The sequence below is a fragment of the Stomoxys calcitrans genome, chromosome 4 (assembly GCF_963082655.1).
Source record: "Stomoxys calcitrans chromosome 4, idStoCalc2.1, whole genome shotgun sequence".
NCBI lineage: Eukaryota > Metazoa > Arthropoda > Insecta > Diptera > Muscidae > Stomoxys > Stomoxys calcitrans.
Window position 1 is genome coordinate 68,201,087 of NC_081555.1, and position 131,893 is coordinate 68,332,979.

At 38.2% G+C, this 131,893-nt stretch overlaps 3 protein-coding genes and 2 long non-coding RNA genes across 6 annotated transcripts; 3 read left to right on the forward strand and 2 right to left on the reverse strand.

Annotated features, from left to right (window-relative positions):
- The first annotated feature begins 9,827 nt into the window (after positions 1–9,827).
- Positions 9,828–68,140, forward strand: LOC106086811 (uncharacterized). The gene is made up of 2 exons (XR_001221171.1): positions 9,828–10,367; positions 67,537–68,140. It is a non-coding gene; the product is annotated as an uncharacterized LOC106086811 (long non-coding RNA).
- A 6,579-nt stretch (positions 68,141–74,719) lies between these two features.
- On the forward strand, positions 74,720–89,599 carry LOC106086801 (uncharacterized). Its single transcript, XM_059367533.1, has 3 exons — positions 74,720–75,035; positions 81,638–81,811; positions 89,278–89,599. Exons 1-3 carry the CDS (start codon positions 74,969–74,971, stop codon positions 89,496–89,498), a joined length of 462 nt encoding a protein of 153 aa, XP_059223516.1. The 5' UTR covers positions 74,720–74,968; the 3' UTR covers positions 89,499–89,599.
- Positions 89,600–90,692: 1,093 nt separating this feature from the next.
- LOC106086816 (immunoglobulin A1 protease autotransporter) lies at positions 90,693–108,229 on the reverse strand. Of its 2 annotated transcripts, none has more exons than XM_013251628.2 (5): positions 107,220–108,229; positions 106,992–107,027; positions 91,823–92,992; positions 91,383–91,767; positions 90,693–91,260 (listed from the first exon to the last, which is right to left on the reverse strand). In XM_013251628.2, exons 1-5 carry the CDS (start codon positions 107,418–107,420, stop codon positions 91,004–91,006), a joined length of 2,049 nt encoding a protein of 682 aa, XP_013107082.2. In that variant the 5' UTR covers positions 107,421–108,229; the 3' UTR covers positions 90,693–91,003. The 2 variants fall into 2 exon arrangements, with proteins under 2 accessions (XP_013107082.2, XP_013107084.2); XM_013251630.2 differs by lacking the exon at positions 107,220–108,229 and adding an exon at positions 107,119–107,179.
- On the reverse strand, positions 106,208–106,991 carry LOC131997223 (uncharacterized). The gene is made up of 2 exons (XR_009398125.1): positions 106,921–106,991; positions 106,208–106,837 (listed from the first exon to the last, which is right to left on the reverse strand). It is a non-coding gene; the product is annotated as an uncharacterized LOC131997223 (long non-coding RNA).
- Positions 108,230–112,998: 4,769 nt separating the features above from the next.
- On the forward strand, positions 112,999–120,718 carry LOC106086815 (ATP synthase subunit delta, mitochondrial). The gene is made up of 4 exons (XM_013251627.2): positions 112,999–113,109; positions 113,319–113,523; positions 114,822–115,033; positions 120,272–120,718. The coding sequence occupies exons 2-4, from the start codon at positions 113,325–113,327 to the stop codon at positions 120,332–120,334; spliced, it is 474 nt and encodes a 157-aa protein (XP_013107081.1). The 5' UTR covers positions 112,999–113,109; positions 113,319–113,324; the 3' UTR covers positions 120,335–120,718.
- The last annotated feature ends 11,175 nt before the right edge of the window (positions 120,719–131,893 follow it).

The window sequence follows — 131,893 nt, forward strand, 5'->3', positions numbered from 1 at the left end:
TTTTTATCCTGACAATACCTTTTATTATTGATAGGATGGGGGTATGCTAATCTAGTCATTCCGTTTGTAACACCTTGAAATATTGATCTGCGACCCCATAAAGTATATATATTCTAGATCGTCTCGACATTCTGATTCAATCTAGCCATGTCCGTCCGTCCGTATGTCGAAATCACGATAGCGGTCAAACGCGTAAAGCTAGCTGCTGAAATTTTGCACAGATTCTTCTAATGTAGGTCGTTGGGGATTGCAAATGGGCCATATCGGTACAGATTTGCATATAGCTCCCATATAAACCGATCTCCAAATTTGACTTCTTGAGCCCCTGGAAGCCGCAAATTTTGTCCGGTTTGGCTAAAATTTTGCACATAGTATTCCGTTATGACTTCCAACAAATGTGTAAAGTACGGTCCAAATCGGTCTGTAACCTGACACAGCTCCCATATAAACCGATCTCCCGATTTGACTTCTGGAGCCCCTGAAGGTCGCAATTTTCGTTCGATCTCCCGATTTGACTTCCTAAGCCCTTACAAGCCAAAATTTTTTTCATATTTGGTTGAAGCTTTGCACGCAGTGTTCTGCTGCGACTTCCAACAACTGTACCAAGCACCGTCCAAATCAGTATATAACCTGATATAACTCCCATATAAACCGGTCTCTCGATTAATTCTTGTTCGGTTCCTAGAAGCTTTAATTTTGCTGGTTTGACAAAAGTTTTGTATGTAGAACAAAATTATGCACTTCAACTAAATATAGTTTCTATAAATTTTTAGCAGAATCCATGGTGGTGAGTTCCCAAGATTCGGCCCGGCCGAACTTAGCACGTTTTTAATTGTTAATTTGAAAATAGGTTCAATTTAATGTTGTAACATAATTCAAACTCCATAATTTAGCAATTATAAGCAGTTAGTAATTCAAGGTCTTTCAGAGTTTATTTTGGATTTATTCCGTCGTGTATGTGTTTGATCGGCTTTTTTCTTTTTGCCATAAATAAAACAAAAACATCTTATGGGAGTTGTTGTTTTCGCACTTTTCAATACCTACTTTAGATTGGTTTTCGCGTATATATAACTAAAGAATATATCGGCCATAGAAATTCTTATTGTGTTTTTTTGTACTTGGCAGCCATTTGTCTGTTGCTGTAATGGTTTTTGGCATGGGTCGTACCAGCATTTTTGTACCTAAGGCGAATCTTTAAAAATTGTCACTTTCCGATTATACCACATTGAGTGCTCCTTGCTCAGCCAAACGAAAAAAAGACACACTGCACACCATAGAATATTTCAAGAACTGAACTCTTCGTTTAAAAATACAACATTGTATGAGACAATTGACAACTAAGTTAAACAGATAACAAGACAACAAGATGAGTGAAAGCAAAAAGAAAGCCCGTCAGCAAAAATAGAGATTCAGATTTCAGCAAGTGCACGTTGTACAATGCATGTATTCGAGTACATTTTGCTTCAGACAAGGTATTTTTCTTGTTGTCTGCTTTCATGACAAAAGCATGGGTAAACACACACACACACATACGCGTAGGCTTTTTATATGTGAAAACAAATAGTTTGCTTAGCAGAGGCGTGATCAGTTTATCTTTTTTAAATTTTTAAATGATACTAATGAGGTAATTTTTGAACCAAGAGAGCACAAATTGAAGATAGTTCTCCAATAAGATGGTATAAGAGGACTATTACTTTCAGGTTACTAGTTTAAAAGTAGTAAATCCTTCGTGAGGTCACCGTAGCACGATGTTAGCATGTCCGCCTATAGCGCTGAACGTCTGGATTCGAAAATTTGCATTTCCAGTTAATCCTTCTATAAGTCAGATAATGCGACTTGTGTATATGCAATATATCTTAATATAAACCGATATTGCCCATTTACAATCCCTAACAGACATGACTAGATCGATCATCTAGTGAATTAACTACAGTACTCCTCGGGTCGAAAAAGTACTATGGTACTGACTTTTCCATCCCTAGTCTATATGCTCAAATAGTCACCCTTCCTCTCTAGTAGGAAAGACCCAATGAAATAATTATTGGTCCGGTATACGAATAATCGTTTGCGGCTATAGAAACACTTTCGCCACTAACGAATTTTTGGTTTTACAATAAAAGGAGGTTTCTTTTACCAAATGCGAAGCTGCTAAAAGGTTTACAATAAACAAAATTAGTAAAAATGTTCCAAACGTTATATTTGTTTGCGTGTGCCATTTTTTGCCATTAAAGAATTTTTGGTTTTACAACAAAAGGAGGTTTCTTCGAAGGCGAAGCTGCTAAAAGGTTCCAAAATGGTCCAAACGTTATATTTGTTTGCGTGTGGTAGCTATATCTAAACATTTTCCAATCAAGACCATATTTGGGATGGATGTCACATGTTCTCACAGATTCAAGATTCAGCTAAATCGGGTAATAAATGTGCTTTTTAAGACCCTTAATCGGCGGCTATATTTAACTATTGTAAAATCATACTTTAATCACTAAAATCATTACACATCCGTATATCGAGAATCGTGGTGCAACTAACTTTTCACATTTCAGCGATATCGGGTTATGGCCTTAAGACCCTATACCTGGAAATCGATTGTACTTAAATATAGTCAGATTGAGACCATATTTGTTCCAAATTTCAATGAAATCGGGTAATAAATATGGCTTTTGTAGGCTTTTGACCAAAATCGACATAACTGTCTATTTGGCTGCTATATCCAAACATAGTACGATCTGGACTACATTACCCTGTTCCAAATTTTACCCAAATCGGGTTATAATTGTGCATGTTATGGCCTTAAGACCATATACCAAGAGATCGGACTATATTGCAGCTATAACTAAATATAGTCCGATCGGGACCATATTTGGCAAGAAAAACTCACTGAATAAAATTTAGGAAAATCGGATAATAAATGCGCTTTTTATGGGCTCAAGACGGGTCGGAAATTGATATTTCGATGTGTTGCAAACCTTTGATTTTGGGTATTAGAATGTGTATATAAAATATTTTTGCTTTGTCGCAGCGGATTTTGAAATGCGAAACCGCACGGCTCCCATTCCACTGTTGGTTAAAAAATTACGCTCCCGCTCCGCCAAAAATAAATCTGCTCCGCTTCGCTCATACTTCACTCCAAATCCCTGGTTGGAACAACAAAAGGCGTATCGCACTCAAGTTTATCCAGAGGCTTAGTGCGAATGATCCTAAACTTCTCACCGATAAGGAGAGAGGCTCCCTTAATTGGACTCAGAGATTCGCTGCACAAACTACCCAAAAGGCTGCGATCACCTGGAGATCATCCCATGCCCAAAAGAACTAAAGCGATCAATAACAGTACGGGTCCAAGAACCTTTGCTAATGTCGCTTAGGACAGCTTGCTTACTGTAGTTGTAGTTGTCGACAAGGGAGAAGAACAGGGATTCATACCATGGAACAATTTGATGTCATTGCGGAATTGTCTGGTCCTACTCCAGTTTGTGACGAAGCAGACTGGTATTGGAGACGATACAATTTAATTGCTTTCGGGAATTAACGCTCAATTGAGATGTATCGTTGCACCCTTAAAAAGATTGGCCAGATCTATCCAGGCGCAGCACTGCATTCAAACACGAAGGTACAATGGTACACGCTTGGATACCAAGCATTCCCTCATATCCTGAATCCTTACTCTGATGACCGACTGGAAGATTGGTAGATTGCATGAGGCTGATTGTGACCGGATATGCAGTATTCGTACTAAACTCCGGCTGTCTTGCAGACCTGAACAAGTCCTAAGGAGTTGTATCCTACGGATTCAAGTTGTTGAAACTGAAGCTCTATAGAAGCGGTGTAGGTGTTAAAACATGAGACGACTAAACGGTTATTACTGGACACATATCTGTGGTTGATAGCTCCCCACATCTGTAAAGTCTGGCGGATTGTAAGAGACTGAATCTCCCTGCCATGATCAAAACAGGAGGGGAACGCATCGAAACGGGACCCCACAAGTCCTGTATGGGTGAGTCATCCGGTGGGATTGGGCTTAAGGTGTGCGCCAGCGTGGAGGGACTAAACTCCACAGCAGCAGCTAGTGAAGTATCTATGGAAGAATCGTTCACACCGCAAGTGTCCCGAGGAAGAGTGTTTCCAATGGTTTCTCAACTGCCCCTGGATGCGTAAGAAAACTCATCATAACAAGATCAAACCAATCTTGTGAGGATGAGCCCCTGGCGGACTCAGAAGATGAGACTAATGCAACAGTGGACCACTGGATATGTTGAATCTTCACTATGGTCCCGTTTCTGGAGATAAATTTCCTCCATTTGACGTGGTTCTTGTCCAGGAACCATGGGTGTACGAAGGAATGGTTCGTGGACTAAGAATTTCTGGATTTTAACTACTCAAGGGTACGGGGAATGGGAGACACAGAGCCTGTAATCTTGCAATAAGTAGTCTAAATGTTTTTCTTATCCCGTCGCCAAGCTCTGAAGATTCAATGGTAGCCAACTTTAAACTTAATAAGTCTCATTTCTGACTAGCTTCCCTATATACGGCACACGATTCAGAGATGCCGCCATCAAACCTTAAGTTGAAAGTTTGGATACCAACGAAAGGAGAAGCTGCTTATTGAATATATTATAAGTTGCAATCTGGCGATTTGTAATAAAGGGAATAAAACGACCTTTATTACTAGGAACAGCCAAGAGTTACTATTTCTGACCTTTATATCGGAAGATATTTATAAGTGGAAAGATATGCGACTGGGAAGTGTTGGACGACCATAGCTTCTTTGATTATCGTTACATTAGTTTCAGTCTCGCCGAAAATACTGCAGAAATGGTCCCTTGGCTAAACAGAAGAAAGGCGGTTTGGGATACATTTCGGCACACATTCTGCATGACTATCCCTTCTAGACGAAAAAAGGAAGTAGGAACTGCGGAGAACATAGTCAAAATGATCCAGCGGATCACGAAAGCCCTGAACAACTCGCTTGTGTCAGCAAGTCGTAGAACCAAACCAATGGGCAAACAGCAAACGCCATGGTGGACACCAGAACTGGTTGGTCTAAAGAAGGGCTACAGGGTGAAAGCCACAAGGGAGGATAGGGAAGTCTATAAGGCTGAGCTAAGAAAATACATAGGCCAATCAGAACAAATCATGGGTGGAACTCTCCAACTTCGTGGAGGATTCATCTGACGCCTCCAGGCAAAGAAAGATCCTATCCTTGAAATCCATTACGGTGGGATACATTCTCAAGTCAGACAATGTATGGGCAATGTCTAGTGAGGAAACACTAGAACTATTCGTTGATACAAATTTCCCGAAAAACTCTCCAATGGACAAAGTGGCGCCAGAAAAGGTTGTCACTGATATGCATTCGTCGGAGGTGTCTGTGTCAAATATCCTTTAGGCGATGAAAAGTTTCGACTCCTTTTTGTCGCCTCGCCATGATAATGTATCACCGGTTGAATTATTGAATTACAAGCTATGTCCAATAGACTGGTTCCTTTGCTTAGGGAGATATACATGCATGTATCAGCATGTTGTATATACCTGTAGGATGGAGGGACGCAAAGATCATTCTCATTCCAAAAGCAGGAAAATCTTACCACAAGAGGCGAAAGAGGTGTACTGTCTCATCTACTTTGGAATGTAATCATTAACAATATATTATTGTCTTTGGAAGAAAAAGTGTAAAAGTGGTCGCATATGCTGATGACGTGGCTATTGATGTTGGGGGAAGTATGCCAGCACTCTCAGAGATATTTTTATGGAAGCTCTACGTGCAACTGCAAAGTGTGCTATGGGAAAATCCGTACAAGACAGAAGTAGTTCTGGCACCCGTCTCCTTGAGAGGAGATAATGTTCCATTTACTGTTCCGTTAACTGAATGTTCCATTTACTGGAACAGTTATTTTCCATTTACTGCTGGACAGGAAATTGAACTTGAAATCCAACATTTTGGAAAGGGCAAGAACACACACCTTCCGTGTGTTATGCACGGGGTATACACTGCAGTTGTTAGGCCTATAATGCACTGAGGTCTACGCCATCTGATGCACTGAATTTGATGCTACATTTAATGCCTCTGGACATTGTGGTTAGACAAATAGCTGCAACTACTGCTTTGAGGCTAAAGGGTCTTTCCCTTTGGTCATGTGGCGCCTACGAACACCGTGCTATCCTCAATGCAATGCCCCAGGCAGCGCGGATTACACATTGCCTGAGTCGCTTTTTGACAAAAAGTACTGTAGCACTATTCTCGATAGAACAGATTGGAACTGTGATATCTCCAGTAATATAAGTTTTATAGACTTCTATACGGATGGTTCCAAACTAGACGACCTGGTGGGCCTAGGGGTGTACTCTGAAGAACTTGAACTGCTCATATCAAAAAGGTTTGCCAACAACTGTATTGTATATCATGTGGAGATCCTTGCAACTAAAGAAGTAGTGAAATGGCTAAGATATATTGTCATAAGAACGATTGGCATAAATATCTTCTCAGACAGCTAGGAGAACGCGTTTCTGAGTTCAAAAACCACCTTCGACTGTCGAAGATCTCTCAACGAAATGGCTAGAAAGTTCAAAATTCACCTGTTCTGACCGCCGTGCCGATAGAGATATTACAGGGAATTGTAGAACGGACGAGCTTGCGAGACTAAGAACTACCTTACACATTCCAGGGGAACTGGAATCTGTAGGTGCGGCGACATGTAAGCCAGGTCTTCAAGATCAGACCCGAAGGGTATCGTCCCCAGTAAGGGACACACAACATCTGCTGTGTGTATCCCTTACTGGCAGTCAGAAGGAGTTCCACTTTAGTTTGACATTTCTTTCAAAATTTGTCTGATTTAGAGGATGTGAACATTCGCAAGCTGTTCGGCTTTTTAAAGTGATCTGGATGGCTCAATTGCTCTAGCCATACCTAGAAGACATCTTCTCCTGTTCTTATGGTATCAAAATGGACGAAAACGTCCAAGTGAGTCTAATGGCTAACTGTCACTTAACCTAATGAATATTAGTTCGAAACTTCTATTGCTCTAAACATAAAAATGGTAAGTCGTAATCGTATTCTTTCTTAGAACACTTTACAATTACAATTTTTTGCATTTCAACAAAAAACGATGGGACTAACTCGTAACTTTTTAGCAACCTGCTACGCGTTTTTTCCTTTACGGAAATAATAAAGTAAAATATGACGAAAATGCTCCTTTTTGGGCTCCATATTAAAATTGACGCCAAACAAACAAATGTATACAAAATTTCGCGCACTTTTTTTCTAAAGCTAAAAGTATCACCTGATAACTGACAGAAAAATGAATGCAATTACAGAGTCACAAGCCGTTGAAAAAATTTGTCAACGCCGACTATATGAAAAATCCGCAATTACTTTTTAGGCAACTCACTGTGATGCATACTATTGTAGAAGATAAGCACGTTTAATAATTTTTAATTGTGAGGAAACCTGGATCGCAACCAATATTTTTATAATTCCTATACAAAACATTGGTTGGCCTTTTATTCGACCTGGACTTCAAATAACAGCATCACAACAGTGCCAACACAAATAATTTTGAATATTCCAAGCACAACCCTTTTTTTTATTTGGAGCTTCAAATCTCGACAATACAGGTCCAAATATTTGCTCAAAGTTTAGTGGCAAGGAAATGCTCCAACGTCTCATCATCTTCCCCGCATGTCCTACACATTTACAATTTTACATAACAAACACTTTGAAAATTACTCTAATTTGTGCGGCGTCTTGTTGCCTATCATTCCCTTAAGGAACCGGGGCAAACTTCTCACATATCAATGAGTGCTGTCCGATACAAGTTTTTTATAGCCGAATCCGAACAGTGCACTGTGGAGAATTTGACCTTAAAAGTGTCGTTTAGTTCAAAATTTAAATTCCAAGCTATACCAAATTATTATACAGCATTTGAGAGGGTATAAAATTCTCCTACATATTTCTGCAAAAAATATGGTCTTAGGACACTTAACCTAGATGCTGTAGGTTAATGAACATTCACTTTCTTTTGGTTTTTCAAACTGAAATGATTTCGAGTGTACGAGTTTTTTTCGAAAATTTTTGTTTATTTGGGTCTTTAACCTAGATGCAGTTGGTTAATGACATTTAACCTAGATGCAGTAGGTTAATGAACATACCCTTTTTTTGGTTTTTCAAACTGACATGATTTCGTATAATTTGTGTACGAGTTTTTTTTTCGAAATATTTTGTTTTTTTGGGTCTTTTTTTAAATAAGTCGATGCAAAAAACACCTACTCCGTGTATTATTTTGTATTGCTTGTCAATTGCCAATTTTTGCCCAAACTATTAACCAAATATTCCAAACAAAAATTATTAAAACTTTAATTTGTAATATCAAATTTTAATGTTTGTTGGTTTAGATGTATGTTAATCAATGTTTGGTGATAACTTCCAGACCTTTTGATTGCAATTTTTTCGAAAATCCTTTTGTTGTTCTTGGGTCTTTAAAACAAAGAAACAATCAAAGTAACACGCATGGATTTATGTAATGTAGTGCTCTGTAATGTAGCGCTATATGTAAGCGCTTGGAGTCATTGTTTAATTTCTACCAAAAGCTTGGAATGTCTTTATATTAGCATTATATCTAAATCTGATTCGATTTACCTAAAATGTATCGGTATTTTAACCCAAATGGACATACCTCTCTACCACGTTACAAATAATTATTTACGAAAACAAACAAAAATTAGTTTTAGGGATCCTACGATAATACTATTCATACTGGACTATCTACAAAGTTTTAGCGCAAAGCTATCACTTAGCTGTCAAAAATCATGCTCTGTAAGTTACTGGTAATATTAACTTGTGCACTTATACAGATCATAAGAGTGAGTAGTCGAAAACTAGATGAGTGTGTACCTGTGGTATTCGAGAGGAAAATTCTTGGCATGAACCATCAGCTAGCATAAGCTTCTTTTTGCCGTCATTGAAACCATTAGGCGCAATAAATTACAACACCTACGTTGGTTATCTTATGGGACTCCAAGATGCTCATCCCACCAAGTAATTTTAATTCAAAACTTCTTAAATGAGGGACATAGTTGCCGGTGAAAATTTTTCCACCAGCTCTAGGATTTTGTCTTATGAACTATTCGCAAAACCTAGTGCTGACATTGATTGTGCTGAAAATGTTGCTAAACATCAATTAAATTTTGTGAAATCTCACAATGTTTCCAACAGTGTTGCAAATTTGTTTGATGGTAATTCAACTTTTTTGTTTGACGTGTAAAACGTTTTTTTGGTAGAAAACAGTTGTATGTTGACATCATTGTTATCATATGATGAAGGTTGAGTATTGAACTGTAGTTGGATTGAAGCAACAGGTCACAGACCATATAGCATTAAAGATCTGACAACTGCAGTTTATACCCATTGCAAGACACGCGGTTATTATTAAACTTTCTTATGATAGGCATTGGCATTGCCGGACTGATCTTTCTTAGATGGCGACTTAGAGTTTGTATTCTCGGAGAAGAAGCTTTGGGCTTCTCTGGTCCCTCTATATACACGGATTCAATTCCTAGGGATTTGAGAGTCACATAGACTTCTGGTCGGGTGTAGTGTCTTTCATATCCTTAACATCTTTATACAAGAAAATATTACAAAACAAAAAGACAACATTTCTAAAAAATTTAAGCTAAAAATTTTTATAATCAGATGATTGTCATTGTTCGCTGCATTTAATAGACATGTACATTCAAAATCTACGAAATTTGACAATGTTTCTAGCAACATGTTGAAATCGTTTTGTAAAAAAAAAAACTTATTATTGCTTATTTGAAAAAATTTCGTAGTCATTTTACAAAAGTTTTTTTATAGTGCGTTTTGACAACTGTTCGGGCGAAAATTCAAATTCGGTACTAGGCTTTATTAGGTGTTCACATATTTGAGTTGAGTATTAATAGATGTCCGGCTTCCCCAGCACAAATGAAATGGAATTACCCCATACATCGAATTCAAGAGCCCTTCAATAACTTGAGTTATAAATCTGATCTTATCTCAAGGTATATAAAGCCGCCCAAACATCATCACTATCGTCTACAGAATAATAAGGCCTGTCATGTGTTGGTGTGTCCAAATGCATTAAAGCCCTGTTATAAGTAAAAGATAGATAGACGATGGAACCTCGTATGAACGGAAGGGCGGACGGAAATATATGCTCAGCGAAAAGCCGGAGAGAAATGACAATTTGTTGTTGTGTGGTGTGGTGCCATGTCTTATGGCACATGCCTCATGTCTTTCAAATTGTTGTCATCAAAAACTGTTTTCATTGGATTGGCGCTTTTAACCCAAACGCATGGTGGACAATGCAGCAACACTACCAACTCATATTTAAATAAAGGTAGGTAAGTACACGAAGCTCCTTTGGTTGTGGTCGAATGTAGACGTCAGTCTGTCTGTTTGGTTTGGGTTAAATGTTGCTTTTATTTAAATGACTTCGGTGCTCCATAACAAGCCCCAACAAGCCATGAATTGGCCACACGACCAAGCTAAAATCCTCCAACATCACCAAGTGCTATCGTTGGATGTGTCTTTCTTTGTGTTTTTTATTGCTGTTCGAATTTTTTTCTTTCTCTCACATTATGTTGGCCGGCTACACTTCGATATCGGTCCATTTGGGATTGTCAGAGAACAACATGAGTTCATTTAATTTTCTACTTTTTTGTTGTTCATTTGTTGTGTTGTTTTGTAGCCTATGGCCCTTTGATCTTTAGCCAACAGAATGTTTTTCATTTTGTAATAACTTGTGATAAATTGGTTATGATGTTTCCAAGCTGCAGAAATGTTCGTTGATATTACGTATGTGGACATGTAATGTAGTTACCTAATTTTTTTGGCAACAAAATTGTGTCTTGAAATATATTTCGTTTCAAGGACACTCCCAATACGAGGAGAATTCCTATCGATACCCCTTTGTGATCATAAATGTTTTGCTTATTTCTTACCAAGACTAACCGTGACTTCGCCGTTTTTCTTGTTAAGCCCTAGTGGCTGAATTATTGTCAGCAAAGACGCGCCTCATGGAGCCTGTGACCGACCGGGTTTCCGCTTGTAGGACCGTATTATGGTCAGGCAGCTAGAACCCGAACACGGCCTTCTAGGTAGATACCTGTTCTCTTTCCTAGTTTCGATATATCTGTGAAGCATGCACTACAAGATGACATTACTAGCATTCCATCAATCGAGGACTGTGGTAACGTGGCCAGGTTTCCAATCGGTGCCTTGCTTATACCGTGATAGTACCACCTAGTACTGTCATAGCCAATTAAAGTAAAGTACCACCTGTTGCTATCTTTTATCCAATCTCCAATCGCATCGCTTAGGAAGTATATCAATTTGCTATCAACACATCATTGTTGTTGGTGATTTTAACAGTAATGTATTGGTTGAACATCAATTTTCCGGTTTCATCGAATTACTAGGTCTACTACTAACCAACCGTACTGTTCCAACATATTCTACAAGTCATTCGTATGACTACCAACAAGTCCAAAATATAACATTTCAGGATTTTAAAAAACTGAACTTTAATCTTCTAGAATGCCTTACTGAAAGTGTTTCAAGGAATTTGATATTCCAAATTCATTCTATAGATGACCAATTAACATTTTCAAGATCACATTCGCTTCATATATAATCAATACATTCCTGAAAAGACCATTTAAATAAAGAATGAACAGCCTCCTTACAGATCTACACAACTGCACGAGTGTTTCAAACATGCCAGCCTAACTATCGCAAAGCACATAAACGAGGCAAAAACACTGTACTTTAAAAACAAATTTAAGAATGCCGTTATTAGCAGATCCAAATGGAGTGAAATTCGGAGAATTTGTATTGGAGGAAAAAACAACACCCAAACTCATCTGAATCTAAACATCAATGAACTGAATGAGCATTTTATATATGTATGCATTACATACATTCCTTTGAAAATATATATGAAAATTCGCGTACAGCACCTGTAGAAAACCCAATTTTCTTTTGCTTTACAGATGCATATGAAGACCAGTTCAGTATACTTTCAATTAAATCCCAGATTAATTAACATTATCATACCACAATTGCTACCATTTTAAAATATTTCTTTCTCCGTAAATGAAAACATGCAAAAATCATTGCCGTTATGGCGAATCAAATTGAAGAGTTTTTGCACACTCAAAATTTCTTATCTAGCATTTGACACCATTAACCATCAAACGCTTGTATTCAAGCTGCCAAAGTTGTTTCATTTTTCACAAACTGCTTGTAAATTGATATCTTCATACCTTGATCTCGTTCTATATTTTGTAACGATAGTTGGTCAATTAACCTCATTGCTCCGAATGAAATAAAGGACCCGGATTGGATCCTTAAGTTCCATTCTGCGTCCTTTATTATGAACCCTATTAATTATTGACCTACCAAACGTATTTGTTACCTGCAAGATTCAAATGTATGCTGATGATGTTAAACTTTATATCTTAGAACAGTTACTGAATGATATCCAAACATGTATTCTTATAAAGGGTGATTTTTTAAGAGCTATAGGAAAGTTCTTCAAAAAAACACATATATAATTATATATATAATATAATTTAATGTTTGAAGATTATTTCATGGAAACGATGACCGTGACTGCGTCTCAAATGACCCAACCGCTTAGTCCAATTTTGGCATACTCTTTCCAACATTTTGGATGGTAACTCACGAATAAATGATTCAATGTTGTCTTCCAATGCGTCAATTTAAGCGCGCTTGTCTGTATAGACTTGAGCTTTAACATAGACCCACAAAAAATAATCAAAAGGCGTTAAATCGCATTGTTACAAGTGTTGTGTGGCATGTGGCACCGTCTTGTTGAAACCACATATCCTGCATCATCACATCATCTTTGAAGAAGTACGGTCCAATGATGCCACCAACCCATAAATCTCACCAAACAGTGACTTTTTCTTGATACATTGGTAGCTCTTGCAATGCTTCTGGTTGATCTTCACTCCAAAATCGACAATCCTGCTTATTTACGTTCACGTTACGTTACGATTAAACTGACCATTAAATGGAAGAAGCGCGAAATGAACTTTCTTAACAGAGCAGGCATTTTGATATTAAAATTCAATAATTTATTGACCAAACTGAAAATGTTTAACAGTGAAGCAAAACATGAAACGTGCGTGAGCTGTTTAAACCCGTGTTGCCAAAAATATAATACCTTAAAAAAACACCTTTCATATAAAAAACAATTTGTGTTTGTTTGTTTGTTGGTTTATTTGTTTGTTTATTCCCTAAGGGCTCAAAAACGGCTTCACCGATTTTCTTCAAGTTTTCAGTGCATACTGATCCCGTGGTGAAAATAGGGTACTAAATTTTTTGGCGCCTGATCTCGGAGATGGTTCGTGGGATTTTTACGAAATTTTTTATGTTCTCTTATAGTAACCAAAAAATAAAAATTTTGTATTCACATTTCAGATGGGGTACCTAGGAAGCCGCCTTACCTAAAAACCCACCAAATATATATAGACCAATCACGACAATATGGGATTCAAATCAAAGGTATTTAAGAGCAGGAAACGTATCTGATATCTAATTGTGGGATCAAGTTTTTAGGGGACCATCCCAATCCCCAAAACACCCCTATATCGGACACATATACCGACCAAAGCAACTTGGTATCAAATTAAAGGTCTATGGGAGTAGAGCGCGAATCAGAAGTCAATATCCAAGAAAAAGTCTATGGGGCCATCCTGCCCCCATAACACCCCCAAATAGGACGTATTTGCTGACCATTGAAAAATGGTCAGGGCCTAGTTCCTGAGTGAACATCCATCCCCCCAAAACACCATCCCAAACTGGACATGTTTGCCAACTATCGAAATACAGGGCCCAAATTAAATATATTTGAGAGTAGAGCACGAATCGGTTATCAACATAAGGGACCAATTGTCTAGGGGACGTCCCACCCCCATAACAATCCAAAAATAGGACGTATTTGCTCGCCATGACAATTTGGGCTTCAAAGAGAGTGAATCTCGATGTTGATAGTTTTTAAGGTCCACCCCCAAACAAGACATATTTGCTGAATTTTGCAATATGAGGCTCAAACGAAAGATATTTGTGATTACAAAACGAATTTGATATCCAATTGTGGGACCAATGGCAATATGGGATTCAAATAAATGATATTTGAGAGTAAAGCTCGATGATGATATTTTTTCAGGGCTGAGAGTTTCGGGGACCACGCCGCTCCCCAAAACACCCCTAACTCGGACATATTTACTGTCCATGGCAATGTGGAGCTCAAATAAAATGTATTGGAAAGAAGAGCACGAAATCGATATCCCTTTAGGGACCAAGATTCTGGGGGTTTTTCCCTAAACACCCCACATTGAACATACCAATATAGGGCTCAAATAAAAGTTATTTGGGAGTAAAATACGAATCTGATATCCAAATATGGGACCTCCCCCAAAACACTCCCAAAGAGGGCAATAAGGGGCTCAAGTGATAGATATTTAAGATTAGAAAACTAATTTGATATGCAATTTTGGAACCAAGTGTTTGGGGCATGCCTCATCCCACAAACTCCCCTTAAAACAATGGCAATATGGGATTTTAATTAATGGTATTTGAGAGGAGACCACGATGCTGATATTTTTTTAAGGCCAAGTGTCTGGAGAACCTCCCCTACCCCCAAAACACCCCTAAATCGGGCATACGTATTTACCGACCATGGCAATATGGGTTTCAAATGAAAGGTATTTGGGTGTAGAGCACGAAATTGATAAACACTTTGGGGATCAAATTTCTGGCTCTAAACCTACCAACTAATCACGCTGGGGGCAATTTACTGTTAGTCAAGAGACATACAAATGACATTCTTGTAGCATGGTATTTGATTGACGAAAATATTCAAAAATTAATTTTGTAAAAAAAGTCGTAGAGAAGCGGGCCCAGTTCAGCTTGTCTCTGATATGAATAATAATTTAAATTTAATTAATAATTGGGTTGTCAATTACTCATTAAGTTTAAATCCTATTAAAGCAAGCTGATGGTCATACATAGAAGGAGCATAACAATTCCTGGTCATCTAGAAGTAAAAATTGGAAAGGCGAAATAGCCGAATATCTCATTATGCATACCAGATATTTAATCTTACATTTAAAATCTGTTGAGTATAAATGCTTGCAATTACTGCTTAAGGCTATCTGAACACCTGCAATATGCCAGATCAAATCGAGGACGCAAATTTAAAAGTCAAATATCAGTGAGACAATTAATTGTGTACAGTACACGTCCCTGGAATACACTTCTGTCAAATATTCAAGTCAAAAGCGATGCTTTTAAATTCAAACGTAAGCCTTACGAATATTTTAAGTTAAAATTGCATCTATGCCTGAAGTATTTTATATTCGAAGTATTGCTATAAGATATTTCAAAAACTGTAATACAGGGTGGCTGATGAATATTGCTACAATGATGAATATTGCTACATTTTTTTTTCGGTGTATGGAATACATTTTTCTTTTATTCATGTTAAATTAAATTATTAAATTAATTATTAAATTATTATTAATTAAATTAATTAATTAATTAATTAAATTAATTATTAAATTATTATTATTAAATAGAAAAAAAGTTATTACATTTTTTTTTGGTAGCGGCTTTCATCAGCCACCCTATACACTAATGTGAACCACAGTAAAATATAAAATGTAATGCTGTTGTGCTTGGGGTTAGAGAATTAAACAAACAATTTAATAATTGGCATGGTACGTTCCGATTAATCCAATATATAACCCAAATTATTTTCTCATGTTTACCCAAAATATATCAAATTCGTACATTCTTGATTTTGTATTCACATTGGAAACATTTGTTTTTTATATTTTGTTTGTTGAAAAACAAATCAAAAAGTCTTAAACATTAGATCAAACAAGTAAAAGCGAGTTCTTTTCCCGGCATCTCTTCTTAGACAAAAAAATATAAAAGAAAGGATTTGCTCTACTATATCAAGATATGTTCCGGTTGGGACAACAATTAATATGTTGGAGACCTGTGTAAAATGTCAGCTAATTCGAACAAGAATCGCGCCCTTTAGGGGCTCAAGAAGTAAAATAGAGGGATCGATTTATATGTGAGCTGTATCCGGCTATAGACCGATTGAGGCCATAATAAACAAATATGTTGACGGTCATGAGAGAATCCGTCGTACAACATTTCAGGCAAATCGGATAAGAATTGTGCCCTCTAGAGGCTCAAGAAGTCAAGACCGCAGATCGGTTTATATGGCAGCAATATCAGGTTGTGGACCGATTTGAACCATACTTGGCACAGTTGGATATCATAACAAACTCGTCGTGCAGGGTTTCATTCCAATCGGATAAGAATTGCGCCCTCTAGAGGCTTAAGAAGTCAAGATCCAAGATCGGTTTATATGGCAGCTATATCAAAACAAGGACCGATATGGCCCATTAACAATACCAACCGACCTACACTCATAAGAAGTATTTGTTCAAAATTTCAAGCGTCTAGCTTTACTCCTTCGGAAGTTAGCGTGCTTTCTACAAACAGACGGACGGACATGGCTAGATCGACATAAAATGACACGACGAATATTTCGAGTAGTTACAAACAGAATGACGAAATTAGTATACCCCCATCTTATGGTGGAGGGTATAAAAAGGCTTTTTATTTGCCTACATTCGATTGCATGTAAAATTTGTGTTTCCTTATTTGGTCATAAAATTTCATAAATGGTTCAACTTACGGCCGCGACAAAAGATATAGTTTTATTCAATTCATAATTGCAATGTTTCATATTAAATCTGAGTTCGTCCAAACAGCCGAGCAATAGAGAGCGTGGGGTGGGAGACAGGGGGAACTAAATGGCCAATCTTCAATTGGACCGTCCCAGGAGTTCGAAAATAGTCTTTTTGTTTCAAGAATTCTCCTTTCAGTTTTTGTGCCTGTTAGCTCGTAATTTATCTGTGGGAAGTTTAAAGTGAACTAATACTAAGTAAAAACAATTTCGTAGCTGCTAAAAAATTGTCATCTAATAACGAGCATATAATTTTTTAACGCTATTTATTAACATCAGCACCCTCTTTTCAACCTAACCTAATCTAACCCACACGTTTTCCGTTAACCCGGGATAGTTTCCTATTTCCTTCTAAAGACCCCAATATAGATATTGAAATTGGTAAGAAAATTCGGATGTCATCACACTATTGAATGAGAATTTCGTAAACGAACAAAGGGAGGGATATCTATTTTACAAGAACGAAGCACCTATAACTATCGTTAGCATTAGGAAAGGGTAACCACCGTCGAAAAATATTTTTTTTTACGATATCAAATATTTAAAACGGATTGATATTACAAACATGTACTCATTAAATTATTTTCCAGGCAAATGCAGAACATCACAAGGCCATACAAAACTTTGAAATCATATTTATTACAATATGTTGAGTCCGTTTAAGAATTTTCACAAACTATGACATAGATCATGGATATACTTATCTAAAAAGGTGAATACAAAGTACAAAAACTTATTCCAAGTCAAACGAATCAAGTGAAGAAATTAAGAGTCCTAAAGCGAACGATCAAAAGTCACTCATTTTGGTTGTGCCACAAATTGAACAACAAAAATACATTTAATTTGTATTTATTGGCGATTTTTATTACATGAAAGAGCAACAACTAATTGATGAACATGCAACACATGCATATGGGAGGGGATCCAATGGCAAGTACCCACAACTGTGGTCTTCACATGGTCAAATAGGGGCTAAGCATGTATGTTGTACTTACATATGACTGCGACTCACTTCCACTCACTGTATGGATGCGATTGGTGGTGGTGGTGTTGGCGGTGGGCAGAGGCAAGCAACTGGCATTCGACTGGCATTGCCTTGAGCAGCAATCTGTTGCTGCCTTTGCGATTGTTGAAACACGACAGGTATCGGGGGGTTCTTATCGAAACATTAAATCGAGTTTACGATGCAATTTTGTAGCGAATTAAATGCAATTTGTGAAATTAATTTACGAACATTTGCACTTAAATAGCAAACTAATAGATAGGAAATGAAGATAAACGCCTGTTAACTGGCGCAGTGCCAAAACCACCCAACTTAGTTGCCTCGGCGGGCTAGGCAAACAAATGCAACAACCATCGCCTATCACACTGCAAGGCCAGGCCAACTGAATGGCCAGACATGCCTCCAAAGGAGTCATCACATTTGGAAGCGCATTTCGTGTTCCTAAGGCATGGGTGGTGGACTCCGTCTATACCTGCAAATCACCATATGCGCGCACTCTCCCTCTTTGGGGCGACGGCCTAATTGGACCTGTCGTTTGTCTTATCTGCTACACAATGCATTATCGCTTTCAACACATTCTCTTAAATCGCTTACTTGAGTCAGTCGAAGTATGCGTGTGTGGCCAATATTAGAAATCTGGCATAATAATTTTAGTCTTTTCGATAAACCAGATAAGCGTGAATTTATATCAGTGTCATTTGTTATACTATCATTTTGTTTATATACAATGCTCGGTATAAGCTTTAAAGTTGCATTTTAATCATTGAATAGGTTCGTGTATGGGATAGAAAGGGGAGCCAAAAATAATACTACTTCGATTCTGAAAAGGCTTTTTATACCATCCACCACAAGCTGGGACAAGGTGCAAAATCCCTCGCTAGATAAAACGTCAAAATGCGGTCTATATTGGGACTCTTTTATTTATTTATTTATTACATCGTTATGCTGAGGTTAGGCTGAAAAGAGGCTACTGATATCAATTCGCCCCATGCTTGGTAATCAGCTTGTTGTGCGCTCTAAAAACTATAAACTAACCTCTAAAAAGAAAATTTTAAATAAAGATTTCCGTGGTACTTACAAAATCCATTATTGTTTTTAATACCACTCCCCTAAGTTGGTTCATGTCTGGTATTGTGTCTCCACCTAAGTGCAGGTATCTGTTAGACGCGAAAGCCAGGCCAAAGGAAATGCTCCCACGTCTCATCATCTTCCCCGCATGCCCTATACATGCTTTCACTTACCGCGCCGATTTTACATAAGTGAGCTCGTAGTCCTATGTGTCCCGTTATGATACCAAAAGCTATACTGACCCGCTTCTTGCTTCCTTTCAGTATTAGCCTCGTCGTCTCACGATCTGGATCCCCCTTCGGATTTTCGTCGTCCTACCGACCGTTTCGCTATTCCACAATGTTTCATGCGCATTCGTCGCCCACTTCCTTAACTCGGACGGCGCCGACCCGAAAGTCTTCGGGTTAACCAAGTTTATTGACGTCAGTCCTCTGGCCTTCACCGCCAAATCGTCTGACTTTTCATTTCCCCTTACTCCGTTATGGCCCGGCACCCAAACGATGCGGATGTTGCCATCCTCAGAGAAGGCGTTAATCCCTTCCTTACACTGCAAGACTGTTCGTGACCTTACCGTCCTTACGCATTCCGTGATCGCCCGGATTTCCGCCAGCAGGACCGTATTATGGTCAGGCAGTCTAAAACAGATCTCAGTCCCTGGGTTCCAAATGTAGACCCCCAGGCCCACTCTGTCCTCTAGCTTTGATCCATCCGTGTAACATGATCTTCCAGATGGTAATACTGGGATTCCGTCAATCCAAGACTGTGCCGATGGCAGCAGTGCGTCGCACTCGTCTTCAAGGTTCATCTCAGGTATCCGATCGGAAACCTTTTCCCTTCCTTTCAAGTTTCCTATCGTCGCCTCGATTATACCGCGATGGTATGAGCTGCTCCCATCCTCAATCCATTCTCCCGTCGCCTTAAGTCTTATGGCCACAGGGGCTGCCTCACACTTAATCTGTATGTCAATGGATCGGATATCGTGGTCCACATCGCTCCGCCTATGCCAAGACAACATGTTCTCTGAACCTGTTGTATGGTCCCTATGTTGCACTTTTTCTCCACAGCAGTCCACCAAACTGCTGAGGCGTAAGAAAGTATTAGTATAATCACGCTCCTGTAGAGCCAGTGGACTGTCCTCAGATTCAGGCCCCATTTTGAGCGAACGGCCCGTTTACATGGTACCCAACATATGTGAGCCTTCTCAGTACGCTCCTGAATGTGACACTTCCAATTCAGTTTCCTGTTTAAGATCACACCTAAGTATTTGACCAATTTACCTACCGTGGCACCTGTCTCCTTGGGAGGATAGAATGTTCCATTAAATGAAAGCGCAAAATAACTGGGTGTTTTGTTGCACAAGAAATTGAACTTAAAATCAAACATTTTGGAAAGGCCAAGAAAGGCAACTCTTGTCCCATACACCTGCAAGAGAGCCATTGGAAACAGTTGAGGGTGTAAACCGAGTGTTATGCAATGGATCTTTACTGCAGTTGTTAGACATATAATGTTATATGGCACCAACTACACCATCTGATGCACTAAATTTAATGCTACATCTAATGCCTCTGGACATTGTGGCTAGACAAATTGATGCGACCACTGCTTTGAGGCTAAGGGAACTTTCTCTTTGGAAACTACGGACATTATTATACAATGCCCGATGTTGCATGCAGTGTGGATTACACATTGCCTGAGTCGCCTTTTGGTAAAAAGTACTGTACCACTATTCCTGTAGAACAGTTTGGAAATATGATATCCCTGGTTACATTGACTTCTATACGGATGGTTCTAAACTAGACGACCAGGTGGGCTTTGGGGTGTACTCTGAAGACCCAGGACTGATCATATCGAGAAGGTTATCCGACTTCTATAGTTTCGTTTCTGGCACTGGCTGAACAGATCAAAATTCACCTGTTCTGAGTGCAGGGCCACAGAGATATCCAAGGGGATTGTAGAGAAGACAAGATTGCGAGACTAGGACCTATCTTGCACATTCCGGGGGAACTGAAATCTGTGGGTCTTCAGTATCAGGCCCGAAGGCCAATGAATGACAGATGGTCATAAAGAGGTGTTTGCACACTCCATAATTGTGGCCTAAACCAGATTTCAAAGGAACAATGGTCACTGCTTATCGGAAAACATGCTGACAGACTGAATGTTGCAAGTAACGACTTTTGCATTAGCTGTGAGGATGTTGAGGAAGAAGAGACTATACATCTGCTGTATGTCCCGCATTGGCAGACAGAAGGAGTTTCACTTAAGGTTCCCAATTCTTTGAGAACTTGTCTGAATTATTGGATGTGAACATTCACAAGTCGCTTTTAAGCGATCTGGATGGTTTAACGGTAAAAACTTGCACATTTTAAACTGTATAACCATACAGAATCCTAAATAATAAGTTATAATTAATATGGTGGTTTGATATGTTTTACTCATACGAATTGCATTATAATTTGTATACCCACAACCGAAGGATGGGGCTATATTATTTTTGTCATTCCGTTTGCAACACACCGAAATATCCATTTCCGACCCTATAAATTATATATATTCTTGATCAGCGTAAAATATGTCCGTCCGTCTGTCTGTTGAAATCACGCTACAGTCTTTAAAAATTGAGATATTGAGCTGAAATTTAGCACAGTTTTTTTTTTGTCCATAAGCAGGTTAATTTCGAAGACGAACTATATCGGTCTATATATTGATATAGACCGATCCGCCGATTCAGGGTCTTAGTCCCATAAAAGCCACACTTTTTATATTTGATATAGCTGCCATATAGACATATCTCTCGCCCATAAAAGCTGCATTTATTGTCCGATTTCGCCGAAATTTGACACAGTGACTTATGTTAGGCTTTTCGACATCCGTGTCGTAAATGGTTCAGATATGGTTATATTTGGATATGGCTACCAAAGAGACCAATTTTTTGTTCTACAAAATTGAACAATGACTTGTACTTATTAGACCACTCAATATCCGTGTCGAATTTGGTCCAAATCTGACCATATTCCGATAAAGCTACTATGGGGGCATAAATAATGCATTTTTCACCGGATTATGATGAAAGGTGGTTTACATATATACCCGAGGTGGTGGGTATCCAAAGTTCGGCCCGGCCGAACCTAAAGCCTTTTTATTTGTTAAGTAATCCGTATAAAATTTTTTACATTTTCTTTTGATACATAATATAAATGATCAAATTTGTTTTTTCACATAATGCAATACCAAGCATAAAATATAAAATATTTCCAAAGAAAGACATTATTAGTAAAACTAAGTGTATTCAAGTGTCATACGGTGCAACACATACCTTGCTATGTAAAATGGGATTTAAAATACGTTTTCCAAGTCCCGATATCCCATAACAAATTAACACATGCAAAAAGAATGAGAAACAGCCTGTGTAGGAATCACGCTAAACATTGTAACACATCCGTCAATTACAAGGATTGGTGAAAATGTATTTTAAATTGGAAAATTTCCATTCGTTATTCGACTGTTGAAAATTGCTCACATATCCATGAATATTTAATTCAGATGCCGTTATATTACATGACCCCTTTCGCCAGAAGGGAGATATGGCAAAAACCAATCAAAAATTGCGTATTGTTCCATAAATTCCCAATCCATGAATATTAAGTACTGACAGTTGGTGCTAGTGATAGTATGTAAGCACATCATGTCACTATGAAGAACATACGACAAACGTGCACACCCGACAATGTATGTCATGGCTAGGCTTTTACTAAAACCCAACCACCCAAGCCAACCTTCCCCTGCTCCATTGTGTAAGTATAAAGGAAAACATAATTTTCCAGTTATGATTACGACAATATGCAGATAGTAGTCGAAATGGAGACAATCAAATGATGTTGTAGGACCGAACGGCTTTTCACCAGCACAGAAGTGAGTGATAGCGAGAGAAGAATGGCAGGAGCAGGACATTTTACAATTTTACACTTAGGACTCTAAAGGGATTTACTTCACTTCTGGCACACGCATTCATGTAAATTTTTCCGAGAATGCTATGGGCGGGCGTTGGAGGTAAAAACAAAAATGGCAGAAAGCAAATGGGAAAATATGATTTGATTTGAATAAAAACCTATTAAAATGAAATGAACGAAAACACTTCAACGCCTCAACACCTCCAGGATTTGAGAAGGACCATGTGATGATGTTGTATGTTAATCAGGGCTCTGGATGTTGCATGATGATTTGATGATGCACACTTGAGTGAATTAGAAGCATAAGTGTCAGCACAACACCCCCATCATAGTTATCGTTATAGCCCTCACCAACATCGCTCAGCTTGTGATGGGTGACTTAGTGGACTGTAGAGTAAGCAGGAAATAATCTCGTATATTATATGAATTTAGACTATTGGCTGAAACTTGCTGCTCACTAAGGGTAAGTATGGTTAATTTCACTGCTATTTCAGCAGTTATTTAGCTGTTGTAACTAAATTGTTTTCAATTTCAGAACGGCAGGCTCTCTGCTTAAAAAATATGATGTTTGCTGAAAATGGAAGCTACCGATATGGATCTTTCTACAGTGCGACATTTGGAATCATTTTCAATGCTGCGCTGGTATTCCTCTTTTACCACTACTTGTTTTACATCTTTGAAGGATACAAATCAGCTTATTGACTTAAGAATAAGGCAAGTGTCATGACATTAAGTTTGGCCGGGTAGAACTTTTATATTAGAGGTTTGCAACTTTAGCAAGTGAATACCATAAAGGTTTATGGTATTGGTTCAAATACCATAAACGTGTGCTATGATATTTATGTTGAACCAAAAATCGTATGTCTGCTACAATAGCAATCAGGTCTGCTTTCGCTTCTTCATTAGACAAAACTGCTGCTAGACCAAACTTCTTTCCTTCTTTTATACCCCAACCATAGGATGGGGGTATACTAATTTCGCCATTCCATTGGTAACATCTCAAAATATGCGTCTAAGACCCCATAAAGCATATACATTCTTAATAGTCATGACATTATAAATCGATCTTGCCATGTCCGTCCATCTGTCGAAAGCACGCTAACTTTCGAGGGAGTAAAGCTAGACGCTTGAAATTTTGCACAAATATATCTTATTAGTGTAGGTCGGTTGGAATTGTCAAATCCATAGATCGATTAAGACCATATTGAACATGAATGTTGAAGGTCATGGGAGAAACCGTTTTACAAAATTTCAGCAAAATCGGATAAGAATATGGATCGGATATGGCAGCTATATCAGGTTACGTACCGATTTGAACCATATTCACCGCAGTTGTTGGAAGTCATAACAAGATACTTCATGCAAAATTTCAGCCAAATCGGATAAGAATTGCGCCTTTTTGTGGATCAAGAAGTCAAGATCCAAGATATGGCAGCTATATCATGTTATGAACTGATGTGAACCAAACTTAGCACAGTTTTTGAAAGTGATACCAAAACACCACGTGCAAAATTTCAGTCAAATCGGATGAGAATTGCGCCCTCTAGATGCTCAAGAAGTCAAGATCCCAGATCGGTTTTATATGACAGCTATATCAACACCTGGACCGATATAGCCCATTTACAACCCAACCGACCTACACTAATAAGAAGTATTTGTGCAAAATTTCAAGCAGCTAGCTTTACTCCTTCGAAAGTTATCGTGCTTTCGACAGACCGACGGACGGACAGACGGACGGGCATGGCTAGTTCGACTTAAAATGTCATGACATATATATATATACATATATATATATATAGATGTATATATATATATATATATATATATATATATATATATATATATATATATATATATATATATATATATATATATATATATATATATATATATATATATATATATATATATATATATATATATATATATATATATATATATATATATATATATATATATATATATATATATATATATATATATATATATATATATATATGAGAGCTATATCTAAATTCAAACCGATTTACATGAAATGCACCAGCAATATGTATATAGATATACATATATATATATTTGGTTGCCCAAAAAGTAATTGTCGGTAATATAGTAGTAATATAGTCGGCGTTGACAAATTTTTTCAACGGCTCGCGAAATTTTGTTTACATTTGTTTGTTTGGCGTCAATTTTAATATTGGTACCACATGTATTGAAAGAATTCATTTAAAAAACCAAATCAACGCTTGTGATATGCACCTTAAACGCAATGAATTCGATCAGTTTTTAAAACGAATCATAACTGGAGATGAAAAATTAATTGTTTACAACAACGTTAGTTGAAAACGATCATGGTCCAAGCATGGTGAACTAGCTCAAACCACTTCAAAGGCTGATATCCACCAAAAGAAGGTTATGCTGTCTGTTTGGTGGGATTGGAAGGGTGTGGTATATTTTGAGCTACTTCCAAGAAACCAAACGATTAATTCGGATGTTTACCGTCAACAAATGGACAAATTGAATACAGCCATCAAGGAGAAGCGACCAGAATTGGTCAATCGTAAAGGTGTCATATTTCACCAGGACAACGCTAGACCGCACACATCTTTGGTCACTCGCCAAAAACTGAGTGAGCTTGGCTGGGGACTTTTAATGCATCCACCATATAGCCATGACCTTGCACCATCAGACTACCATTTATTTCGATCTTTGCAGAACTCCTTAAATGGTAAAACTTTCGGCAATGACGAGGCTATAAAATCGCACTTGGTTCAGTTTTTTGCATATAAAGCCCAGAAGTTCTATGAGCGTGGAATACTAAATTTGCCAGAAAGATGGCAAAAGGTTGTCGAACAAAATGGCAATTATATATTTGATTAAAGTTCATTCAAAGTTTTATTAAAAATGCATTTACTTTCTTTTAAAAAATCCGCAATTACTTTTTAGGTAACTCAATATATATATATATATATATATATATATATATATATATATATATATATATATATATATATATATATATATATATATATATATATATATATATATATATATATATATACATATATATATATATATTCACTCCCAAAATTTTGTACAACACTTTCCCCGGCGACTTTTGCAATATCTATTAAGTTGGGTCCAAATCGGGTCAGATATATGTTCGTCCGATTTTGAGAAATATTGCAATAAAGAGTCCATTTGTTAACCGATTCTCTCGAAAGGTAGGAAGAATTTTCTTATGACTTTTAACGTTACAACTGAATTCCATAGAAATAGGTTCAGATTTAGATATAGCTGCCATATATGTATAAATGAAGCCACTTTTAGCGCATTTATTGGCCAATCTTGCCAAAATTGGTCAAAACGCTTTTTTCAATGAATACCACAATATCTAAGAAGTTAGGTCAAATTCGATTTAGATTTAGATGTAGCTCCCATATATATGTTCGCCTAATTTTGGGTAATTTGATATCCTTTGTAACCGTAGCTATTACATGTTGAACATATTGGCTTTGATCGAGATTTGATACGGAGTTTTAATAACCCATCAGAAAATATCCGCAGAGGTCCATCAAAATTGGTTCAGAATTAGATAAAGCTCCCACATTGTATTTGTAGGGTATTAAAAAGTCGGCACCGTTTTTTTTTTTTCAAAGCAGTAAGGAAAGGCAAAAGTCGGACAGCGCCCACTGTATAATACCCTACACCTACATTATAAGTACAATGTGGGAGCTATATGCAATTCTGAACCAATTTTGATGGACCTTGGCTAGCAAATATGTTCAAACTTGTGGTGTATCCACATTTATTATTCTAAATCGTTTAAATTATTTATTTTTAACGAAGTAGGTTAAGTTTTCATTTTCCTTGTTAGTTTATATAACACTTTTGAGTTTTTAAAAAATATGTTAGATTGAGTAGGCATTGGATTGTCATTTTCTTTTCTTTACATTGTACAGAAAAATTGGATTTATTCAAAAAAATATAAGTGACGTGTCAGGAAGCAAAATTAAAAATTAATTTGTTAATTTTTTGCGTTTTATTTCGTTTTGCACCCTTAACCACGTCAATTGGTGACCCCGACTACACGTTAAACCACATAAGACAATGTTTCATTCGCCAACCGGAAACGCCAGCAGAACCCTAGATAACCATTTTGAAGAAATCATTCCTGGAATGAATTCACCATTGGCTCATGGTAATATTTCGTCAAACTCTATAATGGATGACCCGCTACCAACAGACCCAGTGGAGGTTTCAAGAGTTTCAGTGAAAATTCCACCATTCTGGCGCAACAATCCAGCATTATGGTTCAAACAGGTCGAAAGCCAATTTATAACATCTGGAATAACCTCCGATACAACCAAATTTCATACAATTGTTGGTTCCATAGACGCAAGCATTCTTTCGGAGGTAAGCAACCTTATTCTCAATCCACCAGAAACAAATATGTATGAAACGCTAAAGAAGAGTCTCCAAGAGCGTTTCATGGATTCGGATGAGAAGCGGTTGAAGCGTTTGTTGCGTGAAATGGAGCTTGGCGATAAAAAACCATCAACATTACTCCGTGAGATGATCTGTTTAGCCTCCGGTGAGGTTTCGGATGAACTTTTAAAAACTCTCTGGATGCAACAACTTTCGAAGCAAACTCAAGCAATTTTATCGGTAAGCAGTGAATCTTTAAACAATTTGGCGACTATGGCCGATAATATTTCTGATACGGCGGAATCATGGGATGTTAGTGCTATATCCTCAAGAAAACCGACAGAGTCGACACAAATTCAGGATTTAAAAGCCAAAATTGAAGAAATAATCGAGAAAATCGAGGCACTCGCAAATCAATCAAGAAGTCGTTCAAAATCAAGAGGCAGGTCACAGAGTAAGTCACGTGATAAACCTTTTTGTTGGTATCATTATAAGTTTGGTGATCGTGCTAACAAATGTGTCCAGCCCTGTTCATTTGTGCCAAATTTTTCTCCGGAAAACTAAAGGCTCCTCATCGTCGGTGACGGATGAGGACTGCCAACAGATATGTCGCCTTTTGGTTCGTGATACAAACCTAAAATATGAGTTTCTCATCGATACTGGTGCTAATGTATCTGTGTTCCCGGCTACCTCAACTGAAAAACGCCAAAATCCATCAAATCTTGAATTAATAGCAGCTAATGAGTTCCCTTTTAAAACATTTGGTATAAAAACTCTTACCTTAACTCTTGGCCTCAACCGAAAATTTACCTGGAATTTTATAGTTGCCAGTGTTAACAGACCAATAATTGGCGCTGATTTTCTTAGCCATTTTGCGTTATTGGTTGATGTAAAGAACAATCGTCTGATAGATAATACGTCCAGATCAGAAAGTAAAGCAACGTTATTTTCTGGATCTTTAAATTCTGTAAAATCAATTTCAAAAAAACTCAGAATTTTGTAAGCTTTTTCTACAATTTCGTGAACTGACGCAAAGTGAAAATCTTATTTCACCAGCAAAGCATTCTGTGAAGCATGTTATCCACACAGAAGGTCCACCGGTTCATGCAAAAGCACGAAGATTGTCCCCTGAGAAGCTCAAAATTGTAAAGCGTGAGTTTGATTTGATGCTGCAACAAGGTATATGTCGTCCTTCGAAAAGTTCCTGGGCAAGTCCGTTGCATTTAGTCCCGAAGTCAAATGGAGAGTGGCGTCCATGTGGCGACTACCGCTGTTTAAATGCTGTTACCACTCCCGACCGCTATCCTGTTCCTCACATACACGATTTTGGACACATGTTGAGCGGTAAGCAAATATTTAGTAAAGTGGACCTTGTTAAAGCATATCATCAAATACCAGTTGAAGAATCTGACATTGCTAAGACTGCAATTATAACTCCATTTGGGTTATTTGAGTTTCCTCGAATGAGCTTTGAACTTTGTAATGCAGCTCAGTCTTTTCAGCGTTTCATACACGAGGTCATACAAGGTTTGGATTTCTGTTACGCCTATATAGATGATATCCTCATTGCGTCAAACAACAGTTGAAGTTGAAGAATCTGACATTGCTAAGACTGCAATTATAACTCCATTTGGGTTATTTGAGTTTCCTCGAATGAGCTTTGAACTTTGTAATGCAGCTCAGTCTTTTCAGCGTTTCATACACGAGGTCATACAAGGTTTGGATTTCTGTTACGCCTATATAGATGATATCCTCATTGCGTCAAACAACAAAGAGGAGCACTTGGAACATCTCAGGAAATTATTTTTAAGATTTCGAGAGTTTGGTGTTACTATTAATTATTCCAAGTCGGTGCTCGGAGTTGCAGAAGTCGAATTTTTAGGATATGTAGCCAATTCAGATGGTATCAAACCTCTGCCATCCCGCGTAGAAGCAATCAAAGGCTACAAGTTGCCAGAAACTGAAAATGCGAAGGTTTTTAGGAATGATAAATTTTTATATGTAGACGATTTATTCTTAATGCAGCACATCAACAGTCAAAACTTCATGCAATCTGTTCTGGAAATAAAAAGGGAACGAACGCAAAGATCCAATGGACAAAGGACTTACTTCAAGCTTTCAAGGAATGCAAGAACTCATTAGCTGATGCAGCTCTACTTGTTCATCCGAAACTCAATGCTCCGACATCTTTGTGGATTGATGCATCGGATACAGGAATGGGTGGAGTTTTACAACAATTTATTAGCGGTGAGTGGAAACCTATAGCATTTTTCTTAAAGAAATGAAATATAGTGCATATGGCAGAGAACTTCTCGCAGCATACTCAGCACTGAAACACTTCCAATATTTTTTGGAAGGAAGAGAGTTCTTTATTTGCACAGACCACAAACCCCTAATATATGCATTTAAACAGAAACCGGAGAAGGCATCCCCACGGCAACTGCGACTCCTTGATTACATAGTGCAGCATACTGTCGACATAAGACATATTTCCGGAAAAGATAACACAGCTGCAGACGCATTATCTCGATTGGATGCAGTATCATTACCATCACCTTTGGATTACAACGAATTGGCTCGTTCGCAAGAGTCCGACACAGAATTACAACAATTACTAAAAGTTAACACATCTCTTGTTTTGAAAAAAATGCTTGTCTCTGGCTCGAATGTTGAAGTTTATTGTGATGTGTCAACAAAAGCAATACGACCATATATAACCAAACATTTTCGCAAGCCTCTTTTTGAATCACTACATGGAATATCTCATCCAGGCATCCGAGCAACAACAAGCATCATTAAAACTCGTTTTGTTTGAACATCAATAACTAAGGACCTGCATGTTTGGACCAAATGTTGTATTTCCTGTCAAAAGGCAAAGGTTAATCGCCACGTCAAGTGTCCTCTTGGAAATTTTGAGTTACCAACGGAACGTTTTAAAAACATCAGCATCGATTTGGTTGGTCCGCTACCTCTATGTCAAAATTTCAGGTATGTTCTCACTTGTATTGACAGATTTACCCGATGGACCGAGGCTATACCGTTGACAGACATAACAGCAACAACCGTTTCTTCAGCATTTCTGTCAGGCTGGGTTTCCCGAAGACAATTTGAATCTGCTCTTTTTCGAGAATTTTCGCGATTATTAGGAGTAAATGTTACCCATACAACACCTTACCATCCGCAAAGCAATGGCCAAATTGAAAGACGGTATAGAACAATGAAGGCAGCTATCAAGTCATACAAGTCGTAGAATTGGGTAGAAATTCTTCCTGTAGTTATGATGGGTTTGCACTCGGCAATTATTCAAGATATTGGTTATTCTTCTGCTGAAATGGTTTTTGGTACCAACCTCAGACTTCCTGGTGAGATATTTGATAACATCAACTCCAAATATTCAGACAATTGGATCGATGAATTCATAATAATATGCAAAATATAAGAACAACTCATGGAATAAGACATGGGAAGCATACAATTTTTGTACCCATGGATCTACTGAAATGCTCACATGTTTTTGTAAGAAATGATGCAGTTCGAAAACCTCTACAACCTCCCTACGAAGGCCCATTTCAAGTAATTTCGCGGAATAGTAAGATATTCAAAATTAGAAGAGGCCAGGATGAAAAGGTTATATCTATCGACCAGCTCAAACCCGCCTATCTCTTAAATGAATCAGGGCCAATTCAAGTTCCGGATACTTCAAGCTATTTACAAGGAACGTCAACAATGAAATTACGATCCGGAAAGAAAGTATCATTTGCTCCTGGAGTATAAATTTCGTTTTCACTAGGGAGGGGGTACTGTGGTGTATCCACATTTATTATTCTGAATCGTTTAAATTATTTATTTTTAACGAAGTAGGTTAAGTTTTCATTTTCCTTGTTAGTTTATATTACACTTTTGAGTTTTTGAAAAATATGTTAGATTGAGTAGGCATTGGATTGTCATTTTCTTTCTTTACATTGTACAGAAATATTGGATTTATTCAAAAAAATATAAGTGACGTGTCAGGAAGCAAAATAAAAAATATTCATAAATTTGTTAATTGTTTCCGTTTTATTTTATTTTGCACCCTTAACCACGTCAAACTGTAATAACTACGGTTGACAAATGACAACATTATTGCAAATTATCCTAAATCTGACGAACATATATATGGGAGCTATATCTAATTCTGAACCTATTTCGAGCAAACTTCTCATATATATATATATATATATATATGTGTGTAGATCCATGGGTACAAAAATTGTATGCTTCCCATGTCTTATATATATATATATATATATATATATATATATGTATATATATATATATATATATATATATATATATATATATATATCAGCAAGTGTCATCCAGCAGAGTCTTATTAATTTTGCAGGGATACCAAACTCAGACATAGCTTGAAATACCTTTGAACGTAAAGGAGTATCGAAGGCGGCTTTGTAGTCAACAAAGAGATGGTAGGTGTTGATTTGTCCTTCTCGGGTCTTTTCCAGGATTTGGCGCAGTGTGAATATCTGGTCCAGGGTGGATTTACCAGGTCTAAAACCGAGTGCCACCTGACTCCCCACTGAGACTCTCCTCTCGAAAATCGCTGACTGCTCGCGGCCGCATTTGCAGCTACTCCGCATAAAAACGGAGCTTTCCACCATCCGCAACCTGTGGACGCGCCCGGTAGCTTTCAGCTAAGCTTCCAGTGATAACGATGGGCACCACAGAAGTCGGAGCTCAAAGTTCCAGCCTGTGTGGTGCTCATAGTCATCCCGTATCGGTCGGGGACGAACATCGTCGAGCAAATCATTGCACGAAGGTTTCGGAAAATTAGTCAACATATATATATATATATATATATATATATATATATATATATATATATATATATATATATATATATATATATATATATATATATATACATCCGATCGTCTTAACATTTGTTACAGGCATGTTTTACGGCCTAGAGGCAAAGCCTGTTGAAATTGGAAAAAATCGGTTCAGATTTGGATATAGCTCCCATATATATGTTCGTCCGATTTTCAATAATAATGGAATAAATTGGTCACTTATTAACCGATTCTCTCGAAATTTGGCAGGAAGTATTTTTTTTAGGACTCTTGACATTAAAGGTGAATTTTATGGAAGTCGGTTCAGATTTAGATATAGCTCTCATATAAATATATCGCCCGATGTTCACTCCTCGAGCTATTGCCAGGGCATTTATTCGTACAACGATTTGCTCGACGACTTGCACAACTATATATATATATATATATATATATATATATATATATATATATATATATATATATATATATATATATATATATATATATATATATATATATATAGTTGTGCAAGTCGTCGAGCAAATCGTTGTACGAATAAATGCCCTGGCAATAGCTCGAGGAGTGAACATCGGGCGATATATTTATATGAGAGCTATATCTAAATCTGAACCGACTTCCATAAAATTCACCTTTAATGTCAAGAGTCCTAAAAAAAATACTTCCTGCCAAATTTCGAGAGAATCGGTTAACAAGTGACCAATTTATTCCATTATTATTGAAAATCGGACGAACATATATATGGGAGCTATATCCAAATCTGAACCGATTTTTTCCAATTTCAACAGGCTTTGCCTCTAGGCCGTAAAACATGCCTGTAACAAATGTTAAGACGATCGGATGAAAACTACGACCTGTACATTGTACACAAATTAACACGGACAGTCGGACAGACAGACGGACATAGCTAAATCGAATCAGAAAGTGATTCTGAGTCGATCTTATCAATGGGTCTATCTCTCTTCCTTTTAGGTGTTACAAACAAATGCACGCAAGTTATAATACCACAGTAGTGGTGTAGGTTATAAATATTTGATTAACCAGCAATTTCATAATTGATATGCCCTCAAAATTTAGACAAAATAACAAAAAGCTTCTAGTTTGTCCTATATTTGCTCATTCTATGGCATTAGTCTATATTTCCATTTTAGTAAAATAGAAAAAAGTACACGAAAGCTAAGAAACCTCAATTTTCAGCCAATCACGCTAAAATTTGTGCGTGAATCCACCCAAACTTGCGGTTTCACTACTTGGATTCCTTAAAGCTGTAATCATTAGCCAATTTACCCTCATGGTCCAGGTGTGGGAAATTCGAACTTTGGATGATAGTAAAGTTCTCAGACCAAATATTCGTAAAGAGCTTTTAATATATCATTGATATAATGCATCCACCAGTCTCTCAAATATAGCGGTCGAATTGAGCATTTTCATATTTTGGTATATTTTTATATTCTTAGTAGATTTGTCGATAGTATCGGCAGTGCTTGGAGTGTTTTAGCATTGATGGAAAATATCCGCGTCGTATAAACCACGAATTGTAAAGAGCTGTATGGGCTGTATGACGACATTAGCTTAGTTACTAAGCATAGCGCATAGCGATAGTATCGGCAGTGCTTGGAGTGTTTTAGCATTGATGGAAAATATCCGCGTCGTATAAACCACGAATTGTAAAGAGCTGTATGGGCTGTATGACGACATTAGCTTAGTTACTAAGCATAGCGCATAGCGACTCCACTTGGTAGAGAATATTTAACATGGAAGGATACATCACAAATGTAGCCACCATTTGTAAGGGAAAACCACCGCCGAAATTTTTTCTGGTGACAGAGATGAAGGACCGCAGAAATTCTTCTTCTTTAAAGAAAAAGTTCAATTCAAGTCTATATCGATTTACGGTGCTATCTGACCCATATTTCTTGTGATCATGATATTTGAGTACAAAATTTCAGTCAATCTGGCCAATTTACTGGGGGTTGCGAGGCACGACCGTAAGTGTCCTAGATCCGTTGCCATCGCAATGGTGGATTTTTGAACGGCGCTGTTTTATTTTTGTTCCTATTTTTATATTTATTATTACCAATACAAATATTAAATCGTATATAATAATATTTGTATACAATGTGGTAAATATTAGATAGGTTAACAAAAACAATATGAAATGAAGGTGAAATATAATAATAACAACGTATATAAAATTATGAGGTAAATGGTTATTTAAAGATGAAACAAGTAAATGAGATTAATTGACAGACTGTTTTTCAGACATATATATAAGAATATAACTGAGAGCTTGCTTGTAAATTATTTTATATAACATTGCAATCGCTCTGAAACATAGTTGATTTTCTAATGAAAGTCCAAAAATTTGTGTGGAAAATTTGTATATTCTGTAGCGTTTTCTACTCCCAAAAACATATCTTGCGATATTGTTGAATGTAACATTTAATCTTCTCCTCGAGTCACTGTCACTTTTGACAAAAAATTAGCAACCCTATATAAGCGAAGGTATTAGATAAGTTTTAGCAAGTGTCATTCGAATGTGAACAAGTAAAAAGGTGTTAAGTTCAGCCGGGCCGAACTTTGGATACCCACCACCTCGGATATATATGTAAACCACCTTTCGTCAAAATCCGGTGCAAAACTCATACCTTATATATCAGCTATATCAATATATGTTCCGATTTGGACCAAATACTAATAAGTAAAAGTCATTGTTCAATTGTATATAACAAAATATTGGTCTTTTTAGTAGTTATATCTAAAAATAAACCGATCTGAACTACATACGACACGGATGCCGAAAAGCATAACATAAGTCAGTGTGTCAAATCTCAGTGCAATCGGATTAAAAAAGCGCCTTTTATGGGGCCAAGACTTTAAATCGAGAGATCGATCTATATGGCAGCTATATGCAAATCTTGATCGATCTAGACCAAATTGCAGTAATATATGGAGGGGCTTAACTTTACTCTTTGTCCCAAATTTCGGCAACATCGGACAATAAATGCGCTTTTTATGGCCCCAAAACCTAAAACCGGGAGATCGGTCTATATGGCAGCTATATCCAAATCTGGACCGATCTGAGCCAAATTGACGGAGGATGTTGAAGGGCCTAACACAACTCACTGTCCCAAATTTCCGCAAAATTGGATAATAAATGTGGCTTTTATGGGCCTAAGACCCTAAATTGGAGGATCGGCCTATATGGCAGCTACATCCAAATCTGAACCGATCTGAGCCATATTGACGGAAGATGTCGAAGGGCCTAAGATAACTCACTTTTCCAAATTTCAGCAAAATCGGATAATAAATGTGGCTTTTATGGGCCTAAGACCCTAAATTGGAGGATCGGTCTATATGGCAGCTATATCCAAATGTAAACCGATCTGAGCCAAATGGACGGAGGATGTTGAAGGGCTTAACACAACCCACTGTCCCAAATTTCCGCAAAATTGGATAATAAATGTGGCTTTTATGGGCCTTAGACCCTAAATCGGAGGATCGGTCTATATGGCAGCTATATCCAAATCTGGACCGATCTGAGTTATATTGACGGAGGATATCGAGGGGCCTAAGGCAATAAACTGTCCCAAATTCCAGCAAAATCGGATAATAAATGTAGCTTTTATGGGCCTATGACCCTAAATTGGAGGATCGGTCTATATGGCAGCTATATCCAAATCTGAACCGATCTGAGCCATATTGACAGAGTATGTCGAAGGACCTAAGATAACTCACTTTTCCAAATTTCAGAAAATCGGATAATAAATGTGGCTTTTATGGGCCTAAGACCCTAAATCGGCGGATCGGTCTATATGGGGGCTATATCAAGATATAGTCCGATATAGCCCATCTTCGAACTTAACCTGCTTATGGACAAAAAAAGAATCTGTGCAAAGTTTCAGCTCAATATCTCTATTTTTGAAGACTGTAGCGTGATTTCAACAGACAGACGGACAGACGGACGGACATGTCTAGATCGTCTTAGATTTTTACGCTGATCAAGAATATATATACTTTATAGGGTCGGAAATGGATATTTCGATGTGTTGCAAACGGAATGACAAAATGAATATACCCCCATCCGTCGGTGGTGGGTATAAAAGGAGTGAAAAAATGCCAATGCCATAGATTACTCAGCATTCCGTATACCCTACCGGTGGAGTTGTTAAATTCAAATAAAAATTTTGCTGAAATCGGTTCTAATATTAATAAACTATTTTGCAATTAGCATTTATGGCAAGCTGAATAACCGCTTTTATAAAATTTATAAACTATATAATTGGGAAAACTCCCTTTCAGAAACACGTTTAATTGATCTAATTAAAATAAATATTGATATTTTCCCCGTAAAAAATTACTTTTTACTTCAATCGAATAATTGCGGACACAAAATAAAATGTATTTATCTTTTCATTAAAAACACAAAACAATTTTTTTATGGTACAACAATATAGATTTAAAAAAATATTTAAGTTTATACATTGTTGCGTGGGTAGTATGTAGATGACGAAAAAGTCCAAGTCAATTTTTTAAACCGTGATTGCCTTTTGTTATACCCTCCACCATAAGATGGGGGGTATACTAATTTCGTCATTCTGTTTGTAACTACTCGAAATATTCGTCTGAGACCCCATAAAGTCTCATGTCTCATGGCTAGATCGACATTTTATGTCGATCTAGGCATGTCCGTCCGTCTGTCCGTCCGTCCGTCTGTCTGTCGAAAGCACGCTAACTTCCGAAGGAGTAAAGCTAGCCGCTTGAAATTTTGCACAAATACTTCTTATTAGTGTAGGTCGGTTGGAATTGTAAATGGGCCATATCGGCCCATGTTTTGATATAGCTGCCATATAAACCGATCTTGGGTCTTGATTTCTTGAGCCTCTAGAGTGCGCAATTCTTATCCGATTGGAATGAAATTTTGCACGACGTGTTTTGCTATGATATCCAACAACTGTGCCAAGTATAGTTCGAATCGGTTTATAACCTGATATAGCTGCCATATAAACCGATCTTGGGTCTTGACTTCTTGAGCCTCTAGCGTGCGCAATTCTTATCCGATCAGAATGAAATTTTGCACGACGTGTTTTGTTATGATATCCAACAACTGTGCCAAGTATGGTTCAAATCGGTCCATAACCTGATATAGGTGCCATAAAAACCGATCTTGGGTCTTGACTTCTTGAACCTCTAGAGGTCGCAATTCTTATCCGATTGGAATGGAATTTCGCACGACGTGTTTTGTTATGATATCCAACAACTGTGCCAAGTATGGTTCAAATCGGTCCATAACCTGATATAGCTGCCATATAAACCGATCTTGGGTCTTGACTTCTTGAGCCTCTAGAGGGCACAATTCTTGTCCGATTTGAATGAATTTTTGCACGAAGTTATGATATTCAACAACTGTGCCAAGTATGGTTGAAATCGGTCCATAACCTGATATAGCTGTCATATAAACAGATCTGGGGATTTGATTTCTTGAGCTTCTAGAGGGCGCAATTCCTATGCGATTTGGCTGAAATTTTCCATGACGTAACATGTAATCTAATTGTGGTCCAAACCGGCCCATATCTTGATATCGCTCTAATAGCAGAGCAACTCTTTTCTTATATCCTTTTTTGCCTAAGAAGAGATGCCGGGAAAAGAACTCGACAAATGCGATCCATGGTGGAGGGTATATAAGATTCGGCCCGGCCGAACTTAGCACGCTCTTACTTGTTGTTCTTATAATAGAACGTGGACCGATATAGCCCAATCGGCTGGTTTTACTCCTTCGAAAGTTAGCGTGCTTTCGACAGACAGACGGACGGACGGACGAATGGACGGACGGACATGGCTAGATCGACATAAAATGTTGCGACGATCAAGAATGTATATACTTTATGGGGTCTCAGACGAATATTTCGAGTAGTTACAAACAGAATCACGAAATTAGTATACCCCCCATCCTATGGTGGAGGGTATAAAAAGATAACAATGTCAAAACAATGTTTGAATCACAGTTTGGTTATTTTCATAGTTTAGTAGCTATTTTAACCACGGCACAATAAATAAGGTTAAAAGAAGATGCTACTTACCAATATATTAATTCCATCAATCATTTCCATAAAAAATAAATTAATTTTGCTTTTACCAATTGTATCAATAACTTTTTATACCCTCCACCATAGGATGGGGGGTATACTAATTTCGTCATTCTGTTTGTAACTACTCAAAATATTCGTCTGAAACCCCATAAAGTATATATATTCTTGATCGTTGGGTCTTGACTTCTTGAGTCGTGTTTTGTTATGATATCCAACAACTGTGTCAAGTTTGGTTCAAATCGGTCCATAACTTGATATAGCTGTCATATAAACCGATCTTGGGTCTTGACTTCTTGAGCTTCTAGAGGGCGCAATTCTTATCCGATTGGAATGAATTTTTGCACGAAGTACTTTGTTATGATATCCAAAAACTGTGCTAAGTATGGTTCAAATCGGTCCATGACCTGATATAGCTGTGATATAAACCGATCTTGGGTCTTGACTTCATGAGCTTCTAGAGGGCGCAATTCTTATCCGATTGGAGTGAAATTTTGCACGACGAAGTTTATTCTTACTTTCAACAACTGTATTAAATAAGGTTCAAATCGGTTCATAACCTGATATAGCTGCCATATAAACCGATCTGGCATCTTGACTTCTTGAGCCTCTAGAGGCGTAATTATTATCCGATTTGCCTGAAATTTTGTACGCCGGATGCATCAACATTCGTGTTTATTATGGTCTGAATCGCTCTATAGCCCGATACAGCTCACATATAAATCAATCTCTCTATTTTACTTCTTGAGTCCCCAAAGGGCGCAATTCTTGTTCGAATTGGCTGACATTTTACACAGGTCTCCAACATATAATTTAATTGTGATCCAAACCAGATCATATCTTGATATTGCTCTAATAGCAGAGCAAATCTTTTATTATGTCATTTTTTGCCTAAAAAGAGATGCCGGGAATAGAACTCGAAAAATGCGATCCATGGTGGAGGGTATATAAAATTCGGCCCGGCTTAACTTAGTACGCTTTTACTTGTTTTACGGTAGTTTTGCTAACCCCTTACCGAAAGTTGTGCTAACCATCCTTCCGGCAGTTAGTACTACATATAAAATCTTCACATACCACTGAAGAATTCGGGAACTGAGGTTCAAATCCCCCGTACTGCCAAATTAGTATACCCCACCATAAGATGGGGGGTATACTAATTTCGTCATTCTGTTTGTAACTACTCGAAATATTCGTCTGAGACCCCATAAAGTCTCATGTCTCCTGGCTAGATCGACATTTTATGTCGATCTAGGCATGTCCGTCCGTCTGTCCGTCCGTCCGTCTGTCTGTCGAAAGCACGCTAACTTCCGAAGGAGTAAAGCTAGCCGCTTGAAATTTTGCACAAATACTTCTTATTAGTGTAGGTCGGTTGGAATTGTAAATGGGCCATATCGGCCCATGTTTTGATATAGCTGCCATATAAACCGATCTTGGGTCTTGATTTCTTGAGCCTCTAGAGTGCGCAATTCTTATCCGATTGGAATGAAATTTTGCACGACGTGTTTTGCTATGATATCCAACAACTGTGCCAAGTATAGTTCGAATCGGTTTATAACCTGATATAGCTGCCATATAAACCGATCTTGGGTCTTGACTTCTTGAGCCTCTAGCGTGCGCAATTCTTATCCGATCAGAATGAAATTTTGCACGACGTGTTTTGTTATGATATCCAACAACTGTGCCAAGTATGGTTCAAATCGGTCCATAACCTGATATAGGTGCCATAAAAACCGATCTTGGGTCTTGACTTCTTGAACCTCTAGAGGTCGCAATTCTTATCCGATTGGAATGGAATTTCGCACGACGTGTTTTGTTATGATATCCAACAACTGTGCCAAGTATGGTTCAAATCGGTCCATAACCTGATATAGCTGCCATATAAACCGATCTTGGGTCTTGACTTCTTGAGCCTCTAGAGGGCACAATTCTTGTCCGATTTGAATGAATTTTTGCACGAAGTTATGATATTCAACAACTGTGCCAAGTATGGTTGAAATCGGTCCATAACCTGATATAGCTGTCATATAAACAGATCTGGGGATTTGATTTCTTGAGCTTCTAGAGGGCGCAATTCCTATGCGATTTGGCTGAAATTTTCCATGACGTAACATGTAATCTAATTGTGGTCCAAACCGGCCCATATCTTGATATCGCTCTAATAGCAGAGCAACTCTTTTCTTATATCCTTTTTTGCCTAAGAAGAGATGCCGGGAAAAGAACTCGACAAATGCGATCCATGGTGGAGGGTATATAAGATTCGGCCCGGCCGAACTTAGCACGCTCTTACTTGTTGTTCTTATAATAGAACGTGGACCGATATAGCCCAATCGGCTGGTTTTACTCCTTCGAAAGTTAGCGTGCTTTCGACAGACAGACGGACGGACGGACGAATGGACGGACGGACATGGCTAGATCGACATAAAATGTTGCGACGATCAAGAATGTATATACTTTATGGGGTCTCAGACGAATATTTCGAGTAGTTACAAACAGAATCACGAAATTAGTATACCCCCCATCCTATGGTGGAGGGTATAAAAAGATAACAATGTCAAAACAATGTTTGAATCACAGTTTGGTTATTTTCATAGTTTAGTAGCTATTTTAACCACGGCACAATAAATAAGGTTAAAAGAAGATGCTACTTACCAATATATTAATTCCATCAATCATTTCCATAAAAAATAAATTAATTTTGCTTTTACCAATTGTATCAATAACTTTTTATACCCTCCACCATAGGATGGGGGGTATACTAATTTCGTCATTCTGTTTGTAACTACTCAAAATATTCGTCTGAAACCCCATAAAGTATATATATTCTTGATCGTTGGGTCTTGACTTCTTGAGTCGTGTTTTGTTATGATATCCAACAACTGTGTCAAGTTTGGTTCAAATCGGTCCATAACTTGATATAGCTGTCATATAAACCGATCTTGGGTCTTGACTTCTTGAGCTTCTAGAGGGCGCAATTCTTATCCGATTGGAATGAATTTTTGCACGAAGTACTTTGTTATGATATCCAAAAACTGTGCTAAGTATGGTTCAAATCGGTCCATGACCTGATATAGCTGTGATATAAACCGATCTTGGGTCTTGACTTCATGAGCTTCTAGAGGGCGCAATTCTTATCCGATTGGAGTGAAATTTTGCACGACGAAGTTTATTCTTACTTTCAACAACTGTATTAAATAAGGTTCAAATCGGCTCATAACCTGATATAGCTGCCATATAAACCGATCTGGCATCTTGACTTCTTGAGCCTCTAGAGGCGTAATTATTATCCGATTTGCCTGAAATTTTGTACGCCGGATGCATCAACATTCGTGTTTATTATGGTCTGAATCGCTCTATAGCCCGATACAGCTCACATATAAATCAATCTCTCTATTTTACTTCTTGAGTCCCCAAAGGGCGCAATTCTTGTTCGAATTGGCTGACATTTTACACAGGTCTCCAACATATAATTTAATTGTGATCCAAACCAGATCATATCTTGATATTGCTCTAATAGCAGAGCAAATCTTTTATTATGTCATTTTTTGCCTAAAAAGAGATGCCGGGAATAGAACTCGAAAAATGCGATCCATGGTGGAGGGTATATAAAATTCGGCCCGGCTTAACTTAGTACGCTTTTACTTGTTTTACGGTAGTTTTGCTAACCCCTTACCGAAAGTTGTGCTAACCATCCTTCCGGCAGTTAGTACTACATATAAAATCTTCACATACCACTGAAGAATTCGGGAACTGAGGTTCAAATCCCCCGTACTGCCAAATTTTTTATGTTATTTTTTCTTAAAGTTTATTTAAGTAAATTCGGCTTAAAAACCATGTATTTCTTATTAAACAGTTTTTGAAATATGGTTTCAACATTTTTTTTTTAATTTTAATTTAATTGAGAAACCTATTACTGTACGTACAGCAATGCTTATTATCCTGTATCATCACTAAAAAAATGATGTTCGTAGGCTATAGGATGTATGGAAGAGTACCAAACATGACATCATGAGTTCAAATCTCCCCTCGACCACTGACAAAACTAATAGATTTAATTTTAAAGCGTAATAAGTCGAGAGAGGAAATCAGCAGCAAGCCGAAAAGAACGAATAAGGGCAGCGCATCCAGACGACGCACTCTTAAAGCAATTTTTATTTTTGATAGCATAACATAAACTAGACAATAACCTCAATACCAACGTTGGTTGTCACCGGCCTCAGTTGCAGTTCGCTTTATTAAAGTTGGATCGAGAGTTTAGGACCATGCGGTATTCGAGTATTCACATCATTTAATTTGTTCAGCGAATTTGTTATCTACTTTCAAGAAATCCTTTTTTCCCAAATATATACTATATATCAAACACGCACTCTTTTCCCGAAGACGTTTAATTTAAATCCCATATTTTCCAATCGACCCAAAATTCCGCCTTGGGGAGTTCCTTTGGGTGCCCGAAATTTGGATATGGCCTTTGTACTTAACTTCCAAAGGCCTTTAATTTGGGGCCCATATTGTCACGGACGACCAATATGGTTTTATTGGTTATCCCACATTTGCATATTAGATTTGCACTGTACTTCTAAAGGCATTAAATTTGAGTCCAATAATGTCCCAGCGGACTGATATATCCCTTTGACGGTTTGCTTGGGGGTGGGTCACGCCTCAGAAAAATAGCCCTACATTTAAAAATCCGTTTCGTACTCTACTTGAAAATATAAAACGTTTTATTATGATTACTTACATACTTTTACAGTTATTGCTTAATTTTTTTGAGGTACTTGGTCTGGCGAAAATAACATAAGTACACTGTCACAGAATAAATCAAATTTTAATATAAGTGCCATTTTAATTTTGAACAGAAGGTTAAAACAGAAGGTTAAAACAGTCGTGAGTTATCGGTTTCTATTAAAAACAAAAAATGTCAAAATTTGACACCTTCATCTTTTGGGGGACGATATGTTTGAGAAGTTTGCCACCTATCACAAACTATTTATTATACCCTCCACCATAGAATGGGGGTATACTAATTTCGTTCTTCTATTTGTAACTCCTCGAAATGTTCCTCTGAGACCTCATAAAGTATATATATTCGAGATCGTCATGTCATTTTAAGTCGATCTAGCCATGTCCGTCCGTCTGTCGAAAGCACGTTGACTTTCGAAGGAGTAAAGCTATCCGCTTGAAATTTTGCACGAATACTTCTTATTAGTGTAGGTCAGTTGGTATTGTAAATGGGTCATATCGGTCCATGTTTTGATATAGCTGCCCTATAAACCGATCGTGTATCTTGTCTTCTTGAGCCTTTAGAGGGCGCAAATCCGATAGGTCCATAACCTGATATAGCTGCCATATAAACCGATTTGGGATCTTGACTTCTTGAGCCTCCATGACCTTCAATATACGTATCAAATATGGTCTGGATCGGTCCATAGCCTAATACAGCTCCCATATAAAACGATCTCCCTATTTTACTTTTTGAGCCCCTAAAGGGCGCAATTCTTATGCGATTTGGCTGAAATTTTACACAATGTCTTCTACTATGGTCTCCAACATTCATTCCATTATGGTCCGAATCGGACGATAACTTGATATAGCTCCAATAGCATAGCATTTATTTTCTTTTGTCCTTTCCTTTGCTTTGTTTGCCTAAAAAGAGGCACCGGGAAAGAACTCGATAAATGCGATCCATAGTGGAGGGTATATAAGATTAGGCCCTGCCGTACTTAGCACGCTTTTACTTGTTTCAATATAAAACTTATTTCTTTGTTTTACACTTTCGGAGATGGCACCTGCGATGAAAATTCTACGCGTCGTAAACATAATTATTTATTTTAATGAGTTCAGTTAAACAGGTTTTTGAAAGAATAATCAAATTTCCAATAAGTTTATTGTTTAAATAAAACAAATGTATTAATAAAACAAATTTGTTTATAGGACCGATTTCAGCAAAATTCTTAATTAAATATACAAATTTTATTTTTTACCTTTGTATCGGAAGATATAAGTGGAAGAATATGCGACTGGCAAGTGTTGGATGACCACAGCTTCTCTGATCATCGTTATATTAGTTTCAGCCTTGGAGAATATACTGAAGTAGTGGTCCCTCTGCCAAACAGAACAAAGTCGGATTGGGATAAATTTCGGCACAAATTCTGCACGTCTATCCCTTCTAGACGAGAATTCTGCAGCTCCGTGGAGGACACATCTGAGGCCTCTAGACTAAGGGAGATTATGTCCTCGAGGCCTACAACATTGGGGTATATTCAGAAGTCAAAGTATGTTTGGACAATGTCTAGTGAGGAAACATTAGAACTACTCGTTGATACACATTTCCTTGGGAAATTCTCCATGGACAACGTGGCGCCAGAAGAGAGCAGGAAAACCTTACCACACGAAGGCGAACTATTTTTACCTATTAGTCTGTCATCCGTCATGCTGAAGACTCTTGAGAAGCTGATAGAATCATATCTTAGGGCATAGATCAGTGGAGATCTCCTGTCGCGGCAACACCATGCATATAGTAAAGGCAAATCCACTGAAACAGACCATCACGACCTAGTCGGCTATATAGAGGATTCTATCGCTGTCAAGGAATATACAACGGTAGCATTTCTTGACATTGTAGATGCTTTCAATAATGTAAAACCGATGTCAATCATGAAGGAGTTGAAGTTTCTAGGCATCAACTCTACCCTAAGAAAGTTTATTAATAATTTACTTACTAAAAGATGCATTACGGCAGGCATGAAATCTGTGGATCTTAAAAGATGAGGTCAAATAAAAGGTCAGCAGAGGTACACCTCAAGGAGGTGTACTGTCTCTTCTACTTTGGAATATAGCTGTGGAATAAAAAGGCGTAAAAGTGGTCGCGTATGCTGATGACGTGGCAATTGCGGTTAGGGGAAAATTTCCCAGCACTCTAAGAGATATACTTCAGGAAGCTCTACGTGCAACAGCAAAGTGGGCTACCGAAAGTGGAACTGCAAGACAGAAGTAGTTCTTTTCAGCAGAAGATAATACAAGTTGCCTACAGTGGAACCTGTCCGTTGATTGGAGAGAATGTTCTATTTACAGAAAGCTCAAAATACCTGCGTGTTTCGCTAGACAGGAAATTGAATTTCAAATCCAACATTTTGGAAAGGGTAAGAAAGACACTCTTGCCCTATGCACCTGCAAGAGAGCCATTGGCAAAAGTTGGGGATATAGACCGCGTGTCATGCATTGGGTAAATACAACAGTTGTCAGACCTATAATCCTATATGATGTTGTGGTCTGGTGGATGGCGCTTCAAAAATCCACCTACTGCTCAATACTTAACCGGATCCAAAGGACGGCTTGTTTGTGCATCATAGCCGCACTGAGGACGAAACCATCTGATGCACTGAACTTAATGCTACATCTTATGCCTCTGGACATTGTGGCTACCGAAATTGCAACGACCACTGCAGTGAGGTTAAGGGAGCTTTCTCATTGGTCATGTGGCGGCTACAGACACTGTGATATCCTTGACGCAATATCCGATGTTCCAAGCAGCGTGGATTACACCCTACCTGAGTTGTTTTTTGATAAAAATTACTGTACCACTATTCCTGATAGAACCGTTTGGAACTACGATATCCCTGGTAACTGAAGTTACATAGACTTCTATACGGATGGTTCCAAACTAAACGACCAAGTGGGCTTTGGGGTGTACTCTAAAGATCTAGAACTGGTCATATAGAAAATGTTACCTGACCACTGCAGTAAGTATCAAGCAGAGATCCTTGCAATTAAGGAAGTGGTGGAATGGCTAAGATATTGGGTTGCCCAAAAAGTAATGGCTGATTTTTCATATAGTCGGCGTTTACAAATTTTAAGCATTAATCGAATTGAATCGTCATGTAACTGAGCGTGAGATAGGAGAGAAGTTAAATATACCAAAATCAACCGTTCATTATCACATAAAAAGTCTTGGACTGGTGAAAAAGATTGATAGTTGGGTACCACATGTATTGAAAGAAATTCATTTAACAAACCGAATCAACGCTTGTGATATACACCTTGAACGCAATGAATTCAATCCGTTTTTAAAAACAATCATAACTGGAGATGAAAAATGGATTGTTTACAACAACGTTAGTCGAAAACGATCATGGTCCAAGCATGGTGAACCAGCTCAAACCACTTCAAAGGCTGAAATCCACCAAATGAAGGTTATGCTGTTTGTTTGGTGGGATTGCACGGGTGTGGTATATTTTGAGCTGCTTCCAAGGAACCAAACGATTAATTCGGATGTTTACTGTCAACAATTGGACAAATTGAATACAGCCATCAACGAGAAGCGACCAGAATTGGTCAATCATAAAGGTGTCATATTCCACCAGGACAACGCTAGACCGCACACATCTTTGGTCACTCGCCAAAAACTGAGTGAGCTTGGCTGGGAACACCATATAGCCCTGACCTTGCACCATCAGACTACCATTTATTTCGATCTTTGCAGAACTTCTTAATTGGAAAAACTTTCGGCAATGATGAGGCTATAAAATCGCACTTGGTTCAGTTTTTTGCAGATAAAGGCCAGAAGTTCTATGAGCGTGGAATACTAAATTTGCCAAGAAGATGGCAAAATTCATTCTAAGTTTTATTAAAAATGCATTTACTTTCTTTTAAAAAATCCGCAATTACTTTTTAGGCAACCCAATATAATGCCAATACGACGATTGGCTTTAATATCTTCTCAGACCACCAGGCAGCCATTTAATCCCTGGAGAACGTATTTCTGAACACAAAAACCGCCATCGACTGTCGCAGATCTCTCAACGAGATGGCTAAACAGTTCAAATTCAGACGAGCTTGCGAGTCTAGCAACTACTCGACAGATTCCAGGGGTACTGGAATCTGTGGGTATGCCTCTAGTGACATGTGAGCTAAGTTTTCAAGACCAGGCCTGAAGGACAACGATTGATAGATGGTCACAAAGAGGGGGCTGAGAGCATTCCAAAACTATGTGGCCTCATCTAGACTTGAAGAGGTCTACTGCTTTGCTGTCATTGGCTAGAACAGACGTCTCAGTCATTGTGTCCGTCATGACAGGTCACTGTCTAATCGGAAAGCATGCTGACTGAAGGTTGCCAGCAACGACTTTTGCAGAGTATGTGAGGACATCGAAGAAGAAGGGACTATAGAACACCTTCTGTGTGTGTGTCCCGCAATAGCAGTTAGAAGGAGTTCCACTTTAGGTTCTCATTTCTTTCAGAACCTGTCTGATTTAGCGGATGTGGACATTCGCAAGTTATTGGGCTTTTTAAAGCGAACTGTATGGTTCAACGGTAGGAATTAGAAGGCATCTTCCTTCTTTTGTTCCTGTGGTATCAGAATGGACGAAACGTCTAAGTGAGTCTGTCTGCAGACTGCCCCTTAAACCTAAACTAACCTAATCATTTTTAAGATTTCCAACAATTATGTAAATTGTGGTTCAAATCGGTCCATAACCTGATATAGCTATCGTATAAACCGTTTCGGGGGTCTTGACTTCTTGAGCCTTTAGAGGACGCAATTCTTATCTGATTTGGCTGAAATTTTGCTAGAAGTGTTTTGTTATGACTTCCAACAACTGTGCCAAACATGGTTATAATTGGTTCATAACCTGATATAGCTGCCATATAAGCCGATCTGGGTTCTTGACTTCTTGAGCATCTAGAAGTCGCAAATATTATCCGATTTGGCTGCAATTTTGTACAACATGCGTGTTAATTATGGTCTGAATCGGTCTATAGCCTGATACAGCTCCCATATAAACCGATCTACCTATTTTACTTCTTGAGCCCCTTAAGGGCGCATTTTTTATTCGAATTGAAATTTTACACAACGACTTCTACTATGGTCTCCAACATTCAATTCAATTATGGTCCAAATCGGGCGATAACTTGATATTATAGTTCCAATATTATAGTAATTCTTTGTTTTGATCAAATGTTTGCCTAAAAAGTGATACTGGGAAAAGAACTCGACAAATGCGATCCATGGTGGAGGGTATATAAGATTCGGCCCGGCCGAACATAGCACGCGTTTACTTGTTTTCATACTACTATCACCACTATATGTTAGATCGGCTACATTTGGGACCACCCCGTACCAACTTATCAAAAGAAAAACCAAACTATGCAAGCTATCAAAATGCTGATAATTTAGGTGATACCATCACACACCACATAGACAAGCCATAAAAAAGACCGGAAGTTATGAGCCTACTATAAAGGACATAAGCTTGGATTGTCGACATCGCTTGCCCCAAACATTAAGTGGCAAACTAATGCTAATGCTCAATAGTAATGAGTTAAACTGAATGAGATGATATCAATAAACAAGACGTCCCGTGCCAACAAAGTTGAAGTTGCAACATTTGTTTTATCGTCAACTACATGTGTTTTTAAAGAATGTGCACTACTTTGGAACCGATTTGGACCATACCTGGAAGTTATAACAAAACACTTCATTCAAAATTTCAGTGAAATCCGATAATAATTGAACCATCTAGCGGCTCAAGATGTCAAGATCCAAGATCGGTTTATATTTGAGCTATATCAGGTTTTGAACCGATTTGGTCCATACATGGCACAGTTGCTGGACTTTAAAACAAAACACGTCATGCAAAATTTCAGCCAAATCCGATAATAATTGCGCTCTCTAGCGGCTCAAGAAGTCAAGATTCAAGACCGTTTTATTTGATCCCTACCGTGCAAAATTTCAAGAACCTTGCTTTATTATAAAGCTAGCATTCTTTCGACAGATGGACGGCTAGGGCTAAATCGGCTTAGAATGTCAAGACGATCAAGTGTATTTTGGGTCTCAGATCAATATTTCGATGTGTTACAAACAGAATGACGAAATTAGTACACGCCCATACTTTGGTGGAGGATATAAAAAATTCCCGCTTAAAAAATCAGCATTTAGATAATATCGCAGTCCACTCCAATACACAGGCATTGTAAATACATTTTTGCAATGTTATTATCCGACAAGCGTGATCAAATTAAAATGTAAAGGAATTTAAATAAATATTTTTATTATGTATACATCAGTATGTATGAATATTTTACAAGCATATATATCGTACTGCGAGAAACATCTCCCACAGACATTCGCTATTATGTAATTATAAGTCATGTCAATAACAATTTTCTCAGTTACTCTTTTGAACGCTTGTCAATGAACCCCCCCCCCACGGTTGTGATGATTTGGTTCTTTGGTTCGTTGGCATACCTCTGTAAAATGGGTCATATATTCAATCATAATCTGAAAATTGATTCGATAGCAAAAATTTTAAGAAATCGGTTAAGATTTGGATATAGCTCCCATATATGTATATGTTCGCCCGATTTGGACTAATATGGCAATAACATCTTCACTTGTTAACCGATTCTCATGAAATTTTGCACGAAGGTTTTTCTTATGACATAACTGGTGAAATTGGTAAAAATCCGATTTTCACTGCTTGAGCCTTTGCAGGTGCATTTATCAACCGATCAACTCAAAATTTTGCACAATGCTTACTTTTACGGCTACCACAAACCGTGCGGATTTTTGTAGAAATCGGTTCGGATTTGTAAAGGGTGATTTTTTAACTAATATCCTTTTGGCAACACTGGCTTTAACAGCTCACGCACGTTTCGTGTTTGGTTTCACTGTCAAACATCTTCAGTTTGGTCTTTAACCATGAATCGTCTTGCAAACGAAAAACGCTTGCAAATTATTGAATTTTATTATAAAAATGTGTGCTCTGTTAAGAGAGTTCATTGCGCGCTTCCTCCATTGACCGACGAAGGTAATTTTTGGTTCAATGGGTATGTAAATAAGCAGTATGTCGATTTTGGAGTAAAGATCAGCCAGAAGCATTGCAATAGCTACCAATGCACCCAGAAAAAGTTACAGTTTGGTGCGGTTTATGGGCTTGTGGCATCATTGGACCGTACTTCTTCGAAGATGATGCGAATCGTAACGTAACTGTGAATGATGATATCCAATTTTTTTTGCCCAAAATGCAAGAGCTTGACTTGCATGACATGTGGTTTCAATAAGACGGTCCCCAATGCCACACAGCACGCGCAATAATGGACTTGTTGAGAGAATTTTGAAAAACTTTCCTATAGCTTTCAAAAATTCACCCTGCAAGCAGCCCCCACATTAATATGTTCGTTACATTTTGGATAACATTGCAATAATGTAGTCATTTATTAACCGTTTCTTACGACATTTAATACAACCGATTCCGTTATGCCTTCCGGCACTGCTTTTAAATTTCATATAAATCGGTTCCGATTTAAAAATAGCTGCGTTACATATATATATCACCCAATTTTCAATAATAATGTCACCGAATATCTTAACAATTTTCTCAAAATTTTGCACAATGTCTTCCTTTATGATTTTGCTATGGGTGCCGATTTTGATTGAAGTCGATTAAGATTTAGATATAGCTCCGTTATACTTTTGGGTCCGATTTTGACCAATACTGCAATTATTTGGTTATTTGTTAACTGACCCTACCAAATTTGGACGATTTTTTTATGTGTCTTGAAATTAATGCTGAATTTATTAGAAATCTGTTAAGATTTAGATATAGCGAAAGATATAGAGATTCTCATTTGAACCTTTGAGTGGAGCGGACGTATTTTTCTAAACTTGTCATTCCGTTTGTAACACCTCCAAATATTCGTCTTAGACCCCATAAGGTATATATATTCTTGATCGTCTCAACGTTTTAATCGAAATCACGATAGCGGTCGAACGCATAAAGCTTTTTTGCAAACTCAGGTTCGAATACCGCAGCAGGCCAACTTTTTTAATTTTTTTTTTTTCTTTAAACTATTTTTAGAAATTCTTCGTAAAAATTTGTATTTCTTATAAAAAAAATTTTAAAATTCTTTCTGCACTTCTTTAATTTAATGGACAAACTTACAGCTGTGCAGTAACGATAGGCTGGGTGTTGCGTGCAAAACTACCAAACATGAGTTCATGAATTCAAATCTCCTCAACCACCGATAGATAAAAGTAATAAAATTGTTCAAGTAGAGTACTAGGAGAACCGCAAAGCAAGCAAGAAAAATAACGAACAAATGATGGCTGACAGAATACACCATGTTTAAATTTCAATAGTAACATGGTCAAATTTTAACATAGTATGTACGAAAATTTACAATACATATTGTAAAAATTAAAATACTTTGGTTAAATTTGACAATATTATTTAATTAATTAGCCCTGCAGTTTGTCAAATATATTGTAGAATATTTCATATTGTATGATAAAAAGTGACAATATACTTACAATGTGTATAATGCTGCCCAAATATGGTTACGTCAACCACATTTTTTTCTCTGCGTACATCAAAGCGATAGACTCTTAAAGCCTAGATTAGGCCACATAATTTTGGAATGCTCTCAGCCCCCTTTGTGACCATCTATTTATTATCCGTTGATCTTCGGAACTGATTCTGAAGACTTAGCTTACATGTCGCTAGAAGCTTGCCCACAGATTCCAGTTCCCCTGGAATGTGTAAGGTAGTTCCTAGTCTCGCAAGCTCGCCCGTTTTACAATCCCCTGGGAAATTTCTGTGGCTCGGAACCCAGAACAGATGAATTTTTAACTGTTCAACCATTTCGTTGAGAGATCTGCGACAGTCGAGGGCGGTTTTTGAGTTCAGAAATACATTCTCCAGGGATTTTATGGATGCCGGCCTATTTGAAATGATATTTATGCCAATCGTCGTTATGACAATACATCTTAGCTATTCCACCACTTCTTTAATCGCAAAGATCTCTGAAAATTTCATAACTTATACTCATATATCTCATACCGATCTGAACTATATACGACACGGATGTCGAAAAGCCGAACATAGGTCACTGTGTCAAATTTCAGTGAAATCGGATTATAAATGCGCCTTTTATGGGGCCAAGACTTTAAATCGAGATATCGGTCTACACGGCAGCTATATCCAAATCTGGACCGATTTGGGCCAAGTTGCATAAACATGTCGAAGAGCCTAACACTAAGCACTGTCCCAAATTTTCGGCGAAATCGGACAATAAATGCCTCTTTTATGGGCCCTAAACCTTATATCCAGAGATGGGTCTATATGGCAGCTATATTCAAATCTTTACCGATCTGGGCAAAATTGAAGAAGGACGTCGAAGAGCCTAACCAAACTCACTGTCTCAAATTTCAGCGACATCGGACAATAAATGCGTCTTTTATGGCCCCAAAACCTAAAACCTAGATATCGGTCTATATGGCAGCTATATCCAAATCTGGACCGATCTGTGCGATATTGCAGAAGTATGTCAAGGGGCTTAACTTAACTCACTGTTCCAAATTTCGGGGACATCGGGCAATAAATGAGCATTTTATGAGCCCAAAACCATAAATCAAGAAATCGGTCTATATGGCAGCTATATCCAAATTTGAACCGATCTGGACCAAATTGAAGAAGTATGTCAAAGGGCCTAACACATCTCACTGTCCCAAATTTCAGCAAAATCGGATAATGAATGTGGCTATTATGGGCCTTACACCATAAATCGGAGGATCGATCTATATGGCAGCTATATCCAAATCTGGACCGATCTGAGCCAAATTAACGAAGGATGTCGATGGGCCTTACACAATTCACTGCCCCGAATTTCATCAAAATCGGATAATAAATGTGGCTTTTGTGGGCCTGAGACCCTAAACCGGAGGATCGGTCTATATGGCAGCTATATCCAAATCTGAACCGATCTGGAGCAAATTAAAGAAACATGTCAAAGGGCCTAAGACAACTCACTGTCCCAAATTTCAGCGAAATCGGATAATAAATGTGGCTTTTATGGGCCCAATACCCTAAATCGGAAGATCGGTCTATATGGCAGCTATATCCAAATCTGGACCGATCTGAGCCAAATTGACGAAGGATGTTGAAGGGCCTAACACAACTCACTGTCCCAAATTTCGGCAAAATCGGATAATAAATGTGGCTTTTATGGGCCTAAGTCCCTAAATCGGCGGATCGGTCTATATGGGGGCTATATCAAGATATAGTCCGATATAGCCCATCTTCGAACTTAACCTGCTTATGGACAAAAAAAGAATCTGTGCAAAATTTCAGCTCAATATCTCTATTTTTAAAGACTGTAGCGTGATTTCAACAGACAGACGGACAGACGGACGGACATGGCTAGATCGTCTTAGATTTTTACGCTGATCAAGAATATATATACTTTATAGGGTCGGAAATAGATATTTCGATGTGTTGCAAACGGAATGACAAAATGAATATACCCCCATCCTTCGGTGGTGGGTATAAAAAAGTATATTTGATTAAAGTTCATTCTAAGTTTTTTTAAAAAAGCATTTACTTTCTTTTAAAAAATCCGCACCTACTTTTTGGGCAACCCAATACTTCTGTCTTGCACGGATTTATGCCTAGACCATCATCATTTAGTAGGTAAGTTATTAATAAAATTTCTTACATTAGTGTTGATGCCTAGAAACTCCAGCTTCTTCATGGTTGAGGCCAGTCTCACATTTTAGAAAGCACCTTCAACATCCAGAAATGCTACAATAGTGCATTCCTTGACAGTAACAGAACCCTCTATGTAGGCGACTAGGTCGTGAAGGGCTGTTTCAGTGAACTTGCCCTCACTATATGCATGCAGTTCCCGAGACAGGGAACAGCATGTTTCTGTGCGGGACACACAGACAGAAGGTGTTCTATTGTCTCTTCTTCTTCGATGTCCTCATAGCTTCTGCAAAAGTTGTTGCTGGCTACCTTCAGTCTGTCAGCATGTTATCGCATTAGACAGTGACCTGTCATGACGGACACAATTACTGAAACGTCTGTTCTAGTGACAGCAAAGCGGTAGACCTTTTCAAGTCTAGATTAGGCTACATAGTTTTGGAATGCTCACAGCTAGTTTTGGAATGCTCGGATAACCTTTTCCACATGACCAGTTCTAGATCTTTAGAGTACACCTCAAAGCCCACCTATTCGTCTAGTTTATAACCATCCGTATAGAATTCTATGTAACTTCAATTACAAGGGATATCGTAGTTCCAATCTATATATATTTTCTTAGCTCAGCCTTAAAGATGCCCCAATCGTGTGGTGCTCTGGTGGTTTTTGCTCTGTTGAAGAGCTTTCTGCAGTCCTTCCTAAGACCAACCAGCTCTGGGAACCATCAAGGAGTTCGCTGTTTGCCCCTTGCCTTGGCACTAGGACATGCTGACATAAGCGAGTTATTTAGGGCCTTCGTGAACCGCTTGACCATTATGTCTATATCCTCCGCAGTATCCACGTCCTTTTCTGGTCTAAAAGTTACCTGCAGAATTTGTGCCGAAATTTATCACAGTCCGCCTTTCTTCTGCTTAGCCGAGGAACCACTTCTGCAGTATTTTCTCCAAGGCTGAAACTAATATAACGAAGAAGCTGTGGTTATCCAACACATCCCAGTCGCATATTCCTCCACTTATATCTTCCAAAAAAAAGATAATATCTAGTACCCCCTGCCTGTTCCTGATAATAAAGGTCGGTTTATCCCCTTTATTACAAATCGCCAGATTGTAGCTTATAATATATTCGATAAGTATTGTAGCTCACCTCTTTCGTTGACATCCGAACTTCCCCATATCTGGTGATGTGCATTAGCATCACTTCCTACAATGAGACTCTTCTTCCCTGCAGAAGCGGCTTCAACCAGCAACTTAAGGGTTGAAGGCGGCATCTATTAATCGTGTGCCATATATAGGAGAGCCAGCCAGTAATGAGACTTATGTCTTTCAAGGCTGGCTACTAGTGAATCTTTGATGCTTGGCGACGGAAGAAGAAGAACATTTAGACTACTCTTTGCAAGAATACAGGCTCTGTATCTCCCATTCCCCGTGCCCTTGAATAGTTTAAATCCTGGAATTCTTAGTCCACGAACCATTCCTCCACACGCCCATGGTTCCGGGATAAGAACCACGCCAACCTTTAGTGCCGCCGAAGCGGCCTTAAATGGTGAAGATTTATCTGTAGAAACCGGACCATAGTCAGGATTCCCAACTTCTACCACCATTGTGTTAGCCTCATCTTCTGATTCCGCAAGGAGTTCATCCTCACAAGATTCGTCAGATCTTGTCATGATAAGCTCCCGTACGCTTCCAGGGGCTGGTGAGAGAGCAGCACTCTTCCTCAGGACACTGCATACTTGCGGTATGGACGATTCCTTCATTGATGCTTTACTAGCTGCTGCTGTCGAAGTACTTTTTGAGTTCCGTCCTTCCCCGCTGGCGCACACCTGGAGCCCAGTTCAACCGGGCCCTGCGTAGGTGGGTACGCAGGGCTTGTTGGGTCCCGTTTCAAAGCCTTCTTCTCCTGTCTCAAATGTGGCTGGAGAATTTACAGTCTCCCGCAATCCGCCAGACCTTATCGATGTGGTTGATAGTTGCTCAAGCAAGTGTTCAGCAACAACTGCTGAGTCGTCCCCTTATTCCACAACCCCACCGCTTCTATAGACCTTCAGTTTCAACTTGTTGAAACCGCAGGATACAATTCCTCCAGACTTGTTGAGGTATGAGAGACAGTCGGAGTTTAGTACAAATACTGCATATCTCCGGTCACTATCAGCCTCATCCAATCTACCAATCTTCCAGTCGGTGGTTGAAAGATTGGGATTACATTCCGATAGTCCTCCAAGTATGAATTCAAGATCTGAAGGAATCCTTGGTATTCAAGCATGCGCCATTGGAATATATTCTTTCTTGACCAAATCTTGTGCTGCAACTGGCCAGATCTCAACAATCTTTTCGCGCACAACGATACATTTCAATTAAGCGTTGATCCCCGAAGGCAATTAATCGGTATCAGCCCCTATATCAGCCTGTATCGTCAAAACTGGAGGAAACCCAGAAAAATCCGCAAGAACATCGGAGTATACTGATGACACCCCATTGGTTATCCCACTCCAATTATTCCTTGGTATGCAGCCCTGTTCTTTACCCTTGTCGACAACTACCATCACCAAACTGTTCATAGCGACGCACAGTGGGCCAAATGGCAAAAAAATTGGAAATAAGTCTACAACTTTTTATCTGTTGATTTTAGCCATACAAAATGTTCTAGACATTTGTAGAGGAGGACATAGGCTTTCAGAAAAGTGCTGTTGTTGGTCCATATCTTTAATACAGGGTGAGCTACAGGGTGTCAAAGTTGACCACTTTTGACTTCTCCAAGCTTCTGGGGGCCATAACTTTTGATCTACTCAACGGATTTACATGATTTAGGACTCTAGAGAAAGAGCTTGACAAGATCTAAAAAACTTATGCATAAAGTACCATGCCATCGTGTACTGTTAAGGAGTTATGAATTGTTTAATTTTAAAATATGAAAATTTGGCCTTGGTTTTTTTCAGTGTTTTTTAAATAACTCCGTCAATTTTAAAGCTATAAACTTCATACTTCACACAAATTATGCCAGCATATGTGTGCATAAAATACAAATCACGTGAATATCTTTGGCGGTTTAAAAATGGCATCGTTTTCAATATGAAAAATATTTTTTTTGTCAAAATATTGCAAAATTTTTCAAAAAAGATACTCCCATTTCCTTTAAGTTTTCGCAAACTTTGGCCGTCAAAGCATTATCATTTCTTTCCATTTTCACAAAGTCGAGGTATTAAGAAAAGTTTTAAGTGCTAATTTGGCTAATTTCGATATCAAACAACACCGTTATCTTAAGACCAAAATGGCCAATTTTTTTACTAAACTTCAAAAGTTTCTCACTGGAAAAAAAGTTCCACGGGGATTTTTTCGCTTTTTTTGAACTTAAATGAAAGCTTAAAATGTTCCTAACATTTTAAGGTATGTCTCGCCATATCCTAGCCATAAATGAGATCGTAGCGATCAAAATACTGAAAAAAGTCAATTTTCAAGTAGTGCTATATTCATTGCTAAAAAACAAGTATTACGTCACATTTTATTGCAAAGATGTTAAATAAACTTTTATTTGGTAACACTTCTTCTACAAAACACAAAAAGAATCATGGAAATATCTCTATTCTATTCCATTTTATGGAACCGGCAATAAAAAAGTCAATTTTTCAAAAAAGTCGAATTTCCCAAATTTTGTTTTTGTTGTCCTAATTGCACATGACACACTATAGCCATATTTACGCAACATACCTTATCGTAAAGGAAATTTTCATACCTTTCCAACGATGTATAAAACATTTCTCAACTCGGATTCTATCTACTCTAAAATTCATTTACACTTCATTAAACTCTATATAAAAATGTCTATTTGTGAAATGGAACCTTATATGGGGCCTACACTAAAACATTGATAGATTTGCCCAGGGTTTACAATACAAATGTGTTAGAATAAAAAAAGGTCTCCTGCCAAAGTTTAAAAAAATTGGAATAAAAATATGTGTTTTAGAGCGAAAACACTTCGCATCGGCGTGCGTTTATATGTATATTAGCTACTCCCAAAATAAAAAAGCATTTTAGTTTTGTATTATTTGATTTTATTCTCTACCAAATAATCTAAGGTATCAAAATTTAAAAGCTCTTTAATTTGAATGGCATCGGGATCGTCCTTATCTATATCGTCACATATTTTTGGTAGCCATTTAGTTCTGATGCTGTATAGTACCGGATCAGACGATAACAATAAATATTGAAGTAAATCATAATTTTGGTTAAATTTGGTGCTCTTTCGGGTATTGAAAAGCCGGAACTGTTTAACATCTCTATTACGGGATTCCTGAGCTTCTTCTGTAAGTTCTCCTAACGGAAGTATGTTGTATTCCACAATTTCCTTGCCATGATGTAAGACTTTATGTACTGTCGGTGTTAAAGCTTTCCACGAATATAAATCAGATAAAATGTTTTTTGTGTCATTACTATAAGCTTCAAATTTGGTTGAATTTATCATCTTTTTGCTATTGATTACAGCCAAAATCACTTTGAATCGTCTTAGCAAGTGTTCATCAAGACCGGTTATTTTAGATGTCGATACGGGGTCCTCAAAAAACCGCCTTGCCGAGTTGCCATCATTTGTGCTTCCGTATCCGTAAAGAGGTTTATCTATTATAAGTCCCTTTTGTTTAAACTCCAACTGGATTCGATTCTTCTCTTCCTGCCTCATTTTGTGAAGATCTTGGTTGTTTCTAGCAGAGACATCGCGGTTTCCAGGGCTAGTCCGATATTTAAGGTCATACGATAAATGCAAACAATACTCCATGAATCGAATTCTACAGTGCAGGGGCGAAATACCGAAATTGAGCGCATTTTCGTTTACTAAATTTTCATCAGACTTGTCCTCGAATTGCCCATTCTTCTTGCCACAAATATTGCATCTCCAATTGGACATAACGCCAGTTAATGCGTTTGCCACCTTTCCATCGATCATAGTGAGTTGTAGTTGAAACGAAACTTTTATATTTCTTCCCAATTGGTTTATAACAATCATGGGTAATGCAGCAATTTCTTCCTTTATTTCGTTCACCAAAGATCGTGTTGTGTTCCGGTCTTCCTTTGTATACTCAAACCGAATTGGGCGACATAAATATTTTGACCCAGGTGTTCTATTTATCCATATATCTTGAAATGCATTTTCTTTCGATGATGAAGATTGGTCCTTGTACAATCTCATTCTCAATGGTACTAATGATGCCATGAAAATTGATGCGAAGTTGGTATCTATTTCTGTTTGTTGCTTATATTCGGAAAATCCAGATGATCCATCACAACCCCATTTGCTGATCAAAACCACTTCGGAATTATTACATGTGTTCAACTGTTCTTCAGTAAAATTAGAAATAATTCTAACAGCTGTATTTTCAACAAGATCAGCAAGTTTCACTCTTGCTTTTAATTCGTCCACGTATATATTTGATGGCACCATTTTCGTCCTGGTGTTGTACAATTTATGTTTTGAGGGTAAACAACCCCATCCTTTTTCACGAAGAGCCTTCCTCATTGTTGAGTATTTGTTTCTTGAGAGGCCTAGGTTCAAAATCAGGGCCAGTGCATCTTCCTCCGTGAATTCTGTAGTCGATTTTGGAGTTGGAATACTTTCTACCATTCTCTTTACCCTTTTCGGAGATGCTAATGGTAAAACATCGACAATTCGTCCAACATTTTTTGGTTGTGTTTTTAACAATGCTGTTTTGAACGTATCTTTTATTAAATTTGGCGGATGTGCCGCCAATAGTTCCTCTTGTTTTTTCTTTTTGGTTTTCTCCGTAACTTCGTCGTATGCTTTGCTAGGCCGGCCGGGAATCAGCGGTTTAATTTCAATAAGTAGATCCGATTTCAGCCACTTCTCATACATTTTGAAAAACTTGATTTTTGCGAATGAACATTCTGGCAACCTTCTCTCAAATGATTTGTAGAATTTTTCAAGTTTGTCTAAAGCGTCTTTATTTAGCCTTATTCCATATATGTGGTCCAAAGTGTAAACAAGTTCCTTAAATGACTCCGTGTATGATTTGGAATCATTTTTGATGTCCCATACAATTTTCGAAAGAGTGGAATACTTCAGTATGACTTCCATAACTTATAAATGTCCTTTACGCCTCTACAAAATATAATGAAGAAAATTTGGATTTTGTTCAAATATTTATGCAATATATTCACAATTAATGACCCATTTCAGGTATCAGACGCAATCGTAAAAAGGGGTCCAAAGTGCCTCTTTTTACTTACTCTTCTATAATTATTTACCTGGACTCGAATTTGGTTAAAAAAAATGACAATGAATTTTTTATGGGTAGGTTTTTTCACATTCATTGATACGGTGGATTTCCTGGGAATTCGACATAGCGAAACAGGTAACATTTGTCTGCATCAAATCTTAACACAAATATATATATATATGCAGGTATATTTCTAGGTTACTTTTTATTCAAAAATCATCAGCTTACATTAAAAATAGATGTAGGTACTATATAAACGCACGCCGATGCGAAGTGTTTTCGCTCTAAAACACATATTTTTATTCCAATTTTTTTAAACTTTGGCAGGAGACCTTTTTTTATTCTAACACATTTGTATTGTAAACCCTGGGCAAATCTATCAATGTTTTAGTGTAGGCCCCATATAAGGTTCCATTTCACAAATAGACATTTTTATATAGAGTTTAATGAAGTGTAAATGAATTTTAGAGTAGATAGAATCCGAGTTGAGAAATGTTTTATACATCGTTGGAAAGGTATGAAAATTTCCTTTACGATAAGGTATGTTGCGTAAATATGGCTATAGTGTGTCATGTGCAATTAGGACAACAAAAACAAAATTTGGGAAATTCGACTTTTTTGAAAAATTGACTTTTTTATTGCCGGTTCCATAAAATGGAATAGAATAGAGATATTTCCATGATTCTTTTTGTGTTTTGTAGAAGAAGTGTTACCAAATAAAAGTTTATTTAACATCTTTGCAATAAAATGTGACGTAATACTTGTTTTTTAGCAATGAATATAGCACTACTTGAAAATTGACTTTTTTCAGTATTTTGATCGCTACGATCTCATTTATGGCTAGGATATGGCGAGACATACCTTAAAATGTTGGGAACATTTTAAGCTTTCATTTAAGTTCAAAAAAAGCGAAAAAATCCCCGTGGAACTTTTTTTCCAGTGAGAAACTTTTGAAGTTTAGTAAAAAAATTGGCCATTTTGGTCTTAAGATAACGGTGTTGTTTGATATCGAAATTAGCCAAATTAGCACTTAAAACTTTTCTTAATACCTCGACTTTGTGAAAATGGAAAGAAATGATAATGCTTTGACGGCCAAAGTTTGCGAAAACTTAAAGGAAATGGGAGTATCTTTTTTGAAAAATTTTGCAATTTTTTGACAAAAAAAATATTTTTCATATTGAAAACGATGCCATTTTTAAACCGCCAAAGATATTCACGTGATTCCTTTTGTATTTTATGCACACATATGCTGGCATAATTTGTGTGAAGTATGAAGTTTATAGCTTTAAAATTGACGGAGTTATTTAAAAAACACTGAAAAAAACCAAGGCCAAATTTTCATATTTTAAAATTAAACAATTCATAACTCCTTAACAGTACACGATGGCATGGTACTTTATGCATAAGTTTTTTAGATCTTGTCAAGCTCTTTCTCTAGAGTCCTAAATCATGTAAATCGGTTGAGTAGATCAAAAGTTATGGCCCCCAGAAGCTTGGAGAAGTCAAAAGTGGTCAACTTTGACACCCTGTAGCTCACCCTGTATTAAAGATATGGACCAACAACAGCACTTTTCTGAAAGCCTATGTCCTCCTCTACAAATGTCTAGAACATTTTGTATGGCTAAAATCAACAGATAAAAAGTTGTAGACTTATTTCCAATTTTTTTGCCATTTGGCCCACTGTGCGACGTTAGCAAAGGTTTTGGACCCATCTTACTATTGTTCGCTCTAGTTCTTTTAGGCATGGGATGCCCTCAAGGTGGCCGCAGTCTTTTGGCTGACTGCGGTGCAGTTTCCGAATCTAGGCGTGTAGTCTTTGGGGTAGCCTGTACTGTGAATCCCCGAGCCCAATAAAGGGAGTCTCTCTATCTATTAGTGAGAGTCTTAGGATCATTCCCACCTAGCCTCTCAATAAACCTGAGAGCGATGCTTCTTCTATTATTCCAACCTATTAAAGAGCGCGTTGGTTTGCCGGGGAAGGCCGATGGCCTAGGCCAATTATAGGCATGCGGGGAAAGAATAGGTTCAGTCTTGTCCTTAAGACTCGAACCATGTGTCTTCGTCAAAAGCCCCTGCTGACCAATCGTCTGTCGGCTAGTGGAGCCTGGAACAGTCGCTCTACCAGTCCAAGTTTCAGCAGCAGACCACTACCGCAGCTGTTAGGTCTTTGGTGTCCATTCTAAGCCAACTCCCGGTCTCTAGATCTGCCGCTCCACTGGAAACAGACGCAGATCATCAACCGCCTAATGGATACCTCTATCCCAGATATCCTTGATAAATTAAATTTTTCTTCCAAAAAATAATGACCTTTTACGAGTTACAGAAAAATTCTTGCGGAGTGAACTAACAAAACGTCCGCTCCACTAAACGGTCCAAACAATAGTCTCACTTCAGTGCATACCCAGTGCATGACCTGCGCTTTAAACCTCAATTTTTTGACAATGGCTCTCTTGCAAGTTACAGGCCAAGAGTTGACTTTCTTACCCATTCCAAAATGTTTGATTTGAGTTCAATTTCCTGTCCAGCAAAACACCCAGATATTTTGCTGACTCTGGGAATCTCCTGCTGAAAAGAACTACTTCTATCTTAGACGTAGCCCACTTCCCTATCGTACGTACACAAAAACAATGTTTGTCAAATTTTTAAAAATTCGAGGCAAATATCAGCAAACTTAATTTTAAGGTGACCAATTTTCAAACTATTTAAGGAAACATTTTGTTGAAAAATATTTTCATACATATCAAGGAGTTTTTATTTAAAATGCCAGGTTAAAAAATCTTTATCTTTGCATCTTGTTATTAAAGACAAAAGTCTACAATAAAGGCCGAAATATCGCTTCGCTCTTAGAGAGCTGGGAAACTTTCCCCTAACCGTGGTAGCCCCATCATTAGCATGCGCGACCTCATTTACACCTCTTTTTTCCAGAGACAATAATATATTGTTAATGGCTATATTCCAAAGTAGAAGTGACAGTACACCTCCTTGAAGTTTTCCTCCATACATTTTTTGACTTCTGAATATATCCCGCCGTAATAGGTTTCGAGGAAATTATCTTCCTTAGCTTAGAATTCCACCCAGGTTTTGTCCAGAGATCATAGAAGCTGTGATCATCTCAGACTTTCCAGTCACATATCCTTTCGCTTATATTCTCTGATACAAAGGTTACATCTAGAGGCTCCTGCCTGTTTATTACAAACCTCCAAATTGCGACTTTCAATATGATCGATAAACAATTTAAACCCTTTCGTTGTTTCTTTCGAATTTCCCCATATCTGGTGATGTGCATAAACATCACGTCCCACAATTAAGCTCTTTGTCCCTGCAGAAGCGTATTATTAGCAAGGGAAGCCAACTAATAATACGACTTATTTCAAGGCTGGCTACTACTGAATCTTCAGTACTTAGAGACGGAAAAAGAAAAACATTTAGACTACCCTTTGCAAAAATACAGGCTCTGTGTCTCCTATTCCCCGTTCCTTCGAGTATTTTAAATCCAGGAATTCTTCACCCACGATCCTCTCTTCCACACAATGTCAAATCCTCCCGCCATTAGAAGCACTGTAAGTGCAGCCGAAGCCGCCTTACAATGGTGGAGATTTATCTGCATAAACCGGACTATAGTCAGGATTCAGAATTTCTACCACTATTGCGTAAGCCTCGTCTGAGTCCACCATCCTCACAAGACTCGCTCAATCTTGTCATAATGGGTTTCCTTACGCATTCAAGGGCAGTTGAGGAAACAGTCTTCCCCAGGACACTGTTGTTACGCTTTCGAAGTACCTTTTGAGTTCCGTCCTTGCGCCCACCTTAAGCCCAATCCAACCGGATGAAAAATGGGTATCAATTCTTGTTCCACCCCCAAGATCTTGTATTTAGGCTCCACATTGACATGGTAGGTTATGTGGTCCACCCACATTACAAATGCAAATGTTGACCATGAATATTACACTAAGGAAAAGGGGCGAACTTCTCACATATCAATGGGTGCAGATCGATTCAAGTTTTTAAACTCAATGATAAGGGGTCTCCTTTTTGTAGCCGAGTACGATCGGCGTGCCGCAGTGCGATACCTCTTGGGAGAGAAGTCTTACATGGCAAATCTTGTCAGCATAAGATGGAGAAAACCACCGTGGAAAATTTTATCTGATGGCCTCGCCAGGATTCGAACCCAGGCGTTCAGAGTCATAGACGGACATGCTAACCTCTGCGCTACGGTGGCCTCCAACATTATCCAACATGGTCCCCCAACATTAAGCCCTGAAAATATATCAACAACGTGGTCTATTCTCATATATCTATATATCATTTATTTGAACCATATTGCCATTGGCCTCAAAAATAGATATCAAAATCGTTTTCTAATCTCATTTAATCTCCTTATTGCAAAAGTCAGCAAATATATCCGGTTTGGGGCATTGGCCCTAAAAACTAACAAGTAAAAGCGTGCTAAGTTCGGCCGGGCCGAATCTTATATACCCTCCACCATGGATCGCATTTGTCGAGTTCTTTTCCCGGCATCTCTTCTAAGGCAAAAAAGGATATAAGAAAAGAGTTGCTCTGCTATTAAAACGATATCAAGATATGGTCCGGTTCGGACCACAATTAAATTATATGTTGGAGACCTGTGTAAAATTTCAGCCAATTCGTATAAGAATTGCGCCCATTGGGGCTCACGAAGTAAAATAGAGAGAACAATTTATATGGGATCTGTAACGGGCTATAGACCGATTCAGACCATAATAAACACGTTTGTTGATGGTCATGAGAGGATCCGTCGTACAAAATTTCAGGCATATCGAATAATAATTGCGACCTCGAAGGATCAAGAAGTCAAGATCCCAGATCGGTTTATATGGCAGCTATATCAGGTTATGAACCGATTTGAACCTTATTTGACACAGTTGTTAAAAGTAAAAATAAAATACGTCATGCAAAATTTCAGCCAAATCGGATAGGAATTGCGCCCTCTAGAAGCTCAAGAAGTCAAATCCCCAGATCTGTTTATATGACAGCTATATCAGGTTATGGACCGATTTCAACCATACTTGGCACAGTTGTTGGATATCACAACGAAATACTTCGTGTAAAAATTCATTCAAATCGAATAAGAATTGTGCCCTCTAGAAGCTCAAGAAGTCAAGACCCAAGATCGGTTTATATGGCAGCTATATCAGGTTATGGACCGATTTGAACCATACTTGGCACAGTTGTTGGATATCATAACAAAACACGTCGTGCGAAATTCCATTCCAATCGGATAAGAATTGCGTCCTCTAGAGGCTCAAGAAGTCAAGACCCAAGATCGGTTTATATGGCAGCTATATCAGGTTATGGACCGATTTGAACCATACTTACTACAGTTGTTGGATATCATAACAAAACACGTCGTGCAAAATTTCATTCTGATCGGATAAGAATTGCGCACGCTAGAGGCTCAAGAAGTCAAGACCCATGATCGGTTTATATGGCAGCTATATCAGGTTATGGACCGATTTGAACCATACTTGGCACAGTTGTTGGATATCATAACAAAACACGTCGTGCAAAATTTCATTCCAATCGGATAAGAATTGCGCACTCTAGAGGCTCAAGAAGTCAAGACCCAAGATCGGTTTATATGGCAGCTATATCAAAACATGGACCGATATGGCCCATTTACAATACCAACCGACCTACACCAATAAGAAGTATTTGTGCAAAATTTCAAGCGGCTAGCTTTACTCCTTCGGAAGTTAGCGTGCTTTCGACAGACAGACGGACGGACGGACGGACAGACGGACGGACATGGCTAGATCGACATAAAATGTTACGACGATCAAGAATATATATACTTTATGGGGTCTCAGACGAATATTTCGAGTAGTTACAAACAGAATGACGAAATTAGTATACCCCCCATCTTATGGTGGAGGGTATAAAAATATTTAGTTCCACTTTCTTTAAGACCCAAATTGTCTTGGTGGGCAAATACGTCCTATTTGGGGTTTGCTATGGTGGTTTGACGTTCTTTAGACAATCGGTCCCTAATGTTGATATCAGATACATGGTCTACTCCGAAATACCGTTAATTTGAGCCCCATATTTCCATAGTCGGCAAACATGACCAGCTTGGGGGGTGTTTTGGGGGATAGGCGGCCACTCAGTGAGTTGGTTTTGAAAATATGTATCGGATTCGTGTTCTACTCTAATAACCCTCTTATTTGAGCCTCATATTGCAATAGTCAGCAAACATTTCCTATTTGGGTGGTGTTGTGGGGGTGGGGTGGGTTGCCCCATAGACACTTATCCCGAATATTGATATCAAAGTCGTGCTTTACTACCAAAGACCTTTCATTTGAGCCCCATATTGCTGTGGTCGTAAATTTGTCCCCTTTGGGGGATGTTTTTGGTAAGAGGCGGCCCCCAAACACTTGGTCCCATATTTGGATAGCAGATTCGTATTCTACACTAAAATACCTTTTATTTAAGCCCCATATTCCCATGGTCAGTAAATAAGTCCTGTTTGGGGGGTGTTTTGGGAAAGGGTTGGACCCCCAGAAACGTGGTCCCACATTTGGATATCAGATTCGTATTCTACTCACAAACACCTTTCATTTGAGTCCCATATCGCCATGGTCGGTAAATATGTCCGATTTAAGGGGTGTTTTGGGGCTTGGGGTGGCCCCCCTAACACTTGTTCCGACAATTGAATATCAGATACGTTTTCTTATCCTAAATATCTTTCATTTGAGTCCCATATTGTCGTGATTGGTCTAAATATATGTTTGGTGGGTTTTAGGGTGGGGCAGCCCCTCTAGGTACCCCATCCGAAATTTGGATACCAAATTTTTATTTTTAGGGTAGTATATGAGAGCACACAAATTAAATCGCACCACCTATCTCCGAGATCTGGCGTTTCTGAAAATTAGGGTATGGGGGAGGGTCCTTCAGATATCAAAAAATGTGGTTATTTTTTGGCTCAATGGGTACATAAATAAGCAGAATTGTCGATTTTGGAGTGAAGATCAACTAGAAGCATTGCAAGTACCAATGCATCCAGAAAAGTCTCAGTTTGGTGCGGTTTTTGGATTGGTGGCATCATTGGACCGTACTTATTCAAAAATTATGCGAATCGTAACATAACTGTAAATGGTGAGCGCTACCGTAAGATGATATCGAACTTTTTTTACCCAAATTGCAGTAGTTTGACTTGCATGACATGTGGTTTCAACAAGACGATGCCACTTGTCACACAGCACGCGTAACAATGGACTTATTGAGAAGCGGCTTCGATGAACTTTTTATTTCGCGTTCGGGACCGGTCAATTGGCCGCTTAGATCGTGCTATTTACTGCCTTTAGAATATTTGTTTGGGGCTATGATAAATCTCATGTCTTATCAAACAAGCCCGCTTTAATTGACGCATTGGAAGACAACATTGAAGCATTTATTCGTGAGATACTGGCCGAAATGTTGAAAAGAGTATGCCAAAATTAGTCGTACTAACGATTCAAATAAAGATTTATTGCATTTTTCTGAATTGTATGTGTTTTTTGTTTTTTTTTTTTTTTTTTTTTTTTTTTGATCAACTTTCCTACTCATGTTTTACAAATATTTATTATAAATTTTACAAATATTTTTTCTCGTATTGTTTTGACAGGTTGGCAAATGGCGTTACCACTTCATAGCAATCAAACAGACTTCAACCGGAAATTTTTAGAGTTTTATTTTTGCCCTTCACAGCTTATCTATCTATTACTAAAATACGACACAGCAATTATTTACTCTGCTCAAATCTTGTCATACAATATCTGTGAAGTTATGATTACAAATGGCTGTTTTAAAGATATAGCTGTTGCCACAAACTATTGAAGAAGTGGAAATCTGTTCATGTGATACATAAAGCCATATTTTCACCAATGCATTTAAAATTATGTGTGATCAAGATCTACCGCGAACTTGCTTATAACGGGCCTATGGGCCGCCTGTTTGACTAAAATGAAACTACTGAGTAACGATACACCATGATAACAATGCAACCTTGTTCATTAAGTCTATTTTTTATTAATTTTAAATTTTTTAATTTTAAATTGAATCTGCTTAAACATCATGATGAAATGCGACACAATGCAATGTTCAGCCTTGGAAAATAACGTGCGGTTATTGTCTTAGCTTCAATTACAAATTCGCCGCATTAACATTCACGAAATAAAAAATCCCGTGTGGTTTTTAGCTTAGCTTATCATAAAAGTGGCATCACCCAACTTCTAATGCCGTTTTTGTAGTTTACTATTCTTGCTACAGATGTCACCTACGCTCAAAATCAGAAACTTACATTGGTTTACCAAAATATTTCGAGAATTTTTAAAAATTTCTTGATATTTCAAAATATTTCCAAATTCAATAAATCACAGTGCCAAATTGAACTGGTAACCTATCGATATCATACAATAACAGTTAATATGAAACGATAAATCGCAATTTGCACTATATAATACCAAAATCTTCCACACCAATTGTATAAGAATATTTAATTATCCATATCAAAATAAGGCTTCCTAATATTAATTGACAGAAATACAACTACCGAACTGCACCTCTTATTGTGGATCAATATTTCGAAATATTATACGTGAAATGCTAAGGTTGGTATCCATTTAACGATTAAATCTACAATATTATATAAAAATTAAAGTGTTGCGTTTGTCTGTTCCCTATAGACTCAAAACGGCTGAACCGATTCTCATGAAATTTTCACAGATGGTAGAGTTTGAACCCTCGGTGAAAATAGGGTACTCCATTTTTGATATCCGAAGGGGCGGCGGATCCTCCCCTATACCACTATTTCCAAAAACACCAGATCTCGGATATGGGTGCTCCGATTTAAGCCTGCCACCTTATAGTACCCCAAAAAACGAAATTGGCAAAAAATTTTGGGGTCAAATAACCTAGGGAGACGCCCATCCCAAAACCCACCCGAACGGACATGTTTGCCGATTGGGACAATATGGGTATCAAATGAAAGGTATTTAAGATTCGAGTACGAACTTGGCATTAAAATGTCACCCTAAGTATCGGGAGGGTCCCCCACCTCCAAAAACACTGCCCAAGAGAACACTTTTACCGCTTGGGCAGTATGGGTATCAAATGAAAGGAATTTAAAAGCAGAGTACAATCTGACAAAAGAATTTATTGCTAGGTGTCTGAGGGGCCCCTCCACCCCCCAAAACTCACCCAGCAGGAACTTTTAACCGATTGGAACAGTATGGGTGTCAAATGAAAGGTGTTTTGAAGTTGAGTACTCATCCTTTAAAAGAATTTGGTCCAAGGTATCTAAGGGGCCTCCCAAACCCCAAAAACCCTCAAGAACCCCCAAAACAGGCATGAATATCCAACGTCACAAAATGGGTATTAAAAGAAAGGTCACTGGGATTTGACTTTGGGACAGAGTCTGGCATAATATGGGAATTAAAAGAAAGGTCTGTGACAATAGAGTTCGAATCTAACGTTGATATAAGGTTTCAAGTATCTGGGTCACGTCCTGCCGTTGAGCAGGACATGTAGATCGCGACAATAAGGGACTCAAATAAATGGTCTTTTGGGTCTTAACGTCGGGGGACCAACCTCCTCCTCCAAATAAAAACAACACCAAACTGTCAAGTAGGAGACCGAGAATACATTGTATTTAAATGAAACGATGTGGCAGAGGACGATTACCCTCCCCCTCTCCTACCCAAAAAAAGAAGGAATTAAAAAAAGTATATGAAGGCTAATCAGGATGGAACAGCACAGCAATAAAAGGTCTTTGGTAGTAGAGTACACATTTTACCCTCAAATTGGGATAGGCACAATTAAAATTTGTGGTATCCCAAGTGGTAGCTTTGAAATATGATTTTGAAAGTAGATAAGCAATACAAAAAAATTAATTAGTGTTGATTTTAACCAGACCCGTATCCCTGAATATCATGATCGCCAGCTTCAATATACTTGACATTATAGGGCTCAAAATGCTTGAAATTATGGGGCTTAAACAAAATCGTGCTCTAGCACGATACTGATATTATTTTTTTTTTTTATATATTTTTATTGTCAAAATGCGTGCTCTCTTAAGAAAGTCCATCTCGTGCTTCTACCGTTGAGCGACGAAGCTCATTTATGGCTCAATGGGTACATAAATAAGCAGAATTGTCGATTTTGGAGTGAAGATGAGCCAGAAGCATTGCAAGAACTATCAGTGCATCCAGAAAAAGTCACAGTTTGGTGCGGTTTATGGCCTGGTGGCATCATTGGACAGTATTTCTTTAAAGATGATGCAAATCGTAACGTAACTGTGAATGGTGGCAGCTATCGTGCGATGATTAAGCGGATGAACCATTTGAGGCGCAGTCACGGTCAACATTTATATGGACCGTACTAACGATTCAAATAAAGATTTCATGAATTTTTCTGTGTGTAAGTGTTTTTTTTAACTTTGCTTTAGCTCTTAAAAAGTCACCCTTCCATCTTTTTGCCTTTTATATTTCGGGTTTGGGCGATCCTTGTGCTACAATCTGCAAAATGACAGCTCTATCGTAAAGCTTGACATTTTTGAGGTGATATACTCGGAACGTTTTGACATACGAGCGCTGTTTTTTGTTGCTTACAGTAACATAAAAGATTCATCTCGCCCAAAAACTGGAATTAAATCGGGATATTTTCGTGCAATTTTTTTTTTATAACTTTCGACGTGGATTAGCATAACAACATAACGACGTTGATTAAATCAATGTTTGACGATGAAGTTCCATCACTTTTGGTAGAAACCGATTTAGATATAGCACCCATATATATGTATCGCCCGATTTTCACTTCTAGAGCATTTGTAATCGCATTTATCGACCGATCTTCTCCAAATTTTGGAATACGCTTTCTTCTACAACTACCACAAAACAAGCGGGTTTGGCCGAAATCATTTTACATTTGGATATAGCTCCCATATATAGGTTCATCCGATTTGGGCCAATATTGCCTTAATGTGGTCATTTGTTAACCGATACTCAATTTGGCACAAAAGATTCTCTTTCGACTGGCACTGCTGTTGAATTGTACATAAATCGGTTCAGACTTTGATATATTGCCCATAAATATGTGACACCCTATGTGTCGCCTTTTTTCAGCGTATTTCTTAACCGATTTTCTAAAAATTTTGCACGATGTCTTTTATGACATTTACTATGTCGGTGGTTCAAATCATTTCAGATTTAAATAGAGCTCACAGTCGGTTTTGACTAAAACTGCAATAATTGGGTCATTTGTAAGCCGATCTTCACAAAATGTTATCTCAAAAGTTTCTTTTATGCCTCTTGTATATACGGAGGTTTATCGGAATCGGTTTGAATTTAGATATAGCTACCGTTAGAGATGTGCACGTGAGTATTCGCGTTACGCGTGAGTCGCGTGATCCGTGAGTGAGATCCAAATCTAAACACGTGATCGTGCGTGAACGGGATTGAATTTAAATTCTTCGTGCGTGAGCGTGAATCGCGACTCACATCGCTAATCACGACTCAGGAGAACATCACGAACCACGAGATATCACGACTCTTAAGAAAATCTCGACTTGCGGTTGGTATTCTATTCTGTTTCGCTAGCGAAATTTGACAGCAATCAAATGTTTTTGCCTCCACCGAAACACCTTTTTTATGTGTACTTATTGTTTTCTATATTATATATATTTTTTCGGAAATAAATAAAGAAAAACTAACCATTTAAACCAATAAAAAAAAATAAAAATGATGCCGGTAATGGCAGTCATCATAGTTTTAAGGGTTGCCAACATAATTTTTTGCCATTTTCCTCACCATAGTACTCTGCTACTACTTCGCCCGACCTTGTGAGAAAGATGGACATCCCACAGCTCACACGGTCTTCATTAAGTATGTGGGAGGCGAAATCGCGACGAAACGCATGATGAAAGTCTTAAACAAAAAGCAAAACGAAGAAATCGGGAGTTTTCAAGGAGGACATGTTGAAGCTTTTGATGAAAATCCATTTTCCACAGGATACAACGGGACTCTAGAATATTGGAATAATGAGGTTGATCAAAGGCTTACCATAACGAAATTTATGGTCAAGGACGCCTTGATGAGCTTCAAACCATTTAAGTCACCCGGACCTGGTGAAATATTTCCGGCGTTACTACAAAAGAAGGCCGACTATCTGGCTCCCCATATGGCCAATATTTTCACAGCGTGCCTAGGACTTGCTACTCCAAAATCCTTGCAGGTGGCAAAGTTGATATTTATAACCAAGCTCGGCAAGCAAAGTTATGTGACACCAAAGGCCTACAGACCGATAAGCCTTACTTCCTTTTCACTCAAAAACATGGAACATATTTTGGATACCATGATAAAGAGTAGAACATCCAGCGGGCTGCTCAAATATAAACAGCATGTCTGTGTCATGGGAAGGTCGGTGGAGACTGCCCTGAACAGGGTTGTGCATAAAATAGAATAATCCTTCGGTGCCAAAACGTACACATTTGAGGTTTGCATACACAGATCCTAGTACTCGGCTTGTTGTGCAATCTTAAAACTATAAAGTAACCCCTAAAAACATAATTTTAAGTAAGGAATTCCGACGTCTCATCATCTTCCCAGCATGCCCTACACATGCTATCACTTGCCGCACCGATATTACATAAGTGAGCTCGTAGTCCTGTATAACCCGTTCTGATACCAATAGCCACACTGGCTTCCTTCTTGCTGATTTTCAGTAATAGGCTCGTCTTCTCACGATCTGTATCCCCCATAGAATTTTCGTCGCCCTACCGACCGTTTCGCTGTTCCACAATGTTGCATGTGCATTCGTCGCCCACTCCCTTACTTGGACTGCGTCGACCCGAAAGGCTTTGGGTTAACCAAATTTATTGACGGCAGTCCTCTGGCCTTCACCGCCAAATCGTCTGCCCTTTTATTTCCCCTTACTTCGTTATGGCTTGGCACCCAAACGATACGGATTTTGCCATCCTCAGAGAAGGCGTTAATCTCCTTCTTACACTACAAGACTGTTCGTGACCTTATTGTCCTGGTTGTTATTGTCCTATGGCAATTTTACTGTCATTAAAGATGTTCACACTCGACCAACATTTATGAGCCTTCTCAGTACGCTCCTGAATGTGACAATTGTGTGACCAATTCAGTTTCCTGTCCAAGATCGCACCTAAGTATTTGACCTTTTCATATATCGAAATCGTCTTATTGAGGAAACGTGGTGCGTTAAATTGGCCCACCTTCGTCTTCCTCGTAAACAGGCATATTTCAGTCTTCTCTGGGTTAACTTTGAGACCTCTGGGTCTAGCCCACTCATATGCCATATGCAATACCCTTTCGACCCCACTGCATAGTTCGGATCCTTACCCCTTAGAAGTATTATAACATCGTCTGCATAGCAGATGGGTTCAAATCCCTCCTCAGTCAGCTTCCGCAATAGGTCATTTATGGTGGTCACCCATAGGAGTGGCGATAAAATGCCCCCCGCTGACGTGCCCTGTGCCACTTTCTCCCTTATATTTAAGCCATGGGACACACAATTTATCCACCTGTTTCTTAGCATATGATTTATCCAGTCTCTAAGGACCGGATCCACCCGGTTTGGTTTGGCTTAAACTGACTGCTCCGTTTGCTCTTGAGGCTTATATATCCCCGGATTCTTTCCCGCCATAAGCCAATTTTCCAGCCAAAACCAATTTCTTTGGTAATTTACTTTTTGGCCCGTTTTAAATTTCACAAATATGTCATCTTCTCTTTTCGCCTTGGGATCGTTATCTATTTTATTTGCCTTTTTATCGATGTAAATTAACGGTCGTACGATTAATCGCACAACGCGTCCTTAATACTCTAGCTCATACGGACCATAATAAAAATTATTTCCTGGCTGCCATTTCGAACCGAACACTGATTTTGGTAATAAAATTCAATGATTTGCAAGCGTTGCTCGTTAGTAAGTCTATTCATGATGAAATGTCAAAGCATACTGAGCATCTTTCTCTTTGACACCATGTCTGAAATCCCACGTGATCTGTCAAATACTAATGCATGAAAATCCTAACCTCAAAAAAATCACCCTTTACTATTCGCACTAGCGCCAATCAAATCAATCCGACTATCCGCCGGTTCTCTTCCGACCTTCTTTGTGCCCTTATCCATTCATGCGCAAAATCTACGCAATAACCCTTGAAGCGCAACGTACGTCAATGTACATGACGTACAATACGTCAGTTACTGCTCCACATCCAACACTGACTTTCGTTCATTCGCATGACATTTACAACCAACTTCAGCTACTTCCTCATTCATTAACACGCCACCACCTAGAAAACCACACAAATCAAAACAAAATATTCCATTTGCCAAAACACAACCAACGAATTTATCAAAAGATTTATCTCATTATTGCCGGTGGTGGCATGCACCAGATCAGGGACTAGAGAAAAATTACATATTCCACCATCATTAATGACAAACCCCATCCCCTCTTATGCCACAAATGTCTTTTCGTGCCCGCAGTTGCCTGTGTGCCCAAAAAAGGCCTGCAACAGCATGACGTTAAATTAATTTATAAATAAACAAAACTAGTTGAAATCCTCAATAACATGTTCTATATATCAAGAATGAAAGGTATTGCCAGGTTAAAAATTTTGTATATTGAAAGGTAGTTTATACAAATGATTACAGAGTGAAAAACCAGGTAAAATTCCTAATAGCAATGTTTTATTTATTGGGAATAATTGTTATTTTTGAAAATTTTGTATTTACTTGTCGAAAACTTCGTTTATAGCTATCGACTAATTTTTGGTGAGTTAAAACATTTTATCTGAATGTTGTAACGCCCCATTATAAATATATATGCTTGTAAACAGTTTTATTAACGTTTTTCTCAAACTATTAACGATGGCGGCGGAACACAGCCGAATTAAAGCAAACGGCGTTATGCTCAGAGGTGTTGGCTCAGATAAAACTGGTGTTTATTTGCCACTCTGCACAAAAGAAGGTTGATGGGCATATACAATAGAATCGTAAAATATATGAAATCAAAAAATTAAACAAATAAATATGCTCAAATTAAGTGTTCAAATAACTGTGATAATTGTTTCGTTATGTTTAATACATTCCTCCGAGGGTAAGTAAAAGAGCAGCAGAAGTTAAATTCCGCGAGCCGATATGACTGAAATCAAGTTCGTTTTCTATTGAAGTCTTTTGTTATGCTTCACAACGACCACCAAAGAAGTGTACAAAATCAATGTCTAGAAGGGGGACGGGAGACTAATTGAAACATTTGAGTGCTTTCAATATTTTTGTTGTATTTGGCTGATGTGTTACGGTTGCATTTATTCAACTCGTCATGCTGTTAATTTCCAAACATATGGGCTGTATGCGTGTGCGACAAAGAAGTCTCACCATTTATTTTGTTGTTTTTGTCGGTTTGTCCGTCTGTCTATCTGTTAGTCCCTCACATACACCGTATGATTAATTTCACTTTTCCTCCCGTTTGTGGAAAGACCCAATTGAATGACATTGCTCATCGGCCTTTTAATTTTAAAATTAAGGCGTGATTGTGGTAAGATAGCTTAAGTTGAAACTGTTCACACATTTCTGAAATTTCAAAGTTAGAACAGGCAACAACCTTTAGATAATTAGCTCCGATAGTAAATTGCATTGACTGAAACTTGCAATCTAACAACGATATTTAGAATTTACCAAATTATCAATGTAAGTATTAGAAATAGTAGAGATCAGAGAGTAGAAAATTAATAATATTTTGGATAAATATCGAATTGGTTCAAGCTTTCCCTAAAGGGTATATAAACGTAGTTTTATACCGCACAAACGGATTTGAAGTCGAAAATTAAGCAAAGGGATGGGGATTACTACACAGTTAGAAAAATTATCGTGATATTAATGATTTTCGCATAACATTTATGAAAAAATTTTTAATTAATTTAAAACACGTTTTATAAATCTCAATTCAATGAAACATGTCATAATATTTATTTAGGTACTGTGTTGTTGTTAAAGTCACACTTGCACGTGTAAGGGGAGTAGCGATTCTTGACCAGCCTCTGGGAAGGCAGGATCGTTCCGATACATCAAACCGATGCTGTACAAGAACGCAAGAGTTCCACAGTTGAAAAAAATTTTGCTGCACTGTTACCTTTTTTGTGTAAAGTTTGATGGTCTATCAATGACTTTGCAAAGTATGTACTAACTTCTTACGCTTCAATTTCTCGTATATTCGATATTCAGTTCGGAATGATCCTAAAAATGTAAAGATGAGTTGTTAGATTATGGAATTCTAATGAAATATCGTGTATCCGCATGTTTATTTCATGCTGGAAAACTTTTAGTGGCACAAAACACATATTATCGCAGTTCTTACTTTTTACACTTTTCACTTCACTGCAACGTTAACAAGTTAAAGCGTGCTAAGTTCGGCCGGGCCGAATCTTATATACCCTCCACAATGGATCGCATATGTCGAGTTCTTTTCCCGGCATCTCTTCTTAGGCAAAAAAGGATATAAGAAAAGATTTGCTCTGCTATTAGAGCGATATCAAGATATGGTCCGGTTTGGACCACAATTAAATTATATATTGGAAACCTTTGTAAAATGTAAGCCAATTCGAATAAGAATTGCGCCCTTTAGGGGCTCAAGAAGTAAAATAGAAAGATCGATTTATATGGGAGCTGTATCTGGCTATAGACCGATTCAGACCATAATAAACATGTATGTTGATGGTCGTACATAATTTCAGGCAAATCGGTCCCAGATCGGTTTATATGGCAGCTATATCAAATTATGAACCGATTTGAACCTTATTTGGCACAGTTGTTGAAAGTATGTAAAATTGCGCCCTTTAGAAGCTCAAAAAGTCAAGTCCCCAGATCTGTTTATATGGCAGCTATATCAGGTTATGAACTGATTCGAACCATAATTGGCACAGTTGTTGGATATCATAACAAAATACTTCGTGCAAAATTCATTCAAATCGGATAAGAATTGCGTCCTCTAGAGGCTCAAGAAGTCAAGACCCAAGATCGGTTTATATGGCAGCTATATGAAAACATGGACCGATATGGCCCATTTACAATACCAAATGACCTACACTAATAAGAAGTATTTGTGAGAAATTTCAAGAGGCTAGCTTTATTCCTTCGGAAGTTAGCGTGCTTTCGACAGACGGACGGACATGACTAGATCGACATAAAATGTCACGACGATCAAGAATATATATACTTTATGGGGTCTCAGACGAATATTTCGAGTAGTTACAAACAGAATGACGAAATTAGTATACCCCCCATCCTATGGTGGAGGGTATAAAAACATGAAAAAACGCATTAAGTTCGGCTGTGCCGAACTTTGGATACCCACTACCACGAATTTATTTATTATCCTATTTTATTATAAACCTACTATATCTTTATTAGTGTCCAAGTATGGGTCGATTTTAATCATATTCGGTGTAGGTACCGAGAAGTTTAAAAATTCAAGGAAATCAGATTATATACGACGATTTTCCAAATTTATATCAAAGTATGGTCCGATCTGGACCAAATTTGGTTCAGACAACGAGAAATCTAATCCAACTCAATGCTCTAATTTTCAGCGAAAAAGAAACATACGGCTTTTTATGAGCTTAAGGCCATACATTGGTAGATCGTAGGTCTATATGGCTGCTATATCTAAATTTGGTCCGATCTGCACTGTGTTCAGTTTGGACAATGAGAGGCCCAGTGCAACTCACTGTTTCAATTTTTAGCGAATTTGGGTAAAAATTAGGCTTTTATGGGCTTAAGACCATAGTTCGGCAGATCGGTCTATAATACAGCTATATCTAAATATGGACTATATTCAGGTCCGACAACGAGAGGCCTTGTATATTTCACTGTTCCAAATTTAAGCGAAATTGGGTAACAAATGGGGCTTTTACGCCAGCTATATCTTAATATAGTTCGATTTAGACCAAACTCGTTGTGGATGCCAGTAGGACGTCACTGTTCTCAATTTCAACAAAATCGGGCGACAAATGCAACCTCAAATCGGTAGGCCAGTCTATATGGCAACTATATCTAATTATGGGTCGATATGAATCATTTTCGGTTCCGATATCTGGGGCCATAGTACAACTCTCTGTTTATAATTTCAACGAAATCGGATAATAAATGCGGCTTTTATAAGCTTAAGACCTTAAACCGGGAGATCGATCTATATGGCAGCCAGCTTAATTACAACAGACGGACGGACACACATACATCGTTAAATCATCTTAGAATTTTACGATGATCCAGAATATATATACTTTTCAGGGTCGGAAATGGGTACTCCGATGTGTTGCAAACGGAATGACTAAATAAATAAAATTTTGTTTCCGCTCCGACAAAAATATGCTTGCTCCGCTCCACGCTCCTTTCCGCTCTGCTCCGAATCCTTGCGTAATAATTACCCAATGGACCTTGAAAATTTTAAACTCCTACTTCTTTTCAACACGTTAGTTTAGTGGAAGCTATTGAAGTGTAGATTGCAAATAGGCAAAAACTATGCGGGTACACTTCAACCCAAATTTGGTGGCAACAATAGTACTCTACTGTAGGCCTTCACGTCCGTTTGGTGGGAGCCGGTCCCCCAATCGCTCAGTCCCAATCAAAAAATATCAACAATATCAAATTTACCTTTTCTGAAAACGACCTTTTCACGATTTCGTCGCGATTGTTCTGCATGTCAAGTTGAAAGGTATTTTGGGTGTGTGGCCACCGATGTGCTTGGTCCCTTAAAATTAACATCGGACTATGATCTACCATCAAAGACCTATCATAATGCAAGGGGTTCTCAACTCTTACAAACTACCTTTTATTCAATACCCTTATTGCCCTAATCTATAAACATGTCCGGTTGAAGGTTTGTTTTTTGGCATGAAGTAACCCCAGACACTTGGTGCCAAAATTTTCATATCAAACTCGTCATCTACTCTTAAATACCTTTGATTTGACACCCATATTGTCCTCATCGGGCTAAGTATTAATTTGAGGTGTTATGTGGATGGGGCGCTCCCCCAGCTTATTCGACCCCAAAGTCCACTGAAGCAGTCCTTCACGACCTAGTCGCCTAAATAGAGGTTTCTCCCGCTGTCAAGGAATACGCAATGGTAGCATTTCTTGACGTTGAAGGTGTAAAACCGACGTCAATCACGAAGGAGCTGGAGTTTCTAGACATCAACACTGCCGTAAGAAAGTTTATTAATAACTAACTTACTACAACATGCATTACGGCAGGCCTGGGATCTGCAGGTCTAAAAAGATGGGTCAGCGGAGGAACACCTCAAGGAGGTGTACTGTCTCTTCTACTTTGAAATACAGCCATTAACAATGTATTATTGTCTCTGGAAGACAAAGTGTAAAAGTGGTCGAGTATGCAGATCACGTGGCAATTGCGGTTAGGGGAAAGTTTCCCAGCACTCATAGAGATATACTTCTGGAAGCTCTACGTGCGACAGCTAAGTGGGCTACCGAAATTGGTCTTGGCTTACGCCTAGAAGTAATTCTTTTCAGCAGGAGGTACAATTTACCTACATTGGCACCTGTTTCCTTGGGAGGAGAGAATGTTCCATTTACTGGAAGCGCAAAATACCTATGTATTTTGTTAGACAGGAAATTTAACTTCAAATTCAACATTTTGAAAAGCCGTATACACCTGAGAGAGCTATTGGCAAAAGTTGAGGATTCAAACCGGGTGTCATGCGCTGGATATATACTGCAGTTGTCAGACCTATAATGTCATATGGGTGTTGTTGTTGTTGTAACCACATGCTATATGGTGTTGTGGTCTGGTGGACAGCGCTTCAAAAGTCCAACTACTGTTCAATGCTGAGCAGCATCCAAAGGATGGCTTGTTTGTGCAAAACAGCCGCACTGCGGACGACACCATCCGATGCCCTGAATTTAATGGAACATCTAATGCCTTTGGATTTTGTCGCTAGTCGAATTGCTGCTGTGAGGCTAAGCAAACTTATACTTTGATCATGCGGCGCCTGCAGACACGGTATTACCTGTGATATCCCAGGCAGTGTTTATTACACACTTCCTTAGCCGCTTTTTGATAAAAAGTACTGTACCACTATTCCTGATAGAACCCATAGGAACTAGAATATCCGTAGTAATAGAAGTTAGATAGGTTCTATACGGATGGTCCCAAACTAGATGACTAGGTGCGCTTTGGAATGTACTCTGAAGAACTTGGACTGGTCATATCGAGAAGGCTACCCGACCACTGCAGTGTGTATCAAGCGGAGATCTTTGCAATTAAAGTAGTGGAGGAATGGCTATGATGTATGTCAGAACGACGATTGATATAAACGGATATCTATCCCGGCACGGTATAGCTGTCAGCGCCACGCAGGCTGGAACATTAAGCTCCAATTTGTGTGGTGTTCATTGCTGTCGCGAGAAGCTTAGCTGCGAGCTACCGGGCGCTTCACAAGTTGCGGATAGTGGAATGCCCCATACAGAGTAGCTGCAACAGCAGTCACGGACAATTAACGGTGATTAAGTCATGACAGGTCACTGTCTGATCGGAAAACATGCTGACAGACTGAAGGTTGCCCGTAACGACTGTTGCAGAAGCTCTGAGAATGTCGAAGAAGAAGAGACTATGGAATATTTGTTGTATGTGTCCCGCACTGGCAGTCACAAGGAGTTCCATTTTAGGTTATTATTTCTTTGAGAAATTGTCTGATTTATCTGTTGCGGACATTCGCAAGTTGTTGGGCATTTTAAAAAAATCTTTAATTAAAGTGGATCAGTTCAACGGTAGGAACTCGAAGGCATATTCTTTCTCCTGTTCCAGTGATATAACAACGCGAAAACGTCTATGTGAGTCTGATGGCAGATGCCAATTAAACCTAACCTAACCTGGATACAATAACGGTGATGATAGTTTTCTTATAAACTTTTACATATGTATTTCGAATACTCGGTAAGCGATTAACGAGAAAAAAAACCTTTTACCTAGCAAAAGCTCTGTTTTTACTAACACGATACACAAGTTGTTTTTATACCCTTTACCATAGGATGGGGGTATACTAATTTCGTCATTCTGTTTGTAACTACTCGAAATATTCGTCTGAGACCCCATAAAGTATATATATTCTTGATCGTCGTGACATTTTATGTTGATCTAGCCATGTCCGTCCGTCTGTCTGTCGAAAGCACGATAACTTCCGAAGGAGTAAAGCTAGCCGCTTGAAATTTTGCACAAATACTTCTTATTAGTGTAGGTCGGTAATTAGTGTAAATGGGCCATATCGGTCCATGTTTTGATATAGCTGCCATATAAACCGATCTTGGGTCTTGACTTCTTGAGCCTCTAGAGTGTGCAATTCTTATCCGATTGGAATGAAATTTTGCACAACATGTTTTGTTATGATATCCAACAATTGTGCCAAGTATGGTTCAAATTGGTTCATAACCTGATATAGCTGTCATATAAACCGATTGACTTCTTGAGCCTCTAGAGGGCGCAATTCTTATCCGATTTGAATGAATTTTGCACAACGTGTTTTGTTATGATATCCAACAACTGTGCCAAGTATGGTTCAAATCGGTTCATAACGTGATATAGCTGTCATATAAACAGATCTAGGGACTTGACTTCTTAAGCTTCTAGAGGTCGCAATTCCTGAAATAGTGGTGTAATCTTTAGTAATAATTTCGTTTCTCCTTTTTCAGCATTGCTAAGACGTTGTTTCCAATGTCGTTCTCGAGGGGAATTGGGTAGCTGTAAAGATCCATTTACCTTCAACGCGACAGATGTTGAAAAGGAATCGGGAGTTGCAGCAATTCCTTGTGCGTCGGGATGGTGCGGCAAAGTTATTGAAGGGGGCGGAACCTACGCTGTAGATGGTAAGTACCAAGAAACGCATAAGATTCCTAACCATCATTTTGAAACTTGACGGACTATATGCACTTGTCCTCTTCAGACTTTTAGTTTTAAAACGGAATAATGATATATGAATACTGAACTACACTCAAAGAGGATAGAAATAACAAGAATTTAATTTTTCGCAAAATTTTAAAGCAAATATCAAGCTCTTCATTATTTTAATTTTCCATAAAGCAAGCTTCTCTGCTGAAAAAAATTTTAAAAATTTAATTTACCGCAAAAGAACAAAAAAAAAATGAAAAAAAGAAACATACACATATTGGAAGCTAAGACTGCCGAAACCCTATATATGTGCAATACGGCAAAGTTTTCCCGAGGGCGGCATCGACACTACCAACAAAATTGGAAAAAGTTTCTTAAAAGGATGAAATAGTTTGTTTACTTATGTTCTAAAAAATTCTAATTAAAACTATCGGTTTTTATCACAAAAAAGATCCCATTTCTTTTATTCTTAAATTGTGAGCTTAATACCTTGAGCCCACATACTTCTTTATGACTTCTTGCCAAAACTCGCCAAGTCGATCGCAAAAGCAGCGCAAGACAAAAAGATCGCATAAGTCGGTTCTTAAAGATTGTCTAATTGGTGTCAGAACACAAATTCAGATTTCTAAGTTATCTATTTATTTTACTCGGCCTAGACTTCTTCGCATCAGAAATATTGTAGTTGAAAGATTTACGGATCGTAGGGACGGATTGCGTATTTAATTACATATCCCTGCACCAAAATTGATTTTAATTTAAAGAAATACACCAAAATTTCATTTTGTATTAGAACAAACATTTATTGAAGTAAAATCGGATTATTTTAAGCTTAACCAAATCTTATGTACCTCCCACCAAGGGTGGCATTTGTTATGTTCTTTGTACTAATAGAAAAGCTCATTGCAGGTTCTCAACAAGTCAAATCTATAGGTCGGGGTTGAAAGTCATAACAGAAGTCTTTGTGCACAAGTTTAGCTCAATCGGACAAGATATGCGCCTTTTAGGGACTGAAAAAGTCAAATGGGAATATCGGTTCGGATTTGACTCATTTGCAATTCCAACTGATCCACTTTAATTAAAAGTATATGGCCAAATTTGGAGCTGGTTGCTTCAACACACACGGGCACTAAAAATGTCATGGCGATCGGAAATTCATTGGGATCTTGCACCAATATTGGAAGGTGTAACAAATGGAATTCCGAACTACGAGTAACTTCATCCCATACTGGAGCTTTTAAAATCCCATTGTACGGATAAGGAAACATTTATTAAGTGTTGTTATTAAGGCAAATACAACAACTGTGAGTTCAAACTTCCTAGTTTGAAAAAACTGATAAATACTCCTTAATTGTATATAATTTCTGGGGGTCCACCCCTTCCCCAAAATACCCCCCAAACAGGACTTATTTACTGACCATGGGAATATGAGGCTTAAATACAAAATATTTGAATGTAGAATACGAATCTGATATCCATATATGGGACCCAGTGTTTGGGGGGCTGCCTCTCCCCAAAAACATCCCCCAAAGGGAACAAATTTACGACCATAGCCATATGGGGCTCAAATTAAAGGTCTTTGGGAGTAAGGCACGAATCTGATATCAATATTTGGGAAAAGTGTCTATGGGGACACCCCCCCCCCCCCACCCATATAGTATGTATTTGCTGACTTTTGCAATATGAGGCTCAAATAAGAGGGTTTTTAGAGTGGAACACGAATACGATATATATTTTCAAGGCTAACTCACTTAGTGGGCGCCAATCCCCCAAAACACCCCCCAAGCCGGTCATGTTTGCCGACAATGGAAATATGGCGGGCTCAAATTAAAGGTATTTGGGAGTAGACCACGTATCTGATATCAACATTAGGGACCAACTGTCTAGGGGACGTCCCACCACCATAACAACCCCCAAATAGCCCGTATTTGCTCACCAAGACAATTTGAGTCGTAAAGAGAGTGGAACTAAATATTTATAGTTTTTAGGGCCAATACCCCAAACCGGACATATTTGCTGACTTTTGCAATAAGGAGTTTAAATGAGATTTGAAAACGAATTTGATATCCAATTTTGAGGCCAATGGCAATATAGGGTTCAAATAATAATATATATATATATATATATGTGAGAATAGAGTACGTTGCTGATATATTTTCCGGGCTTAGTGTTTAGACGACCACGAATTGATACCCACTTTCGGGACCAATTTTCTGTGGGTCAACCCCTTTCCCAAAATACCCCACAAGCAGCAATCTTTTAGTGACCATGGCAAAATGGGGCTCAAATAAAGGTATTTGGGAGTAGAATACGAATTTGATATCCAAATTTAGGGCATCACCCCTTCCCCAAAACACTTCCCAAAGGGTAAAAAATTTTCGACCATGCCAATATGTGGTATTTAAGATTAGAAAACGAATTTGGTAACCTATTTTGGGCCATGTGTTTGGAGGACGCCTCATCGTGTAAACTCCCCTAAACCAATGGCAATATGGGGTTTAAATAAATGGTTTTTGAAAGAAGAGCATGATGCTGATATTTTTTCAAGGCCAAGTGCCTGGGGGACCATCTCACCCCCGAAAACACCCCTAAATAAGATATCATGAGAGTAGCGGGCTGAAATAAAGTATTTTAAGAATGGAGTACACCTTACATCCAAACTAAAATTCGTATGCCAATAAAGATCATATGGGATTCGGACAAAGGCACTTATATTGTTAAACAATTAGTCAACCGATATACTATATTCGTAGCATGGTATTTCACTAAAAGCTCATTAATTGTCGAAAATAAATATTCCAAGGAAACTTTTGTTCCATATAAAGTAAAAGAAGGCGCAGCGGAGCGGGCCCGGGTCAGCTAGTAAAGGATATAAGAAAAGATTTGCTCTGCTATTAGAGCGATATCAAGATATGGTCCGATTTGGACCACAATTAAATTATATGTTGGAGACGTGTGTAAAATGTCAGCCAATTCGAATAAGAATTGCACCCTTTGGGGGCTCAAGAAGTAAAATAGAGAGATTGATTTATATGGGAGCTGTATTCAGACCATAACAAACACGTATGTTGATAGTCATGAGAGAATACGAACAAATTTCAGCCAAATCGGATATGAATTGCGCCCTCTAGAAGCTCAAGAAGTCAAAATCCCAGATCGGTTTATATGACAGCTATATCAGATTATGAACCGATTTGAACCATACTTAGCACAGTTGTTGGATATCATAACAAAATACTACGCGCAAAATTTCATTCCAATCGGATAAGAATTGCGCACTCTAGATGCTCAAGAAGTCAAGACCCAAGATCGGTTTATATGGCAGCTATATCAAAACATGGACCGATATGGCCCATTTACAATACCAACCGACCTACACTAATAAGAAGTATTTGTGCAACATTTCAAGCGGCTAGCTTTACTCCTTCGGAAGTTAGCGTGCTTTCGACAGACAGACGGACGGACGGACATGGCTAGATCGACATAAAATGTCGTGACGATCAAGAATATATATACTTTATGAGGTCTCAGACGAATATTTCGAGCAGTTACAAAAAGAATAACGAAATTAGTATACCTCCTATGGTGGAGGGTATAAAAATTGTTAAATTTAATGATGACCTAACAGGCAAAAAACTTGAAAAATGGAAAATTCGGCAGAGCCCGGCCAGGTTTCGAACCTGGGCACACGAAGCAAAAGCGGGAGCCATTGCCGTTGTTTTAGCGTTCGAAGCCATCAATACAACTTCCAACAGATGAACTAAATCATGAGTGGTACGGAAGAAAGTGTAATTTACCACAGACAGAATGTCTGCCATTACACAAAAATAATTGCATTGGAAAACGTACAGCTAATAAGCAGGGTTGTCGAGCTTGGTCAATGTTGCAATTGTATCAAAGATGCGTTTTCGCAGTTAATTCGATTCAAACACACCTAATATGGTTGAAAAGTCTTCTAACGAAAGACGAAACGCGTCCCATAGTGGTTGGTGTGTGTTGCTATCTTTGGCTTTCCTTTTCCATTTGCATCTCCGATCATTGAGCTCGTCTCAAAAGAGAAACAAACAGAACTTGTTAAGTTTAATGATCTCGCCCTAACTGGCAAAAAAACTTGAAAAACAAAAAAATTCTACTTGGAGTTTTTACTATGAACTATGAAGTCGGAGAATATAATAAGATGCGGGGCAGGTGAACTTATCCAACCGTCCCTTTTTTAATGTCAGATTAGATTGCTTTGGTATGTTTTTGTAATGCAGTATGAAATACATATCACTTAAATACCATATCGAATAAAGGTAAAGGTCTGTTCGATTTTTTGCATATTCTAAAGGCCTATCGTTTCGTTTCGGATGATCGAGCGCAACATTTTTGAAATTTGTATAAAACATAAACTTGAGACATTGTATAGCCAAAAGTATAAGAGATACCGATCAACTTCGAATCACATCTCGATTAGGTTTAGTTAGTTGTTGTTGTTGTAGCCAAAATTGCATGTGGATGTGACGGTCCTCGTCAAGCTCCTATAGGGGAACAAGCTCGTTCGGGCCTCAAAGTTCCAGCCTGTGTAATTACCACAAGTTATAATTGAATAATGTTGTAGTTTGTCTACCGATCCTCACGAAATGTAAAACAAACGATTTTCCTGTAACTCTTGACGGGTGAGTTTAAAAAAATCGATTTTGATTTCTTTAAAATTTGCGAGTTCATTAATCAGCCGACCTTCGATTTTGTACAATGCACCCTACTATGACTACCACCATGTATAAGGAAGCAGTAGGTTCAAATACAAATATAGCTCCGACATATATATTTGCTTGACTTGCACTTATGCGGCCGTAGTAGTAACAACTGATCTAAAAATCAATTCAGCTATAGCTCCCGTATATATCTATCGTCGGATTTCGCATATAAAGCATGGCAACTACATTTTTTATCTTTTTGTGTCCCAAAAAAATAATGTTTTTACTTGAAACGCGTACTCTCCACTTTTTCTTTTGCTGTTGTTGTGTTCATCTTTCGTCTGCTTGGTTCTGTTGAATATCCAGACCTAGGAACTCTGCGACTATGGTAGGCTTTATCCAGAGGGATCTGGGTCTGTGCCAAGTGGGTCTGGCTAAGGAGTTAAATAGGTGTCGTATGTCGTGTGGTCCCAGGTCACAATTGGGACATATATCCTATACGTTGGCATTAAACGTTGCCATGTAAGACTTGAGGCGACCTGTAGTTATGATCTCGCTCCAGATCATGAAGATACACCTTGAGGCTTCTGGCCGGTGGATACCGATCAACAAGATGATGATTTGGATGGTCCTTGCGATAACAGCCCAAAAGGTATTGTCTTCGCACGAGTAAGAAAAATTTGTCACCTGATGTAGGTGGTCCTCGTGAGAATTGAGGAGACAGCCCGTCGCAGTTCGAAAAGGGGTATCCTAACTGAATATTATTCCACTGCGTGACACTGAGCTAACGAGACCACACTGGTGCTGCATTACTTACCACTGACCGGACAATTGCTTTGTACGTGGTCAACAAAGTTTCTTCGTCAAAAATCTAGGTGCTGCCGGCAAGTGACTTGAGGACCTTGTTTCTATTTTTGACCTTATCACATATGTGACACCAAGTATCTTGGAACACTTAATGGTCGGAATTGACCATCACATTCAGCTCCCTATCCACCTTATGCGTGTATATAGTGAACAATGTGGCGTTTGGTGACAGATATCTTCAGATCTTGCAACGAAATAAGAGGCAAGTTCGTTAAAGTCTACGTTTAATCTCATGCCATGATCGTACAATCGTCCGCATATAATACGATCTCTATGCCATCTAAAGGGGGTGGAAAAGAGAATAGGTAGAGGTTAAACGGTGCCGAAGATATCACACCACCCCGTTGAACTCCCTTTTCACTCATCGGGATTTTGACTGACCGCGTCGAATGCCTTCGATAGGTCCAGTGCCATCAAAACCGTCCTTTGACATGGCCTGGGCTGATTGAAGACACGGCGTGCGGTGGTGGCATGCAAAACAGTTGTTGTGCTATGAAGTCTTGAAATCCACGTCGAATTGCAATTTTCCAATGAGGATCTGGAGGAGTAGTCCCTCAAGCGTCTTGGCAACTGGTGAGAGATGAGTCCTTTCCAGGCTTCAGTAACGGGATCACTCTGCCCACCTTCCAGACATCGGGTACTACAAGAGTGTTCAAAGACAGATTGAGGACAATTGTCAGGTACTCGTCTCAAGATAGAACCATATTCTTCAACGCCTTGGATGACTTGACGGTAAATTGTGATGGTTGTCCATCAGCTCCGAGACCACGGATACGAATGGCTCTCCTCCTATCCCTGTCACTCTCGGGATGCACAATAAATCGACAATCACATGGCAGCCCCAAAGGAGTTCTTCATCGGCAAGGTCTATAATACAATGCTACAACAACAGCAATAAATCGACGGTTAAACAACCTTGCATTTCGTCGGATCAATCACAGTTACTTCGCCATCCTGGCTCCATTGCTCCAAGTGTTCCAGCCACAAATTCTGAGGGGGGTCCGTCCAACGAATCACGCTCGTCAGCGAGTACCACTGTCTGCGACGGGAAATTGGATCGCACTTTTGGTATTCGAGGGGCTGCTGCGTTATTGATGTCTCGAATTTTCTTCTCGACAACCAGCACATTTGAGGGTTGATGTCAGTTCACTGAAGTGACAATTGGTGTACTCTCTGAAGCCGACCCAATCGGCCTTCTTCTGATTGATAAACGTCTGGCGCTCAGAGGAAATGAAATCGGGTGGTGGGTCGATTGTGAGTCAGGGGATGCAATGCAAATGTCTGACGAGCTGCTGCACCTCGACGTAATCCTATTGGGGGCATCCTCAGTCGGCGGTCAGAACTTAGAACTGCTCTATCAGGGCTATGCCCCGTCTCAGTGTACGTGATCGTCCTATTCTTTCCCTTTGATCCTAATAAGCTTAATACAAAATATTATGGCGATCAGTTCAAAGTTAGATGTAGCAAATTTTAAGGAATCCAGTAGAGAATTTTGGGTCATAGCATGAAATTCGTAAGCAAAGTAAACATTTATCTGGCATTCAGATTATAAAAGGTACGGTTCGACTCAGAAATTCTTCATGATTCAACTTCGCGTGACCTTTCTGCATCGTTGTTCAGGGTTTTTTTTTTGCAGTCAAGGGTAAGATCGATTTACACTTATAAGTACGAAGTTACAACAATTTTCTATCGATTTCAATTTGGTATGGAATGTTTCATTACCCATCTGAAAGCCTCTGCTAAATTTCTTCGAAATCGGTTCAGATTTGGATATACATACATATATTGAATATTTGACAGTGACTTTCATATCCCATACAACATATAAAAATTTTTATTTTTTATTTTGGCATGATATTAAGATCACAATCTAACTCAAATCACCAATTTTTATTTACCAGATTACGATCAAGCCATTCAACGCATGTGTGTTCAACGTGGACCTGATGACAATCAAGATCGATGCGCTAATACCGTTTACAACTACAAAAAAGTGTACATGTGCTTCTGTCAAGGTGACTTGTGCAATGGCAGTGAGAAGGCAATAAATCACCGAAATACAATGAAACTGATTATACTAGGTGCAATAATGTTAGCGGTGGTTTACAACAGATATATATAACATAGAAAAACATTGTTATAAGTGATTTAATTGAGTATATGTATACACAATCAATGATTTAAAATAAAAGCGTATTTAAAAAAATTTAATCAAAATAGATAAACTGTTGTTGTAGCCGCCACATATGTATTTACATGTGGATGTAGCAAATCACGTCAAGATCCTATTTGTTTCAGTTCATAGGATCAATCGCCGCTGAAACTTGGTTGTTGTTGTTGTTGTAGCAGTGTGTTGAACACGAGGTCTCCATCGGGCCAATCCGGAACGTACAACCGGCTGTCATGGGATAGTTGTAACTTGGTGACCATGTGTGGTTTAAAGAGCCTCCGCAGCTCTCCGTGCTCCATATTGCTGATTATCCTGACTCAATATACATATTTTGAACGTATGGTAACATCCTTAACAACAACAACACATAATAAATGGTTAGCATGTGAATAATAAGCGATGAAATTAAGTGAAAATCGTAAGAATTGCAAGTAATTTCTCATTCCTCATGTCTTGAAATGGGATTCTACCCGGTAAATTCTCAATGCGTTTACCCAATAAATACCTTTTTTGGGTATTTATAAATTTTCAGATATTTTGATAATTGAAAACATTTTGTATCGTTTTTTATTATATAAACCTGACCATTTGATCTCATAAACTCGGACTATAGTAATATATAGCCGCTGTATAGACCGATCTCCCGACTTAAAGTCTTGTGGCAATATATTGCCAAGTATGGTCCGATCTGGGCCACATTTAACAATAAGATGTAGATGTCTACCAGAACTTACTGTGCCGAATTTCATCGAAATCTGGTCATAAATAAATATTTTATGGCCGTAATACCCTATATCGGGAGATCGGCCTATATGGCACCTATATCTAAATATGATCCGATCTAGACCACATCACACAGGAGTGGGTGGGGGTCTTCTGATTTTTTGATCAAAATTTGTTCGCAATATGTTTTATTTAGTCAAGATATCTGCAAAACTGTAAATACCCGTGTAATTACCTTATTTATCTCTACATATGTCTTTCATAGGAAATTACTCAGAGTTATCAGTAGTTCACTAAAATCTGACGGATTTATCGTTCAATGTATGCAACCTAAAACACACAGTGCTATTTTACCGCAGCAATGAAAAAGCACAGCATTATAATTTTTAAAAGAAGTTTATTCAAAGGGAAAGTAACCGTATTGAACATTTTGTTAATTATCGAAGGGAAAACTTAAGTATAACAAATTAAAATTAAATGCAATCGCTACTAACATGATTTGGTGTTAGGTAATTGGTAATACACATCTACTGCAAAAAAAGTAGTTGCTTTTTAAAAATCAAAGAAAAAACAACAAGAACGCAATTTTTCATTCATGGCAAAAAGTAACAGCAACACTTATTAGAAAAGAGGAGAGAAAGGGTGAAGAAGGGATAAAAATAGTTAAGTGGAAAGTTGTGAAAAACCAAAAACTCCACTCCTATCCAAATAGGGTGGAGTTTTCAATCATTGCTCTAATCCAATTCTATAACATGATCATTTCCAGTAGTGGTGGATGAAGAAACTTTGCTGGAGGTGGTGAATGATGAGGCTTGTATGCTTGTGCCAATATTTTCCGATTTCAAGGAGTTTACAATTTTAAAAAGATTATTCATCTGTATCTTGTACATTTTTCCCGTTTTCTGTAAAACCTCCCGACGAGTCTTTTCTTCTGCCATTTTTAATTCCAAGTCTTGTGCGGTATTTTGTAGATTTTTATTGATCAAAACCTCTATTAGATTTAGGAGAATATGTAACAAATAAAAAAAGAAAAAAATGTTTAACAACTGTTCCTATGGATGTATGTACATTAGAACGACGAGGAAGAGGAAGATGATGAAGAAGAAGACAAACCTTTTTTGATTAATTTCGCATTGTTTTTTTTACAAACTGGACATAGCTTCCGTTCTTTTAAAAATTCTTTAGGATCCCGAGAGGTGGCATTATTGACTTCGTCCTCCTCGCGATGGCACTGAGGATGGTAATTGGATTTACATTGATCGCATTGTTCTAGGTTGTAACCCCCTTTGAAGCACTCATTGCATGTACGCTTGTCATCTTGAGGAGAACTTGAAGCCGATCGAGATGGTGGCACAGAATTAATGTCCGAAGCATTGTCAGCACTACGTCTTTTGTTGCGCTTGCTGGGAAGAGCTTTCTTTACTTGAGGGGACAAAAGGAAAGCCTTGCGTTTCTTCTTCGGTTCAGGTTCATTAGACCCAGTGGCTCCAGCCTGTGACTAAATGGAGAAAACTTTAATAACTGGCTCATTAAAAAAATCAACTCTGACCTACCCCATAGTGGTAATTATTATTCTGGACACAACGGCGTCGGCGTTTTGAACGTCTCTGTTGCATCTGAGCCTGGACTTCTGGCGTGAACAAATCAAAGATTTGCAAAAACATTTCCTGGCCATATTCATCTGCGTTAGTTCGAGTCTCCTCCAATTCATCCGGCCAATACGCATGAGGTGGCGTTGGACCCCTCTCAGGGGTACCTTCCTCGGACGAAGACGAAATATCTGGCGATTTACGAGTGCTAGAAGCTACGGCTGCAGCAGCAGCCGCAGCTGCAGCTAAAGTTGCCTTTGAAGGCCTTCCTTTGGGCATAGCTGGTTTTTGATTACTTGATGCCACCACTGTGGTCTGTGTATGAACCGGAGGTGGCGGTGGCGGCGGCGGAGCGAATGCTGTAATCGTGGCTGTTGCTGCTGTTGGCCCTCTTACAGCAGCCTGTGCCCTTTTAAGTGCTTGTCTAAGGTTTAGGCGGCTCATTCTAACATTAGTGGAAACTGGCAATTCCACTGGTTTCTCTTCTTTTTCATCTTTACTCCGCTGATTGTAGTAGACATCATCCAATATAGAATTCTTATTTGTTTTCAATTTCACCTCGGCCTGTGGCACTGTTTCGTTGGCTACCCTTTGATTCATTGGTTTTAGAAGCGACTTTTGTGGCAAATTTCCGCTGTAGCCCATGTTTACACTTTTTAATAGACTTTCGCCGCTTTCACTCGCACTTGGATGATCCCTTTTATGAGCCCTTTGTCTGCTTAGAGGTTTGCTTATCTTTTGTTCAATAACATTTCCATCATCATCCAAATTGATAACTTCCATGCATCGGGGTTCAGTCTTTGGAGCAGGTGGTGGTGGAGGGGTTACTGGCTTTTCCTCTTGGCCATCTTTCTGAACTTCAAAATACTTTTCGATAAGTTTCTCTTCCGTATTTCGAAACATAACATTGAAAGGTGTGATGTCCAATTTTCCATCGCTGATGTATGGCACAATCTCCTTAGAGACAATTGCATTGGTCGCATTGACATCAGTTGGTATGCCATTCTTTTTAAGCATTTTATAGAACTCATCAATGACACGTCGAAGTCGCATTAAAAGAAAGTTTTGTTCTGCATTAATTTCATAAATTTCCGATTCCAGTTCATCTATGATTCGTTTCTTTTGTTGAGGATCCTGAAATAATGTCGAAAAAATAGTAATTAGAAGGCTATCTTTAATAGCATTTGATATCAAAAAATAATCTTTTTTTGTATAGAACGACTGCTACGAGAGCACGGAAAAGTGGTATATGCTTGGTTACAGGAGAAATCACAGTGCATGTCAGGCTACATCCAATTATATAATGGTTTCATATTTTGCAAATTGCAAATTTGCCCATGAACATTCCACTAAGAACAGGGCAAATTTCTCACATATCAATAAGTGCTGTCAGATTTAAGTCCGAACGGCGTGCCGCACATTGAGGAGAAGTTTTTACATGGCCGCCATACTATTTTTTCAAAAGGCATAGTACCACCCAAATGTCGCTAGCATTAGGAGATAACCATCGCTGAAATGTTTTTCTCCTGTTCTCGCCAAGATTCGAACCCAGGCGTTCAGTGTCATAGGCGGACATGCTAACCTCTGCGCTACTGTGAAAAAATGTTTTCTTCTTTTTTCCAAAACGGAAATAAAATATGTCGAGTCTTACACTTTAACGAAAAGCCACATAACCCATGAACAAAATGAGGTATTGAGAAAAGAATTAAGTGAAGGTACATCATTTGGAATAATCTTTTGCAATTATAAGCCACAAGTGGCCGAGTAACAAACACAATATTCAACATGTATAACAACTACTCCATCAAAGAATAAATAATCAAATTTTTTAATCTTAATAGTAACCCCTATTATCGGTTAAATAAAAATAAAAAATTCCATTCCCAGCATCAGGATACTACTAAAAACACACCAGGAAGATAAGGCATATAACGTAAGGATTTACAAAAAATATATATCAAGTCTGTGTGTTAATAACAAAATATTCAAGAAGCTATTTCCGGTAGGTGGGCAAAGACATTTTAAATGATTTTACAGATATTTTAAATGATTTCAGAACATTTAAAAAGTGTGTTACTTTTACTTGAAATGATTTATCCGTGTGTTGAGACAATTGGGAAATATTTAAATGAATTTATCGTGTAGAGCGTGAAACATTTAACAACCGAAGTAGAAACTGCGAACTTTGAAATTTACAAATTTTATAAAAAATATAGAAGACACCTCAAGTTCACATAATTCTCAAAAGAGCAGCCTAAGAAACTTTGTACAAAAGGCGAAACATGAGAAAAGCGATTAACGGAATAAAGTACAGCACTGTTAAAGGCTTAACGTACCCCATCCATACTCCGGACCGATGTACCACAATAAACTTCTAAACAGTAAAAAATATGAGGCATTATCAGGGTATGAACCAGCTTTTTCTTCATAGACCTTGGAAGCAGCAGGTCGCAATTATGAAGACAGCGCGAAGAGCCATACGTGCGCGATACAACCCGCTCTACATGAGGATCAAAACTCAATTCGTCGTCTAATACGATACCCAAGTATTCCAGTTGATCTACCAGTCGTACTGCCGGATGAGAAAAAAATCATGGCCTTCGACTTCTCATGATATACCTTCAATTTATTCCGTGCCATTCCCGTACAACATGTAAAACATCATATATCTTATTTTGCATCACGTCCAGGGAACTATGCTCTTCTGTAAATAAAATTTGCATCTCATTAGCAAATAAATATGTGGAGCAATTACCACCAATATTACTTGAAAAAAGATAAAAATAAAGAACTTTTAACAGGAAGGATCCCACATATTTTCCCATGCACACAAAAATACTGAAACCTGTTCGTGCGATAGGTCACGGACCGAGTTAACCAAACGCAAGAAATAAGTAGCAACATGTGGAAAAGCTAATTTGAAAAAAAAATAGAAAAAACCCATCTTCTCCAGCAGCATTGGATGTTATTAAAGAAAATGCGTCAAACAACTCGCCCAAGGAAATAACCGTCAAAATCATTTGAAGCCAACAAATCTTCAATACTACTAGGGTCGTGAAGTTGGTTACCAAAAAATCTTGCATTCAGCTCACCAACATGAGCAAGTCCAGACATAAAAAAATCGTAATTGTTTATTTACATCCAGCGTAGACCACATATTAGTAAAATCAAAACACTGTACCTTTGCCTTGACCTCGTCCGGATTTACGCATGCATAATCATAATACTCATATAATTCAGCATGACGTTGAGTCACAAAAGAATATTGTTGTAAAAATTTTCCATCACAATAATCTTAGAATAACGAACAAACAGTTCTGAAACCTCATCTTCAAAGTTTCCATGAGGTAAATATACAAATGTTTTTTCCGTACAACATCTCACCTCTACAAAGAGACTTTCGATGGCCCCATAATTCTGCCCACTAAATACAATCCTATAAGTCAATAACTTTGAAATAAAAAGGGCCACTTCACCACCCCTCTGCCCAGGATGATCGTTTCTACAACAGATCGATTGGTGTCATTCAAGTTCAGACAAGTTCTTAAGTCCACATCAATTAGAAAAAGGAAGCATAACCCAATGCAAAATGTCTTGTTACGAGATCAAATCTGTCATTTCACGAAGCACCAACGGTCCGCCACCAGCTTTTCGCTGACGGCATTGAAATCCCGACCCCATGTTAGTCTGGAATCCACAAGGCTATATACAAGGAAGCTGCTCGGGTGAACGAATACTTGGTAAGCACCCTTTATCTGGAGAAGAGGAGCATATTCTTTGACGCCAAACACCTTAAAACCGCTGAATATGAGGCCGTGGTCCCAAGAATGAATCCAAAGAAATTAAGTTAATTGCGCTCAAATTAAAAGAAGGACTCCAGAATGCGTTTGATGCGTTCAACCTGTGTAGATGAGTTCAAGTGTGAATGCCTACAAAATGACAGGAACTAAAGCTCGACTGCAGAAAGTTCGAAGAGAAAGATCACCCCACACCCAAGTCAGTAGCCAGCACCATGTGCTGGATCCCGTTCTTCATGGACGATGAGCTCCATAGATCGACTAAATCACCAAACATCGAGTACTTTTTTGTGTAGAAATTGATGAGCAAATATTAAGAATTGAAAGCGGATTTCATAAATGGTAAAACTCAGGTTAAATATTCATTAAATATATTGTTTAGCTGTGGTTTTGTCCTTACTAATGCTGGCAACATTTGTGAGATACTATGAAATGTAAAATCTTCCCTCCAAAGATTAGAGTTTTTTTTTCGAATCACCTTGAATATAAGATTTGATCTAATCTTAAATAAAAACGCATCAAAAATGACACTGGGATATGAGGTTCTAAAAAACGTCATCGCCCTAATATTCATATATGGAGACCACCGTGACACAAAGTTTAGCATGTCCGCCTATGACGCAAAACGCATGGTTTCAAATCCCGGCGTTGGGTTTCCTCTTATTTACGCTGGCTACGACAAAGTTGTGTTGTTAAGCGGCACGCCATCCATTGAGATTTAACTGTAATCGGACTGAGAGAAATACACCCTGTTTCATGGAAAATTTAACAATTTGAAAATTGATGATGGGTACACTAAAATACTTAACTGTGTTTGAATGTGAAAAAGCTATGTAAAAATAACAACAAGTGAAAACTTTCTAAGTTCGTCCGGGTCGAATCCTATATACCATCCATCAGGGATCGCATTTGTCAAGTTGGGACGTATTCTCTTTATACGCAAAAACTAAAAAAGGATAATAGGAGATCAGAACAAGAAATCTAAATGAATTTTTTATATGCTAGGATAAGAATCGCGTCCCCTAGGGCCTCAAGAAGTATATTTGGGAGATCGGTTTATATGAAAGCTATATCACGTTAAGAACCGATTGGGGCCAAACTTGGTACATTTCTTGGATGTCATAGGAAAAGTCAACGTGCAAAATTTCAGCCAAATCAGATAATAGTTGCGGCCTCTAGCGGCTTAAGAAGTATATTCGGGAGATCGGTTAATATGGGAGCTATATCAGGTTTAGGACCGATTGGAAGCATATTTGGTGCATCGATTGGAGGTCATAGGAAAACTCATCGTGCAAAAATTCAGCCAAATCGGATAAGAAGTATATTCGGGAGATCGGTTAATATGGGAGCTATGTCTAAACGTGAACCGACTTGGCCCATTTACAATCCCAACCGACCTGCATTAATAAGAAGTACTTATGCAAAATTTCAGGAGCCTAGATTATTCCTTCGAAAGTTAGCGTGCTTTCGGCAGACGGACGGGCGGACATAGCTAGATCGGCTTAAAATGTCATGACGATCAGGAATATACAACCAACGAAACTAAAGGGTGATTTTTTTGAGATTAGGATTTTCATGCATTAGTATTTGACAGATCACGTGGGATTTCAGACATGGTGTCAAAGAGAAAGATGCTCAGTATGCTTTGACATTTCATCATGAATAGACTTACTAACGAGCAACGCTTGCAAATCATTGAATTTTATTACCAAAATCAGTGTTCGGTTCGAAATGTGTTCATTCACCGTAACGTTGCGTCCAACAGCATCTTTGAAAAAATACGGTCCAATGATTCCACCAGCGTACAAACCACACCAAACAGTGCATTTTTCGGGATGCATGGGCAGTTCTTGAACGGCTTATGGTTGCTCTTCACTCCAAATGCGGCAATTTTGCTTATTTACGTAGCCATTCAACCAGAAATGAGCCTCATCGCTGAACGGTGAATGAACACATTTCGAACCGAACACTGATTTTGGTAATAAAATTCAATGATTTGCAAGCGTTGCTCGTTAGTAAGTCTATTCATGATGAAATGTCAAAGCATACTGAGCATCTTTCTCTTTGACACCATGTCTGAAATCCCACGTGATCTGTCAAATACTAATGCATGAAAATCCTAACCTCAAAAAAATCACCCTTTACCTTCAGTGGCAAATGCCGTAAATTGAAAAGTAGTTTTAGAAATCATTCATAATCATTTAGAAATCATTATAACACTGTTTTGTTGCTTATGTGTGGAATATATCAAAAAGAACATATTTTTAAGATTTTAGAAAAATATTGTATCACAGCTGTGTTATCAAGCCTTTGACATTTAGATTTACTGCAAAATCAGAACAAAAATAAAAAAAAATTACTCAGCTGTTCGCTTGACCTCACCTTATTAGTGCATCCTGGGTGGAGGGTATACAAATGCGTCAATCGAACGAAGCCACACGAATTTGCTTACTCTGTAGGTGTATACTCTTTGTTTTCCCTTTGCCCGCGTACAGCCTTGATCATAAATTGAAAGCTCAAACGGAAAATGTATATTCTTTTAATGGTTTTACATCACCGCTTCAGTATTAATATTCCATTAATGGGTTCGGTTAACACGTACTATGCAAAGCGCCTTGGTTCATAAACTGGCCGGACGGGCTGAATCTTGGGAACCCACCACCATGGATTCTGCTAAGAATTTATACAAAACAAATTTATTTGAAAGGCATAATTTTATTCTATATACCAAACTTCAGCCTAACAAGGAGCAAAAATTAAAGATTCTACGAACCGAACAAGGATAATCGAAAGACCGGTTTATTTGGCAGCGATATCAGGTTATAGACTGATTTTGATCTTATATGGCACAGTTATTGGAAGTCGTAACAGAACATCACACGCAAAATTTCAGCCAAATCAGAAAAGGAAATACGGACTGCAGGGGCTCAAGAAGTCAAATCGGGAGATCGATTTATATGGGAGCTATATCTAAATCTGGACCGATATTGCCCGCTATAATGATTTCGACAAAAGGACGGACGGAAATGGCTAGATCAACTCAGAACGTCGAGACGATCAAGAATATATCTATTTAATGGGGTTTTAGACGACCTACATTTATAGTAATTATCTGTGCAAAGTTTCAAGCGGCTAGCTTTACGCGGTCGACCGCTATCATGATTTCGACAAAAGGACGAACGGAAATGGCTAGATCAACTCAGAACGTCGAGACGATCAAGAATATATCTATTTAATGGGGTTTTAGACGAATATTTTGAGGTGTTACAAAGGGAACGACTAGATTAGTATAACCCCATTCTATGGTGATGGGTATAAAATCAGCTGTTATCCATACCTTCACTGGTGACAGTTTTTAGTACAATATATATGTTAAACTTCACTACACGAGATGTGATCCGCAGAAAGCCATTAAAAACAACTGGTTGTGGTGCACATGAAACCCATGATGTAAAGACCCCCTAAGGAAACTGTCACTAGAGAAGAAACGTTCACAATACAACTCAACCGTTTGAGATTTGCAACTCTGCACGGGTGTTAATGAAAATTATGAGACATAATTTAGAATAAATTGATATAAAGATATATAAAACACACACACACATATATATATGTACATATACCTAATTGTGTCTTTATGTAATATAAATATATAAATATGCAAAAGGAAAAAAAATAATCAATTTACGCATACCCAGACAAAATGATACAATAAAAATAGAAACAAAGAGGTTTTTGTTTATAGCAATATGTAAATATTAGATTTATACCTTTTTATAAAAAATTAAAAACTTCAAAAAATGTAAGGAAAAACCAACAACAACAATGTAACATGCTTATTAATGTACGCTTTAATAAGAAAACTACAACTTATGTACTTGTTTATACGCACAAACACCATTATAGGTAACTAAGTTGCACATAAAAAGATTGAACGTCGAAACAATGGCAAACAAATAAAATTGAGAAACACAAAATAAAATTGTTTATCAATGAGTATAAAGAAATTTTGCGAAATACATTTCCGCCAGCAGGTGTTTCTGGCAATCATCAATAACTCATCAACCTGTAACGACCGCTTCTTCAACTAAAACTAACCTAAAAATGTTGGTCATTGAACACAATCATGCATACATGCGTGCAAATATATCTATGCACCGACATGCATATGTACAGCCATACCAACAAATAAAATATATTTCATTGCATTCATTCGAATGAATATTATGCATGTTTATAATATTGTATGGGAGAAACGAAATTACATATTTTATTTGGATTTTATTTTTGATAGCTGCGATATTTTGTTAACTATACTATTGTTAACTGTGTATGTACATATGTATGTGCATAAAATGCTTGTTCGATTTATGTTGGTATAGAACATACAGAGTGGGTACATAGCCACACAGAAAGATATGAACATTTTTCATAAGAATATTGTGGTATTTGGTAGGGATTTAAAACTACAACAAAAAAAAATAAAGCAAAATTAGTCAAATATAATTGGTTCGTAACTGACTCTCTATGTTGGCAAGGCCTTGAAATATTGATAAAAACCCTAGATATAACATAGTTATACCAGATATGTTCCATTTTCTATCTGTCGAAAGCACAAAAACGAATGAAGCTGCCATGTAGTGATCCGCAAATGCTTTCAAAGCTTTTCCATTACTTTTTTATGCAAATGGTGATCAATTCTTTGAGTATTCTAACGTTAAGGTCCCCCAAAATCAATATGACCTTTAAAGTAGTTTCCATATATTTTCACCATCCTGTTTCTTGGATGGTGAAAATATATACGACCTCTCCAAACTTCACCTTTGGTATACTTTAAAGGCCATAAATTATGACGGAAGCTACATAATAATTTTGGGACGCCTTTTCATGTTGTTGTTGTTGTAGCAGTTTGTTGTGTTCTATCTTTCGCCTTGTTGATTCTGTTAAGTGTCAAGATCTGCAACGAAGATGGGGTGCGTCCACAGGAATCTGGGTCTGAGTCGAGTAGGTCTGCTGGGCAGTTAAACAGCTGACGTGTATCGTGTGGTCCCTTTATCATGATTTAGTGTGGTATCTTAATGTTAGACGTTTTTAAACCTTGAAGCATAAAAAGCGAACCTATTACCCGATTTCGGTGAAATTTGGAACAGACAGGTCGTTTGTTCAGAATATTTTTTTTATTACCAATTACACGATTTCTGGATTGAATTTGGAGCAATGAGTTTTTGGGACTCATCAACTTAGTGCCGAATGTGGTCAAAATCAAAATATGATTGATAAAGCTGCGATGACATTCAATTTAGAGTTAAGTTCTAATTTTCAGTGTACTACACACTGCTGCAACAACAACAACTAATTTACCCCAAAATAAAAAGGTTTAGAGCATATGCTGACTGATCATATGAAAATATTATTCTGAGTTGACAGGAAAACAAAATTGTTTTTATAGAAGATACATTATTTCATTTCTGCAATATATTTCAAATAAATAAATGTTATTTAACTAATAAAATTAAATTTCATGTGAAAATTGTTTGTACCGATACTGCACATGTTGAAAAGAGGAAAGTCATAATTATGCTCAATGCACCCACAATGGTGTTGCCTATCTCTGCATATCGAGAAGTTGAATAGCAATATCCAGAATATGAATAGCAAAAACATTTGAGGAATCAGAAAGGATGATTTTTTAAGAGCTATAGGAAAATTTTTCAGAAGAAACATCAAATTCAGAAAAATGCTTGAAATCTTTTTTTGAATCCGTAGTACGGTAAATATAATTTGATGTTTGAAAATTGTTTCATGCCAATGTTGACCGTGACGGCGCCTTAAATGGTACATCCGCTCAGACCAATTTGGGCATACTCTTTCCAACATGTTCTCTTTCAATGCATCAATTGCAGCGGGCTTGTCTGTATAGACAAAAGCTTTAACATAGCCCCACAAATAATAGTCTAAAGGCGTTAAATCGCACGATCTAGGCGGCCACTAGATCAGTCCCGAACCTGAAATAAATTGGTCATCGAACTCGCCTCTCAATAAGTCCGTTGTTACGCGTGCTGTGTGGCATGTAGCACCGTCTTGTTGAAACCACATGTCATGCAAGTCGAGCTCTTGCATTTTGGGCAAAAAAACTTGGATTACATCTCACGATAGCGCTTCCCATTCACAGTTACCTTACGATTCGCATCATCTTTGAAGAATAACAGTCCAATGATGTCACCAGCCCATGAACCGCACCAAACTGTGACTTTTTCTGGATGCATTTGTGGCTCTTGCAATGCTTCTGGCTGATCTTCGCTCCATTCACTCTACTTATTTACGTACCCATTGACCTAAAAATAAGCTTCGTCTCTAAACACAATGAAGCGCGCGATGAACTTTCTTAAGAGAACACGCATTTTGATAACAAAATTCAATTTTGTGCAAGCGTTGTTCGTTTGTAAGAAGATTCATGGTTAAATTATAGACCAAACTAAAGATGTTTGACAGTGGAACTTTAAGCTCAGATCAGTGTGGTATTCATTGTTGTCACGAGAAGCTTATCTACGAGTTACCGGGGGCGTCCACAGGATGCGGATAGTGGAATGTTTTATACGGAGTAGCTGCAATTGCAGTCGCGGACAATCAGCGGTATCGAGTGAAGAGTCTCAGTGAGGGGCCGAGCGGCACCGGCTTTTGCATAAATACTGAGTGCCTATGATGCTCGATATGACAAGGCGAGCTATTGGCGCCTTTAAATAACCAATGGCCGCCTTATTCCAGCGACAATCGGTCCTTTGGACAGGAGCGAGCTTGCTCGCCTATAGGAGCTAGAGGATCGCCACCTCCACATATAGATATTTGGCTACAACAATAACAACGAAACTTGCGTGAACTGTTTGAACCAGTGTTATCAAAAAAGATATTAGCTAAAAAATCGCCCTTTATAAACAAATGTGTTCATACAAGCAAAAACAAATAAATTAACAACACGTATACATACTATATTGGTATTGAGACAACTTTAAAATTTTTAAGCGGCTTCTGATGCACATAAAATGTAACATATTTTGTATAGTACTGCTTTGGGGACATCTCAGTAGGTGCCAATGGCCTTTCTTGGTACAGCAATCGTTAGGTTGACGATTCTTGTATAATATGTCAAGATTATTTGTTAATTATGTATAAAATACAGTGCTGAGTCAAATCATATTGACACCTATAAAACAATCAAAACATGCGTACGCTAGTCCTCCATAAAAGATCGGGCATTACATAAAAAATTCTATCGAAATCAAAAACAAGTAAAAAGGCGTTAAGTTCGGCCGGGCCGAACTTTGGATACCCACCACCTCGGGTATATATGTAAACCACTTTTCATCAAAATTCGGTGCAAATTTCATACCTTATACTCATATACCTCATACCGATCTGAACTATATACGACACGATGTCGAAAAGCCGAACATAAGTCATTGTGTCAAATTTCAGTGAAATCGGATTATATTACTTTAAATCAAGAAATCGGTCTATATGGCAGCTGTATCTAAATCTGAACCGATCTGGACCAAATTAAAGAAATATGTCAAAGGGCCTAACACAACTCACTGTCCCAAATTTCAGCAAAATCGGATAATGAATGTGGCCTTTATGGGCCTTACACCATGAATCGGAGGATCGATCTATATGGCAGCTATACCCAATTCTGGACCGATTTGAGCCAAATTAACGAAGGATGTCGATGGGCCTAACACATTTCATTGTCCCGAATTTCATCAAAATCGGATAATAAATGTGGCTTTTGTGGGCCTAAGACCCTTAACCGGAGGATCGGTCTATATGGCAGCTATATCCAAATCTGGGCCGATCTGGACCAATTTCACGAAGGAAGTCGAAGGGCCCTAAGACAACTCACTGTCCCAAATTTCAGCGAAATCGGATAATAAATGTGGCTTTTATGGGCCTCAAACCCTAAATTGGAGGATCGGTCTATATGGCTGCTATCTCCAAATCTGTACCGATCTGAGCCAAATTGACGAAGGATGTCGAAGGGCCTAACACAACTCACTGCCACAAAATTTCAACAAAATCGGATAATAAATGTGGCTTTTATGGGCCTAAGACCCTAAATCGGCGGATCAGTCTATAAGGGGGCTATATCAAGATATAGTCCGATATGGCCCATCTTCGAACTTAACCTGCTTATGGACAAAAAAAGAATCTGTGCAAAATTTCAGCTCAATATCTCTATTTTTAAAGACTGTAGCGTGATTTCAACAGACAGACGGACGGACATGTCTATATCGTCTTAGATTTTTACGCTGATCAAGAATATATATACTTTATAGGGTGGGAAATGGATATTTCGATGTGTTGCAAACGGAATGACAAAATGAATATACCCCCATCCTTCGGTGGTGGGTATAATAAATAACTGTGCCCTGCAGTTCCTACAGCATTAAAATCAAAAGTTGGTGAATAAGTTTGTTGGGCACAATAACGAATACTATAAGCTGATAAAGAGGTCAGTAGTAAAATATGCAATGTCTGTGTGGGCTCGTAGATGAGCGATACGCATTCGAATAGACTTCAGACCTGCCAGAATGCTTTGTTACGAACCTATCTCCTTAGATTGCATGATGACCACCTCTTTCAGGAGGAAAAGTGCTTCCCATGTATAAGCAGTCTCTATTGAGTAGAGAAGTCACGTATCTTTATGATCTTAAGCAAGAGGTTGAGCGGTACAAAATAGCTTCTCTATATCAAACGAGGATGCGAAAGCGGCGGACAACTACCATGTGAATGCCGTTCTTGAAGACCTAATGAAATTATCCACCTTCGGCAACTCGAAGTAGTTCTTGATCAACGTTTATACAGCACCCTGAACTCCTACTAAGCTAGGACTTTTGCCAGAGTGCTAGATGTGTGTTCTCCTTGCATACGACATACGTCATTGTTCATCTTCCCAGCCAATTCTAGTCGACTCACTACCATACACCATACACCGGGCCTAGTGGCAGAGTTTCCACATCTGGATATTGTACAGAATTCAGCAAGCAGTTCCAGGTGGAAGACACAACGCACTGTAGCAACCACAACTATATGCCAAATCTTATTTAATTTGGCTAAGAATTGTGCCATTCGGTCGTATATCAAGTTATGGGCTAATTCGGATCATACTTAGTTTAATCACAACGCAACACGTACACGTACACTGTGGCTACGTGTTGCGTTCTGATGAGCTGAAAGTGATGGTCGATGAAGAAATGATTCCGATCATCAAGTGTCCCAAAATACTTGGTGTCACATTTGACAGCTCATACACATTCTCCCCAAATGCCACAGCAATTTCCGATAAAGTCAAAAGTAGAAACAAGGTCCTCTAGTCACGTGCCAGCAGCACTTGCGGCGCTGACAAAGCAACATTATTGACCACGCCATTACAAAGCAATTGGCCACAGCGCCAGTGTGGTCTCGCCAGTTCCGACCACCTCCACCAGAAGGAAAAGATCCTACCAGTGCGAAGACATAACTACATGCTGTCTAAGCAATACCTTTTGGGCTGTTGTCGCTGAGACCATCCAGATCATCATCCACCGCCCAGAAGCCTTAAGGTAGATCTACATGATCTAGTACGTGAGGTTCAGCGCTACAAAAGAGAACCTCTAGATTAGGCGGCATATCAAGCGGGTCTCCCGTTTCATCTGAAGAAATTGACTTCTCCCTACAGAGCAAGCATTGAAGCCCAGCCAGACCCAGACTCGACTCAGACCCAGATCTCTCTGGACGCACCCCAACTTAGTCGCATAGTTCCTTGATCGGGACAAAATCAAGCAGACAAAAGATAGAACACAACAAACTGCTACAATGACAACAATGCAAAATGTTACCATTGCGCTTTCCAGTTTTTCAACAAGTCAAATCTTTTGTTACATTAGTTTGCCCTTAAAAATATTGGAATCTGTCACCGAATAACCCGACGATGTCTAATTTGCCCGATTACAGCCTTCATATAACTTTTCTTTTTTTTTTATAATTATTGTAATACACAAGACAATCGTTGCAAATGCACCTTGTGTTTAAATATGCCTCTATTTCTCCATCAAAATCAGCTGTTTGTTAAGAGTGGAAATAAAAGTTTGTTTGTGTGTTCAGGCAGGTTGCTTGTATAAGGGCTTGTCAAATTAAAACATAAAAATTGCTTCAAGTTTTTTAAAAAAGAAAAGTGGGATTTAGATCAAAGCTTGTTCTTAAACTTCGAAGATCCCCCTTTTGAGTCAAATATTTGCATATTTATATAAGAAAAATGCAGTTTGATATGAACATTAAGATGCATAACCCCAATGGGGTAATGCCTTTGTCCTAATTAAAGAAAAATTAATTAATACAAAGGAAAATACATAATGGCAAATTAATTAATTGTTAAGGACGTGCGGTATGTCCTTAACAATTAATTAATTTGCCATTATGTATTTTCCTTTGTATTAATTAATTTTTCTCTCATTAAGAGTTCTTTAGAATGTTCATTGCATTATGACTAATTTTATCTTGACTCGATAAATGACAATAATAAGGGGTCAAATGATTTTTTTTATTTTCCCATCGCATCTTTGAAACATATAAACATAACACAAAAATATATGTATATCCATTTCCTCTTGACTATTAAAGAAAGTTATCTGCAGTGGCTAAGTGGGCAAGAATGTAAACGTCATACATAAGACATAACCACATACTATTTTTACTGTGGGTTGGTGCGGCTGTTCGTGTGTATGTACGTGTGTACATTTGCAATATTTCCAAGAAACCTCGAATATCTCATAACTTTGTTTTAATCTATTTTCTATTTTTATATGTATTTTCACAATCCAAGTCCACCTCCTCCAATAACTTTTAGATACAATGAGTCCAACCAAAATAACTTTACGCGTATGCCAACTCTGTTGTTTTCTTTTTTCAGATGTGTAAACCTTTGAACGTTACATTAGTAAATGTGGACATGACAATCATTTTATTTGTTTGTTAACAGACCCTTCTGCATTTAGAATTGCCACAAATTTCTCCAATATATTAAATAATAGTAAAAGTGAAAGTCTCGAAATAGTTCTCAAGCAAAGCACATCATATATGAAACCTCCTACCAACAGCAGAAACTCAAAAAACGTGTATCGTAGAAGTTAAGCTTGTTAACAAAGCAAAGCTGGCAGATTGCAGGAGATGGAACCGAGAAACGAGAATATTTCATAAATAAATGTTTAACTAAAAACCCACACTCTGCCTTACATATATTGTGAATGCATAAGTTCATATGCATTGTAACAAAATAAACCAGTACTTATTATTGTCATACTCACTGCATCGGGCTGTTGCTGAAATACTTCCAAGACCATCTAAAAAGGTTAATGATGACGATGAAACGCAAGAAGAAAAAAAGACAAAGTATTAATTAGTATTTTTTTTCTCAAAAATCAATATACTAACATGCATTTCTTGATAAAATTAAAATGAAGAAATTCACCCGACAGCGCACTGTCGTACGCAAATATTTTTGCCATTTTGCATTTCCCACTGCCACCACTTACCTGATGAACCTTGATGTGAGCCTTCAGTGCTCGTTGACAATAGATTATATCATTCTTAATCTCTCTTGGAATTTTAAAAAAACTTTCCATATAATATTGGAATAGACTCGAACCAGTCATGTCCCTTGAAGGTACTCCCATCGTGGACGACGCCGCATTGCTGCTGGAACCATTATTGGCCACAAGTGGAGCCGCGGACATGATTGCTAATTTATTGTCGACGACTTCGTATTTGTTCGTGTGTTATCAGTTTTTATTTAAAAATAAATTGTCTCTGTACTGTGGTGCTGGTGCCGTTGCTTTGGTGTTTTCCAAAACCATTAAGCACTTCCTACTCAATTGCTCTTTTCGAAACGTGTTTGCATCCCTTTGTGATCAAAAATTCCGTGTCTTAGAAAACTTTGAAAAATTAAAAAACGTTGTTCAATGCTCCACAATTTTTTATCGAATGATGGAGTCAACAAGACCCCCAAATGTTCTGTTCGCTTCTTTACTTTTTAAACGAACTACATTCCCTGAATCTCTCTCTGCTGCAGTATCGACGTACAACGTCTCTCTGTATCTTGCTCACTCTCACCACATAAATCATTCATTCATTCACATCTGACAGTTCGCGTACGCGCCTTTGTTGCTACTTCAAACAACATTCAAAAATCCACAATTTTCAATTAAAATGTTCATAGGCATTAAGAAAATAACATTTCTATATGACATAAACTAATTTATAATATTTTTATCTAATGTGCATATTAATTCGTAATAATCATAACACCATATATTTAAATTGAACTCTGAACAATTTCAAATCTTGCTGTGCTTCAACGTTTAACGATATCGTTGTTTAATATGTCGACAGCTGATGCTGGATGAAATTTCCCCCCACCGAGGTACATAGATGTCACTTGATAACAATGAACAGATCCTCTTTTTTTAGCTTTAACTATTATTTATGCAGTTTACCTCAATTAAATTGATTGATTTTTTTACCATACCCATCCACTTTTAATTAGTGAAAAACACTGAAAACTTACTCGAGCGTCATAAATGCGAAGAAACACACACACACATAAACGTCAAGAACCTGGCAGCATTGTTTGCAAAAAGTACTGCTAATAATCAGAACTGTCAGATGATTTATCAAAAATCGATTACACATCTCACAAAGAGTTTGTTGTGCAAAGTTTACATGTCACATCATGATGCGTGGTCATTGTGGTAGAGCTGGTGGAAATAATGGTTATGTGCACTTGTGACGCATACACCTTATTTTAACCAATACTATTACAATGACCACGCATAATGATGTGCATGTTATGCGGAGTTTACATGGCACATCTAATATATAGATTGATATTTTCCCGATGGATACTATCGCAAAATTACAATATTTTGCTAAATAAAACAAAAATAAGCAATCCGACACTGAATGCATCCTTTAATATACATTGCGCTTATAGAGAGCGCAATATGCATCCGATAAGGCTAACATTATGTACAATGATTTCTCTCATGACTTCCAACTGACTTTATAAATCTTGGTTTTATTTGGTCTGTGCATTGATATTGCTTCTATATAAAATAATCTCCTGATTTTTAATTCCCATTTTCGTTTGAAACATAGGTGATAGGAAATTAACGATAGTATCTATACTATCAATATTTATTACTAGTTTATAAATAATGCATGGTCATTGTAATAGTATTGGTGAAAAAAAAGGTGTATGCGTTACATGTACACATAGCCAAAATCATTCCATTTTTTCGATGAATGGCGTCTATCGATTGCCGTTTACAAAGAAATGTGTAATCATTAATTGACAGATATTGAAAAATAGGTACTGTGCCCAATAAAGTTATAAAATGAGAAGTAAAGTATGAAAAATTTAATAAAATCAAAAAAAAAAATCGATGTATAGTTTTCGGTAAAAGCTGTAAAAGGGCCATAAAGCCTCATTATATGTGCACATGACCATCAGTCATGGAAAACAAATCAAAAAGGAAGTGTACCGTAAACAGCTGAGTACTATTTTTCCTCGCGAAGTGCACTATCTGTCAACGAGTTTTGGTTGTGTGTGTGTATTATAGTTAAGAACCATACCACACACAAACAACGAAAAATGGCGCGAACTAGTTACACAAAACCAAAGTTGCACTAATCACTGATTTTGACAGATAGTGGACTCAATATTTTGTTGTTGGACAACTGCCACTACCTGTAAATGAATATATCTTGATATTTGCTGCCTGTCCCACTAACTTTAGCTGTGTTCGGGAACTCAAAGATTTGTGCAAATTTACACTGGAAGTCGTTCGCGTACTTTATTTGCCAGCAGAAGAGAGCGCGAGTGAGAGCAAATGTTGGCAGTTCAAAAATAGAGAACCTGCAAATTTCTACTGAGACTTTTTTTGCCAACAGAAATTTGCAACTTTGAACAGATGCTTTGTAAAGGTCAGCTGTTTTATGAAAAGCAGCCGTTACATGAAAATACAAATACAAAACACCAAAATGGATCAAAGAGGCAGAGGTAAGTAAAGAATAAAGATATTGTTTGTGTTAATTATTAAATTTGTTTCATTTTTATTTACTTTTAATGAAGATTCAAGGCAGCAGCTAGTGTTCAGGTACGGAAACTCGCCAAATGAAGTTATATTTTTACCTCAAGTCAGGTCGTTCTATATTAGAAGGTAAGTGCAAAATTGTGTAATTATTTGGAAAATTTTGAAAAATTAAAACTTTGTAGCCTTCTAGACACCAAGAACAGTGCAATGATCGGTATCTTAAGTGTTTTGATGGAATCATCCTCATCAAAGAGCTACGATGAAACCAACACCGTTCCTTTGAATTTGTTAAGGGGGGAAGATGCTGCCATGGTATTTAGTGGGTCTGGCTGGGCAGTTTAAAGTTACGTACAGTGGGATTGGAAAAAATGAGTGCAAATTAGTCTGCCAATTGTGAACGGATACAGATATCTAAAATGAAAACACAGTGTCCGTAGCCGCCACATGACCAAATAGAAAGCACCCTTAGCCTTACATCATCAAAGAAGACAGATCGGTCTGTACGACTTCCCCTTGCTCGTGTCCTTTCCAGGATTTAGTAGCGGGATCACACTTTCCATCTTCCAAACATCGGGTACTATAATTGTGTTCGGGAAGGCTGAGGACAGTTGGAAGGTACTCCAGTTTCTTCAGAATGAGTGTAGAGCTTCCGTTTGGGACCAGCGCCATGTGCAACTTGGCGCCACGGATGATATTCTTAGCTTCGTGCACTGTAAATTGTGATGACTGTCCAGCGGCACGGAGATCACGTATACTAAGAATGGCTCCCCTTCTAGCCTTGTCACTCTCCGGTCGATAAATTGACGTTTATGTAAGGAAAATACCTCACAAGTATCGCCAGCATTTTTATTTAACAACAAATGTTTTCTTAATCAAGCAAAACAACCAAAACAAGAATCAGCTGTCGTTCTCCAAATTTTCACTGGATGTCGTTCGCGTACTTTTGCTTGCAAATTTTTTAAAGAGAGTAAAACAGCCCTTACTCCCCTGCAAACTTTTACTGGAAAAGTACGCGAACAGACCTTTTGTTTCACTGAATATGCGCGTCTTTCGTTCGCACTTATGGCAAAACCAGCTCATTTCATAAATGAAAAAAGATGACTGAGTTTGAGTTTTTGGATTACACATTGAGAATTTTCCTTTATAAATGAAAACAACCACAACAGCCATGGTATAAGAACTTTACAAGGTATTGTAATTTACCCAACAACAACATTTTTCTGTGCAACCCTGTTGGATTGATTACAACTCGTAAGAAGAAGAAACCGGGTAAGAAGAAGAAAAAAATTAATAATTTTTCTGGCCCAGAGAAATTCTGGTTATTGTTTTTTTTGCCCGCCGATGAGAGCCAAATTCAATGTTGAGTGAAAAACGTATACCAGCACTTTCTTTTATAAACGAGACACTACATCAAGAAATAGAAGTCGAATTAATTATGGAAACAATAAATACGCATCTGAAAGTTGTGATGGTGAAAATATCAAATCTTCCAAGCAGATGATTTGTTATTGCCACGAAAACAACCACAAAGAACCGAAAAACGACCATACATTTCTTTTCTTTTTTCAATAAAATTTGCGAAAACCAAACCTGAATAAAAAAAATAAAAAACAACGCTCAGTATTTCGTGTTCCAAGTATTTTGTTTACATGTAAACAACACACACAAAAAAGCTCATACATCAATGTATGACATTAAGAAATTTGTCAAATTAAAAAAATTGTATTCAACTGTTCGCATGACCATACCTTTAAGTTCTTGTCCCATGACCACACACACACAACGAAAAATGGCATTTACAGGTAGTGCCAGTTGCCGAACTTGTTGTTATTGAGTGCACAATCTGTCAAAATCAGTGATAGTTCTTAACTATAATGCACACACACAACCAAAAATTGTTGACGGATAGTGTACTTCGCGAGAAAAAATTGTACTCATCTGTTTATAGTACACTACCTGGTAATTATGTCATGGGTGGCACCGGGTCTTGCACAAATACCGAGTGCCTATGATGCTAGATAACGAACCGGAACGAACTTGCCCACCTACAAGAGCATGGCGAGGATCGCCACCTCCACATGAAAATGTGGTAACAACAACAAATTTTAAATTAATATTAAACCAAACCATATCGTGTGTATAAGGCTTAACATCAACCAAACCATACTTGCTGTTTTTTATTTTAGTACTTATAGTGCAAATCACTATTAATCGCTTCTTATAAAATGTTATCGCATGATATCGATAGCTTACCAAGAAAACTTTGTGCTGATATTTTATCCAGAACATCTGACTTGCACTGGATAAGGCTAAATAATACACGACAATTGTATTGTTTTGGTACTTATTCACTATCAATACCGTTGCTATCAATTTATCGTTCAGTGTGACAATTAAAGGTGGTCTCATTTGTAAAACAACCACAAATCATATGGTGCAATCCGCCATCCTGCCAAGTTGATCGTTGTTTTGCCAACAGACACAAACAAATTTGCGTCCGTGTGTGTATACGCGTGCGTACATGAGCAGGGAATATGCGAGAAAGAAGATAACAACAAGGAGAATGCGAACAAAAATCTGTCTTAATACCGTCAAACCTGGCCAGCTGTTCGCGTCATGACATAACTAACAGGTAGTGTACCGTAAACAGCTGAGTACAATTTTTTCTTGCGTTGTGTGTGTGTCAGGATTCACTGAATAAGGTTAAGCCAAGCGATCAGCCGATATACTTTTTTTTAATATTTGACAGTACTTGGCATTGAGGATGTCAACTTGTTCTCTTTTTACATTCATTCTTTGTTTACATTTTCTCCTATATGATGACATTTTCAATCGTCAGATTTGACATCCTTAATGATGTTTATGGGGCCTATCCACTTTATGTTTTTACATGTGACCTAACCTTCTATTAGTGAATCCTGTGTGTGTGTATTATAGTTAAGAACTATAACACACATAAACAACAAAAAATGGCGCGAACTAGTAACATACTCAATATTAGAGGTGCACTAATCCCTGATGTGAATAGAATATTTTGTTGTTGGGCAACTGCCCCTACCTGTAAATTAATATATCTTGTGTTCGCGTGAGGTTGACAAATACAAATCTTGAATAAACGTTTCTTACGATTTATCTTAAAGTTTGTACGACAAATTGTGTTGCACTAACCATAGATAGGTGCTGCCATTTAATTGACATTGACAGCTGTTACATTTTTTATTTGTCGCACTTGACATTTCGTATTTTTGGAGAACCAATACCGACACCAAGGGTTTTCAAGCAATTTCCACGGTTTTTACTGGAAATACTAAAACAGCAAATTAAATACTAGGTAAAGTGAAAGTTAAGCAATTGAAAATTATGACTACCACTGATTTATGGATTACTACCGAAAAATAATTTGATCATGTTTAAATATGCTTGTTGCCTTTGTCATAACCTACAAAGTTACATAATAAATAGAGCATTTCAGGAGCTTTTTGGCATTTGCTGTTTCCCAAAGGGATCTCTTTAATTAATTAATTGCGTTCGCCTTTTCAGCTCACAATGTCTTTCGTTAAGAACGCTCGTTTGTTGGCCACTCGTGGTGCCCGTATGGTTCAAAGCCGCGGCTATGCCGATGAGATGAAACTCACATTTGCTGCCGCCAACAAGACCTTCTACGATAATGCTGATGTGCGTCAAATTGATGTCCCATCCTTCAGTGGCAGCTTTGGTATTTTGGCTAAGCACGTACCAACTTTGGGTGAGTTAATTAAATTTGTATTTATTGTTTCGACATTTATGTATGTATCAGAGTGGGTAAAGTTTCAGAGTTATGTAAATATAAATATTTAAAAACATGTAATAACTAGACAGTAATGTATAAATAAAATGTTTTAAAATAAATTAGGAAAAATCAAATGCATTGCGCTCTGCTCCAGGGTTATTGCCAAACAATAATAAGTTTATGGCCATTTAGGACAAATTAAATAACTACTTTCTCATATACAATTCAGAACACTAAGCCACGGTACGGTATAACTATGAGCACCACATACATATGTTGCGACTTTGAGCTCCGGCCTTTGTAGTTTTTGTTGTTGTAGCAGTGTGTTGTACACTGAAGCAGCCCTTGTCTATGAAGGACTCCATCTGGTCAATCCGGTACGTACAACCGGCTGCCATGGGATTGAACCATTGTGGCGTTGGACCAATCCAATTCATCGGCAGGGGCTGCCGCCTCAGTGTACAACACACTGCCAAAACAACAACAACCATCGTTGCAGGCAAGTGCAAGGGCTGCCGCCTCAGTGTACAACACATTGCTACAACAACAACAACACATTGCTACAACAACAGCACATTGCTACAACAACAACACATTTCTACAACAACAACAACACATTGCTACACAACAACAATAACCATTGTGGTGCAAATCGTTAGCTCAGCCGGGAGCAACCACAGATTGTAGATAGGGGAATGCTTCATATGGAGTAGCTGCAACTGCAGCCGCGGATAATCAGGGATATAGAGTGGAGAGTCTCACTGAGGGCCCAGGGGCCTTTGCCCCAAAAACGGACTTCTAATTCGTGTTCCTGGGGTCAACCCACTTCTACATACCAAATATTAGCGAAATCGGAGGTGCACCCTGTAAAGTGCATTTTTGCCGTAAATTGCTGTGGCATGTGGGGAGTATGTGTTAGAGCTGTCAAATGTGACACCAAGTAATTTGGGGACACTTAATGGTCGGAATTGTCAGTTCATCTGCCATCACATTCAGTTCCCTGCCCACCTCATGTGTATATGTAGTGAACAATGTGGCTGAATATTTTGTGTTAATTTTTATTCCTTAACTATTGTTTATTTTATTTATTTATGACTACAGAACTTTATATTATTATTTTATTCATACGAGACTCAAAATCCCACAGAGAGATGATTTCCTAAATGAAGATTTAGGAAAGACAATAACTAGTGAAGACTTAGGAAAGACAATAACTAGCAGAAACACAAACTTTTAAACTTTTTTTAATATATTTCAATTTTATTCGTTTTTAGCTGTCTTGAAACCCGGAGTTGTCCAAGTCTATGAAAATGACGGCAAAACTACCAAATACTTTGTTTCCAGTGGCACCATCTCTGTTAACGAAGATTCTTCAGTCCAAGTTTTGGCTGAAGAAGCTCATAACATTGCTGATATTGATGTAGCAGAAGCTCGTCAATTGTTGAGCCAGTACCAATCAGCTCTTACCTCTGCCTCTTCGGACCAGGTATGTGTATGTATGTTATGTGATACAATACAATAAGTATTGTATTGCTAGCAAAATAAAAACAAAAATATTATGTTGGGAAAAACAAAGCTTCAGTCATATTTATCATCCAATATAAGTCTCCAGTTGTCGATGGAGATTAAAGCCTCCAATACCAAGGGCTTCATATATTGCATTTATTAAGTTCCCAAAAGCATAATTTTACAATCCACCTACATCGCCCACGTAAAATAACACTATAAACCCTCATTACTAATGTTTTCAATTTCAGATTTATTCTTAGATTCAAAATATACATATATAGATAATTCGTACAAACTAAGTTTGTTAATAAATTTAATTATAAGAAAAAGAAAAATACTGGTTTGAAACAAAAATCAGTTTCGTACCGGTAAAAAGAAAAAAAAAACAATCGCATATTGTCTGGCGCAGACCAAGACCGAATAGTTAGCGCAAAACATGAAAAAACTTAGTTTCATCAAACGCAGCATGTTGAATACAGATGGGCGAAGGGTAAATACTCAAAATGTATTTATCCGGTAAATTGGGTAAATACCCGGTAAATTTGATATATTCCCGGGTATTTACCAATGGTGACCGGTCATAACGCAAAAACATGTAGGCCATATGACCTACATTGTCCTAATGCCTAATATTGTTTTGGGCAACATGACCGCCCAAAAATCGACCAGAACGCCCATGATCTTTTTTGTTTTTAAAATAGCAAAGTTGCTTTGTTCTAATTCTAATATTTTTATAAAAATTCGGCACTACGAAATAACCTACAAAGCAAAAAACTAAATAACCCCCAAAAGTAATTTTGGGGATTATTTCATATTTTAGTTCGTCGAAGCTGTTTGGGTATTATTTCCCAAAAAATAAAATTAAACAATTTCTAAAAAAATTGTAGGGATTATTTAATTTTTTGGGAAGTCATTTCATTTTGTTAGTAATTGAATTTGTATCGATTTATTACAAAAATTTTTACTAGAAGTACTTGTTCAATTAGTTTTTGAGTGTCGGAAAGGGCATTGGAGTAATATTTCTGCTTATTATTATCAGTTCAAAGTTTAACATGAAGCGATTATGTAACTTGAAATCATTGCAGAAACTGCCACTGAAGGGCAATTATATGCTAGAAAATTTTCTTAATCTCGCGTGATTTTAAATTGTATAAAAATTAAACAACAAGCGGCGACTATCAATTGGACTATTGGCTTCTGTCATCTTTTTTTATTGGGCGTTTTGTCCGGTTGGGCGTTATGTGCCCTGGGCATTTTGAACAGCCACCTTTACCCAAAAGCTGCGTATTTATTATTTTGCAGACAGCTCAGCTATACAAAATATTGTGCAAAAAATTTTTGATGATTTCGTATTCTTTGTATATAAACCTGACATTCTGATCTCATAAAATCGGATTATCGTTATATATAGCCGCTAGTTGGATTATATTTATATATAGCCGCTATTATAGACCGATTTCCCGATTTAATGCCTTGAAGCAATAAAATGCCTCATTTTTTATCTCATTTCAATGAAATTTGGCACAGTAGGTTCTGGTAGACCCCTACCCACTCCTGTGAGATGAGGTCCAGATCGGACCATATTTAGATATACATATCTGCCATATAGACTGGGCGCCCGATCTTCCCGTATAGGGTATTAAGGGCTTAAAAGATCCATTTATTGTCCGACTTTGATGAAATTTGGCACAGTGAGTTTTGGAAGACCCCTACCCCCTTTTAAATGTGGTCCAGATCAAATCATACTCATTGTGCCAAATTTCATCAAAAATCGGATGAAGAATGAGCAATTTATTGCCTCAAGAATTTCAGTCGGAGATCGGTCTATATAGCTGCTATATATAACTAAAATCCCATTTTATGCGAGTTTTATATACAAAGAATAAGGAATAACTGAAAACATATATCCGAAAATTTGTAAATTCCGAAAAAGGTATCTATTGGGTAAACACCCAATAAATACCCACATATTGGAAAATTACCCGGTAGCATGCCATCTATATAAATGGATAGTAATTTGTTGTAAGCTATATGAAAGATAGACGAAACTATACACTTGTTGGCTTTGACTTCCGGTTTGGGGAATGACTTGGACAGTTGTTTAGAAAAATTGCAAATGAGCGGTCATTCTCCAAGGACCGCTTGTACCCGTAGGTATTCACGGCATCTGCTACCGTGTCTGCATCAATGTTGTCTAGACTCGCTTGATATGCCGCTTGAGGCTCTCTCTTGTATCGCTGAACCTCACGCTCTAGATCATGTAGATCCACCTTAAAGCTTCTAGGCGGTGGATACCTATCCACAAGATGATGATTTGGATGGTCTTTGCGATAACAGAACCGAAGGTATTGCTTAGATAGCATGTAGTTAAGTCTTCGCACGGGTGGGATATTTATCTCCTGATGGAGGTGGTCCACATGAGAACTGACAGCCCGTCGCAGTTCGAAGGCGGCATTCTGGCAAATCTGAATTTTCTTCCACCACGTGTCACAAAGCTGACGAGACCACACTGGCGTTGCATAATTTACCACAGACCGCCCAATTGCTTTGTACGTGGTCAACAAGGTTTCTTTGTCAGTTCCCCAAATGCTATGGGGAAGTGATTTGAGGACCTTGTTTCTACTTTAGACTTTATGGCAAATTGCTGTGTGTAAGAATGTGTAAAGCTGTCAAATGTGACGCCAAGTATTTTGGAACACTTGATGGTCGGAATCGTTTCTTCATCCACTATCACTTTCAGTTCATTATTAACCCCACGCGTATCTATAGTGAACAATGTGGCTGAGGACTTGATTTGATTTCTTCAAATCTCTTACAGGGAAATAAGAGGCAAGTTCGTTGAGGTAGACGTTCAACCTATTGCAGATTTCATCAATGGGTGGGGGGCCTGGTCTGATTCAAGCCACGGCCAAATGCGTGCGGTGATGGCATGCAAAATAGTTGTTGTGCTGTGACGTTTGGAAATCCATGCTGATGCTCGGCGAATGGAAATTCTCCAACGAGGATCCCTCAATCGTCTTGGTTCCTGTCGGCAACTAGCACATTCGAGGGGGGTGTCAGTTCACTGAAGTGGCGATTGGTGTACTCCTTGAAGCCGACCCAATCGGCCTTCTTCTGATTGATAAACGCACGGCGCTCAGATCGTTACCTAGGGGAGAATGCCATAGAACCAGACGATTATGGGCAGACAGTAGCCCACTTATATCGCTTGTAAGCTTACCATTAACTGGGTCACAACTACCAACCGGCGATATGTACAAGTTGTATAGCTCTACCTCGGTAGCACCGGACCTGACTGCTATCCCCATCCTCTCCATGTAGGGGTCACTAGCGCCAGGCACAGTGGAGATGGGTCTATACTGCACGGAATGGTTGTTGTTGTAGCCACATTGTGGAGGTGGCGATTCAAGTTCCTGTAGGTGAGCAAGCTCGTTCCGATCCAAATGACCGGAGCAGGGTGGCCATTGAATATTTAGGCGCCAATAACCCGCCTTGTCATATCGAGCATTATAGGCACTCAGTATTTGTGCAAGAGCCGGTGCCGCCAGGCCTCTCCGTTGGAGCTTCTCCGTACGGAGCTTCTCCGTATGGAGCATTCTACTATCCGCAACCTGTGAAACGCCCGGTAGCTCGCAGCTAAGCTTCTCGTGAGAGCTATGAACACCACACAGATCGGTACCCAATGTTCCAGCTTGTGTGGTGCTCATAGATATCCCGTGCCGGACACGGAATTGTGTATCACGAAGGCGAATCCCCACTTCCATTCATTAAGCGATCCTTACGTAGCACATTGTATCCGTGACAACTATGCAGGTTGCAGGCGTTGGTCTGTTTTGTCTCCTGGATCGCTGCAACCAATATGATCTTCCAACTCATAAAATTCACTATCTCGTCGATCTTGCCCCGTAGACCATAGCCATTCAATTGCAAGAAAGATACACTGCCCTGGCAATATTGAGGCTGGGGTGCTGCTTGTGCGTATATTGCCGTATGGCAGAGGTGGGTGGGGTCTCATAGTCCGACGACGCTTGTGACCCACTGCTGTCCATAGGTCTGTTCGAGTACTTTTCCAGTAAAAATTTGCAAGAGAATAAGAACAGCCTTTACTCTCTTTTGCTATTTATTAGAATAAAACAGCTGAATTTTATAAAACAGCTGTTCGATGCTACAAATGTCTGCTGGAAAAAAAACCCTCCAGTAGAAATTTGCAAGCTCTCAGTAATCAAACACTAAAAATTGTGCTCGCTCTCACGCACTCTCCCGCTTCCCTTTGGTGGCAAATAAAGTACGCAAACGACTTGCAGTAACAATTTTTGCGATTTGAACAAATTTTTGAGTTGGCGACCGGCCTATCTGTTACAGCAACAAGAACCTTCGAACTCCCTAAATTTTCGGATTTAAAAAAGACACAACACACTGTTACAACAACAATAACATCGCCATCAATAACAACAACAATTGAAAAATATGTTTTTATTTTCTTGTAAGAATTTGGCAATATAAATAGTATTTTTGAAGTTCCCACATAATGCATAGATACAATTTTACGTATTCCACTAAACGACTTGTTCGATTCCTGATGGAAATGTTAAAAACATTTGTGAACGGCCGTTTTCCTCAATCTACAAATAATTGTCGTTATTGTAGCAAAGTGCTGTACACTGAGGCGGCAGCCCTTGTCCTTGAAGAACTTCATCGGGTCCACCCGGCACGTACAAGCGGCTGCCAAGGGATTGTCAAAGAGATGGCGTCTATTAGCACCTTATCATCAAACTAATACTTGAAATAGACCGCATTTGCTAACATAAAATAATCCCCCGTTCTCTTTGTTTTTAATTTGGATTTTTGTGAGAAATTTTATTGTATATTTGTTTTAGCATATGATGAATTGTATTTGTTGTAATATTGGTGAAAATAATCAAAATTAAAAATCAAATAAAAACAAAATCGAACCCGTCTTAATGGCACAAATATGTGCATATTTTATTGTCAAAATCTTTGGTTCGTCTGCTTGATTTGGTAAAATGCCAAAGCGATTTGAGCGTTTGCTTCGTCAAACAATAATTTTTTTACATCCAATATTTATGATGTAATTAATAGTTAAAAATCAGTAATTACTACAAAATTTTATAATCATTTATAAATCATAATCTCCCTATTATTTATTATGTTGAGTGTTTTAATTGAATGATCTCTTATTTGTTTTTCATTTCAGGCTAAGGCTGAAGCTGCCATTGCTGTTGAATGCTGTGAAGCTCTCGTCAAAGCTGCCGAATAAATTTAATTTTCTTGTGTTTTAGTATAAAAACTAGCTCCTTGGAGCAAAACAAAAGAAGCACCATCTTTTCATTGATTCCGTTGTAACTTAACAAACAAAATCTTATTTAAGTATAAAAAATGTGTGGTTTTCAAAAAACCAGCCCGTCACCACAACAAATGTTTTCTTCCAATTTGTTAGCCAAGATTCAAGCTGGGTGAGAACGAGAGAGAGAGAGAGAGATAAATACAACTAGTGAGAGATACACGGACAGATTACATACACACAAAATGCCAGCTTTTGAACTTCTTTTGATACATGAATGAATGAATATCCAGAGTTGTTGATGTTGGTTACGATTATGAAATATTCAAATACCAAACAATAAAATAATGCGAAAAAACCCGTGTCAGCTCTTCCCTCATTTCAATAATATAGTTATCCACCAATCACTGGTGCTATTGACTAAGGCGGACTGTCGCCTATCGCTTGAACATACTCTAACTGATGATGCTTGATTGTGATTATTTAATTTGACATTTTAAGTCATTTATTTGATAGTATCATCTTTTGCACTGTCTATCATTCGTCATTCCCGGCTTCTCGTGATTTTTTTCACGCAGTGTAAATTATGCCAGCCACCTGGCTAGCTAATATATCCACTTGATACTCATGTGCGCATGATGTAGATATTTGTTTTTATATTTCGTTTACAAAACTTCCTCTAAATTGGCATCGGAATCTTTAGCTCTAATCATTTGTTGCCAAATGTTTGTTGCCCCCTAACAAGCATTCCGATTACAACACTAGTCGATTTATTAAAACATTATGTTAATGATTTGAGCAGGTTGTTGTGTCTGTGAGCGCATCGTTTTAAAAACTCATTAATAGTGCATTTTTCAATAGTATGTTCGTGTGTGAGTGTGTCTTAATACGTCAAGGTCAAGTTCGTTTTGTATCAAATGTGAATAAGTTCAGAGATTAGTTTGTGTAGGGATTAAATTTCATTTGCATCAAAGGTGTCACTTGTAACGTAATGCTGTGAAAGAGAGTTACAGGCACAGTTGATGGTTCGACTGAACGTAGGAGTTTGTTTTATTTTTAACAAATCGGAAGTAAGTAAAACATTCCTCCCACAGCGATCGGGGTTATGTGCAGGACGATCCAGTTCACCTTAAGAAGCTGACCAAGGATCGCTACCACCGTAGTGAGCGTGTGGCTACAACAACAGCATATTGTTGTTAGCGAGAACATATTGGTCTTAAAGGAGGGTATTCTGTTCAGCTTTCGGAATAGTTGCGAAAAACTTCAACAAAATTGCATAACTTTTTTAAACATAATTACATGATTTTTTACCAACTCAATCTTACATTCATATTACACTAGGGTTTTTTTAAGTGCTCCATTAAAGCCATTAGCGTCAAAAAAGGCATTTATTTATTTCAAATGTTTTTAGCTTGTTCGTTTTTTATATGGAGTTTGACAGCTGTTCACGAGAAAAGGAGTATAGAGTACCAATCCTAAGTGTCAATTGCCCTGCAGCATAAATCGGAATGAAATGCTTGTGTTTTCAAACCAGATTTTAAATTAATTTTCAAATAAGATTTCAGAATGCATAAACCAACCAACAAGAAATTGGCAATATACTTTGACAGGGCTCCAAATCACATTTCTTTATGCGCTCTTTTTTCACCTGCCATTATACTTGCTAACTAGGCACTTTAGTCTGTAATCAATTGATGCTGCGATTTTTCAAGGTTGATAAAAAATAAAAATTCAATAAAATTAACAATTTGTAAACTCGAAATCAGTAATGTTGTTGTTGTAGCCACATATTTGGAGTATATCTACATATATACATAAAAAATAATTTGGTTGTGTTTGTAAATTTATTTGTTCCGTATAGACTCAAAACGACTGAACCGATTTTCTTTAAATTTTCACAGATTATCTAGATTGGTCTGGAAGGAACAAAAGGCTATATAATTTATTAATATCGTAAGAGGCGGACCCTCCCCTTACTCCGAAAGTACCATCCAAAAATAAAAGTGGTGCGTTCGGAACAATATGAGACTCAAATGAAATGTATTCGAGAGTAGAATACGAATTTAGTATTAAAAATTTGGTCTAAATACCCTAAATCCCTTCAAAATGGGCATATAGGGTGAGCAAGACAATATGGGACTCAAAGGAAAGATATTCGCGAGTAGATTACGAATATGGTCTGGAAGAATCAACAGGCTATATAAATTTGAAGGGATGGTGTTTTTAGGGTCAGGGGGCTTACTCTAAAAACACGTATATCAAATGAAAGGTATTAGAGAGTAGAATACGAATATGGTATTAAAAATTGGGTCCAAGTACCCGGGGCCGCTCCTACCCCAACACAACTCCCATACCGAACAAATTAACCGATTGTAATAATATGGGACTTAAATGAAAGATATTAGGGAGTAGAGCTCGAAAATAATATTCTTTTTCGGGTCCAAGAGTATGGGTGCTGCCCCACCCTCTTAACATGCACCGCAAACAACACTTCAAACAGACATATTGATCGATGAGAATATGGGACTCAAATAAAAGGTTTTTCGGAGAAGAATACGAATCTGATAGTAAATTTAGTAAATTTTGAGTCCAAGTATCTGTGGGGCCGCCCAAACCTGGAAACCCCCATAACAGTCATATAGACCAATCTTAACAGTATGGCATTTGACATAACAGAAAGGTATTCGGGAGAAGAACACGATTATGACAGTTAAAGTTGGGTCCAAGGATTTGGGAGGATGTTCTATTTCTAAAATCACCGCAAATAGGCTAGTGTGGGAATCATGTAAGACGAACACAGAATCAGAGCTATTGGAGAGTAGGTTACATTACAAAGGTGACAGCTCGACGATAAGAAGCCTCCTTTTTAAAGCCGAGTCCAAGTGGCGTGCCGATAAGCACTTTTGTCACTCGATTCGTTCACCAAGTCATTGGAAACAGCTGATTTTATAAAGGGAAAATATCTGTTTTCAATGACTTGGCGAACGATTCGTGTGACAAAAAGAAAAAAAGTTAGTGGTCCAGACCGTAAGTTTTTGTACTGAAGTCTTACATGGGTAATTTTACACAGTTGTCGCGATTATTATTGAAGGAATATCCACTGCTGAAAATTTTTTCTGATATTTATGCCAAAATTCGAACTCAGGCCCTCATTTTCATTGCCGAAGATGCTTACCCATGCAACGGCAACGGTGACATTAGATAGGCCGACTAAAGTGGAAATTGGATTGAATTTAAAAATAGCTGTTGTTCCTCCTCACAAAAACCCCGTTTGCACTGCTCATTAAATCCGGTTTTAGGGCTCTCGTCAGCTGATCTTATAAAGGGAAAACAGATGATCGAGCCATTAAATCCGGATTGAAAAAGCAGTGTAAACGGGGTTTAAAGGCCAAAACAGAATGAGCGCGTTGAGTTTTGAGCGTTGCGTTGAAAAATTTAACTCTACAAACAAATCCCATAAATGCAACACGCAAAAGTAAAAGAATTTTCCTTTTTTGAAGAGTGAAATCGAGCGTCATGTTGTGTTGCCATACGTGCACTACTGCCAAAATCAAATTGGACCGATCGGGACAACATGGGACTCAAGTGGAAGGTTAGGTTAGGATTAAGTGGCAGTCTGACAACAGACCAAAACGTTTTCGTCCATTGTGATACCACAGGAAGAGAAGAAGGAAGTTCCTACCGTTGAATCATCCAGATCGCTTTAAAAAGCCCAATAACTTGTTCACATCCGCTAAATCAGACAGGTTCTCAAAGAAATGAGAAACTAAAGTGGAACTCCTTCTAACTGCTAGTGCGGGACACACACACAGAAGGTGTTCTATAGTCATTTCTTATTCGATATCCTCACAGCTTCTGCAAAAGTCGTTGCTGGCAATCTTCAGTCTGTCAGCATGTTTTCTGATTAGACAGTGACCTGTCATGATGGACACAATGACTGAGACGTCTGTTCTAGTCAATGACAGCAAAGCAGTAGACCTCTTCAAATCTAGATGAGGCCCCATAGTTTTCGAATACTAATAGCCCTGGTCCTGAAAACTTAGCTTACATGTCGCTAGAGGCATACCCACAGATTCCACTATCCCTGGAATGTGTAGGGTAGTTCCTAGTCCCGCAAGCTCGTCTGCTTAAGAATTCCCTGGGATATCTCTGTGGCCCGGCACCCAGAACAGGTGAATTTTGAATTGTTCAGCCATCTCGTTGAGAGATCTACGACAGTCGAAGGCGGTTTTTGTGTTCAGAAATACGTTCTGCAGGGATTTTATGGCTGCTTGGCTGTCTGGAAAGATATTTATGCCAATCGTCGTAATGTCATTATATTTTAGCCATTCCACCACTTCTAATTGCAAGGATCTCTGCTTGATACACACTGCAATGGTCGGGTAACCTCTTCGATATGGTCTGTTCTAGATCTTTAGAGTACATCTCAAAGCTCACCTGTTCGTTTAGTTTGGAACCATCCGTATAGAAGTCTATGTAACTTCTGTTACCAGGGATATCGTAGTTTCAATCGGTTCTATCAGGAATAGTGGTACAGTAATTTTTATTAAAAAGCGGCTCAGGTAGGGTGTAATCCACACTGCCTGAAAAATCGGATATTGTATTAAGAATAACACAGTGTCCGTAGCCGCCACATGATCAATGAGAAAGCTCCCTTAACCTCACGACAGTGTTCGCTTCAATTTAGGTAGCCACAATCTCTAGAGGCATAAGATGTAGCTTAAAATTCAGTGCATCAGATGGTGTCGTCCTCAGTGCGGCTGTGATGCAAAAACAAGCCATGGATCTGGTTAAGTATAGAGCAGTAGGTGGACTTTTGAAGCGCCGTCCACCAGACCACAATACCATATAGTATTATAGGTCTGATAACTGCAGTATATACCCAATGCATGACACGCGGTCTAAATCCCCAACTTTTGCCAATGGCTCTCTTGCAGGTGTATAGGGCAAGAGTGGCCCTTCTTGCCCTTTCCAAAATGTTGGATTTGAAGTTAAATTTCAGCAAACACCCAGGTATTTGCGCTTTTTGTACATTCTCTCCACCCAAGGAGACAGGTTCCACTGTAGGCAACTTGCATCTCCTGCTGAAAAAAACAACTTTTGTCTTGCACGGATTTATACCCAGACCACGTTCGGTAGCCCACTTTGCTGTTGCACGTAGAGCTTCCTAAAGTATATCTCTTAGGGTGCTGGGAAACTTTCCCCTAACCGCAATTGCCACGTCATCAGCATACGCGACCACTTTTACGCCTTCCAGAGACAATAATATTGGGTTGCCCAAAAAGTAATTGCGGATTTTTCATATAGTCGGCGTTGACAAATTTTTCACAGCTTGTGGCTCTGTAATTGCATTCTTTCTTCTGTCTGTTATCAGCTGTTACTTTTAGCTTGCTTTAGAAAAAAAGTGTAAAAAAAGTATATTTGATTAAAGTTCTTTCTAAGTTTTATTAAAAATGCATTTACTTTCTTTTAAAAAATCCGCAATTACTTTTTGGCAACCCAACATATTGTTAATGGCTATATTCCACAGTAGAGGCGACAATACACCTCCATGAGGTGTTTCTGCTCTGACCCATCTTTTTAGATCCACAGATCCCATGCCTGCCGTAATGCATCTTTTTTTTTCTGCAGTCCTTCCTTAGACCAACCAGCTCTGGGGTCCACCATGGCGATCGCTGTTTGCCCCTTGGCTTGGCACTAGGGCATGCTGATATAAGCGAGTCATTCAGGGCCTTCGTGATCCGCTTCACCACTATGTCTATATCCTCCGCAGTTTCCACTTTCTTTTCTAGTCTAGAACGGATAGACGTGCAGAATTTGTGCCGAATTTTATCCCAATCCCCCTTTCTTTTCTTTAGCCGAGGGACCACTACTTCAGTATTTTCTCCAATGCTGAAACTAATATAACGTTGATCAGAGAAGCTGTGGTCATCCAACACTTCCCAGTCGCATATTCTTCCACTTATATCTTCCGATACAAAGGTAATATCTATTACCTCCTGCCTGTTCCTGGTAATAAAGGTCGGTTTATCCCCTTTAAACCAATTCGCCAGATTGCAACTTACAATATATTCAATAAGCAGTTCACCCCTTCCGTCTACATCCGAACTTCCCCATATCTGGTGATGTGCATTAGCATCACTTCCTACAATGGGGCTTTTCTTCCTTACAGAAGCGGCTTCAACAAGCGACTTAAGGTTTGAAGGCGGTATCTCGGAATGTTAATTTCAAGGCTGGCTACTTCTAAATCTTCAGTGGACAGTGAACTTGTCAAGATGAGCTTCCGTACGCATCCAAGGACAGGTGAGAAAGCTGTGGAACCAATCTCTCAGTACACTGGGCACTTGCGGTGTGGACGATTTCTCCTTAGATGCTTCGCTAACTGCTGCTGTCGAAGTAATAGCCCAGTTCAACTTTGTGACACACCCGCACAGAGCTTGTCGGGACCCGTTTCGATGCCATCCTCTCCTGTCTCGATCGTGGAAGGGGTATGTTTAGTCTTCTGCAAACCGTCAGATTTTAGCGATGTGGTCAATAGTTCCTCAGTCAAGTGTTCAGCAATAAATGCTGAGTCGTCTCCTGATTACTCAACCCCACCGCTTCTATAGACCTTCAACTGCTGAGTCGTCTCCTGATTCCCTAACCCCACCGCCTCTATAGACCTTCAGTTTCAACTTGTTGAATCTGTAGGATACAACCTCTTCAGACTTGTTGAAGTCTGTGAAACAGCCGGAGTTTAGTACGAATACTGCATGTCTCCGGTCACTAGTCGGTGGTGGGAAGATTGGGATTACATTCCCTTAGTCTTAGTGAGAGTCTTAGGATCTTTCGCACCAAGCCTCTCAATAAACCTGATAGCAATGCGTTTTCTATTATTCCAACCCCTTAAAGAGCGTGTTGGTTTGCCGGGAAAGGCCCTGCTGACCAGTCGTTTGTCGGCTAGTGGAGCCTGAAGCAGCCGCTCCACCTGTCGAGGTTTCAGTAGCAGACAATATGCTACGGCCTGGTACCACCACCGCAGCTGTTGAGGTCTTTGGAGTCCATTCTAAGCCTACTCCCGGCTCTAGATCTGCCGATAAATGGCTTCCTTTTAGGATCTTTTATAAATATAATCACGAAAATGTGCGACAGGAAAAACATTTAAAAAACTGGTGTGTGCGAGGTTCTTTGTCTTTTTCACAATTAAAACGAAAAGAAAAACTGTTTTTTTTTTCTGACAACTTAAAATTGAAAGAAAAAGTGGAGAAAATTATGCACGTACAAAGAATTTAAAGTAGGCACCTAGTTACCCCCTTCCTAGTGAAAACTATACATATATCACTTTCTGATTGTTCAACATCTGTAAATGCTGGTTTCAATCGATAAATTGTGATATTATATGTTTTGCTTCCGATTTGAATGGTCAAATGTTTGAATTTATTATAATCTTTTGAAATTAATATACATTCGTGAATGTTGAGTGAATAGTTATTTTTGCCACCATGTCTCAACTATGCCTTTATGGCGCTGAGACCACATTATAATTGTTATGATTATGACAATTTTTATGAATAAAAATGTACAAACAAATATTTGGAAAATCTTTGGATCACTCAGTAAGGCCTGTGAAATTTGAACATGCATTCAATTCTTGTTGACGAATACACTTGAATTGTTCTTATTTGAAGTCGTTACGGGTTTAATTCCGGACATTAATGTGTGATCATCGGAATATATAACGGCATTAGTTTCGTTGAACATTTAATCAGGAACATACACCATTTTGGCTGGAGAGCAATTAATTGTATATTTTACCGAAACTCTTAATCAAATCAAAAGTGAAGGCAAAGATTTTGTTTTTGTGGCATATCAATGCGGATTTAAGAGTTCTGTAGAGGCACCAAGTATTCCATTCGATTGTGGATGATAAGACGTCGAATGTTTTAATCATGTTTCCAAAAGCTTCATTAGATTCCGAAAAGTATTCGATGTCGTCTGCCTTTGCGCCCAATATCTGGTGACCCAAGAAGAGACCCCAGCCATTTAAGAAACTGTAGGACAAAATTTCAGATGTAATATTCGGCATTGGTATTGCTTCCATCCATCGAGTTAATCGATCAAAGCAAGTAAGAGCATACCGATGTCTATCTAATAGTGAAAATGGACCAACTACGTGCACTAGGGTGATGACTTTTTACAACCTCATATCCCTGTATCCCGCTGGGTACTTGGTCCCAAATTTTTATACCATATTCGTTTTCTTGTCTCCAATACCTTTCCTTATTGTGCCCATCGGGCCACTTTCGGATATGGGTGGCGTTTTCGAGGCAAGGGGGAGGGTCCGCCTCCACACGATATCTAAAAATTATATAGCCTATGTTTCATTCCAGACAAACGTAGACAATCTATGAAAATTTTAAGAAAATCGGTTCAGTCAAGTACTATATAGTAATAATGGGTCTAATGGCGTTTTTGAGGGGTGGCGTGACCCCCTATACTTCGATCTGATTTTGTATACCAAATTCATTTGAGCCCCATATTATCCAACTATTGCCTCCCTTCATCATCAACGCAATGTGGGTTGTTTGGCGCTTTTCTATCTCGGTACTTCATGGTGTGCGTTCGTCTGATATTAGTCTTCTTATTCCTGATGTACGCATGTATGTCAGAGATACTAGACATTCCAGGAACTCACACCCGTTCGTAATTGATTGGCCAGCGGACCACACAATGCGTTATAGAGAGAATTCCTATTTCGCCCGAACCGTTCGTATGTGGAATCGACTTCCGGCTAACGTTTTTCCCACCCACTTTGCATCCAAAGATTTAAGACAAATGTCAATAAGCACTACAAAAAGCACGTTTAAAATGGATTGTGCATATTGTTGTTGCCATGTTCAATTTAATGTTGTAACATCATTCAAACTCAAATTTTTGCGAATTATAAGCAGATCTCAGTTTATTTGGGTTTATTTCGATGTTATGATAAACAATTATATTAAAGGCCTTCCATTTCGCACATTATGGTTTTGTATTATTATCTGCTATATTCGTTATGCTATAAATAAAACAAAAAATAGCTGTTGTTGTTTTCGCACATTGAAATACCTACCTTGTGATGGTTATTTCTGTTTCGCGTATATATTATCAAACAAGGTATGTGCCTTAGAAATTCTTGTTGTGTTTTCTTATACCTGGCAGCCATTTGTGTTTTGCTCTAATGATTTTTTTTTTATTTTCTTGTGTACTTATAAAGAAATGAGCAATGGAGTGAGTATTTTTGCCAAAAACGGTCTATACGCTCAAATACTCATCCTTTCTCTCTAGCAGGAGAGACACAAGAAAATAAATATTGGTTTGGTACATGAAAAAATTGATGGCAATTAACGAGTTTTTGGTTTTACAACAACGGGAAAGTCCTTTTACTGTAGACGAAGCTGCTAAAGGGTTAACAATAAACAAAGTTAGTTACGTTCAATAACGCTGCGTTTATGGCTATCGTTTGATATGTTGCAACGAAACGTTAGAGGGTTACAATAAAAGCAAAACTTCGTGATAAAAGTATTTTGTTTCTCGTAAAAATTTCCCAAACGGTAGTTGTAGTTCAACTAAACTACAACGTCTGTGTTTTTGCCGGTATTCACGCTTTTTGAATCGGCAACAATCATTACAATTAATGCCCATAGGTTGAACTCATCTAACACCTTCTGTAGTCCCTTGCGATTCTGTTCTCAAGGAGTTTGTCGTCAAAGTGCTTACTAAGTCCTTCAAGTCCTTCATCATCGAAATAAAATGCATTTGAAGATATATGGATAAATAGAACGCCTGGATCAAAATATTTATTTAAGGAGAACTTACAGAAGAAGCTCAGGAATCCCGAAATAGACACGTTAACCAATTCCGGCTTTTAATACCCGAAAGAGTAGCAAATTTAATCAAAAATATGAATTGATTCATTATTTATTGTTATCGTCCGCTCCGGTACTATGCAGCTTCAGAACTTTTTTTAACTTTTGTAGGAGACCTTTTTCTGATCTAACACATTTATATTGCAAACCATGGGCAAATCGACCAATGTTTTAGTTTATTTTTAAAAAAAATTTAAAAAAAAATGTTTTTCATATTGAAAACGATGCCATTTTTAAACCGCTGTATTATATAAGATATAAAATATTGACATAATATTTTTATTTTGTGCATAAATGTACTGGCACAAATTGTGTGAAATTTGATTAATAGCTTAAAGATTGACGAAGTTATTAAAAAAACACTGAAAAACCCCAAGTCAAAATGTTGATATTTTAAAATTGAACAACTCATAACTCGTTAACGGTACACGATGGCATTGTACATTATGCGTGTCAATTATGCGATCGTCAAGCTCTTTCTCTAGAGTACTAAATCATGCAAATCGATTCAGTAGATCAAAAGTTATGGCCACCAGAAGGATAGGGAAGTCAAAAGTGATCAACTTTAACACCCTGTATCTCACCCTGTATAAAAGATAAGGACCCACGGCAGTACTTTCCTAAATGCCCTCCCCTATAAATGCCTAGAACATTTTGAAACACTAAGATAAACAGATAAAAAGTTGTAGACTTATTTCCAATTTTTTGCTCTTTGGCCTACAGCTGCGTTAGATAAAAACGCCTAGAAAAGTTTACCATTCCTCGTAAGTCCTTAAGAGTCGAAGGCTTAGGGAAACTTTTAATTTCATCAACTTTGCTTCGAATGGGTTGCATTCCAGTTGATGATATTCGGAAACCAGGGAAATCAAACCGAATGAAAATTGTTTTGGTTGACGACAATACCACATTTTTGAAGCCTCTCATATGTTCAGCAGGTCATTTTGAAAATATAAGGACATAATCAATGTAAACGAATGTAAAAGGCAAACCACGAAGTACTTCATCTATTTAACGTTGGAAGCTTTATACGGTATTTCGCAATCCAAACCAAATGGAGTAACGGCAGCAGTTTTTGGCACGCCGTCAGGAAATACAGGAATTTGATAAAATACGCGTACTAAGTCCAACTTTGAAAATATGCAGCTACCGGCTAAGTTATTGTTGGCATAAGTGATAAAAGGTTTTGGATAACCATCTGGCACCGCAATTTTATTTCAAAAATCCACTCACCATTTTTTTTGGGAACCATATAAAGAAGATGTGAACAAACACGCCTTGACGGCCTTATAATCCCATTTTGAAGCATGTATTCAAAATCTTTTTTGGCAATTTGAAAACGATTTTGGTCTAAGAGTCGTGGTTTTGCACAAACGGGGGATCCAGTCGTTCCAATATGATGATATATTCCATGTTCCGCTTTAATTCCAGGAAGAGTAGAAGCTTGATATACATCTGGATACTTCATTAACAATTTGTTGTATACAGAGTCATCTTTCAACAACTTTCTTATGCCCAGTGGGGGAGATTCAGAAATTTTCGCTGAAACTTGCAGATCGGTTTTACCATCAATTAATGCTTTATGTTTTAGATCAGCCAGATGATGAAAATGTTTTAAAAAATCAGATCCAATAATTGGTTTTGTAACATC

Coding starts and splice junctions, on each gene's coding strand:
- LOC106086815 (XM_013251627.2), top strand. CDS start 113,325: ATGTCTTTCGTTAAGAACGCTCGTTTGTTGGCCACTCGTGGTGCCCGT. Junction 113,524..114,821: donor TAAGCACGTACCAACTTTGG/GTGAGTTAATTA, acceptor ATTCGTTTTTAG/CTGTCTTGAAACCCGGAGTT. Junction 115,034..120,271: donor CCTCTGCCTCTTCGGACCAG/GTATGTGTATGT, acceptor TTTTCATTTCAG/GCTAAGGCTGAAGCTGCCAT.
- LOC106086816 (XM_013251628.2), bottom strand. CDS start 107,420: ATGTCCGCGGCTCCACTTGTGGCCAATAATGGTTCCAGCAGCAATGCG. Junction 92,993..106,991: donor TTCAGCAACAGCCCGATGCA/GTGAGTATGACA, acceptor ACATTATTTCAG/GATCCTCAACAAAAGAAACG. Junction 91,261..91,382: donor TGCGAAATTAATCAAAAAAG/GTTTGTCTTCTT, acceptor TAAATCTAATAG/AGGTTTTGATCAATAAAAAT.
- LOC106086801 (XM_059367533.1), top strand. CDS start 74,969: ATGCTCAAATTAAGTGTTCAAATAACTGTGATAATTGTTTCGTTATGT. Junction 75,036..81,637: donor TTTAATACATTCCTCCGAGG/GTAAGTAAAAGA, acceptor CTCCTTTTTCAG/CATTGCTAAGACGTTGTTTC. Junction 81,812..89,277: donor CGGAACCTACGCTGTAGATG/GTAAGTACCAAG, acceptor TTTATTTACCAG/ATTACGATCAAGCCATTCAA.